The sequence below is a fragment of the Sphaerodactylus townsendi genome, linkage group LG03, assembly GCF_021028975.2.
Source record: "Sphaerodactylus townsendi isolate TG3544 linkage group LG03, MPM_Stown_v2.3, whole genome shotgun sequence".
NCBI classification, from domain to species: Eukaryota; Metazoa; Chordata; class Lepidosauria; order Squamata; family Sphaerodactylidae; genus Sphaerodactylus; species Sphaerodactylus townsendi.
The window spans coordinates 91,450,691-91,594,869 of record NC_059427.1 but is presented as its reverse complement, the minus strand read 5'-3'; the positions used below and the strand labels follow the sequence as shown (position 1 = coordinate 91,594,869).

The 144,179-nt window shown below is 42.4% G+C and overlaps 3 protein-coding genes across 13 annotated transcripts; 1 reads left to right on the top strand and 2 right to left on the bottom strand.

Moving 5' to 3' along the window:
- Positions 1-58,632: 58,632 nt before the first annotated feature.
- Positions 58,633-99,278, bottom strand: NDFIP1 (Nedd4 family interacting protein 1). Of its 3 annotated transcripts, none has more exons than XM_048488607.1 (8): positions 98,782-99,278; positions 84,396-84,483; positions 76,246-76,376; positions 75,181-75,268; positions 73,845-73,969; positions 70,642-70,708; positions 67,474-67,579; positions 58,633-59,559 (listed from the first exon to the last, which is right to left on the bottom strand). In XM_048488607.1, the coding sequence occupies exons 1-7, from the start codon at positions 98,839-98,841 to the stop codon at positions 67,476-67,478; spliced, it is 663 nt and encodes a 220-aa protein (XP_048344564.1). In that variant the 5' UTR covers positions 98,842-99,278; the 3' UTR covers positions 58,633-59,559; positions 67,474-67,475. The 3 variants fall into 3 exon arrangements, with proteins under 3 accessions (XP_048344564.1, XP_048344562.1, XP_048344563.1); XM_048488605.1 differs by having other exon boundaries at positions 58,633-59,555; positions 98,782-99,123; XM_048488606.1 differs by having other exon boundaries at positions 84,396-84,477; positions 98,782-99,120.
- Positions 99,279-108,077: 8,799 nt separating this feature from the next.
- GNPDA1 (glucosamine-6-phosphate deaminase 1) lies at positions 108,078-119,330 on the top strand. Of its 4 annotated transcripts, XM_048488120.1 has the most exons (8): positions 108,078-108,365; positions 109,465-109,534; positions 111,762-111,891; positions 113,756-113,857; positions 115,126-115,308; positions 116,750-116,934; positions 117,656-117,830; positions 118,843-119,330. In XM_048488120.1, exons 3-8 carry the CDS (start codon positions 111,768-111,770, stop codon positions 118,938-118,940), a joined length of 867 nt encoding a protein of 288 aa, XP_048344077.1. In that variant the 5' UTR covers positions 108,078-108,365; positions 109,465-109,534; positions 111,762-111,767; the 3' UTR covers positions 118,941-119,330. The 4 variants fall into 4 exon arrangements, with proteins under 4 accessions (XP_048344077.1, XP_048344076.1, XP_048344075.1 ...); XM_048488119.1 differs by lacking the exon at positions 109,465-109,534 and having other exon boundaries at positions 108,080-108,365; XM_048488118.1 differs by lacking the exons at positions 108,078-108,365; positions 109,465-109,534 and adding an exon at positions 108,372-108,408 and having other exon boundaries at positions 111,763-111,891.
- On the bottom strand, positions 118,766-136,072 carry RNF14 (ring finger protein 14). 6 transcript variants are annotated; one of them, XM_048488113.1, is made up of 9 exons: positions 135,935-136,072; positions 134,501-134,609; positions 133,627-133,792; positions 131,265-131,416; positions 128,851-129,363; positions 127,767-127,995; positions 127,078-127,250; positions 124,569-124,699; positions 118,766-120,605 (listed from the first exon to the last, which is right to left on the bottom strand). In XM_048488113.1, exons 3-9 carry the CDS (start codon positions 133,778-133,780, stop codon positions 120,554-120,556), a joined length of 1,404 nt encoding a protein of 467 aa, XP_048344070.1. In that variant the 5' UTR covers positions 133,781-133,792; positions 134,501-134,609; positions 135,935-136,072; the 3' UTR covers positions 118,766-120,553. The 6 variants fall into 6 exon arrangements, with proteins under 6 accessions (XP_048344070.1, XP_048344073.1, XP_048344071.1 ...); XM_048488116.1 differs by lacking the exon at positions 135,935-136,072 and adding an exon at positions 135,846-135,868; XM_048488114.1 differs by lacking the exon at positions 135,935-136,072 and adding an exon at positions 135,684-135,802.
- Positions 136,073-144,179: the final 8,107 nt, after the last annotated feature.

Below are 144,179 nucleotides of genomic sequence, written 5' to 3'. Positions count from 1 at the left end.
TTCTCCATTAATAAATCTCTTATTGTGTTTAAGTTTAAAATCTGACTCAGTATTATTATTTTGTGTGCCTTATCCAGTGGTTTGCTAGTGAGTTTAAAATAACAGGCATCTTTTACTTTCTGGGATAGCTACAGGGCTTTTCTGGGAAAGTGCTTTTCTTATACCTTACACTTCCATTTCTTAAGCACATCAGTCCCTGAAGGGAAAGGGATCAGGAAAATCTGACAAAACTGGTCAGTGAGTGATTTTCCTGTCTGAAAAAGTTAGGAAGGTGAGGGAGTCTGTCATAGGTAGGTAAGGTAAGGTAAGGTAAGGTAAGGTAAGGTAAGGTAAGGTAAGGTAAGGTAAGGTAAGGTAAGGTAAGGTAAGGTAAGGTAAGGTAAGGTAAGGTAAGGTAAGGTAAGGTTAGGTAGGTAGGCAGGCAGGCAGGCAGGCACTAACAAGAGTTTCAGGGTATAAGCTTTTGAGAAGTTATTCAAATCTCCCTTCTTCAGACACCTTTTGGGTCATCTGTCAATATGTGAGACAGTTAAAATTCATTAAAAGACACAAATAGTGCATGCCTGGAAGGATAAAGTTATGTTACTTAAAAACCAATAAATTATGATATATCTTTGTTACAGTGACATTCTCTGTAACCTTCTCTATAACATTAGGCATGCTAGCTGGATGAGTAGATGGGGAACTATTTTATGTAGTACACTACAGAATATTGCTTTATTTGACAAGGAAATACACTTTCCACTCAGCAGAAACACTGTCTGGGGAAAAGATGCTTGGAGTCCTTGGAAAAACTGAGTAATAGTTTTAATTTATTCTCAGGGGCACTATTTAGGGAGGGAAGGGGAATCTGTACTTCAGACCACATGATGTAATGCCCCAGTAGTACTAAATTTCTGGTCAGCTCATAGGTTTAATACAAAGAACTGTGTATTGCTACATATTAGGGATAAACTACAGATGATGGCAACAGGTCTATGTCTTTGAAACACAAATAACTCGTCACCCCATAGTAGTAAAGTTGTGGGTTTAAATATGTTGTTCATTTGTTTAATCTCAGAGTGGCAAGGGACCGCCAAGGTCATTTAATCCAACTCCCTGCCAATGCAGGTACTACAGCTATAATATCCCCAACAAGTATATATCCAATCACTAATAGAAAACTTCCAACAATGAAGAATCCACCACATCACAAGGAAGACTGTTCCAGGGTCAAACACATCTGTCAGGAAGTTCTTCCTCAAATTCAGATGAAACCTCAATTGTTGTATCTTATATGCATTAGTCCAAGTCCTGTCATCCCATACAACTGAGAACATATCCATCCCATTCTACAAATGGCATCCCTGTAGGTATTGGAAGGTGGCAATCACATCACCTCACAAGTGTCTCTTCTCCAATGCATTATTCTGCATGTGCAGAATGAACCTTAGTTTCATACACATAGTGAGAATGCCCACTACATTAGTTTGTTGAATTAAATTGGTTAGCTTTATACTGCTGGATTCAGCAAAGCCATGTCCATTTGCACTAGTCATAGGACTAGGGGTGGGATAATTTAGATGCTGTCATGCATGTGATGGAAATGTATCCCACATTCTGTGTGTCAGGATGTGGCACAGGCAGAAATCTCCTTGGCTTCCACTGAGAGCCTCTTTTTATTTTTAAGAGAACAGGGAATAGCCTTAAGGCAGTCAACAACATTTCTCATGTGTGGGAACCACACACAACGCTGTCCTGACAAAATGTAGACATGGTCTAAAATACACAAACATGCTCAAAAGAAGGAAAACCATGGAATTAAGGATAATAAACAACAAAGAGAGAGACATACATAGGATCTGTTAGTGTTTATGAGTCATCAAGATCTTCCTGTCTCTTTATAAATTGTGGGAATCCACAGCAGTACATCCTCTCTTGAAACCACTGAGGTGCTATTTTCCTCACCAACTTGAAGAACTGAAGGATGGGAGAGGAGTCCTTTTGTGGGGAAGGAAAAATTGTATCTTTTTTTCTTCTACAATGGGAAACCAAATCAGAAGGACCAAAACGCTAAAAGACACATAAATAGCTTCAGCTTCCCAAGCCAGATGAATGAAGAACACCACGTTCTATCCCAGTGTAGTTTTCTGACGGCAGAGGATTTAACAAAGGAAAAGAACTTGGGATATAGTGTTTCACGAAGTTTACTATTGATTTTTCTAATGGGGAAAAGTTTTGTTTCATGATTCATTTATTCACAGAAGATAAATTGTGGATTGTAACCAGCCTTGAACCAAGGAAAAGGTGGGATTGAAAAGTTTAGTACATCACAAACATTAAAAACAAATTCTAATTCTCTATTTACAGTAAATTTACAGTAAATTGCTTTGCTCAGATTGTCATTCCACATCAAGATAAAAACAAATCTAAACATTTGAATTTGGGGAGACAGAGCTTTAAAATATGAACAGTGATCTTTGTTAGGTCTTTCTCCTGTTACTGAAGCAGTTTCTTGGCATTTCCAAGTGCAACTCAAGGACGTAGGCGGGGGGGGGGTTCTTGGGCTCAACCCCCCCATTACATATCTGAAGCTCCACCCACCAACCCCAGTTAGTGGGTTTTTAAATATTTTAAGTGTTTTTTTGTTTTTTGGCTTGCAGGGCGCACAATTTTTAAGATAGCAGCACCAAACTTTCAGGGATTTTTTGGGAGACTCTCCTGATGATACTACTCAGGTTTGGTGAGGTTTGGTTCAGGGGTCCATAGGTGCCCCATCCCCCATTGTTTCCAATGGGAGCTAATAGAAGATGGGGGCTACACCTTTGAGGGTCCATAACTTTGGACCCCCCTGAACCAATCTTCACCAAATCTGGGTGGTATCATCAGGAGAGTCTCTTACTGATACCACCCAGGTTTTGTGAAGTTTGGTCCAGGGGGTCCAAAGTTATGGACTCCCAAGGGGGTGCCCCATCCTCCATTGCTTCCAATGGGAGCTATAGAAGATGGGGGCTACCCATTTGAGGGGCCTTAACTTTGGACCCCCTGAACCAAACTTCACTAGACCTGGGTGGTATCAGGAGAGTCTCCTAAAGATACCCTGAAGTTTTGGTGCTGCTAGCTTTACAATTGCACCCCTGACAGCAGGCAATCCCCAAGTTTTCCCAGATTCTCCTTTTAAATCCACCCCTTTCAGCATGGATTTAAAGGGAGAATCTGGGGTCCCCAGTTAAAACAACATTGAAAGTGATGCTGTTTCAGGTTGGTGGATAATCCATCCCAAAACAGCATCACTTTCAATGTTGTTTTAACTGGGGATCCCAGATTCTCCCTTTAAGGTGGATTTAAAAGAAGAATCTTAGCTCTCTAGTTTAAACACCATTGAAAGTGATGCTGTTTGGGGGTGGATTCCAGCATCACAGCGGCCACCCATGGGTGGGGGCGCAAAACTCAAATTTTGCACTGGGCTCCATTTTCCCTAGCTACACCTCTGCCCAGAGGGGAGGGCAGAAGAGGCTGCTGGCTGGGAGCCCAGCTGGTGGGGGAAATGGGGGAGGGTAGGGCAGGAGATTTGCTGTCTCTGGCCTCGGAGAGCTGCTTTTATAAGCACTGAGGCCGGGGCGGGGCTTGGGGAGGCGTGGGCCCACCTCAGGGGTGGGTGGGGGCGAACCCCCCCATAAAAATCTATATCTACGTCCCTGGCAACTGCATCAGTAAGGAAGAAGGGCTTAGAAAAATTAACCTGTGTAGTAGCTGTTAGTGAGCTACTGTACAAAGAATTCCTGTCAAAGAAAAAGAAAAGCTTAACTATCTCTGTAACTTATATTCTTGTAACTCTGTAAATAAACATTCCATCTTTATTTGTGTTAAGGGGCAGCCTGTGGTATCAATGCATAGTTATTCTTGTTTTCATTCACTTGAACTTAGTAATGCAAATTTGTTCTTTACAAGGTCTTTAAACTCTTCAGCAATGTTGTTTAGACTGTATTTTGGCACTGTGAATATTTGGTGTTATTCTTTAGCTTTATTCTAAATTTCAGCATTAACAATTCAGCTCCTGGTGTTTTACCGGAGAAAATAGAACTTTTCCATCTCCTGCTTCAGAGTGGTATCATATGTCATTCTAAAATGTGGGTCTGTATTCTTTTAAATCAGACCTAGCGTAATATTAGAAATTCAATATAACAGTTATTTGTGTTGATCTATGAAACACAGTATAAGACTGTAATTATATAGACAAAAAAGCTTCCCCCCCCAACCAATAAGACTGCTCAGTAATTATTGGGAAGTGAAAATGCCAAACACAAAAATGTCAATCAGGATTATTCTGTTTATGAGAATCATCACACATATCACAAATGGAGGTCCCAATGCAGAATCACCCTCTCCTCTTCCTGCACCACAAACCCATACAACAAAGCTTCAGAATAAGTCAGATCTGCTGGAAATAATACATTACAAGTGGTGGTCTGCAAAACTTGTGGGAGAAATGCTATCTCCCCCCACCCATGGAGGGAAATCTCCCCCTGAAAGGTGGGAGGAATTTATTTATTTATTTATTTTATAATTAATTTTATATACCGCCCCTCCCCCGAAGGGCTCTGGGCGGTGAACAACAGAGTAATAACAGCAATAATATTAAAACCCCGATTAAAACAGCAGATTAGATAAAATTACAGCGGCATCCGACAACTTCATAAAACTTCACCCACCCTGGAAAGCAAACCCAAAAGGCTGAGGGCCCCGTAAGAATTAAAGGCCCAGAGGGTAAGAAGGAGGGGAGAAGGAGGAGGGGGAGGGCACACATCAGCGGTCGGCCCCCCCAAACGCCCGGCGGAACAATTCGGTCTTACAGGCCCTGCGGAACTCTCCAAGGTCCCGCAGGGCCCGAATAGCTGGTGGTAAAGTGTTCCACCAGGCAGGGGCCAGGGCTGTAAAGGCCCTGGCCCGGGTAGAGGCCAACCGCATCATCGAGGGGCTAGGGACAACCAGCAAGTTGGCCTCTGCCGAACGCAGAGGCCGCGAAGGGACGTATGGGGTGAGACGGTCCCGAAGGTACGAAGGTCCCAGACCGCGTAAGGCCTTAAAGGTAAGTACCCACACCTTATGAATGATTCGGAACTCAATTCCATCTCCCCTTCACAGGGGAGAGAATCCCCCATCTAGGCTTGACTTTCTGCAGCAGAGATGATCACCAGTGCAGAGTGCTGGACCCGAAGTGTCCACCATGCAGTGGCAAAGCCCAGGAGCTGCTCCCAGCATCTCCATCACCATGGCCTGGCATGGTCCAGTGGCCAACCCCATCTCTCAGCAGTGGCAGCCACCACCACTTTGAAAGAGCATTGTCTGCATATGCTCAGAGAACACTCTTTCAAAAATTGCAGATGTAACACCCCCCCCCCAATTTTGTAAAGTTTCAGATTGTTTGCTGACTTAGGGGATCCCCTAAGTTTGCAGAAAAACTGTTGAGGGTGGGTGCCCCCTATCTGTGGATTTAAGTAACCTCAGGCAGGAGGCACACATCACCAGTATAGATATAGATATATTGCAACAGATTATTATAACAATAGAAAGTTCTAGTGAACTAGGGATTCCTGCTGACGTGCGTGGCATGGTGACCAGGGGAGGGACTGACTGAGGCAAGGCAAATAGCAGTAATATGGTCAACACTTGCAAATATGCATACCTTCCCATTCACACTTTGTCCACAGAAGCTTTGCCTGTGATTTCCTTAACAGAATTCCAAACTGTGGGGAAACAAAGAAGCAGGATGAATGGAAAGTGATGGAATGTGGATGCTTCTGAAAACAGCCCTGTTGAAGGATGCCAAGGTGAAGCAAAATGGCCATGTGGAAACAAGCTTGGGAAGAGGTGTTGTAAGTCCTGCATAGATATTAATCACTGGATGATTATCTCATGCAAGGCTGTATAGGTGAAGGCCACTTCCAGGACAGACCTATCATATGAAGCCAGTGAAAAAATCTCCCACTGGGAGTCAGGCATCAGGAGAAGTCAGCGAAAAATCAGTGAAAAATATTCCACTGGGAGTCAGGTATCAGGTGATACACACGGCAAGTACAACAATGTTCTTACACATAATTTACCATACTATTGTGCAATGCTACCAAACACTCCACCCTGTGTTCCTGCTTTATAAGAGCCCCTTGCTGTGCTCTTCTGGAGAAATACCAAAATTCAGTAGCTAGTGAGGCCATTTGTGGGTAAATGTATTTGTTTTCATTCAAAAAGCACAAGGCATGCTGCTTCTCACACACACGCATACTCACACTGCCGCCATCCAAAGGAGGTGGCATATATTGCTGTGAATCAATACGTGCTTCTATTTTAAAGCCCTGCTGTGCCATCATTACGCCTCCCAGCCCTCACAGAAAATATCTTGCCCACAGTGAATTCTTAAAACCAAAAACCATATACATGCAACCATGCAAATCAATAAACACAAATATATGCTAAATTTTCCATAGCTTGAAGAAAACAAAGGAGTTGAAACCCCTGAAATGTCAACCGTAAGTGATATAATTTCATGTTTTCACTAACTAAAAGGCATGCTTGAGCAGCTCCTTTCAACACCAATAACACCTCACTTGTTCTTTAGGCCTGAAACATCAGTAAAGACAAGAGGCAATGCCTAAAGCTTTTCAGCGAAGAACTAAATGAGAAATGACAGGTTGCAATAATGGCAGAGACCTTGTTAAGGCCTGGGATTCAACCAGCAAAAATCTATGGCAGCTCTGATTTAGCACAGCCTTTATTCTCTCCCTTTGTACACCATGCAACAGGAGTTTGTATAAATGAGGCAGCTCTGGTCAGAGAGTGTGATCAGGGTTTATTCTGTCATCCTGTTAAAGTTTTGCTAATTGCTTCGACAGACCCAAGGCTGAAGTTGGTTCCCAGTTCCTTATTCAAACACCCTAATTCCTAATTCGTGAATCCAATAACAAATACTGAGTCTAATTTCAAAGCTCTACACCCCAAAGTAAGGCTTTGATCATGACACATAATACACTCCCACATTCAGGAGACATCCTGAAGTGTATGATGTGTGATGGACCAACATTAACCTTGGGGTACAGTGAACATGCAGCATGGTACAGTGGTTAAGAGCAGGTAAGCTCTAATCTGGAGAACCAGGTTTGTTTCCCCACACCTCCACACAAAGTCTGCTGGTGACCTCGGGCTAGTCACAGTTCTCTCAGCCCCACCGACCTCACAAGATATCTGCTGTGGGGGGAGGAAGGGAAGAAGTTTGCAAGCCCCTTACCCAGTCCCAAGAATTCATGATCTGTTGGATTTATCCAGAGAGGGGAAACGCCTCTATCGACACTGGATCAGCAAACATGCTCTTTGGTGCTTGCCTGGTGGAGTAATCAGAATAGTCTGTGTGCCAACTGCTGGATTCATTCTGCTCTTCAAGAGGTGTTTGGACAAGTGGACAGTCAACTTTGAATATACTTTGAATACACTGGGCATCAGCAGAGTGTGAGCAGAACTTGCCTGGAACCTCAAGCAACTTAGCAGTATATATAGATTGAAACTGGAAACAAAGCAGTCCATTTTCTTGCATCATCCTGCCACACCTGTGTATTAACAAGGTGCAGGTGATGGATTGTTCCATTTGTTACAAGACAGCATATGATGATCAGCTTTCTTCCACTTCCTTATATTCCCCTTGCGGTGATAAATTAATCCTGTTGTATCACTTTACAGCAGAAATGCTAAGCAATTAGTACTTCCTCTTTAAATGTTGTTCATTTTCCAGTTTTTTTCAATGTTTAAATATTTTGATAAGCATTTACCAAATCTGGTATCTGCAACAGAACAGCAAAGGAAGGGTTTTTTTTTTTTAGAAATATGTCCAAAATGTAATGCAGAAGAGAAGTTTAGTGTTGGAAGCTGTGTGACATCAAAATAAAGGACAACGCTGAAGACAAGTGCCTCAAAATAAAATTGTGTTATTCAGAAAATTTCTATGTCACCTTTCCAGAGAAGCTATTCCAGGCAGCTTACAAAGTAAAACATAATAAAAACATAAAACACCATAAAAGTAGTGAATAATTAATAAACTGTTAAAAACCCCAGTAAGAACATTTAAAAAGAATAAAACTAAGCAGCTGCAAATATATATATTCAGAAAATTATATATATATTCAGAATATATATAATTCAGAATATATATAAATGGACCAACATTATATATATATATCACACAAAACAGCTCTCGGACTATAAAACGAAACAGTTATTTATAACCAAACTCTAACTGTCTTTCTAGGAAGGTATTGACAAATGGTTGTGTCACTTTCCTTCCATTACCTAAACAAGATTGGTAATTTTTTTATTTTGCCCAGTGTTATTCATTAGCTGTGACTGCAATTGAGACATCCTGTTTACAAGCAATTAGCATTTTGCAGCTATTCATTTTATTTATTTGGTATATTTATAGTTCACCCACCTCACCTCACTGAGACTTAAGGAGGGTTACACAGTGTAAGTCACTGCAAATCGATAGGATACTTAAAAGGTTCTAAAGAAGAATTTTATGTTTCACCCCATATATAGTTGTCCAGATAGCCCAGTAGTATTTTTCTTTGATTGAATGGAGTTGTGACGAATGCATTCAGCCTGCATTCAGGTTACAGGGTGGACCCGCCCCCCTAAAGAGTTAAGCCCTGGCCAGCCCTGATTGGCCAGAGGAAAGTAAGCAGAGTCTATAAATTCTGTCAGCCTGCGTGCTGAGGGGTTCTTGATTTTTAGTCTTCGGACTGTCTGGCTCTGTATGAGCGTGTGTGCCTTCGGGTACCTTTTAGTGACAGAGTGAAGAGAACCCGCAGCGGTCTCTCACTACTGTGAAAGTGTTCTTGATTTTTAGTCTTCGGACTGTCTGGCTCTGTATGAGCGTGTGTGCCTTCGGGTACCTTTTAGTGACAGAGTGAAGAGAATCCGGAGAGATCTCTCACTGCTGTATCAGGAATAGCTGAGGAGGCTATTCAGTGTTCTCAAACCCTGAGTTTGGAGGCTTGTGTCCGCCCTCAGGTGTTTTCTTTTTGTCTTTTAATTTTAGGAGGGAGTGTAAGCCCTCAACAATACCATCTTTTGTGGAACAACAACTCAAGTGAAGGGACACCTGTGAGGGTCCATTTAGTAACTGAAGTACAGTGCCTGAAACCATTACGCTTTAAGAACAAAACTGCTCTGTAACCGCTAAGCTTGAAACCAACTTACTGTGTGAAACCGTTAAGCTTAAGCAAACTCTCTCTAACCATTACACCTATTACCTCTCCAGTTTATCTGAGAAGCCTGTATTAAGCCAGCAAATAAAGTTTTAAGTTTGTTCATCTTTGAAAACCTCTCCAGTTATTATTATTTTTGGTCTGTGTCTCTGTGTTCCCCAGTCAAGGTGGTGACCGTTTAAAAATCAGTTTTTGTGGGCTTTATTTTATTTTTGGTGGCAGCGAAAAGCAGTAAATATAAGCGCCTTCTTCCACAGAGTGTCATAATGAATTATTCACATACAGCTCAATTCTTTGAGGTGGGCAATGGGCTCTTGGAGCCGGTGTGGGGCCATGCTGGTGTGTTTGCCCACCCTGCTGGCATAAGGAGAATTTACACCAATGGGAAGGGTAAACTGGGAAGCAAGAGGGCACTGTAGAAATTGGCAAGGCCCAACCTGGAAGGGAGCCCAGCCCCCAGGCAGATGCTGGCACAGCTGGGAGCATTCTGGGGGTGTTCCCAGGAGTAGAGCTAACTGTAGTTGACTTCTACCAGCCTTTGGAGCCAGAAACCCCCTTGGATGTTCTGGGTTATGGAGGCTTTTAGGTGGTCAGGGGGTTCTTACATTTGCTGCCTCCCTGTGCTGCCTGGAAACCCTTTTGGAAGTGGCGCAGCAGTCTGGCAGAAATGTCATCCCTGGCTACCTGAGTCCTGTGGATTAGGCTGCCAACAACATAGAGCTGGATTCTTACTCTTATCACATGCTTCACAGACACAAGGCTTCTTGTAGCAGCAAAAAGCTGCTGTTAGTGGAACAGTCTATTTCCCTCTCAATGTACTCATATTTTTTATACCTTGAACATATTTGTGTACAATAGCTATATAACACCTGTAGGTTAACCCACAAGTACTGCAGCCCATCCCTGACTCAGAAGGAGATTGTTGGCTTTAGAGATGAGGCTTGCTTGACTTGTTCTCTCCCACCTACAGAGAGACATAAATTGTCTCTGACATCCCGTCTCTCAGATGCTGTGCAAACGGGCAATTCTAATCAGTGACTGAAGGGGGGAGGGGCAGAGAAGAGCTGCAGGAGAGAAGAGCTGTAGCCTTTCCTTGTTGACCTGCAGAATACTGAGCAGCAGGGAAGGACCAGAGTATGGAAAGGTGCAACAGAAAAGGATGAAATCAACCGGGAGGCGAACTTCACAGTTGTTGAGCCTTCTCCTTTGCCTGAGCAGGCCCTCCTTCTGTGGAAAGTTGTAGGTTTGATTGTATGGCAAGGAGGAAGGGCTATGGGGAAGTTTGTCTTCTTCCATCACATACAACATTCTGACTCCCTTTGTAAGGAGCTTCTCAGAATGGCATAGTAGTTAGACTTATCAGACTAAGACTTAAGTTGGAATTCCTATTCTGTCATATTAGACTTTGTTCTTCACGCACTATCCAGTGATATAATATCTTGGTCAAGCAAGTAGGAAAATGAGGTTGTTCCAAGAAAAAAGTAAGAAGTAGCTTTAGTGGTTTCTTTTTTTAATGTGGAGGTTTATATTAATTCTATCAACCTTGAATGGGCAATTGAATTTCCACAACATGCATATTATAGAAGTACAAATACCAGGAACACATAATGGGCTGGATCCTATGAACATTACATTGGTGAAAGTAGATCTTTATGTGCCTTCTTCTACCCTGCAGCTCCCTCTAACCCCTGAAAGGATATTCCAAAGGGTTGTTGGCTACCTGGATCTCAACAGATTTCAGAAGATAAACAAGGTCAACCCTAATTAGTATTTAGTATTTAGATGGGAGACCACCAAGGAATACTACAGTTGCTACGCAAAGGAAGGCAATGGCAAACCAATTCTGTTAGTCTATTGCCTTGGAACCGTTATGGGGTCGCTATAAGTCCGCTACAATGTGATGGCATTTACATAACTCATAGACAAAAAAGTCATGCAGGCTGAGAACCTGCAATCAGCAGAACATCAGTAGGATCCAATCCAGTTTCTACACAGTTGATGTAGCAGGAGATAAACAATCAGATTTCTTGGAATAACAACCAACTATGTTTTCCTTGAATCAGAAGATTATAATCTGGAACAACCTAAAGTCGGAACACCAATATCTATTCAAAGATATCTTGAGGTTATGGATCTTTCTCCATTTATATGGGAATGAGGTGGTATGGGTCCATTGGGAGGATCTTTTCCAGGTGTCTTCTGGTACAGCTTCCTACTAAACAGAAGGCAAGTTGAAACATACAGCATGGACAGACTGAGAAAGGGAACAGCTAACAAACAGGATTATGACTGTAACTAATCACAGTCTGTCCATTGGGAAGAATAGACAGGGATAGAAAAGTATATTGTCAGCTAGTAAAAAAGTACACTCACCCAAGTTTCATCTGCAAATTGTGAACGAATACAGGAAACTCTCTGTACATTCTTACAGAAAATGAGTGTTGTTATTTTGCAAGGAATGTCTGAAACATTCTTTAGTGTCTCAAGCCTCTGAAATGTATTGTTATTACATGTATAATCAACTAAATGCTATTTGCTGTTTGTCCTTATGTGTTTTATTATTTTTATATTTACTTAATGGCATTCAGTTTTGGCTTCTCTCAATTCTTCAGTGATGCTGCCCTCTTGCTCATCTTTGATTAGCAAGACAATGATCTTATTCCTAATTGCATAGACGCAAGGAAAAAGAAGATTGTCCTACTTGATGCCACAACAATAGAGAGGAAAAGGAACAGCCCAGATTTCAGAAGACAGCACACTAAGTTAATGCTGTTGAGAGGAAACCCATGAATTAGAGTCCCCAGTATAAGATCTTATTATTGCCCTACACATCCTACTTGCTCAGATGCTACAGAGATATACAGTGGTCCTGTTCTGACTTGGCTGAGGTTTACTAGGGTTTTGGGTGTGGGGTTGCCTTAATAAGAGTGTCTGAACAAGGTGGAGTGCAGTGAGTCACAGGAAGCCACACCATTTAAATAACTCACATAACCAACAGAAGTTGTAACTGTCAAGTGATATGCCTCTCACATATTACCTTTCCTGCATTGCCAGGATGTAGCTTTATCCCAGGCCAGGAACTTCCTTAACACAAACGAGTTGTATCACTGAAAATTTAATCAGTTTACTTGAAAAACAGGCCCATATGAATCAGCCCTAATGTTACCAAATAGCTGGCTATAAAACTAAATTTCTCACAAAGTTAAGATCACTCAGCAACGTCTTGATTGTTTGAAAAAATACAACATTCTCAAATAATTGACCTGATACCTGTTGCTATTGCAACTATACAGTGTTTATCAAGAGTGTTTCTTCTTGAACAGAAAATATGCCAGATGTTTTCCATTCAGAGACAGGCTTGTTTAGTTTCCCCACTGATACTGTGTAGTGGCTGTGAGACTTTTACTAGGCAGGTTTTCCTGCCCCTCCAACAGTAGCCATCTCCCACATACACATCACTAAAGCTTTTCAGGGTTTTTTTTAATGAGCAACTGGATATCATGATATTGATATAATATTATAACAATCTATATGATAGGCTCTCTGATTTTCCAGTTTTCATTTAAAGTCCCTAGCCTATTTCATCGCAGAGATATACTCTTCTTTTTATATTTCCACAACAGAGACTTACTTCTGACAGCTGAGAATTCGGTGAACCTGTTATACAGCCTGTTATAAAGATCTGTTATATAATGATATTGATGTAAAAGTGGTTAAGTGTAGTGGTTAAGAGCACTCTAATCTGGAGAACCGGGTTTAATTCCCCGCTCTGCCACTTGAGCTGTGAAGGCTTATCTGGTGAACCAGATTAACTTGTGCACTCTAGCACATGCCAGCTGGGTGATCTGGGGCTAGTCACAGTTCTTCAGAGCTCTCTCAGCCCCACCTACCTCACAAGGTGTTTGTTGTGAGGGGGAAAGGAAAGGAGATTGTAAGCCCCTTTGAGTCTCCTTACAGGAGAGAAAGGGAGGATATAAATCCAAACTCCTCTTCCTCCTCTCCTCCTCCTCCTCTCCCCAGCAGTGAGAGGAAATAGCAACAGGGGGTGCGGTGGGGGGGTTGGGGGGGGGCTGCTGTGTGGGTGGGACTGGGAAAGCCTGAATTTTGCCATTCACATGGCAGCCATGCAAGCTTTGCTGAGACCTTTCCCAAAAACTTTAAGAAAAGTAGGTTTGGGAAAGATCCAGGGAAACCCTAGGAGTTACCCAAATGTTATCAAGAAGAAGGAAAGAATCCCACTTCCCAACAGTACTGAACCTGGGGCAAATAACCTGAGTGGCAATGGCCCCAACGATGTGGAAGGTCTAAATGGGACAGAAGGTGAGCCAGAGGTTTTCAGAACCAAACATTTTGTTAAGCATCTTTAGAAACTGGCACTTGAGTTTTCTGCCAGATGTTGGGCTAGGAGAAGAGTTTTAAATAAGGTCACCAGGAAGGCTGGATACCCCAGAAGACTGAGGGGAAGGGGCAGAAGACTTGTCAGAACAACATTGTACCATGGCATGGCATCATTTCCAACCACGTATTCTGAAGAGCCATCACCACATCACAAAACACTATGTGGCTTTTAGATCATCCTGTGACATTGCGGTTTGTGGTTATATGACCAGAAACAATATTGCAATGTTGCAAGACATCATTCCAGCCTCTGCACTTTCGCTTACTGCTCACTGGAGTGAGGGTGGGCAATGGATGGCAGGCAGGGCCCAGCAAGTACATGGCAAGCCTAGTTTTAAAACTACAAAAGACAGCAAATATTTAAAACAATTAAACAGGACTCTACCACCCATGCCTCCCACAGAAGTTCCACAGAATTGAATGGAATGAAAGGGAATCATTCCTCTGTTCTTATGCAGCTCCCCTTAATTTCAATCAGGCTAGGGCAGAGGAACTTTCCATTGGACAGTGAACTAAGTAGGCATAAGAAATGCAATCAGAAAACTAAAGGGAACCAAGGGATTATGAAATCCACCCCACAACTGTAGGGAAGAAGAATTATCCACATGAGTCCTCCATCTTTTTACCATAATCTATAAGTCAGTACACCTGTTTAAGTTCTTCTCCTTATAGGATGGTCCAGCTGCCTGGAAACGTAACATGTGACCTAGTCTATTCATGGATACATCCTCAGCCACCCAGACATAATTGTCATTATAGTGACAGTGGAAAACTGGGCTGCCATAACTGTGGAAATCACTACTGAGGAGCAACAACCATATCCATTGGCAACCCAGTTCTCATGTTATGATCTACTCTATGGCTTTACCATGGACTTTACAATGATTCCTAGAGCGACATGATAACACTTTTGGTTTCCCCTGGAAGTGACATTGTAGTCGTGATGCCACGTGCCTCATGCCCTACCCCCAAGCTCCCACCAGTTCTCTATCATTTTATCCATAAATAATGACAAAATATTTCAGAGCATATGTTTAGACTTAGGATTTTTCAAAACAGTAAGAAAATAAAACAATGACAATTATGGCTCCATGCCTCCCTGTACATATCACTACACTGCTCCTGAGGGAAAAGACAGAAGTGCCAAATAAGGGCTGCCAACTCCAAGCTGGAAAATTCCAGAAGATTTGGTAGTAGAGCCTGGGGAGGGGAAGGTTTGTGGGGAAGGGACCTCAGTGGGGATGGGATGCCACAGAGTCTACCCTCCAAAGCAGCCATTTTCTCCAGGGGAACTGATCTCTGCAGTTTGTAATTCTTGGAGATCTTTAGACCCTACCTGGAAGCAGGCATCCCCAGTGCCAAATGCCTATGGCATTTCACAGTCAGCATTGATGAAGGAAGCTGTGCCTTTCTTCCAGGAACATATCAACAGAAAACGGAGCCTGGGGCCAGAACTCCGTTTTCCTCCCCTGGGCAGCTGCTCACATTTATGTCAACCCTCCTCCCCCTTCCCCCCCCCCCACTGCGCTCCGGCAGACAGAGTGTCTGAGGGTGGGGACAGCAGCTGGATTGCTTGTTGACGTGCTGCTCCAGCATCGGGTAGGCCTCCTTTTGAATTCTGCTACTTCTCCTGCATGCTCCACTGGGCACCCAGCAGCTTCCCACTGCAGCTTCTGCGAGGAAATCTCCAGCCCTCCCTCCTGGCAAAGGATGCCCAAGAACCACTCCGTGGAGCCAGGGTGAGCAATGGACTGTCTCTGGCCTTGGACACTCTGTTTGCTGGAGTGCAGCAGAGGGAGGAAGGAGGAAGGATGCCGGCCTCAGCAAGAGCTGGTGAATTTGCTGCTGCTGCTGCTGCTGCTACTGCAGGAGGCAGGAACAGGTGTTGCTTGGCAGCCCTGGAAAATGGGCATGCAACACTGACTACCATGTGGAGGGGCGTAATTCTGCACCCCTATGTGACTAAATGGCATGTGCCCGGGGACATGTGACACCACATGTCCCCATGGGCGGTATGCCCCTGCTTTCCTCCCATTACACTGTCTATGTAAATCCTTATATAAAGGGGAGGCTGCTGATAGCGCACCAACAGCAGCTAAACATTCCAACTGTGCTTAGCAGCAGCAAACATAAGTGCTATTAGGAATGAGAAAAATGTTTGTCTTATTTTACTAGGATTCGTGCCATCGTCTCCAGACCTGCAACTGGAAAAGAGGAAGGAGAGTAATGTTTTTCATTTTAAAAATTGTTGGTATTTTGACAATTTTACTTAATTATTAACTACATTTTATTGTTCCTTATAAATGGTCTACAGAGCAGTTCACACCTTAACCAAAATAGTTCATGGTCAGTGTAAAAAAGTGAGTGCAGAAGCAGTTGAATAAGTGGAAATTGGCTCTGTTCTGTAGCACACAAGCCAGTCATTTAGCTTTCCAACCACTTCCGCTACCTGGTAAAACAATGCACAGAGGAATTTCCAGTTTCCACACATCCCAACTCTAACATGTCTTCCATTTCTAAACTTGGGGGGGAAAAGAAATACCAAGACATTCTTTTGCTGTCTCAGCTCTGTTCATTGTTTAATCTGGCTTTCTTCAGCTGGGCTAAAGGGACTTGATTTCCCCAGGAAAAAGTTTGCAATAAACCAAAAAGGTAAAGAAGGAAAAGAACAGTCTTCTTTGTATTTAACAAATGATTTTGAGCAGCAAGGATAGGTGGATGACTGTACTCCGGATGCTACCCAGGCAGAGCCTGTCATCTTTTTCCTTAGGCCCTGCTCTCATGCCTTTAACCAGAATAATTATATTGTTATACTGTGAGGATAATTTCTTTGTACTGATCCCTAGTTTTGTAATTATCTTGTGCCTTTAACAGCAGCTCATCCAAACAATTGACACATTTCTAATTTCTTGATGGTTGGAAAAGCCTCCCCTGCTAAATACTGATGCGCTGATCTGAGATTGCAAATGCCTTAACAGACCAGATGCTTGGCCGCAGCAGCAGCAGCAGCAGCAGAAGGCCATTGCTTTCACATCCTGCATGTGAGCTCCCAAAGGCACCTGGTGGGCCACTGCAAGTAGCAGAGTGCTGGACTAGATGGACTCTGGTCTGATCCAGCAGGCTAGTTCTTATGTTCTTATGATGTAGCTTAAACCCATGATCATGGCCAAGAAAAGGGAGCAAGGGACCAGCTTACTGGTCATAGTTTTTCTCTTTCAAATTTAGTTCCAGATGTGCAAAAAGAGAGGTGCACAAATCCCTCTTCCTGGTCTTCATATTGACCAAAGTTAATGCCTTCCATCTTGGTACCAACAGCTGCCTGCCCATACAGGTTACAGACACACCCTTATCAGGTTGTCGGCACCTTGTCTCGAAGGGTGTTCCTATGCCTTGTAGTGGTGGATGGGAAGGAAATGTTTACCAGGTGTGACTTTTCCTGACACTGATGGAATCACCGGAATGAGAGACAACCACACCCGCCAAAACTTTTTGGTAAGGACTTGGCAGCCATAATCATACGCCCATGCTTTGCAGGTGTGTAGAACAGAGTGATTGTTGGGGAAATTGAAGAATGTGCATCCACACAATGAATGTTCTTTCATAAAAGAGGAGAAAGAGAAATAACAAAAGTGATAACATTTAAATAAAACCAAGTGTGAGCAACAGAAACTACCCCGTGAATAATAGTTGCTTTGATATGCACAAAATCTGGGAACATGTCTTTCAAAGGATGTGATTGATACTGAAATTGAAAAGAGGCAAAGAGGATGCAACCTAACCCAAATATTTACATTCTTCTTCTGTGTTGGTCAAATGAAACAAACTGCATTATGTTACCACTTTGTGGGAGTGTTGAAATATTCAACATGTATCAGGAAGGTTGCTGTCTTAATCTGGCACAGCCAAAAAACCCCAAACATCTTGTGAGTCCTTAAAAACTAACACATGTATTGCGACATAAGTCTCTGTGGGGCATACCCCTTCCATCAGATGTATGGAATTATAAGTGCTAGAAATATATAAATGTGTACAGACAGAAGAATGATTGGAGAGGAAGAATCAAGTGGAGCCAGGAGGTCCTGCAATCCAAGATATGGATGTGTTATATTACTGCGGTTAGAACAATAAAAAAAAAACAGGTTGGATCCTGATGGATGGCTACAGTGGGGTCTTGCCCATGCTCATGGGAGTTCCTCCAGTTCTAGGCAAATTGGTGGGATAGAAATGGTCAGGAGGGCATGGCATCATCTCACTGGTTATTTAAGGAGAGACCAGAAGCAGGTCAAAGATATAGTAGCTGAGTCTGCTTAGAGTCCTGGGGTGCAGAGACCAGTGGAGAGGAGGAGAAAGAGGTTCATGATCCTGGTGTTGCATTCCCCCTCCTCTCTTCTTACTGAGGACAAGGGTTGTCAGGTACCCCCTGGCAACTGGTGGGGGAGGGGGGTATTACCATGTGCAAATTGAGATGTCAGCAATGACATGGAAGATGTGCTGGTATTTGAGAAAAATTATATGATAAAAGCTGTTGTTACCATAGAGTTCTGCCCCAAATACCATAGCATCTCCTACATTGCCAGCGGCGTGATGACATTACCTCCGGATTGGAAGGGATGCAACGTGCTGACAGCGTCTAGGTCAAGATCTTAATTTGTGCCTGCTGACCCTCATCAGCTGGCTGAATGGCATTGGGGGGGGGCTTCAAAGAAGGGGCTACCCAGCAAGAGTCTGGCAACCCTTATATGGCCCATGGGCTCTCTGGCAGTAGAAGCAGCCACAGGGTTGCTGGCAACTGGCAGGAGTTTGGGGGGTGAACATAAGAACATAAGAACAAGCCAGCTGGATCAGACGAGAGTCCATCTAGTCCAGGTCTCTGCTACTCGCAGTGGCCCACCAGGTGCTTTTGGGAGCTCACATGCAGGATGTGAAAGCAATGGCCTTCTGCGGCTGTTGCTCCCGATCACCTGGACTGTTAAGGCATTTGCAATCTCAGATCAAAGAGGATCAAGATTGGTAGCCATAAATCGACTTCTCCTCCATAAATCTGTCCAAGCCCCTTTTAAAGCTATCCAGGTTAGTGGCCATCACCACCTCCTGTGGCAGCATATTCCAAACACCAATCACACATTGCGTGAAGAAGTGTTTCCTTTTATTAGTCCTAATTCTTCCCCCCAGCATAGGGGTGCCTAGTATCTCATGCATCACAATGTAACTTCTGGGAAAATCAAAAATTATATCATGTCACTCTAGTAATTACTGGGAAGTCTATAGTAAATCCACAGTGTTTCTGGTGATTTCTAGAGATATGTGATATTATGCTGCATAAAGCACTGATATTTTTATGAAATTGAAATGCACCACTGCTCAGTGTACCAATGGGCAATAAAGGGCAGGCAGCAAACTAGGGGCAGGATGAACCCCACAGCTGTATTTTATTAATTAATGGACTGAGCAAATTATAAAAATAAAATATGATTTTGTTTTTTATTTCCCAAATTTTCTTTTTCATATTTGCCATCTATTGAAGAAAGTAAGTTTTGAAGGTGAGTTCTAGAGCCCAGAGAACAAGAAAAGCCAAAACCACTATTCTAGAATGATGCACATTATTAACCATATTTATTTTTCAGAGAAAAAAATATTGATTGCTAGCTGTGCCACTTCTCACTTTAGGCAAGAACCAGATGACATGATTCTGTCTGCTTTTCTGCCTCCAACCCAGTTCCTTTTTATTCTACAGACATTCTTCATATTTGGTTTACTCTCCAGCAGAGCAAAAGGTGTACCTGCCCTGGGCATTATGTGGTCCAGGGCACAAAATCAGCCCAGTATGTTTGACAATGATTAAAACAGCATTAAATAGCATTAAATCATACAAAACTTCCCACTTGGAATAATTAGGCATGCTTTCAAGGTGACAAATTAAAAGCCAGATATCAGAGGCTTGATGAAAGCAGCAGGCCAGTAGTGTGGCAACAGTGCAGCTTCTCATTGGCTTTGTGTTAGATAGCAAAGTTCATTCAGCCACATGTCTGCTGCTGGTGAGAAAGGAAGCAAAGCAGAGACATGTAACCTTGGCCAGCTGCTGCTGACAGGGCATTTCGCACTAATGAATCAGTGATTCTTTCACTTTACCTGCATTAATTGAGATGTCCTCTGTAGATAGCGTGTCCTAGCAATGACTGCTCCCCATCTCTGCCTTTATGACCCAGAGGTGACTCAGCCCCCATATTTATAATGTAATCACTCTAAGTTCCTTGGGGGTCCCTCATACTAATCCAAGAATGACTGGGATGCTCAATGTTAGAAAAGTGGTAAGAGAACTGGAGAGCCCTCTGCTTTTTTGCAGAAACTCTCTGCACATCACCTTCTTACCTTTCCAGAAGGGTGAGGCATGGAGCATCCCACTCAGACATCATTCTTGTCCATGTACAAATGTGTTGACCATGTGCAGTCTGCAGTTTTTCACAGAAGACAAACAATACATCAATACAGGGGAAAGTTCAGGATGAACAACAAAGCAACGAGCCCTGGATTCCCGGAATTTCCACTGCCTGCCATCACCAAATCACTTCACAGCTCTCCCTTTGGTCCCCTCTCCTTTTGAATGGTTTCACAAAACACCAACATGTCTCAAGAGCCTGCAACTCTTCAGAAAACATGGAAACGCTCTTTGTCCGGACTGTTTCTTTTACAATGGGAAAAGTGGAGAAAGCTCAGTTCCCTTGCAACTTGTCCAAGCCTACTGATGAGTCTCTGATGTATTGGACTGCTTGGTTTTGGTAAGGTCTTATAGTACACAGCTCTATTAGCCAGAGATGCTTTGGGCTGTTTATTTTCCATCTGCCCATATGGTTCCCACAAAATCCATCCTACCCTCTGTTTTAAGTTAAGACTGAGAGAAGCTGTAAATGCAGCAGATGAGCAAATGTAGGAAGCCAAGCGGAAACAACACAAGTGAAAACAAACACCATATGTTGCAGGGTGTCTCCACATACACACACCACCCTCACACAAGCAGAAAACTGTATGGGCTGGTTCAGACATGCATGTACTCGGTTTATCTGCACCTGAGGACTGGTAGCTCAGTGTGTAAGCTGATTAAAAATTGTGTCTGAATTGACGTTGGGTGACATGAAAATTCTCTCTGTGATGGCCCATTCACACACACAAAAAGTTCCATGACATGACACTTCTGAAGTGATGATTGGGTGTATGAACCAGGCATACAAGCAGCATTCGGGGAAAGGCAGGATCCCTTCCTCCCCCCATGTCACAGTGGTCTCAACCAGAATCAAGCCCTCATAGCAAAGTTTAAAGGAATTCCCTCTTGGCAACTTACTTTTTAAAATGGTGGCACATCCCCAGAGCAAACTCAAGGATACCCATTATATCTAGATAGGCCCTCAGGATAAGTGACCAGGGAGAGTTCTGAAGACTATTCCGCCATCGATTTAGTGATCTGCTTCTGACACTTCTTATGTGGGCATGTCTACAACAGCGATCTCCATATTGTGGTGTATAGATAAGGTGTGCTTACAGATGTGTGTGCTCTAATGTATCATTGCCTTGCCTTTCCCCTACTCCTGTTCCATTCAAGTGGAGAAATATTACCCTCACTCTGTTGAATGCCATGATGAGGAAAACAATTGGAAATGTGATAAACGTTGCCATAGTTTCTGAGAGGGGGAAGAGGAATTGTTTTGCTCATTTTTCATGTATTCAGGGGAAATCTTCACTTTGAGGTCCATGATGGCTCTCCTGGTTTTAAACTTCACAATAACACTGGGTTTTAAATGTCTGGGGTCTTGGATGTTAACTGTCAAAATAGTCTCACATTTTTAAATAGCTAAGAGTGAGTCAAAAATACAAGATTTGTTTGTGCTGTTTATTATTAATCACTGTGCCCTTTACCATGCAGGTTATTGTATAATTCCTCTACCATTCCACAGCAACAATCCCATGAGGTTCCATATAGGTTTCCTCAGCGGCTTCCCAGCTCCTCACTGAAGAAGAAGAAAAAAAACAGCCACCAGTACACACACCATAATAACTGCTTCATGTGCTGCAAGTCAATTTTTTCTTTTTTGCTGCAACAGACCATTTTGAAATGTGCCCGGTTTTGTCATCTTCCTTGTCAATGTGAAACTGCAGAGAACTGGAAAGCGCTTCCCAAGAAGCCCTGTCACTTCATGAAGGCATTTAGTGTGTTTCCACAGGCCTGGCTGACTTCTCCATTTGAATGAAGAGTGCATCTCACAAAGGGCCCCAGAACACTGTCCAACAATACAGCTGTTCCTTGGAAGAGAAGCAGCTATTGCAAATGTTCTCCAGGGGCAAGAATTTTGCAAACCACCAAGGTAGGTCATTGCTATTCCTACTTTGCAGATTAGAAACAGAGACTGAAAGGGGTTTGGGTTTCTCATAGCCAGTCAAAGAGACTTGCTCTTTATGCTGGGTTATAAAGTCAGGTCTCTTAAGTGCAACATTCCATTCAGTGAACCCCACTAGCATTTCTGTACAGAAACTGAAATGATCCCTCTCTCTCCCTCTCTTTTTGGCTGACATACAGAGCACAGGAAACACGAAAACTGCCCCAAGAATTTCAGTGTCAAACTAGCATAGGAAAAAATATTGCTGTAAAATTAGTGAACACTTCTGGACGCATGCTGCCTTCCCATCTGGTGGTTATTCACGCCAAAATGGAAAGATGGAAATAATCCTGTTTTCCCTATTTAAAAAATCCTAATTTAATTCACCACGAGCTTGCATAAGTGCACTCTAACAGCTGCATGTGGTCTATATTGCTAAATAATTCTTAATGACTTCCACATTTGCTTACATGTCGCCATTTTCCCTGCGGTCAGCAGTTTCTTTCTATTATGCATATATACAGAAAAGGGAAAAGAGAGCTTTAGTTCTCCAGCAAATGTTCTGTACCTTTGGTGCTGCACTTGCACTAAATGTATGTTGCTTTTCATAGCTGATGCTGGTCTGGATAATAATTCTAGGCAAAAAAAATGAGAAAGTACCATTTCTCTTTCCTTTACAAGTGAGTCAATTGCTAGCATATCATAAAGCCAACCTACTTCTATATCACAGATGGGCATATGGGACCCACTGTGGCAAATGAGAAGCTCTGGAGAAGCTTTGCTTCAGATCCCAAATATCAAAGTAGCTTGCTGGATCAGAACTCATTGGAAAACTTCCTTGGCATTGTTACAAACATGGAATGTGATCCCTGAAGAAACTTCTGCCCCCATGTGATATCATTTCCCTAAGGCCGTTTCCGCATGGGCAGAATATGGCGGCCTGGGGACGGCAAAAACACCGTGCCCAGGCCGCCATTCGCACAGGGGGCGCAGCTGCATCGCAGCCGCGCCACCCTCGCGCCGCCCGCCCGTCCCCACGCCGGCATTTTCCCAGAGCGCTCGGAAGCGCTCTTGTTGGGAAAATGCCAGCTGAAAGCCGCTGCCGTGCAAACGGCAGCGGCTTCCCGGTGCTTCCCCCCCACCCCCTCGCTTCCCTTACCTGCTCTCCGACCCGGAAGCAGGCGCGGAGGGCAGGGGAGGCGTGTCCCCAGGCCCCGGAGACGCGCCGGAGGGCCAGAGAGCAGGTAAGGCGACCGGGCGACGGTGCCCAGCGGCGCCGTCTCCCCGGTTCTTTCTGGGACCGTCCGTGCGGACGGTCCCAGCGTCGTCGGGTCAGCGTCGAGTACGCCGACCTGGCCGCTTCCGCATTCATGCGGAAACGGCCAAAGTTACACTTAAAGGTGTAAAATAGCTGGCTTTGATCTATCAGATAAAGGGCAGATTATAAACTTTTCTTTCTTTGATGGTTCTAACTGCACAGGTGTTGGGGCAGATTATAATCCAAACAGCTATCTTAATAAAGCCAAACATCATTTAGCCACAAAAAGCAGCTGGCGAAAGAGGCATGTATGAATCAGTGTTATTTTTCATGTTTTTCTTCCCCAATCAAAATGGCCCCTTTGAGTTGCATTTTAGCTTTTGTGGAAGGGGAGAGAGGAGCCAGCACTCTCTCCTTGCCTGATTTTGTCCCCTACGAGAGCTTTATCTGCAGTATTTGGTGTGAGCTGGCTTTTCACAGTCTATAAGCAATCATCACTCATTGCTGATGTCATCAAGAGACAAAGGTGTATCCTTGAATACAAAAATAAGTGGTGCTTTATTTAGCCTTCTTCGCACTCATTGGCACCATTAAGCAAGGTGGTGTGATCAGTGAGTGGTCTTACTCTTGTTTTCACTACTTGTTATTTTCATGTTGTGATTTGCGCCACTCACTCCCAACATACGCAGCTAGTAAGGAAGTGACTACAGAATTTTTTGCTGGGCTGAAGGAGACTGCTGAACGGTCTCCATTATGACCCTCACCTTGTGGAATGACCTGTCTGAGGAGGTCAAAAAGGCACCCACTCTCCTGGCTTTCTGCAAACCATGCAAAACTGAATTACTCAGGAGGACCTTTCTACACAGGCAACAGTCACACTGTACTTTTAAAAAACTCATGTTATGCAGAAAAATTATTAGGGACCGTGGTCCATACTACCTTATATTGCTTGCTGAAACTAGGATCCTACTATGAAATTTTGTATTATATAATGGGTTACGTTAATACTTATGCATTGCTTCAGTTCTGTTTTCAGACTGGTAGGTTCTACAACCCTGATCCTCTATTTTTTAAATATCTCTGTCGATGGTATTGGCTCACTTCGTATAATCCACCTTGAATCCAAGTGAGTAAAGCAAACTGTAAATAATATAAATGAATGAATAATGTGAACAAATTATAATTATCATATACCTACTCCATTCGTGGCAAACTGTGCCCTACAACCACTTTGTTGGACGGGATGGAATGTGAAATTAAATTGGCTGTCCGACGTTTCAAGTCACTGGATCCTATTGAGGAATTTGCCTCTCCAGCTTCATTGCATCATCTCCCCAAAAGACACAAATGAGTTTCCTTTGTACTGCAACCGCCTGATAATGAACTGAGATATTATTGCCTCATTATATGGCCCCAAATTCTGTTTTTGCTTTTTAACATACTGATCTTCAAAATCAAGAACTCCAGGCTTTTCATGGCAACCTATTCCAAATCATCATGGATATTCAAATATCATGGATATTCAAATTCAGGCAAGTATCGCCACACGTTCTCTTTGTATTCTGGAATGTATGAGCCAAGGTATGCTTTCATCAGGGCTCAAACAGAACAACATAATATCTGGTTCCCAAAAGGACAGTATTACATGTATTTGTAGTCACTGATGGCAAAAGGAAAAGAATATTGCTGAACAAAAATTGTTCAACTGTTGCATAGCAAAAGGAAAAATAAAATAAGTAATAAGTACAATTGTATATAAGTAATAAGTACAATAAGTACAAACCTCTGGGCCAGGGGTCTGCAACCTGCGGCTCTCCAGATGTTCATGGACTACAATTCCCATCAGCTCTGCCACTTGGCCATGCTGGCAGAGGCTGATGGGAATTGTAGTCCATGAACATCTGGAGCGCCGCAGGTTGCAGACCTCTTAGGATGGTGAATTAAGAAGTAGGCAAAATAATCTTCTTTTTTTGACCTCTCTGTTTTTAGCCATTCTTGAGCTTCTTCATTCAGGCCTTCAAAGTCCAGGCTTGCCAATTTTGGGTTGGGAAATTCATAGAGATTTGGGAATAGAGTCTGGGAGTGTAAGATACTTCAGTGGGGTATAATGGGATATAGTCCACCCTCCAAACCAGTCATTTTCTCCAGGGGGACTGATGTCTGTCACTTGGAATAGCTGTTGTAATGCTGGGAGAGCTCCAGCTCCAACCTGGAGGTTGGTAACCCTACTTCACACCTACTTCACATACAGAGCCAGTGTGGTGTAGTGGTTAAGTGTGTCAGACTAGTATTTGGGAGAACCCCCACTCATGCTATGGAAGCTCCTTAGGTGGCCTTAGGCCAGTCACACACTCTGTCAGCCTAATCTACCTCACAGGTTTGTTGAATGATAAAATAGAGGAAGGGGAATGATGTAAACTGATTTGGTCTCCAATGGGGAGAGTGGCAGTGAATAAATGGGATGGATGGATGGATGGATGGATGGATGGATGGATGGATGTTTCCATTCCAGTATTAAGTCTTTTTCACATATCAACTCCAAGTTCTCTTCTCTTTCACCCCTAAAGAAAACTAGAATTCTTTTAAACTTTATGAAACCCTTCTTCCTGTTGGAAAAGTTTCTTTCTTCTGAGATGACTAATTAAATGCAGGTTCCCATGTCATAGGAAAAGGTTCTTCTGATGACTACTTTCTCAACATTTCAATTGGCATCCTGCTAACCTGAAGGCAGATTGAAAAACCTGGGACTGTTAACTTTTTGCCCATCTGAAAAGGCAGTTTTAATTTAGCCTCTGAGCATTCTAAGAGTATAATTAAATACCTACAATCCAAAATTGTAATTTTTACAGAGCATGAAGCATTGTTCCCCTGTGCTGTTTACTTTCTTAGAGTGAAAGTAGAGCTCAGATTAATTAAAGGAAAAACTGTTCACAGCAAGACTGACTCATGCTGGACTATTCTGAAATTCTAATCTGGAATTGTAATTTTCTGCTTGGATAGATGATAACTGTTAATTATACTGTTGTGGTCTGTTCTGTATTTTATGCTTAGAATGTTGCTGTTTTGGAACATGATGACTGGTGTGATATGCTATCCAGTACAAAGTTAGTTATACAATGTGTTAAATGGTTTTATTTGTAACCATTCTGTGACAACATTGAAGGATTCCATGTTGAGGAATCCTATTCTGGATTTCCATTCCAAAGGAAATTATTGAAACTGGTTCCACATTTTCTACAATTATTTCATTTTTGTTAAATGAAGGTAAAGAATGAGGAGTGTGCAAATAATTCAAATGCCAGGTGCTCAGGAGCAACAGCAGCAGAAGGCCATTGCTTTCACATCCTGCATGTGAGCTCCCAAAGGCACCTGGTGGCCACTGCGAGTAGCAGAGTGCTGGACTAGATGGAATCTGGTCTGATCCAGCAGGCTTGTTCTTATGTTCTTAAGGGGCAGGGGGCGAGGGGAGGTGTTGCCCCAGGCACCATTTTCTCCCAGTATGCCTCTGGGTGTGGGGTCATGCCAATGGATTTGCCCTCCCCAGGGCACTTGCCTTGGCAGAGGGGTGACTCCACTGGTGGACAGCTGTCACACCCCTCTCCAATGATGGGATGCAGTATGCCAGATATGGTGCCAGCATCTGCACACCCCTGGCAGCAATGGCAGCATAGCAGGGGCATGGCTGAGGGAGGAGCTGACGTTAGTCGGCTTCCTTCTTGGCCATTGCCCCCAATGTGCAGGCTGCCAGGGCTTTGGACGTACGCCATCATAAAGGTGGCATAAATCCCTTAAGCCCACTGGGGGCTTCCTGGTAGTGGGGAGGTTTGTTTGCATTTTAAGGCTCCCCATGCCCCTGAGAAGCCTCTCATGGGAGCAGTGGGCCAGCACAGCACAGCCACAGTGCCACAGCCAGGCACCTGGTCTGTTGGATGGGAATGCCCAAATGGCAACAGAATGTTCTTTGGTTGTATTGCATTGCTGTTAATCCAGGAGTACTTGATTGCAGTGGCATATTTGCCTAGGGACATAGGGTCCCCCGGCTGCCCCCCAGTGGAGGGTGCAAAAATGTCAGGCTCGTTTGTGTGTTTTTTTGTATTTTTAGTGCTTTTTCAGTTTTTGGCCTGCAGGGGGTGAGATTTTTAGGCTAGCAGCACTAAAATTTCAGGGATTTTTCAGGAGACCCTCCTGATGATACCACCCAAGTTAGGTGATGTTTGATTCTGGGGGTCAAAAGTTATGGACTCCCAAAATGGGTGCCCCATCCCCCATTGTTTCCAATGGGAGCTAATAGGAGATTGGGGATACACCTTTGGTATCATCAGGAGAGTCTCCTAAAGATATCCTGAAATTTTGGTGCTGCTAGCTTAACAATTGCACCCCTGACAAGCAGGCACCCTCCAAATTTCCCCAGATTCTCCTTTTAAATCCACCCCCTTCGGCATGGACTTAAAGGGAGAATGTGAGGTCCCCAGTTTAAACATTGAAAGTGATGCTGTTTCAGGGTGGGGGATAATCAACCCCCAAATCTATCAGACTCTCCCTTTAAGGTGGATTTAAAAGGAGAATTTGGGCTCTCTAGTTTAAACACCATTGAAAGTGATGCTGTTTAAGGGTGGATTCCACTGGAGGTGTTTTGTAAGAGATGATACTGACATTTGTTTGGTACATGTTTTGCTGGGGGTGATTTGTGAGAGATTTACATGCTTAATACCCACTTGCACTGGCTTGGAACTGTTTCTCAGGCTAACAACGTACCTCATAGGGTTGGTGTGAGGACAAAATTAGGAAAGAGCTGGTGGGGAGAGAGCCATGTATGTTTTACTGGGGGTGGGAGGTGTTTTGTGAGCTTGGGAAAAAAATCATTGTTTGGTCATGGTGGGGTAGGGTGGCTGCCCAAAAGGGGGGGGGGGGCGCCAAACTCAAGTTTTGTCCACAGGCTCCAGTTTGCCTAGATACGCCTCTGCTTGATTAAGATGATCTTCCTCATCCACATTCTGACATTATTAATGTATTAATGTATTATTATATACAGATACCATTTTTACATTTGACTATGGCTGGATCAGGACATAAATAGGAAAATGGATGTAACTGTACTTCAATACAAGCCAGATTTGTATTATAGTATTATTAGAAAAGTACAGCAGTTCAAAAAAAAATCCCAAACCTTCTAATGACTTTAATTTTACCTCTTCATCTTCTGATCGGGAAAATGTACATATGCTAAAAGATTCCACATCTTCAATTAGATGTAATAAATCTTAGTTTATAATGGAGAATGAACCTTGGAACTCCTTTGGCTCAGGGGCTCTATGCTCTTCCTCTGCCTCCACACTGCTTGGGAACAAAAGATTTCCAGGTTTCCAGTTCAGTTTGCCAACTTCCAGATGTGTCTTGGGTATCTTCAGCTTTTACAATTGGTCTCCAGACTACAAAGATTAGTTCTCTGGAGAAAATGATTGTTTTGGAGGATGTTCTCTATAGCATTGTACCCTGCTGAGGTCCCTCTCCTCCCCACACCTCTTCCTCTTCAGGCTCCACCTCCAAAATCTCCAGGTATTTCACAACCCAGAGCAGGCAGCCCTACAATCTGAAGCACAAATCATAGTCTGTTTCTTGCCTATAAAGCAAGAAACATATGAATGCATCCCGTAAGTGATTACTGCATAGGTTCTCCTTCAGCGCAAAGCAAGGCATGAAACAGAAATGTGAGACTCCACATAATCTTTTGGGAAACACAGATTGTTTCAGACAGAAAGAAACACAAATCTTGAAGTTGTGGGGGTGGAGGGGGGAGTACCAGAGGAAGAGGCAAGAAGGCATCTTGCAGGAAGTTCATTTTCCTCCCCTAGAACAGTTTAATGCTTTCAGCCAAATATTCTTGGCTGTACATGCTTATTGTTCCAAATACGCATGAGGTAATTTGCACTAAATTCAGGAAGTTTGTAGCTATAAAACACTCCTTCCTCTCAATCTCCAGCTGGATAAGGATTGGGTAATGAATTGTTCTTGCTTGATAAATATCCCTGCTACACAACCGGCAGGGCCTTTGATGCCAAAAAAGAGCACAAGCTTGTTGCAGATGACACATCCTTATGCTCACCATGTCATCTTTTTTTGCCAACACTCCAGCTATGAGTCAATAGCAAGGCAATTTTTTTAAAAATCCAAAAATGGACCCTACTGCCTCATTCACAGCTCCATGGGAGTAATTATTTAGACACTTCTTCCGTAACAGACCGTACTCAGGAAAGAGGAATATTGAAATGAACACAGATGGACCAAAGTGTGCACACAGTGGAGAACAACAACAGAGTACAAATCAACACACAGGGGAAATGTCCTTACTCCATTACTATGTGTTTTTTTGCTCTGATGAGAAAGGAAATAATTGAACAGTGACATCACATACACTCTAGTGGTCCTTATTTACCGAGACTAATCCCTACTTTTTAATACCTGTCCATGGTATATGATTGGTGGGGCAATCAGGAGGGCCTCTCCCTGTGATCTGAATTCCCCTCTTAAGAGGCCAGATGAGCAATCTGTGACCAGATCAGATCTTTCTGTGAGAGAGGAGACTACTGAGGAGCAAATTATACACAAGTCCACTTGTTCTTAAGTAAAGGAACAGGATCTATTTTTCTTTTTCTACAAAAGCAGACCACATGAATGAGTAAGGGAACAAACACTGCTCTGCTCTCCTGATGGTTCCTCACTATCTTAAGCATTTGGATGAAGCATTTGTCCCCTCTTGGCCCAGCTAGTAAGTGGGAATTTTAATTGCTTGTTGAATTCAAAGCCTTTCCTCTACCTGCCTGAAAACTGGGAGAGAGGATCCTGAGGATAAGGGGCCCAGTCTGCTGTGATTTTATCTGAATTGGTTGGGATACAAAAATGTGGGAATGATTTCTCCACTGAACCAATGAAAACATATCCCAAAGACAGTAACTCCAACATGTGTCATAGCAATATTAAACAATCTGAACATAACATTTAACTAACAAATGAAACCAACCCAAATAACATTTCTGTGCACAATTCTAGCAATTACATAATTGTGTGGATAAAATGATAGAGAGGAGAATGATGTATGCTGGTTTGAGTGTCCACTGGGGAGAAAGGCAAGTTATGAATAAATTTATATCCAATACTCATTGCACCTATGAACTGCAAGAGCATACCATGAGCCAGCGTGGTATAGCGGTTAAGAGCAGGTGGATTCTAATCTGCCGATCCGGGTTTGATTCCCCACTCCTCCACATGAATGGCAGATGCTTATCTGGTGAACCAGATGTGTTTCTGCACTCCTACATTCCTGCTGTGTTACCTTGGGCTAGTCACAGTTCTTCAGAACTCTCTCAGCCCCAGCTACCTCACAAGGTGTCTGTTGTGGGGAGATGAAGGGAGAGGAGTTTATAAGCCACCTTGAGTCTCCTTACAGGAGAGAAAGGTGGGGTATAAATCCAAATTCTTCTTCTTCTTCATATGCCTAAGGTTGCCATTCTAGAACAACTTATTTAATCATAGGTCCAAACGTTATTTCTACAGCACATATCTTGAAATGATAAGATGACAGATGAGGTCAGTAGCAGGTACAGTGGCTAATGTGAATGCACCTGTTACATCTGCCCAAGGCCACTGTTGGCATGAAAGTACTGTTTAAAATTTGCTGTGGGTGATAATTTTAGTTCACAAATATTTACACAATAGTCCATTTCTTCCTAAGCTGTCATGACTCCAACCGCCCACTGAAAGCGGAACTATTGAGCAACTGTTTGAGAAAAGAATGTTCTGCTGGTTCCATTCACAATTTTTTTTGCTTGTGTTCTCAAATGTCACTGCCAGTTCAAATGGCCAGATACCAAAGAGGAGTCTGCATACTGTGGCAGGTATGTATAAAATGAACAATACCACTGGGGTGATAAAGATTAGAGACCAAAGAAAATGGGAGCATGAGATCATTATCCCAGTCATCGGTTTCCTGTTTCAAAGGGTGACCATCCTTATCCAAACCACAGAACTATAATTCCAAATTTTTCTGTGATATTAGTATTGCAGAGAAGTTAATAAATCACCTAAAATATGACTCAAAAAAGACAAAGAGTCCTGGACTTGGCAATACAATCACAGCAGTATGTTTTTTAGTAATTATAGTTCTCAGCAAAGTTCTATTTATCTTTAGAAGAAGATATTTAATCTTCTATATATAGAAAAACGAACAAAACAACTAAGAGCAATCCAGTCTCCTGTTTATGCACGCTGGACAGGGATATAGTTTCTCCTTGGGCATGTGGTGCCTGAAGATATGCCATACATTTTCACCTCAAATGTCAGAATGCTTTGTGATATGCAGACCACTGTGGCATCAGCATCGCACCAACAGTACATCAGTGGAACTCTTACACAAGTGGATCAAAATCAGTACATAGGACAAGACATATGCAGAGCCAGAGCGGAGACCACAGTTCAGTGGTAGAACATCCATTTTTCATACAGCAATCCCAAGGGTCAACTGCCAGGATATCCAGTTAAAAGATCAGCCAGTAGATGATGTGAAAGACTTAAGACCCTGGAGAGCAGCTACAAGACAGGGTGGATAATGTTCATCTTGACAGACCAATGGTCTGACTCAATAAAAAGCAGCTTCATTTACTTTTTAAAAACTGTGTTGGAATCCTATAGACACTCAGGGCTCATTCCTATTGCCTTGCACCTATGTGATACATTAAGCCAAGCAGTATGAAGCAGATGAGGGTTAAGTGAGAGCAAAAGTCACTGACTGAATAGTCAGCAACCACAGGCAGATGGCATGAAAGGATTGGGCAGCATGAGAAATCCTGGTCAGGTAGTTCATTGAATTGGGCAACTAATTTTTGTCCCGTTTTTTCTGATTGGCTGTATCACTGCAGTATGTTTCTGGGTCTTCCCAAGTGTTCCCTGCACAAGGCCATGGCCAGGGACAAAAACCTAGGGCTTTTTGTGTAGTTCCCTTTTCATCAGGTCTGCAACCCCACACTGGCCCTCTATGCTATCTGGGCACCATGGATGGGGCAGTGGGGGATGGTGTGGTGTGCATGGCTTGGGCTGACCCTGTGCCCTTGAGAACCTAGCAGTGTATTCCTATGCAGAATTCCCCCTCCTCTCTAGGCTTAAAGCTGAGTAACATAGGCCTGCAGTGTTATGAACCCCCAGTTAATACAGTGAACATATATACTACTGTGAGATTAGGAACTGGCCTACTCATCTTGTGTAAAGTAGTGAACCTGAATTAATCTAGTGTCAGAGGGATCATGACTAACATTAGCTGGTTTTGAAGCCAAATGCTGATGTTGTTCTCATGGATTTCAGAATGCACTACTGGAATATAAGGTTTGTATACCTTGTTTCTTTGAGAAAATCATGCTAATTACAGTTATTTTCTTGCCAGGGGCAAAGACATTTCCCTTCAAGGCTGCTCTGCCATTGTGGGAACTCCATGCTATGAAACTCTATTCTGTGAATAACATTAAGAACAATTACATTCCTTCTATATAATAGGAATTCCTGTTTCCATTTGTCTCCCAGCATTGAGCAGAGCAGCCCAAATATGTCTTCAGGATCTTGCTTTAGCAGTGGTTGACATGTAATGTTTTGTTATCATCACAGGCTTTAGAAACATCTGGAACACATTAATAACAACCATGGGATTTGCAAATATACTTGGTCTCTTTATAGGAGTAACAGTAATATACCGTATATACTCGAGTATAAGCTGAGATTTCAGCCCTGTTTTAAAGCTGAAAAATGCCCCCTCAGCTTATACACGAGTCACTGCTTACCAGCCGGCTCTTCAGGCCTCTGTCGAGGCTGGGGGCGTGGCCGGGACAACCTCCCTGCTTCTGCACAAGCCGCTTGTTGCTGCCCTCCTCGGAGGGTGAAGGGGAACCCTGGCTGGCAGGGCTTCCTCAAACCCCGGGAGGCAGAGGGAGCTCCTTATTTGGGCAGTGACTCCCCCTGATGTCATTGCCCAAATAAGGAGCTCCCTCCACCTCCTAGCTGGGTTTAAGGAAGCCCAGACAGCCGGTAGGTGGAGGGAGCTCCTTATTTGGGCAATGACATCAGGGGGAGTCACTGCCCAAATAAGGAGCTCCCTCTGCCTCCCAGCTTCCCACCTTTGGCTTATACCCCAGTCAATACATTTTCCTAGGTTTTGGTAGTAAAATTAGGTGCCTCAGCTTATACACGAGTAGACTTATACACGAGTTTATACGGTATGCAACCTACGTTCCAAGAGAACTATGTGTTGGGGCCACTGTGTCCAAGCAATCTTAGAATGCTCACATCTCTACCACAACTTGGGCTTTTTAAACAAAGGGATAAAGCTTTGGTTGATAGCCACTCGACAACAATTAATTTCTTCTTTCAGCCAGAAAGTAGAGGACCCAAATACCAAGGATGATTTCAAAAGGATTGTGATACAGATGTCTGAGAGTACATTTTGCACTGTCTTTGGGATGAATGATGAGTGGGTAAAACTGATTACCTTCAAGGAACAGCAAATGCTAGCACTAGGAGACAACATCAAGGGAAGACCTCTGCCTTTATGTCATGTTGTAGGTCCTACAGAGGAACTGGTTGGCCACTGAGACAGGGTACTACACTTGATGGACCACTGGTCTGAGCCAGCAGAGCCTTTCTTATGTTCTTAAATCATTGTTAAGGTCATACAAGATAGCAAGGCAAATATGTCACAATGGAGAAATGGTGTCAGAAAACAATGCTATTGACATTATTGATAAAATCAACATGAACAAAAACTGGCATCATGCATAATTAAATGAAAGCATAAAGGGACTTCACTCCTTGCTTTGAAAAGCAAAGATAAATTTGTCTTCCCAAATGTCTCATGGAAAAGAAATGCAGAGAGAGTATTTTGTATGAAAATGTATCATCATTGTATTGATTGTGTAGGTTTCAGGAGGACTAGTGAAAAAGGCTATGTGCTGTTTGGAAGGCCACAAAAAAAGAAGCTATTAGCAAGTCATACTTCTCTCCAGTGTGGAAAGAGTTGGCTGTGATCCTTTCAGAGATCCTTGTTTTCTTTAAATGTTACAATGCAGGGTCAATAGCTTTTAACTTTCCAGCATCCCGTGGTTCCTGGAACAAGACAACAGTAGCATTTGGTCTAGAAGTTAAATTGCTGGGTGTAGCCTAAAGCAGTTCTCAGATCATTCTGAAACAAACAGAAGATAACGTTTTTATTTTGCAGTGTGCCGCCCTTTTATAGAGGGTTATGAAAGCAAGTCTAGGCTATATGTAATTCTTTTGTACTTTTTTCACATTGCATACACAGCTTACATAGAGGACTATATGGCAATAATCCAAATCATGGTTACTCTGTCTTTGGTGACTTAGTGGCATTTGTACAAAGGAACAGAAGACAACAAGGGTCCAAGGCATCAGGGACTCTTAGGGAAACAGGTTGCATCTAGGCAGCCATATTTTCTGCACATTTATGGTAGTCTGCACTGCCACAGCACCAAACTCAGAATCATATACATTTAAACTTTTTGTTTTATAAGAACTAGTTTCTAGCCATTTTGAATACAGAAGAGGTTTTGGAAAAGTAGAGGTTTATCTCATGAAACATCAGAAATCAGAGATCAGATGGGCATGTGTTGTATGTGTTTTATATCAGTTTAAGTACAGATCATGGGTTTCAATATTTTTCATATTTCCCATGGCTAGCCCAAGAAGTGATTGTTTCATTTGTATAATGTTCTAATGGTACAGAACTCTGATTTTTTTGGATGGACAATGCTAATATTTATAGGCCAAAGCCCATATTTGTTGACCAAATCATTTCCTACTATAGTTGCCTGTGTACTTCTAAATAAAATACCATGTAGGAACTGCATCATTAGAGCAGTTTATTATAAAACTGGAGTGGTATACTAGAAGAATATGCATTGTTAAAAGGAGCCTGGGTTGCATCTGGAGTTATGAAAAATACCATGTTTTAAGGTAAGTAAGAAAGCCAAATGAATAATAGCAGCTTCTGCTCAAAAATGTAAAACATCCCAAGAGGTAAAAGAGTAAAGATTTCATTATGTGAGAGAGATGAACTCTATTTTTGAGTTTCTCTGCTGACACACACACACACACACACACACACACACACACCGCCTATTTCTGCAAGTCTCCTTTGCCACAGTTCCAGGGAATTGCACATAGGTCAAGAGAAATTTCAGAATGTATGTCCATTAAGTGAGAACACGAGAAGCAGTTGTGGTAGCCTTGTACAAAAATATTGCTTACCCAGGAGGACTTTGGGCCAGTGAATCTTGCATGGAAGATTGCCCGTTTCCTTTGTGAACCAAAACCAGCACTGGAAAGGAAAAGTCACTGTCTCTCATAAGTTAGTCATTCCCATATCATACTACTTATGCATGTAGACTGTCTTTCATTGGCACTGACTGAATTTAAAGAATGATGGTCTTTTCAACATGCTACTCAGGATATGTTATTATTTGACCCTTGAATTTGCACTAGGGTACATGCTACTTCAAACTGAGTTTTAAAAGCACTGCACAATAAAGTTTACTGCCAGAAATGTAGGAGCAGAACACTGCATGTTTACTGTATGAAACATTGTGCTCTGTAACTCCAAGTGAGATATATTAGGGCTTACATCCAGAATCACCTGTAGTAAGCAGGAAGGCAGCAAATAGCTCACTCAAAACCAGTCTCTTGCCTGCCCATACATGGCTAAAGGTAAGGTGACCAGATTTTAACATTGGTAAAGAGGGACACCCCATTGATCCAGTGTCTTGATTAAAAATTTGGTCTATATGGAGCAACACAAATTTTAATAGAATGCAAAAATAGTTGAAGTCAGTGGGATTATGTACGGTAAATAAAGTGTGCACATCAGAAAATCATACTAAGTGTTGAGACTTTTGAAAGCCATTTTATGTGTGAAATATAATTTAACAAATTCTTGTGAAAATTTTCATTATCTTTAAACGAATTTACTGCAATCTACCAAAAATTCACTCAAATGAGAAATATGCCAAAGAATAAAATAATACTATACATAATTTTAATGTATTATATTTGTAAATTGTACTTATGTTGAAATTTAAAAATATATTACAATACTATTCGCATTCAAACACAAAACTTGCTTGAAAATACTATGGATCCTGATCCTGGATGATTTTGGCACTTGGTCACCTCCAAATCACTAGTACATCACAGCTGAAACTCCTAGCCACATGTTTGAACACACAATCCTGCATTCCATGTTCTGTGGCACCACAGTGGCACAAAACCTGCTTGGAAAATATGAATCCTCATGATTTTGCACTGTCACCCCAAAAATCACCACCCTCATAACGATGCCAGCTCACCTAGGGGTGGGGGGAGGGAGGCAAGGGTTGGCTAGGGGATTGGAGAAGGTGGCAAGGATAGGTAGGGTGGTGGAGATGAAGGGGTGGCTTATGTGGGGACGGGGGGGAAGGGGTGAAGTATCAGAGAGGGAACTATTGAACATGTACAGTGTGCTTTCCTTCCCAGTCTTGCTGAAATAGGTTTTCCTACTAAGCAAAGTTTTAAAAAGAGTTTACAGTGATACAGCTGGAGTCAGAAACTCCTCCCATCTCTTGATGGAAGCTATAGACTGAAACAGCAGGGAGGAGGATTCTCCCCCCCCCCATCCCATTGAGCTGAGAGAGGCAGTCAGATGGGGACTCTGGCAGATCCACTGCCAGCACGGTGAGCAGAGAGAAAACAAACAGAGCAGCTGGGGCAACAAGGAAGCCAGGCCAGCCACCCCCCCGTCACTCTCTGCCTCTCTTCTGCCCGAGAGAGAGCCACTCTCCCAGTCCAGCTGCCAGGACAGAGAACGGCAGCAGTGGTGGATTCAAATAATTTAACAACCAGTCTCTGGTGGTCGATTCAAATAATATAACAACTGGTTCGCCGTCTCTAATGACCATTTTAAATATTAAAAAATGACATACACCGGAAAAGTAGTTTATTATTTCATAAAGTTAATATTTAAATAAGAACAATAAAAGAGGTTCACAAAACTAAATGCAAAAAATGCACCTCTAAAAGATCACCCTCCCAAACAGCTAAAAAATGCTTTCCCATCATAAGCCTGAAGGTGACTTACCCATGCAATGCTACAGAAATATTTTTTCCATTTTCTTTTTAAAACCAAATCCAGGGCACATTTTAACACACATCATTATCAATTCCATCAACTCTACACATTACATCATTCTTAGTTATCACTGATAATCGTCATCATTGAGAAGCAGAGAAAGAGAGACAGAGAGACAGCATGAGAATATGGAGGGCGCCTGCAGCGTTTGGGACTCTTTAGCTTGAGAGGAGAGACTTGCTGAGATCGCACTGCCTAGCAGACCAGGGTGCTCAGGAGCAGCAGCAGCAGCAGGCTCACATCTTGCATGTGAGCCCCAAAGGCACCTTGGTGGGCCACTGCAAGTAGCAGAGAGCTGACTCAGATGGACTTGGTCTGATTCAGCAGGCTTGTTTCTATGTTCTTAACGCTACTAAACCTTTCATCCCTCATGTCAGAGTCAGGCATGATTTGTTCAAGAATTGGGTTTGGAGGCTTGGAGAACAGGCTGCGCCATTTTACTGGTTCTTGGCTGTGTGTGCAAGGATGAGGATAGTTGGCAGGACACTACTGCTGCCCAGTAGGGAAAGAGGAGGAGGCATGCGACACACCACACACTCAAAACATGCACAGCGAGGACACGCTATTTACCTGCGCAATACCTTATGGAATATTCTGGTGGATGGGCTAATGCAACTCCTCCCCCCCCCCCCCCCCTTACACTCTTTGCAGAAGAAATAGCAATCCGCAATGGAGACCAGTATCCTTGATCAACTTTTTTCCAGGTGAATAGAGGAGCTAATAAAGGAGGGGATGTACCTGAATCGCTACCTAGAAAGCTCTGCCGGTTGCTGAGTGAGGTCTTTGATCTCTCTCTCTCTCTTCGCTGCTGCATTCCCTCCTCCTCAGGAGACAGGCAGGATCCCGTAATGATCTCTGAAAAGCCTGGGAGGATTTACATCAAGATATGGGGGGATGGGGGGGCAGCTGAACACCCCATGCCCAAATGGTAGTTTTGAATCTCGTCCTCATCACCTTCCCAAGCAGCTCCACAAGATCAGCACGGGAGGCACTTTGCCAGGGTAGCGAGATTACCGTGAGCAAGGAGGCTGCAGATGGAGAGGTTTTCCCTGCTCCCTCTCCCACCCCAGCTGGATCCTGTGATTCTGCCTGTTGGAGAAAAAAATGAGACCTGGGCCCGCCCAGGACGGCTGCTGGCAGGTTCCCGCGGCTGTTTCCCAGTCCTCCACCTGGAAACCGCTTTGCTGGGCCAGGGTCACGGAGGCTTCCCTGCCCCGAAAGGTTACCGAGATTCAGGTGTAGAATCTGGCAGCTTCCCGCGCACAGATCCCCTTGAGCAGCCCCAAATGAGCCAAAACCTTACGACATGCCCAATGAGAAAGTGAAGCCTTTTTTGAAGCCTTTGCCCCTCACCTAGCCTTTGCCTTTTGCCCTGAGTTTCATGGAGTTCCAGCCCTGCCCAAAAAAGGATCCAAGCGATGCAGAGGCACTAGAGGGGAGGGAGGAGCTGGAGGCAGGCAGCTGAGAAAGGGATAATTTACGTGTGCCGGTACAGGAGAGCCAAGGGTAACAACCGGTTCCAAATTAAGTCTTTGCTTCATTTTGGTATCACCAATAATGCAAGAAGTCCATTGCACTTTATCCTTCCCTGTTTTTTTTCCCCAGGCAAAAAAAGCTATCTTTCTGAATGCACCCTGTAATGTAAACTGAACCTTCTGCAAACTGCACAAAATGCAAAACATAATGTAAATCTGTAAGGAGGAGGCCCCGCCATGCAACATGGTGCAACCCTGGAATTTTTTTGCACACGAGTACCCAGTGTAACTTTGGATGTTTTGGGAAGTTGCAGACAAAATGGGGCATTTTGGGTAAGAAAGAATACATGCAAATAAAAAAAAGACAATGCCCAGCAAGGCAAGACGGGAAGGGGAAGTCTTTAGTCAAATCAATCAACACAATGCAAGCCCTTGGGGCTCTCTGCATCCTCTCAATTCCACCCTCCCAGCAGCTGCTCCTCGTTTCTGGTGCTGGCGAAATACTTGTAGGGAGTAAATCTGGAATGCAAGGGATTCCTTCCAACTTGGCAGGTTTATCCAGCTGATTTCTGCCCCTATCCACCAGCCGGAGGAGAAGAGAAAGCACGCTGCTTGACAGCCTGAACCGCCTGAGCCGTTCAAATGCTGAGAGCAGCCACAGGAGGGGGAAACCAAGTCTGCCACCACTGCCCGGCCGTCTGCCGCCAGCCTGCTGCTTACCAACCTCCTTCTTCCTCCCTGGCTGCAGGCTTTGCTCTGTCTCTCAGCCGTTACAGGCTGGAGGCTCTCTCCTCGCTTCAGCCTTCAACTGCTCTCCTGGGCTGGGCTGCATCTGTTGAAGGCCCGGCCTCTCTGCCTCCTGTCACTGGCAGCAGCCTGGACACACCCTCAGACATGAACGGCGCTTTCACCGAGACCAACACAGGCAAGAAGAGGGGGAGAGGGGCGATTTTCCGCCTCACATGCCATGGCTGGGTCCCGCCCGTGGATGGTCCCCAGATCCTCATCGCCCTATGCCCCTGCTTCTAGTGCGTTAGTCGGGGAGGGCTGTCTCTGCCTCGTTGAAGAGGCAGGGCGGGAACGCTTCCAGAAGGCAGTGCGGCAGCCTCGCTCTGCCGCGACTGCCTTCTGGTAAGCGTTTCTCCTGTTTCTACCCTGTGCTCTTCGCTTCTCTCAGCATTGGCGGCAGCTTAAGAAGGAGAACGCCCCAGACGGCAGAGGGTTTCTCGGCTTGTTCTCGACTCCTGGCAGGGCAAGGGAGGAGGGGGAGATTGGGCAACAATCGGGACTTTTAAAAAGTGCCGCGGGACGCGGGAGAAAGTGGTAGAAATCGGGACGGTCCCGCCAAAAGCGGGATGGATGGTCACTATACTAAAGGACAACATATTGCTACAAATGAGCAAATACTGAAATACCCAAGGTAACAAGCCAATAATTTCCATAAAGGGTTAGAACATGTTCTCAACAGAAAGAAGTCTCACAGGCCCAAAGTTAGTAAAACTGAAGTAAATATATTGGATGCTACACTTGATGTTGATCTTATGGATCAACCTACATACATGTCTAAGTTTTATAGCAGGCTTCTCTCAAAGAATTTTATAGCAGGCTTCCCTCAAATAATTCTTGGAGTTATTTAGTGAGGTCATTAAAAGCTTTGCCAGAGACCCTTCACTGATCTACAGTTGCCAGTGGAACCAGAGAAGCCATGATCAGCAGTTGACTCCACATCTTGTTCCAGAACACTAGTCTGTCCAGTAAAGAGATTCTAGTTTCATTCTGGGGAAAGCCACAATCAGGCAACCTTCCTGGTAGATGCAAAGCAATTCACTTAAGATGCAATTAACTTTACATACAAGTGTGGGTACTTGCAGGAAGCCTTCTTGGTGTGTGTGTGTTTTTTTAAAGGTGACGATCCACTACATTTCCATTAAACATAAAAAATATATTCTCAATGAAGACTTGTTGCATTTGTGAAGCAATCCTGAGCAGAGTTACACTCATCTAAGGTAAGAGGGATCTAACTCTGCTTGGGATAGCACATGAAATGTGAAGCTGCCTTATAATAAGTCAGATTATTGGTTTATCTACTTGAGCTGCAGTCTCAGGTAGAACCCTTTCACATCACCTCTCAACTGGAGATGGGATTGTGCCCGTGAATTTCTGTCTACAAAGCAAAACCTCTACTGCTGAGCCCCAGTCCCTCTCCAGTATTGGTATGCTTGGGTAGTACATCTGAGCAAAATATAGTGTATTTTGTAGCACAAGACTAGACAGGGCTAAGATTTTTAAAAACGTTTTCTTACAATGCTAATATTAGAAAATCATTAACTTTATTCACAGACTGTTTCTTATTTGGCCTTCTCATAGGCAGAACAAACTCTAACTGTCAGAAGGATGTGCACTATTTCTAAATACTTACATTTGTTCAATTCTGTTACAGCATTTTTATAATGTTACTTTGAATATGTTATTCCCTCAGCCAACAAAACACACAACTGAAAATGTAGCCCTGATCAATACTGTCTTTCAACAGGCCTTTTGCTCACAGAACTACATTAGCATGGCTAAAAGCTGCCGGGTTTTATAGAGTCCTGAAGGCCAATGAGAAAGAAGTTGTACAGGAGTATAAAATACCACAGTTCAGGCTTTAGCATTTTAGAAGGAGGAGAATGACTACATTGCCCTTCACAGTATGAAAACTGTCATAGATGTCATAGAATCCATTTTACTTTTACTGGTAACATCAACCTGACACAGTACATATAATTTACCATCTCCAAACTTTTTTCCTTTCCAGCACTGTTCCTGTTCCCCTAACTATCAGCTCTACTAAGAGCCAGTATGGCAATTTCCAGGTGGGTCTGGCAATTTTCAGGTGGGACTGAATACTGAATGTCATGCAACCCAAACAGTTCCAGCTGGTGTTTCATCTGAATATGGTAAAACCCACCAGATTGAACCAAAGCCTTGATCTGGCAGTAAATCGATGTTCGTTTGCATAGCTTATATAAAATAAGTAATGGAGCATTCACTGTATTAGAATTCAAGGCCATGTTGTAGACACATCAAGATGAGATTTTACCAGTAGTTGGTCAGCCTGGCAACTTCTCAAGACTGTGTCTTATGTTTTGTGAACAATTACTGTTTCCTTACTTTGTCTACACATATGAGAATTTGATTAGACTTGAGAATCTGTATGATTTAGATTAGAGAATCTGAATATCTAAGTAAAGATGTATATTTAGAGATGTATATCTATGTAAAAGTATTTGTTGTTAAATGTTTTGATTGCATGATATTCAGTACTCAGTACTGCTAACCTTTTGTGCAAAACTGTGTTGTGATAGTACTTTCATTGCACCTCCCTTCTGTTGTTATTATGGTAATTTCCAGGTGGGGCCAGGAGACCTCGCAGAATTACAACTCATCTGCAAAGATATATTTCCCTGGAGATTTCCAGCAAAAGAGATCAATTCTGCTGAAGCAAATGGTTGCTCGGGGAGGAGGGGAGGCTGGCTGAATAACATTATACCCCATTGAGATCCTTCCCCTCCCTAAATCTTGCACTCCCAAATATTTAGAGATTTCCCAACCCGAAGTTGGCAATTCTGTTGGAAAACTACCTACCACCCAGCACCAACCCAAATATTACATGAAAACAAATCATATTACTTGCTGGCAGCATTGACTTTATGTGTATCATTTATGTTTTCTCAGTTCCGCTCCTTTATATACTACCCTTCCTGCAACAAGTGATTTTGCCGAGCTTTGTTGGTGCATCAATTCTTCCCATTTTTGGTTCAGTCAAATCTATCTATAGTAATTCATGCTTGAGTTATATCTAGACTGAACTACTGCAGTGTGCTCTACTTGGGGCAACCCTTGTGAAGTGTTCAGATGATGCAGCTAGGGCAAATTATTTATATTTATTTTTATTTATTTATATTTAATATTGATGTACACTGCCCTGAGCCCTTCGGGAGAGGGCGGTCTAAAAATGGAATAAATGAATGAATGAATGAATGAATGAATGAATGAATGAATGAATGAATGAATGAATGAATGAATGAATGAATGAAAACTGTGGCTAGAGTACTCGTTAGAGTCTGCTACCAGGAGCATGTGACCCCAATATTAGGACAATTACACAGGCTACTGATCTACTCCTGCACCTCATTTAAGATGTTGGTTTTGCCCTTTAAGGTTTTTGCCCTTTAAGGTTTTTGCCCTTTGCCCTACATGGCTTGGTACTGAGGTATCTGAAGGACCATCCTCTCCCTTGTGTTCTTACCCAGAAATTCAGATCACAGGGAGAGGTCCTCCTGATTGTCTTACAAATCATAGAAGACTGCCTGGTGAGCACACAAGACAGGGTCTTTTTGGTGGTGGCCCCACAATTATGCAACAATCTCATCCTGGGATGATGAAGGTATTAACAATTTAACCATTTTAAATAAAAGGGTATAATTTGTATTTTCCTCTAATTATAAGATGCTGGTGACAGACACCTGGAGAAAGTGTTCACATTCACCATTGTACGAGCTTCCCAGATGCTCCCAGCTACCCAACCAATAGTAACAGAATGTTGAACTAGACAGTCCTTTGGTAGGGCACTTCAGAGACTTCATAAGGCATTCTCTTCTGTCAGTGACAACTGTTGTTCTCTTGCCTTTGCCACCAGAAGCTGTACCAGAATTTATTTTCTAGTCCCCAAAACTACGAGGAGGTTGAATTTGGGAGTAATTTGACAAAGATGAAAGAGAGAAATTAATGTATGAATTGCATATGAACCTTCCACGCTACCAGGGGGGCCTTTCAGGGACAGAAGATGCCCATATCAGATATATATATAAGAAGGGGACATAAGTCTACAATTTGCTCATCACAAGAAATGGCCATCACTGTGGTGACATGCCCTGCCAGTATGTCAGACCATGAAATGCTATCCAAGAGTGCACAAAAAGACACACAATGCTCATTCTCTAGGCTTCCCATTTTATTTTACTGCCCTACTCTATTACATAAGTTTACCAACAACCTCAGGGTGGGGTCTGTAGTTCTCCCAGAATTGCAGTCTCCAGACCTAAGAGATTTGTTGCCTGGGAAGAAATGGCAGCTTCAGAAGATGGACTTATGCTGTAATATCCCTGCTGAGCTCCTGCCCTTTCCAAAGTTTTCCCTCCCCAGGAACCGTCTCTAAATGACCAGGAATTTCAGAAGCCAGAGTTGGCAACCCTACTATTACACTGCTTTTGCAACCTATAGGTATTGTCCCATCGCCTAGGGACAATACTGTGCAAATCCCCTCCCACACTTTTTCACTGTCACATCAACCTTCTGTTCCACAACAGGAGGTGAAGCAGGAAGTGGGAATAAGTGGGACAGTTGGCAGACTTGGTAACAAGAGAGAAATCCTGAAGATGAGCTTTTTGGCCACTGAACATATTGGCTGACTTTTTAACAATTTATGGATGATATCCAATGTCTAAAATTAGAAGTACTAAAACGCAAACTTGGCAGCCATGCTTTCTGAACTATTCTGCCCTCAAAAGTCTGACACATTCAGACTCGCGGAAGTTACTAAGAGAGAAACAGACTGCATTTTCCCAGAAGCCCATACATTTAAAAACTGGACTCTATGACAGGGACGTGCTGAGCAGTGCTTCATATGGGGACAGGACAGACAGATACTTCTCCATTGTGCCTGGATTTTTTAAAAAAGTGTTTTGAGAACACTTGTACAAAGAAGTGATGTATAGTACAACACTAACTAAAATAGCCACCCAATCCTACCTCATAACTGAGGGGCTAAGCTTCCTGAACCATTCCTGAGATCGATATTGACCACCAGCTCTGATGCCGTGCTCACTGTTTCTTGCGAGTTCCAGCAGGGCCCTAACATAGAAATGGCTGAGGAAAGCTTTTTCTTGACATTTCATTGAAGCATCTTACAACCTCTTCTGGGTAGACCAATTGCAGCTTTGATATCTCTGCATATTTTGGCAATATTACTTGGGTTCACTTTCCCTCCTTGCCTCTCCTTCAACCTTTTGCTTGTTATAGATTTAGCAGCTGGAACCAATTGGATTTGTTTGATTTGTCTGTTGATGGTTATTAGGTACAGGAAGTGCCGGAAGGGATTTGCCTTGAGTTCAAAAAGCCATTCCCATTACAGCTTCTAGGTCTTTATAATTATAGATTGCGCACAGCTTCTGGTTTTGTTTTTTAAAAAACATGGCCAGAGATATACTTTGTTGTTTTCACTACATAAATCTTTGACAAGCACTGGATTATGTATTTGCGCAACATTTTACTGACTGAGCAACTTGCCCAAATGGGTCTTGAATTTGGACAGGAGGAATGACTTGAAAGTATGTTTACTAAAACCCAAGCAACATGATACGGATGATTTAGACAGTTTTCAGTTGCATTAAATGTCTTCCTGTTTCCTAATAGAAAACTTTGGGTATGTATTAGTAACCAAGCAGCCCCCAGCAGAGCAAATAGCAAACCCTGGAAGCAGGTTGGGTTAGAAAAATGGCACTGAGGAAGGCCTGTGGCCGCAGTCCAAATTAGAGTCCCACAGACTTGAGAATATATTCTAATATATTGATGCATTGTAATATATTGATGCCATGTCAGCTGTGACTTCCCAGTGGAGAAGTCATGGTGACATCTGATTAAAGTCAGGGCAGGGAGGAGAATATAAAATGTAAAGTGCAATTAATCCCTTTAGGAGCAGACATTTGTGCAATTAGTTCTTCCTAAAATAACAGTTACTTTGCTAGCTATGTTTATTCCTTTTTTTCATCAGGTATTTAAAACTCATTTTGTAATCCCAATAATTATTCTTGATCTGTTCTTTTAGAGTCCTTTGCTTCTCCTTTTGTTTCCAGTCATCTGGATACTCTCCCTCTAACTCCTGCTCACATCTCATGAAGAATCCCTTTCCCTTTTGCATGGTGTTCAGTTTTCCTCTTTGTTTTTTGAAATTAACTAGTACACCCTCTAGCTTTTCCCATCAAAATCTGATCTTCTGCTGTTTCAATTTCTCCATTAAGAACACATACTCCTTTCTCTTGCACAATATCCTCATGGATATTTATTTCAGTATTATAATGTCCTCCCCATGTATTTTCAACTTTGTATCAAAATGTTGTTGCAAAACAGTTTCTCCATTTTCTGGACCAAAATATCCCTTGGCATTTCTTTCTTTCAACATATCTGGAGTTAATTCTGTAAATTTTGTCAATTTCCATATCCTTTTCTGCAACTTTTCTGGCAATGTTTCTGACAATCCATGGTACATTCCACATTGTTTTCAGGTCCCGTCCCGTCTTCGCACCTCCCCAGAAATCATACTCAGCAGAGCTGTTTTCCAAATGATGGAGCAGTTGGACATAGGGTGGAACATGGTTGCCAACCTCCTGGTGAGGCTTGAAGGTCTTCTAGAATTTATAACTCTAGAAATTTCTAGACTACAGAGACCCCTAGAGGAACTGTCAGCTTCATAGACCAAACTGTATGGCATCGCATTCCTTAAACACCCTCCCCAGGTACTGCCCCTCCCCAAATCTCTAAGAACTGGCAACCCTAGAGTAGAACCCAAATATCTGCATTCATTAACTGCTACCCCCTCACCCCACCATGTTCACACATAACCTCTTAAGAAATTTCCTCAGAATCTAGGCTGAATAAAAACTAGATTGTTGTATCTCTTTTTAACACCAGGACCTCAAGGTGTCTGTAAAGATCCAGGAGCTTGAGAATTTCATTTCAAAGAAGTCAGCTCAGCCTCATTCCACGTTTCTGCCCTCTTCTCCCCTTTTTCACCACTTTCCATCAGGCCTGGCCTTATCCAGCCTCACCCAATTTCCATCCCTGCTCCCATTTTCTCCCATTCGTGTGCTTTTCCCTCCCATAACCCCCTGCTCCATTTTTCTCCACTATCTGTCTCCCAATCCCTTTCTCTCTCTCCCGCTCTCTGCATTTGTTCTGTTTGCAGCTCTCCTCTCATTTTCCTTGCTCCTCTTTAGCACAGCCCTTCCCACACCAAGAGGAGGGCAGAAGAGGACTTCTGCTTGCACTCCAGTAAAGTGGATTGTGCAAGAACCACTTCTTGGCTCCTGAGTGGAATTGCAGTTTCCAAAACACATCCTCATTAGTTCATTTCCTAACAGAGGGAAAGCATGCAGACATGGGCAGGCACATCTGGATGGCAGAGGCTCTCCTTCCCCCCTTTCCTGTCATCTCCAGTGCAATCAGAGGTGCATCTTCTTCTACAGCCCCCACTTGAGCAATATCTATATACAAGACTTTAATCACGTGACAATACATCCAGCTGCCACTTATGTCAGAAAAATCTTTCCACTGATTTTCACAGCTGAATAAGACTCATGATGTATAAAGCCAGTATATGAAATAAAACACGCCCCACAGAAGATCTTTGTTCCATCTCCTTAAACAAGAGCTATACTAGGTAGGAATGGATCAGGGCCAGCCACAGCACAGGCAAAGGATTCAGCCTTTCCCCCTTTCCCAATCTGTTTTTTCTAGCAGTAACTCTATGACAGTGTCATTTCAGTTAGCCCTGAAAAAGGCAGGTACTCACTGTAAGTTACTGTCCCCCTCTGAACATATAAAAGCATAGGAGAAGCTGATTTCTATTGGCAAAATGTTGTGGGAAACAGTAGAGTTGCCAGGTGCCCGCTAAGGGTAGGAGAATCCCCCCTCCCTTTGCTCTGGTCATTAGCTGAAGGACAACAGAGTGGGGAACATCTCTCCTCATTTCTTTGCTAATTTCCATGCTATTTACACTAGAGCGGATTCTGCATGGGTGAAAAACAGCAGTGTGAAAACAGTGCAAAATGGCTTAAAATGGTGTAAAAGGGTTTACACCATTTTCACACCGCTGTTTTGGCCCATGTGGAATCCGCTCAGGATTTTGAGGATTTGTAGGACATTTTGATGGAGGAGTGATGTCACTTCTGGGACTTCACTCAGAAGCAACATTAAAATATCAGAATTGCTTTCCTCTCCCAGGACCTTTCCCCAGAGGCATATCTGCCTAGGGACATGGGGTACCCCATGTTCCTGGGCACAACCATTCCGGTCATGTGGGGGGCCCCCATGTGACCAGAGAGTTGACCAGAGAAGGGCCAGAGCCTCATCAGACTTTGGCCACCCCCAGCCCCACCCATGTCGTCCTCTTTGATGACATGGGCAGGGCTGAGGGCATCCCTTGCATGGCACCCCTCCCCCTCCCTCCCCTCCCTCTGATAGGGTGGGTGGGCCATGTCCAGATGCCAGGACCCCTCCCTTGCATGCCAGTCCTCACTACCTCCCCTCCCTCTCTCCCCTTCCTTTGCATGGCAAGGCTCCCTCATCAGACTTTGGGTGCCCCCCCCAGCCCCACCCACGTCATCCTCTTTGATGACATAGGCAGGGCCGAGGGAGGATGAAGTCTGACGAGGGAGCCTTTGGGCAGGTTATGAATGGAATGTGAGGAGTTACTGTAAGCATGCCTTTTGCCACGCAGCTGAGGAATATGTTCAGTAAAAAGTCAGCTCTTCCAGTGGGGCTGCTTCCAGATGGCGGCGGCGGCGGCGGCAGCAGCAACAGCAGCAGCAAGCAGAATAGGAACAGGTGGGAATAACATCCACATGCCCTGCCCCTGCACCATCTGCTGCCACCACTTTGAAAGCATCTTTCCTTTTGCTATCATGCCTACCAAAAAGCACAGAAGCAAAACTGATTTCAATAGGATCCCATGTTGCCTGGAAGATGCCCTGCGCCATCTTGAAAGTAGGGGTTAGCTCTGTCCTGCTTCCTTTAGTGGCTACAAGTGGAGCATCCAAACAACTGATCTGCCCACACCCACTCCGCAGTTGCCCCTTTAGCTAGAGAAAAGCATTTAAACCCTTTGGACATGCTTATAGTGACTCCTCACATCCCATCCATAACCTGCCATTCTTACTATCTAGCATCAGTATTTGGTAAATCATCAGAAATAATAACAAGGCAGAAAAGCAAAGAGGACCTTGCAGAATAAAAACAGACAGTTTTGTTAGAGGCGCAGTGTATAGCTAAGTCAATGTAGGTTTCTTTCAGCCCTTTCCTAAATAAACCGTTTAAGACAAATAGACCCAGGAAGAGGTAAATAAAGTTGCTTGAGAAAGACACACCTGACTAATTATACAGAACATCCCCCTAACATACACACACACCTCTACCCACCTAGAAGTTGTTTGCTGCAGGAAGAGAACTGAGGCTGCACTGCTGAGACCCACCTGAAATTCTAAACTTTGCACCATCAATGCAAGGTAAACATGTGGCTGATTGGTAGGTGCGAATAAACACAGCCAGAGATAAAGTGCTGATACTAGGTCCCTGGTGCTTCTGGCAAAGCCTGTTTGAACACTACTGGGCTAACACACAAAGGTCCCTTTGTGCAGTGTGTCTCTGTGACTATCTCTCCCATTGTGCTGCAAATGTTGCTAAATCACAGGAGTTGTTACAATATCATGTGCTTGCACAAGCATAGCATGCCACCTGGCTAAGGCTCTGAGTTGCTTTGCACTTGGCAAACATTCTGGATCCACTAATGTTTGTTGTAGTAAGTCTGAAGAAGACAGGTGACTGAGCAATTCTTGGCAGAGGGCAAAGTTCCCCAGGAACTTTGGGGAGAGGGCAAGAGTTGGAAATGACATTGAGTTATATGCCAACATCACATCTGGGTGAAACACCAGATATGATAACACATCAACAGCTCAACAACAGCACCGGCTGATATTATTTCATAGTCTGATGTCATTGCCATCCTCTTAGTTTCTCCCACCAGTCTCCAAGAGGTGAGGGCCCACCCAAAGTAGACACGGCATGCCTGGGTGACCTCCAGAGGTTTATTATTATTTATTTATTTTATTTGATAGACCACTCTATCCCCAAAGGGGATAGCTTTAACAGCTACAAAGACTAGTGAGCATTCAGAAGGTGAAGCTTTTGCTGGCTTACTTCTTCAGGCTGCAGTTAGAGGTAGCCAATAGTCAATACTATTGCATTTAATTTTAAAGCTTCTGGGGTGATCATTTAGAAAAAGGGAAAGTAGCAAATTCATATAAATTTGACAGCATGTTTTCATAACTTATGATACCAGCAGTTATAAGGAAAGAGTGTGTGGAGCTGTGTTCTTCATATTAGAGGGATGTATCCCTCTTGAACAACAGCTATTTGTGATGCACTTGTCTTGAGCTATAGCAAGAGAAGAATCATCTACACTTATCCTCTACGTATTGTCAAAGGCTTTCATGGTCGGAATCACTGGGGTATTGTGGGGTTTCCAGCTGTGTGGTACAATGCTACTGGAACACGGCTATACAGTCTGGAAACCCCACAACACCACATGTCCTCAACATCTACCCAGAATGGCCATTGGCAATTGCGGGGGATAGTGACAGAAACAGTAACTAGAAAGACAGTTCTGTCAACCAAGATCTGCTGCTACAATACATCATATTAAAACAGATCACATGTCTGAAAATACTTAGATTTTTTAAAATAACAAAAATAGAAGCACTATATATTGTTGAAGGCTTTCATGGCCGGCATCACTGGGGTGCTGTGTGGTTTCCGGCCTGCATGACCGTGTTCTAGCAGCATTCTCTCCTGACGTTTCCTCTGAAGATGCCAGCCACAGATGCAGGCAAAACGTCAGGAGAGAATGCTGCTAGAACACGGCCATACAGCCCAGAAACCACCCAGCACCCCAGAAGCACTATAGTTAATTTATGGTGCTTGTCCTCAGAGTTAACGATGTTGAGGATCTCTGTTAATATTTTAAAACCAAGGCATCTGGAAAATGAGCTAGACAACTCATTCCACTTGAATGATCACAGATGTCATGGATGACTCAGTAGTGCAGTAGCCACAGTAGCTGTGGCTGCTGAGCCAGTATGGGCGTTAAGGGTGGACTAGCAGCCATTGTAATCATTCTCTAGCATAATGGGCCCCAACATGGCAACCATAGGTGCCATAACAGCTGCTAACTCCTTTCTTAGTGAACACCAAGTATTTTAAGAAAATATGCAGGGATTTTGCCCAGCAGGACTTCTGATTGGCTGTGCAGATCTTTTAAAGCTGCCATGACAGCACAAAGATTTTCACAGTGTGACTAAAGATAAACTGTGTGGGGACAACAGACATTTTAAACAATGTGCCAATCTTTAAAGGTATCTTGTGGCGGATTAGGTTTTTATATGGTTAACCTGAAAAGGTGCAGTTCAGCCAGAGCAGGCCACCTGATTGGCTGGCTGAAATGCAGTAGCCAGCAGCCACAAATAGGCTGTTCTGGCTGATATAAAAACAGGAAAAGCATGGCAGTTTAGAAGAGGGGAGGTTTTGAACAGATCAAGAGATCTGAAAGCAGCTTGTGAGCTTGTGTGACACACAAATTGTCCTCAGATTCCGTCAGTGAGATTGTGTCTAAAGGCAGAGAGAGCCAGAGACAGAGGGAGAACGGCTAGAGGGCTATTATTCTCAAAGAAATCTCAAAGACTCACAGCCTTGTTTTCACTAGAAGCTAGGAGGCCTGGTGTGGGTGGGAAACAAGGAGGAAATTGATTTCACAGGGACACTCCTAAGACCACAGAGAGGGCTTAGCTATTGTCTCATGAGGAGACCACGCCTTGATACTGGTGTCGTGGAGCCCATAAGGATGTGTTTAGCTTAACTGGCAGAGTTAAGTGCAGGTTTGGTGAAACCCCAGAGCTTAATCTGTCCGAAGTCAGTGTGAGTTCCCTTTGGAGTTAAGGGTGGGAATTTTAGGTGAGTGTTCAGAACCATGTTGAAAAGATTTACCCTAAACAGAGACACCTGTACATGTGTGAAGTTATCTGGAAATTGAAACAGCCATATTTAAGTGAAGTGATCTTGCAAACTGAAACACCCATATTTCAGTGAAGCTATAAGTACCTGAAACAGAAATTTAAGTGAACCTGCATTTGCTCTGTAACCTCTAAAAAATATCTGCCTAATGAAACCAGAAACAGTTAAGTACCTCTCTGAAACAACAACCTGAGAAGAGAACCTTGTAAAATAAAATCTAGTTTTGTTTATCTTTCAAAAGCCTTGCTTAAGTTATATTTTTACCTCAGATTTTGGTGGCAGCTTATATATTAATTTTCTGACAGGGTTTTTGACATAAAAGGCCTGTGAGTGGTGTGAGTGAGATGGGGAGTGCCTAGGCCATCAACAGCTATCAAACAACCATCCCAGCAATTTGCTTCCCTCCAGTGGTGGGATTCAAATAATTTAACAACTGGTTGTTTACAAGCAGCCTTTTAACAATTGGTTCTGCTGAAGTGGTGCGAACCTGCTGAATCCCACCACTGCTTTCCTCCCTTTTGGGCCTCTGTCTCTCTTCAGGGAGTGGGAGCTATTGCATTTCGCATTAAACAGAACGTCGGGCTGAAATGTGGAAAAGGCTCTATTAGAGTTATTCATAACCTCTCTTACTGATATTTTGTGGCTGGCTCTGCCTCTTGAAACTGCCATTTTGTAATTAGCTCCACCTCTTGTGGCAGCCAATTTGCAGATGTGTGCACCACCCTATGTCAGAATTCTAAAGGTGCCCACAAGCTCAAAATGGCTGGGGATCCCTACTTTTACACCACATCCTATTGACTTACTTGCTTGCTCAGAAAAAGGGTCGTCCCTTTGCTTTATCAAGGCTCCTATGTCTTTGACAGCTTAACTAAGGCAGTAATGTTTAAATCATACAGCTGTTAAAGAAAAAGGTAGCACTAATTCATAGGACAAAGTTAATAGGACTGAAGTAACACTTATATTTCTTGTCTTGAGTAAGCTCCCTAAGAATGTAATCACACAACCACATCCTCTGGCCATTATCAAGTAATTCAGAAATTCTGTATCCTTTGAGTATCAAACATGACTCATATTTCAGCTTGCTTGGAAATCTCAATAGCTAGAACAAGAGTAGAAGGCCTGGTTCACACACTAGGAAAATGAGGTGTGAAGCAGAAACCTAAGGTGGTACAAAGGACTTCACACCCTAGCTTTTAATGTCCCTTCACTTTAGAACTCCCATCAAATAGGAAACTAGCAGAGTTCAACCCTACCCACTTGGGATTGGTTTTGATCCAGGTTTTCCTGGATTTTCCATTTAAGAAGCACAACTTTTCCCTCCCCAAACATTCCCCCAAATGATACTCTTAGGGAGACGGAGACCAACTGTGGGAAAGCCCTTTGGAGCAGTCGAGGTGATACCTGAATATATCTGTATATACTGTATATCTACTACCAATGGTGATGCAGGGATGGTGGGCACAAGAGGAAATGGTGCCAGATATACATGGAGAGTGAAAAATCTGCACATTATCATTCACACAGATCTCAGACCCTGAGTTACCATGGTGAGCATGGTTTTTCCAGAAAAATTATGAAACAAGTTTGGGCACCAATGCACTAGAGCCATAGAAAACCTGGAAGGGGGACTACTGTTATGTGGAACCATGTTATGTGGAAGCAATCTAGCCACTAATAAGCAAATGCTGAATTACATAGCTAGCTTATATCTTGAGCAATGGATCTCAAAACCAGCATACCATAAAAGGATTACCTTAGTAATCTTTTCTTCTTCTTTACATATTTAGTGTTCATATAAGTGTTATCCATAACAATCTTGCAAATGCCTCCATGCTTAAACAGAATTTTGAACAGATCAGGGGTGTGACTGTTTTTACATGGGACTTTACATGGGAAAAATTTTTTAAGTAAAATAATGAAATTTAAGTAAAAATGATGAAAACAGCTAGAAGAATGCACAGCCTCTCAAAACCAGAAAAAAATGCTGCTAAGGCTTCTTTATCCAATCTTATATAAAGCAGTTTGGTACAACCGCACTTGGAGTACTGTGTTCAGTTCTGGTCGCCACATCTCAAAAAGGATATCGAAGAGATAGAAAAAATGCAGAGAAGAGAAGACTTTATTTACGAGGATGATTGAGGGATTGGAGCACCTTCCTTATGAGGAGAGGCTGCAGCGTCTGGGACTCTTTAGTTTGGAGAGGAGACGTCTGAAGGGGGATATGATTGAAGTCTATAAAATTATGCATGGGGTAGAGAATGTTGACAAGGAGACATTTTTCTCTCTTTCTCACAATACTAGGACCAGGGGGCATACATTGAAAATGCTGGGGGGAGGGGGAGAATTAGGACTAATAAAAGGAAACATTTCTTCAAGCAACACGTGATTGGTGTTTGGAATATGCTGCCACAGGAGGTGGTGATGGCCACTAACCTGGATAGCTTTAAAAGGGGCTTGGACAGATTTATGGAGGAGAAGTCGATATATGGCTACCAATCTTGATCCTCCTTGATCTGAGATTGCAAATGCCTTAGAAGACCAGGTGCTCGGGAGCAGCAGCAGCAGCAGAAGGCCATTGCTTTCACATCATGCATGTGAGCTCCCAAAGGCACCTGGTGGGCCACTGCGAGTAGCAGAGTGCTGGACTAGATGGATTCTGGTCTGATCCAGCAGGCTCTTTCTTATGTTCTTATGCCTCCAACAGGAATTCTCAGAGGACAGATTTGCCTTACCTTGCGACAGCATCCTGTGGGAGGAGAATGCCTACCAATCATACCCATCAGAGTGGTTAGAACAAGGAGGTGGCATTTATCAAAATGCTCCAGCATTTGGGGGAGGGCGTCGTCAGACCAAACTATTTCTTGCTCACATATGCAATAGTTAAAGAGCTAGTCCACATAGTAGTTTATACAGTTCTATGTGTCATGCTGGCTAGAAGCAATACCAGTTTGCATACTGTATGCTGCATCAACTGTGAGCACCTAGTGTCAGGCAAGGCAATCTTAGTTTACCTCACTGGCAGAGAAATGCTTCTCAGAGTAGGGAAGTTACAATTGCCAGCAACTGAATGAACTCATCACTCTTTGGATAGGATCTTGCTTTGAACTGGCCTCTCTTCATAAGTTCATAATACCCCACCATTTTCCTGCTGTGTATACAAATCACCATGATGTATTTCCACTCCAATGGATCTCATGAAATGAACTCTACCTCATAAAAGCTTAGGCTGGAATAAATTTTGTTAGTCTTTCAGATGCCATTGGACTTGTTTGGTTTAGCTATCAAATCTGTGATCTTCTGGTTCATACTATACTCATATGTGAGCTACCCCATAAGACTGATATTCTGTAAACAGGCCAAGATCACATTGGCCACTGATATGCCAATTCTTTTTAGAAATTTTCTCTGTACGTGAAGCATATAGATTCTTGAAAAATTGCCCAGCTTTTCAACAAAGGTACCGTAGTCAATTGTCTGGAGGGAAAAAAAAGCCAAGCCCTTTTAATTGAACTTTACTGTGTGAACATGGACAGCTGTCTGTTTTTTATGGCATGGAGGTAAATAGCCTCGCCATCTCACGAGCCTCTTACTAAGCGGAGAGAAGACATTTTCACCTCTTGGAACCAAAAGCCCAAGAGTAACTTAGGAAGCTTTGTTGTGCTGTAGAATTTGAACTAAAATAACAGCTTGTGGTTTGAGTTTGGAAAGCCACCAAACAACAGCTGTAACCATGTTGAAATTCAAATAGTCAAATACATTTTATGATGTGATTTTTTTTATTATAAACCTTTTTGGGTTAAAGAGAAAAAGAGGATTTGCCAGAGTATTATAACTTTTCCCTTTAGTTTATGTCTCTGCAATTACCAGCCTTTCTTTCTTTCAGGCAAATGGGAGCATGTATAATTCTCACAAATGGAAATCTAATTGTGAACTCTCATAGGAATTTTTTTGGCTGACTTTATGTGTCCCCTTACTATTCTGTGATAGTATTCAGATGCAAATTTGGCTTTCCTCCATCACCTGAGGCCTTGTTCTCCACACTCGGATGTGCCTGACTCCAGTCCTTAGATGTGCCTTACACTTTACAAGGGATTTGCTAATGTTTTCCTCAGTTCCCAGTTTGAAAGAAGGTAAGCAGTTCACTTACAAATGAATGTCAAAGGAAATTTTTTCATGAAAAAATAATAAAATCAAATGCTAACCCCGTTTGAGATGACTTGACTCTAGACAATCTCAATTATTTGCTTAAAGGCAAATAATGATTTATTTAGTTTATGAAAGGCTTGGATAATCCTTTTCTGACACTAAGGAAGTAGGAGCCAGGAATTCCTAAGCTGTAAATCTGTTTTTTTTCTTTAATTTTTTTTTTAAAAAACTATTTAAAGAGGATTTTTTTCCTCAGAATCTCGTTCACAAGACATCGCTTCCTTTTTTGCAAAGAACTCAAGGAATGTGATAAGCAGAGCTTTAGGGGGAAACGCTTCCTACCATGAGCAGCATCAGGAAATGGCTGGATCATCATTCCTTTCCATCTTGCAGTCAATTTATTCTTGGCTCCTGAGGTTGAAAAAGGAAGCCAGCCGCTCCTCTGAAAAACTAACATGACAGCAAGTGACCAACCAGCATCTGAAAGTCTCAGCAAAGCTCAGAACCATGATCAGTTGTACAGCCCCACCTTTACATTTAAAATGTTGGGCTTTATTTTGCTTTTCTTAAAAAAAAGAAATTCCAATTACAGTATCACTGAAAAACATTTAAATGCAGGTATTTGAAAAAAACCTACCAGTTTTAAAAGACATTATTCTTTTCTTTGAACAATAATTTCTAGTTTGGACGGGAGTTAGATGTAATACGACTCTATGATAATTTTTTTAAAAAGGAGGTCTCTGCACAAGGGGAGACATGAAATATTCAAAGAAAAGGTACACATAAATAGAGTTCAAAGTTCTGCATGATTCTTAAGTGCAGAAGCTACATAACAGTCGAGTTCAGATAGGAATAGCAAAAATCATCATAGCACTTTTGTTACCACTACAAAGGAAGCTTAGTACTTTTTTTAAAAAGGCATGTGAGTCAAAGCTAAAGGTGTAAGTAATCAGCCCCTCTGTGCAAATAAAAAAGCAATCTTCTCCAGAGATCCATCCCAAGACAGTCAAATATCACCGATGTCAGGTATGCTTCATTTAAATTTCTCGGGAAACAATCAGGGAAAGAGGGGATCTGACACCTTTGAAAAAAATTGCAATGCTGTAGGACACCCCCCCCCCCAAATGATTTTTAAAAACCTTTGAAAACCATATATGTTGGTCATTCTTTTTCCTGGCATTTTTGTTGGGAGAAAAGCCATCTTCCCCAAAAAAGGTTGCTGTGAGAAACACCTTTGATCAAATTATTCATCACAGTTTAAAATAAATTAAGCTTCCTTTTCAAGTAAGAGCATGCAAAAGCTTCAAAACTGCAATAAAACAGGAAGGGATAGCAACATTACTGATTGAACTGTGACCTCATATTGTAACAAAAACATTTCTGACTTGTTAAGTTACAATAAAACTTTTAGACCAACAAGTCTCCTAGTCTTATCATTCCTTACTTATCACCTAGACAGAAATCACAAACCTATCACTGTGTTAGAATCTTAGAAGGTAATTTCAGACCTGCAAAGGAAATGTTTTGCAACAAAGTTTGTCATAGCTGGTTGAGAAAAGGTCAGCATCCTCATAGAGCCTGCTGATGCGCTAAAAATATTGGGATGACGCTGAAAATGTTGGATACATTTGCGCTATTAAGATAAAGTCAACAAAATGCAGATGAGATTTTTTGAAGCAGTCTTTGTGAAGCCCCTTAGGTCAAGAAGGTAACAGGCCAGATTCAGTGTATTAAAGCCACAGCCCAGGAACATGGCAGCATCCTGCATCTCCCTCCCACAGGTATCTTCAGGACATCACACCAGAACTCCTAGTCCTTGACAAGAAGAGAATTCCTTATCAGTTTGGGGGTGGGCACACAGGCCTCCTATGCCATTTTGGCAATGTCTGAACTTACCACCCAGGGGGAAGAGGAAAAAACCCTAAGGCCATCGCTCTCTCTCTCTTGTGCATAAGTGCTGGACCCTAGTGGTGCCCTCACAAGTATACTCAGAGTTCCACAGGCAAGCATATTCATCAACAGAGCTTGCTCTCAAGCAAATTTGTATGGAATTGGTGTGTAAATTGAAGAGGGGAAGGGACCCTAGTGACCTCAAAGAAATTACAATAATATACTTAATGTCCAAAAATAAGGGGCAATGAACTGTTAATAATGACAAATTATTCCACAGTATCCCTCCTCCTTCAGTGGAAGAATGCCACTGGCATATCCACACCAAAATCGCATTCACAGAGGCTGACACTTGATTTGGTCTCCAGGTTAAATAACACACACACCATACTTGGGGTAGGTCAGGAAGATATTTGTGAACAACTCTTCAGGAAGGCCCAATGCTTCCAGATTGGAGGATCCATTAGCAAGTCAAGCTAGTGAGTGAGATGGGCCACTAGGCCACATCATGAAGCAGTTTAGAACAATGAAGTACTGGGGTGACTTCTAACACAGAAGAAGGTTCTGTGTTAGAAGATGCAGCTCTTCTGATGGCCTCATTTAGATATGAAAAATACTGATGATACATCTGCTGGGACAACCACAAGGTCATCATTTGGTCCCTGCCATCATACATGCAAGATCTGGCAGCCAAGATTTGCTCCAGAAAAAAAGCTATGTTAAGAACCAAGTAGGTCCATGAGCAAACAGCTATGTACAGCAAAAGAAACCCTACTCATATAAGTGGCATTTATTAACATTCTGCTATATTTACAGTTTAAACATAATAAAACTCTGAAATACTGCTTTGCAGAAAGCACAGAAGTGGACATTAATCTATATTGAACTGCACCAGATATTAGAAAAAGCAGAAATACAGCTATGTTAGGAACTACTTCCAGAGTCCTAACATCAACACAGACGGTGATGCATTCTGATTTTACACAACATAGCATCAAAATCTTCCCATTTAACACCACCAGTGTGAGGGTTCCTACTCAAAATTAGCAGTATCAAAGTAATATGTACTGCAAAGTTAAGAATGCATACTACCAGACATTAATACTTGTGCTATCCTCTTAACAACACTCTTCCAGGATCATACTTTTAAAACATTCATATTGTGCATGAAAGTTTTACTTCCAGGTTGTTTTCAATTTATTTTAACAACAGATACATACTATGTGCAGAAATACAGTCAAAACAATTTTCTAAAGTTCCGAGAACATCCCTTCGCAATGGCCAGCATTATTACATATCTTACGAGAACATATTCAAAGTTCATTTTTAAGTAGAACAAAAAAGCAACACTGACCCCTTCTGGCTACAGGGCAATAGCTCATGCTATTTAAATGACTACAAATACTATTATAAGGCTTTATTAGTAACATCACAGACTTGATTGCAAGAGCCATTTCAAACATTAGCCACTAATGATTCAATCAATGATTACAGGAGTTCTGCATTAAACTATTAAAAATTTTACATCTAGAAACAAATAGAAAGAAATGCTTCTGTTTTCAACAGTACTTTATTTCTTTTAAAGCAGGTGATTATTTTTTTTCTTCTGTGTTCAGAATCTTGATTTGCTTCCTGCAGGTGTCCACTGACTATCTGAGGGAGGATTCATTAATGCAGGAAGACATTGCCAGAAAACATCTGTCTGAGAAAGATGGAAACAGCACAAGTCTAGTTAGAGCTGTTATTTTAGCTAGAGGAGGAGGTCACGAAAAACACAAAGAAGTATTTTGGCACATACAAATAATGAGAGACAATACAATAATGCCATGGTTTACGTCCCCTCATGTCCTCAGTGCTCAACCTACACCCCCCAGGTTACTATTTTGTATTCTGATTTTTGCCTTTCCCCTTACCTGTGTTTTACAGTCACAAATTTATCAATAAACCTTATCCTGGTGTGGCACTGGAACAGAGTGGAAATAAACAGCGACCTTGTTTCCTCCTCCATGATTATTTCAGGTTAAATTTTCATGTTTTAAACCAATATAATCCCCCACCATTAGGACAACTTTAAAAGCAAAAATTGATCCAGCCTTTCTTTTCCTTGTGTGGGTGTTAAGTGCTGTCAAGTCACTTGCAACTCATGGTAACCCTATAAACCAATGTCCTTCCAAACTGTTAACAGCCTATGAGAGGTTTTGCAGACTGAGGGCCATGGCTTCCCTTCTACAGTCAATTCATCTCATGTTGGGCCATCTCTTTTCCTGCTGCTTTCAACTTTTCCCAGCATTATTGTCTTTTCTAGTGACTCATCTTCTCACAATGTGACCATAAATATTCTCAGTTTAGTCATTTTAGCTTCTAGGGGTCAGTTCGGGCTTGATTTGATCTAGAACCCACTTTTTTGTTTGGTATTGTTTTTGCAATCCACAGTACCCGTAACATACTCTTCCAACTCCACATTTCAAAGGAATCTACTTTCTTCCTATAAGCTTTCTTCATTCTTTTGCTTAGGCAAGTAAAATGCATGAAAATAATTGCCACCATTTGTCCTGACAGAACCTGTGCCTTCAATGGCTGCACAAAGGCAGAAATTAAATTACTTGATCACAAACTCCTATACCAACTGAATTTTATTTAAAAGTTTTTAATGCAACTTTTATTTAAATGTTTTTAATTATTTGTCAGGTATTCCTATTTGTAAAGAAGTTATACGAACACTATATTCTTTAATGCAGCTCAAAGATACCTCTTAAAACCAGACAATTCGTTTTCATTTTATAAATGAAAGTTTCTAGTCCTCATCATTATTCAGATATTAAAGATTTTGTAGCTCAAAGACAAGCAGATTTTTTTCTTCAATACCATTTGTAAACTCATTTTAAGAACAGAGGGACTGATTCAAAGTTTTTCACATATGGGATTAACCCTTCCACAATAAAATTACTGTGGACTATATGTAATAACTTGTTTGGGTTTGGATATACATTATACCCATGAAAATACTGTGTTAATTAAGGACACATGAATTTCAAAACACTGGCTTGTCGCAATACTCAGTGAGCCTCAGTGAAAAGCTGTGTACATGTCTGTCTGAGGACATTACTTTGGAATGTTTTTTCACACAAGCACTAGAGAACAGGACATAAATTGTGTTCTTCAGTATGTCATTAATTTGAAGTTTCAGTTTGACATATAGGCCGTTTCTGCACGGGCAATTCATGGCGGCCTGGAGACGGTAAAAACACCGTCTCCAGGCTGCCATTCGCACAGGGGGCGCGGCTGCAACGCAGCCGCTCTCAACGCCGCTCCGGCCCGACCTGGTGGCGTTTCCCAAGTAGCTTCCCAGCGCTCTTTTTGGGGAAACGCCGGCATGACCAACCGCTTACCCGAGCTGAACGGCAGCGGCTTCATGTCAGCCTCCCCCACCCGGCACTCACCTTCTCCACGGGCCTCCGGCGAGCGCCGCCGAGGTTTCCTGGGGACACGCCCCCCTGGTTCCTGCGCGCCTGCTTCCAGGCGCTACAAGGCGCGGGCTGGCGTAAACGTCAAACCTCAGGCTCCGGCGACGCCAGCCGGAGGCCTGGACAGGCCGGGTCGGCTGGGCGCCGGCGCTCCGCGGCGCCGGCTGCCCAGCTGCTTCAAGGACCGTCCATGCAGACGGTCCCAGCGTCTTCAGGTCGGCGCGCAATGCGCCGACCTCACCGTTTCCGCCGCCGTGCGGAAACGGCCATAGTGATTTAGGAAATGTCTTTAATTTTAAAAAGTTTGACTATATTCAAGGTATTTTAAAAGCCTATCTGTCTAGCATTATTTTTATTAACTACTATTGGTCTGTAAAGCCTTTGATTGCCATTATGGTGTTTCGGATGACATGAAACAGACTTTTCTTTTAATAAAATCTTCTTTTAATTCTAAACTGGCAAAAAAACCCTGGAGCATTGCATATCCAAACATCTTAAGCAAGCCGCAGTCCAAGCAAACAAAAGATTGCAGTGTACAATGCTAAAGTTTCTGGGACACCATCAGCGCCTTCGTTTAAAACAACTTATTTCATTTTCAGAAATCTGAAAAGCAATTATATGCAATGTTCTACCATTCAGTTTAACACATCCAGTCTAACCTAATGAACTTTAAAAAGGAGCAGTTGCCACACCAACATAAGCATGATTCTTATGTTCGTATGTTCCTGATACATTCTTGATGATTTTTTCCTGATTTTATTGGATATCTCCTTAACTCAATAAACTAAATGCAGTTCCATGCAATGCTGTGGTTTATAATGTTTGTATCCAATACAGCTATTCTGTAACACAGAAGCACATATTTTTAATTGACAAGCTATGTTAGATACTCAGACTGAGAAACTACCTGAGAAACTATCTAGGTTAGATATTCAAACTAAGAAACTACAATTTCAATACTTGATCAATCTCTACCACCACTCCTTTGTAAAAAAGGAAGCTGGGCTTTTTAAAGGGGCTGTTGGCAGTGTCTCTATTAAGCAAGGCTAAGGCACTAGGAGCAGGCCATAGAAAGGCACACACACACCCTGCCTCTTTTGCTCCTTCCCAAGCTGCTCCCCTGCTTAGTATTTTGTTAAGTATATGTTTTTCTCATTTCTGAATGAGCATTAAGCTCTGTTACCATCAACTAAGGGGTACTCATTAAACCTTAATGCCACCCTTTTTAACACTATTTCATCTTGCACCCACTTCTGAAACAGTGTATGACTGAGGGAAAGAGAGAATATTCCGTTTGATCCTTAGAAGGCAGGGGATGCTGATTATGAGATGCTTATGTGAAATGGAGGGAACTGCATTTGAGAGAGCCTTTCATTAAAATTCTTTGTTAACCATTTGTGAATCCTCTTCAATCTGGTCCTTCTATTAGAAAATCAGGCAAACTAGATGGCAAAAGAAAAGCTTTATTTCAACTGCATGTAGCATGGAAGTTCTGTCTTTTCATGGACTCAGCAGACCTGGCTTTGCTAAAGCAAACTTCAAGACTAGACTATTGTTGCTCATGGCACTACCCTTGAAAAAATGTGAAAACTGCAAGTGGTTCAGAATGTAGCATGATTCCTAACTGGTTAAGAATTTAAGATCCCAGCTGTATCAGACTGCAGGTCCATCTAGTTCAGCAGCCTCATACACCAGCCAACCATCTGCCATGGAAGGGACAAAGAGAAGACACAGGTCTTCACTTGAGGTTGCTTCACTTGAGGTTGCCCCCTAGCACTAATGTTCAGAGGGGTAGCTACCCCTCTTTTGTGGAATGATTGCTCAAGAGCAGTAAGAAATGCCTATCTACTCTCAGGTGTTCAGGGAACTGGGCTAAGGTGTCCAAATAAGGCTTAGAGATCTGACACCAAGAATGGACTGTCAGTTACAGTTTATTGTAACAACATGATTCTCTGCCTTGTTTTGATTTGTTGCATGACTGCTATGATTTTAGATGGTTTATGATTTTAAAATCTGCATACTGCTTGAGTCCTGTAATCCAGGAAGGCCATAAATATTTTTAAAAGGAGTAAATAAAATAATCTAGGACAGGGGTGGGCAATTATTTTTTTCCATGGGGCCGCATAAGAAACAGAAAATATTGTGGAGGGTCGGGCCCTCCCCCCGTCCAGAGGGGGCATGCTCAGGTCAGCCCTTCCCGCTCCTTGCCCTTCGGCAGCAGTTCGCATGGCAACAGTCACTCGCTCTCGCCACCCTCGCCACCTTTTCCTCTCAAGGCGCTTGCGCAATGTGGCGGGGCTCCGAGGGTGGGGAGAGAACTACAGCCTTTTTAAAACTCTCTCGCGATCCTCCCTGTCTGTTCCTGACACCGCGCCTGCGTAAGAAAGCGGGGCTCCCAAGAGGGGGAAGTGCGCACGCATGCGTGAATGACCGAGAGAGGGGTTTTTTTTTATAATCCCAGTCTCGCGCCGCTTCTCCTGGCCGCCATTTTGACGACGGGGTCTTCTAAAGCAGGGGCCAGTCAGGGTCATCTGGTGGGCCGGATGTGGCCCGCGGGCCGTATAATACCCAGGTCTGATCTAGGAGCTAAAGCCCAGGCTAGGAAAACATCCTAATTCAGGAGGCAGAAGGCAATTGTCTGTCCCAGGAAGTGTGAAGCTCTGCAGCTGGCTCCCAATCTTTTAACTATGCCTAAGTGTTATGACTGCATTGGGTAACGATTTCTCACATGGAAATAAGAATAAAGCCACAGTTTTAGCTGCACGGAAGTTGAGATTAAGTCTCACTGAATGCAGTCAGGCTTGCCTTCTTGTACCATAAGTAAATAATAATCACAAGAAACCAAGTAGCTCCAATTCAAAAAAGATAAAATCAGGAAATGAATGTAACAAAAATATAATTACTGGTCCCAACATAAGAAACAGAACAGATCTGGCTGTGCATATGGCCTTTCTGCATTAGAATTATAGGGAGTTAAGATCAGGCTCGTATTTCAGTGTAAAATTAAGATCCAGGACTATAGAGGACACCACAAACCCTGCTAAGGAAGTAAAGACGCCTAACCACAGAGTATTGTTTTTCCAGTTCAAATGCTCTGATGTGGTCAGTGCCAATTGCGTTTCTGACATGGCCCGTGTCATGATGGTTTTTTGAAAAAGAGCTTCACCATTGCTAAAGAAGTCTTCAGTCTGTGGGTGGTCTAGCTATGCATCTCATTAACTTCTGGAAAGAAAGGCAAGCCTTTTACAGTTCGTGTGGTTACTGGCTCACAAAAAAGAAAAGCAGAAAAAGAAATTAAGGTGCAATTTAACAACATGCAGCTTAACGTTTCATGTTGCCACTACTGCCCTGGCCAGAACACCATTTGGTTAACATTTTTATGTAATGCCTCCAGAACAGTGTTGATCAAATATGTTCAACTCAGGGCCCCCTTTCTAACTTCATTCTAAGATGCTGGCCTCTCACCATAAGTCTGGCAGGTCAGCCCACAGCAGTCCTCACACAAAACTATTTGAATGTGGCCTTTTGTTGCACATAAACTATGAATGAGACAGAGAAGATACCAAAGATGCTTGGCTCTCTAGCTCCAGTTCCACTCATCAAATGAACCCAGCACTGAACTGCATATGAGAATTTTGGTTATTCACATCCATCCTGAAATGAGAAGGCAGTATTGAAAAGTTGCCTTTGCTGGGTAAGGGCGGATTTGTGTGCATCTTCGTGCATCTTCTGATGACCGGTGTCACTCTGGGACGTAGATGGACTCCATCAAATTTCCCTACATCAGTGAATTACACCTGACATCCAAAAACTAAGATGGCTACAGCAGGCCACTAAAAGTTTTGTTCATTAAAGTTAATTGTGATGGAACCTTTTTTGTGTCTCAGATGCAGTGGATTCTAGTCTGCAAAAGATTACACCATGATAAAGATGCTAGACTGCAAGGTGTCACAGGACTCTTAGTCACTTCTTCTTTCCTGGTCATGCTACATACCTCCCCACCCACCTTGGGAGCCGCCTCATACTTCCAGAGCATAAGCTCTAAGGAGGACTGTTCTAGTAAGAGGTGCTCTTTTTTGAGCAAGGAGATGGGAACTTAAAAAAGAAATAAGAAAGGTAGGGGATTCTTCGTTCTCTCAAACTCTACCGAGATTCCAGTGAAGGGAAAGGCAAAGCAATAGTGTCATAATATTCTACGGCCATGTTTTTTTACTTCCTTAGCAGGGTTTGTGGTGATCGCTGTAGCTCCAGCTCTTAATTTTACACAGCAATACAAACCTGATCATAAGTTCCTTAAGTCCAGTGTTGGGATTCAAATAATTTAACAACTGGTTCTGGTGATGAGATTCAAATAATTTAACAACTGGTTGTTTACAAGCACCATTTTAACAACCAGTTCTGCCAAAGTGGTGCAAACCTGCTGAATCCCACCACTGCTTATGTCTCTTCAAATTGATATTACTTGCACACTAACTAGGGGTTTATAAGGGATCACAGGGGAAGAAGGATTAACTTGGAAATCTCTCTGCACTTACTCAAACCTCTCCCCTGGTAAGGATTTAAAAGTTTCATGTCTTCTGATTTTCTGTCCCCAGCTCCATCCCCTTTAACTGACACTCAATTGCTCCCACTATTGCATTCCTTTTGAAGCATTTTCAGTCCTTACTATGCCAATTTCTAAGTGTTTTGTTGTTGTTGTTGTTAAATTACAGCATCACATCCTTCTGCATATATGGGTGGCCTGAGTAGTCTATGGCCCCTGTTTTGTCTATAGATAGCTCCGTGGTTGCACCTACATCATTCAAACAATGACAAGCTAATATATTATTAGACATCATCATAAATACATTGTTTGGATATAGATTAGAAGTTGTTGGAAGGCAATAGCGTGTTTCCCCAAAAATAAGACAGGGTCTTATACTAATTTTTGCACCAAAAGATGCATTAGGGCTTATTTTCGGGAAAATACTTCTGGCATCCAGTGGCTGAATGGGGCCTGTGCCATGAGGCAGGGCCTTTTATAGGCCTCAGAGCACAGAGATCAGCAGCAGGCTCATTCGTTGCCCAAGTATCTGCCTCACCGTTTTTGGACACTCCCTTTCTGGTTGCTGAGACTCTTCAGCTAAGATGTTCCCATTTCCTCCCCAGCTGGAACCTTGCTTAGAGTATTTATCTTCTCCCTCCCCCAGTCCCCTCTTGTCTTCCTGTTCCTGTTCCCACTCCTTTTTCCAGGTGTTTTCCATTCCTTAGGTATTCCTGCTAATGCATTGTTGGTCTTCCCCCAGAGTTATCCATGGTTATCCAACAGTTGGCCTTCCTTGCCTTCTACCTCCCTTGCTCAGCCCACATGAGCTCCTGAAAACATGGAGAGTGGAGATCACAGTTGCAATGTACCAGGCCTTCCTCGAGAAGCTCAGATCATTTCCAGCATCTCTGGCTTTGTCCCCACCCTCTCCAGCCTTCCACTGATGTGTAGTTCTGGGTTCTGTGTTGGCAGCCTGCATTCAGACCAGGCCACCGGGCTTGGACATGGAGCTGCACTTTGTGTCCTCAGCTCACTCAGCAGTGGCAAGAAAGTCTCCTACCAACTTGACTCTTCTCCCTTGAATGAGTTTGGGGTCAGCAGGACCTGTCCTGGCAGTCTGCAGGAGGAGGGAAGGGGGCCCATTGGGGTGAAAGGGAAGAGGGAGACAGGCAGGCTGTATCCCAACACATCGTTTTATTTCACTAGCTATAATTGCCCATGAGTACATACAAACTGTGGTTCCAAACCCTTAAGCTGGTCTGCTAAACATTAATTCTTAAAAACAAACAAACATCAACATTCTTTGTACAATTATTTTCAAATATTAATTTTCTGATGGCCTCTGGCACATGTGGTGCTGTGTGCTCAGAATGTTTACTGGCATGGAAAGCTTCTCTGCAGCTCCTTTTGTGTGCCTTCTAATGTTATAGGAAAAGAAAAGTTTTGGGAAAGAAAAATATTCAGTGGAACGGGTGAACCTTAATTCAGTCTGACCACTGTCACAATCAGAACAACATGAGACTTCCAAACAAATAAAATAGATTTACAAGGCATAGAAGAAACAATTCCAAGTTTTTGTCAAGCAAAGGCAAAAAATGGAATTATAGAAGGCTCACTAGCGTATTACCTTTAGTAAATAAAGAGAACTCTAGTCCTGGGAAGAGTGGAAAACGAATCAGGCATCTTCCGAACTTTTGCATAATTGATAAATCCTCTGAGGAACAGGAGAAAGCCTAAGGATAAAGCACACAATTATTTTATACGTTTTTCTTCTAAAAGCCTGTCTCACAGTATACAAATTAACAAAAGTGCTTTAAATCACATGCATATAGCTGCACAAACTTTGAGAGTCAGCATGGTATATTGGTTACAGTATTGAATTAGAATCTGGCAGCCCCCTGTTCAAATCCCCATTCTGCCGTGGAAGCTGGCTGGGTGACAGTGGGCCAGCCACACACTCTCAGTTTACCAGATCTTACAGGGCTGCTGGAGCAATAAAATAAAGAGGATAGAAACTGCTTTGGGTCCCTAATGGAGAGGGAAGTGTGCTATAGAAATAAAGTAAATAATGTAAATAAACTTATATTTCAGTTGTTCACAAATAAAATCCATCTTTCCGTAGAAGGGGCAGAGGGGGGATGGCGGCTGCTCTGGAGGGATACGCCCATGCTACCCTCTGACCTCCAGGGGTTGGAGGGCAGCGTGGGTGTGTCTCTCCAGTCCTCCAGAGCAGTGCTGGAAGGAGAGGTGAGGGGAAGGGACGCGAAAAGTGGCGCCCTCACGCATGGAGCTGCCTCCGGTTTGGCCCCTCCACTCACCTTTCCTTCCAGCGCTGCTCTGGAGGGCTGAAGGGACACACCCACACCTCCGACCTCCAGGCCACGCGGAGCTGCAGTATACGGCTGAAAGAGCCGCATGCGGTTCTGGAGCCGCGGGTTGCCAACCCCTGGGCTAGCAGCACCAAAATTTCAGGGATTGTTTGGGAGACTCTCCGGATGACACTACCAAAGTTTGGTAAGGTTTGGTTTAGGGGGTCCAAAGTTATGGACTCCCAAAGGGGTGCTCCCATCCCCCATTGTTTCCAATGGGAGCTAATAGGAGATTAGCGATATACCTTTGAGGGTCCAATGTTATGGACCCCAATGTTATGGACCCCATGAACCAAACTTCACCAAACCTGGGTGGTATCATTAGGAGAGTCTCCTAAAGATACCCTGAAAGTTTGGTGCTGCTAGCTTAACAATTGCACCCCTGACAGCAGGCACCCCCCAAATTTCCCCAGATTCTCCTTTTAAATCCACCGCTTCGACATGGATTTAAAGGGAGAATCTGAGGTCCCCAGTTTAAACATTGAAAGTGATGCTGTTCAGGGTAGGGGAGAATCTCCAAGTTAATATTCCATCCCTTTACCATCTCCTGTCTGTTTAATAAATCTGTTATTTTGATGAAGTTAAAATCTGCTTCAAGCATTTATTTTATTTGTGCCCTTGTGAGGGGAGTGCCTGCGGAAAAGAGAGATAAAAGTCAACGGGCATCCTCCACCTTCTCGGTGTGAACAGGGCTGAAATAAAGTGCTTTCTACTTTACGCTACTATTATTAGAGGCACCTCAGTCACTGAAGGGCAAAGGCGCAAAGAAACCTGAGCAAGTGGTTTCCATACCTGTAAAGTATAGAAGGTGTGAAGGGTGACTGTTGCAGTAGCCCTTACAAGAGCAAGGAGGTAGGGTATACATTTTGAAAAATACAATAAAATAAACAATGTGGGGAAAAAACCTTCCAACTATTTAACCTTTTTTCATAGGAGAGCTTCAACCACTTGATCACTTGGGTTGTCCCAACGAGGGGAGGCCAAGGAGCGAGAGGGGTGCTATGCAAGGGAAAAGGAGTGAGGGAGGGGAGGGGAGTGAGTGAGTGAGTGGTGGCATGCAAGGGAGGGGACAGGAGGGGAGGGGGCCCACCCACCCTAGCGGAGGGAGGGGGAGGGGAGGGAGGGGAGGGAGGGGTGGCATGCAAGGGAGGGGAGGGAAGGGGACCCGGCATCTGGACCTGGTCCACCCACCCTAGCAGAGGGAGGGGGAGGGGAGGGAGGGGTGGCATGCAAATGAGTGGAGGGAGGAAGGGGTGGCAAGCAAGTGGAGGATGGCATGCCACCCCTTCCTCCCCCTTCCCTTGCATGGCACCCCTCCCCCTCCCTCCCCTCCCTCTGCTAGGGTGGGTTGGCCATGTCCAGATGCCAGGCTCCCTTCCCCTTCCTCCCCTCCCTCCCTTCCTCCCCTCCCTTGCCTCCCCTCGTTGAATAAACATTTATTCATTTATTCAGAATTCAGAATCCACATTAGATTTCACCACCCTGAATCATTCGTGTCATTTTCAAAGTTGGCTACTTCACTGCTCACTCCCAATTATTGATAACTGATGAACAAGTAAAACAGAACTGGCTCCAACAGAGATCCCTATTGCTTATTTTCCTCCATAAGAAAACTGTTCATTTATTACTGCCTTTTAAACAGTTATTGATCCTTAGGAGCATACGTCCTTTTCTTTGTCAAGTTTACTTAGAAAATGTTAATAAGGGACTTTGTGGAAATATGTAAGTATCTGACCTTCTTATCTATGTGCTTTGCATACTCAAGCAAGGCAATACTTTATATCGTAAGGAACCATGCTAATTTGTTTTCAAAAAGGATTTGTAGGTGCTTAATAATTCTAATTTTAATCATGATTTCTACTTTCTTAAGGGACAGAGGAAAAATCCGAAAGTTAAAAAGATGCTTAAAAAAAATCTTTAGATTAGCTACCTTTCCCAAAATCCTCTGCTAAGGAAGCTGATTTTAATATGAAATATGTTTTTATTAACAATTCAGCAGTTTCACATCACAGATAAGAACTCATGATAACAGTTTTGCAAAATTTCCTGTTCTGCAATAGCTGACGTCATTAATGTCAATTCAAGGTCAACAAGACTAGCAGCTGGGCAATACAGCCAAAAATGTATGTCTATCTGATATACAAATAGTTAAGTCTTCTACTAGATGGTAGGATTCCTTTAAAGACTACAGAAAGTCCTACAAATCTTTCAAAGGTTATAAATACCGTAAGCCTGACTTAAACATTAAGTACTTAATTCAAAATACTGGCAGAAAAGCTCATTTCTGAAATAACTCTGAAGACTATGTTAATATGACTATTTAACCAACAGACAATCAGTCTCTTCCCGCCAAAGGGATCAGCAACATGTATAAAACTGCTAGCACCTGTCAGGGTAAGAATCTGGAACCTTCCTAAAACACTTACCTAAGACAAGGAACACCCACCACAACCAGTACTGACCATCAAAGTAACCCGGGAAATAGGTGGAGAACTAAAAAAGAAAAAACAAGTTAAAGCAAGTTAAAGTTCTGTGTCCATCCCAGCAATTAAGATCAAGCTTGGTGCTCTCAAGATGTACAGGCATTTTATCATCATCAGCTGTCTATCAGACACAGTCCCACCACCACATATTCCAATGGTGGTGGAGTGATAATAATTACTGCTGGCAATTTACACCCAATTCCCTCTGAGGGGTTTGAATGATAAAGCTCAAACTGCCTCAGGAACAGTAAACTACCTGCATCTTCCATGCTGGAAACAGTGAAATAAAACTGTCATTTTCAAAAACAGCATCACCGGTACACTTTGTGCAACTGAATATGAGATTGCCACTATTTTTCATCCAAGACGGATACAAAGCAGATGGGAACTGCAGTAGCTAAGTCCCTGGATAAAGAGCAACACTAATAGAGCAGAAGTGAAATATTTTACTGTGGAAAGTTAATATAGGAAGAAGTTGATACTATCTGAAAGGGCAGAAGTGGACAAACCCAATTCATGCATGCCATATTTGTTCTTCAAATGCAAACTGCTCTCTCTGTAACAGAGTCTGGAACTCCACCCTAACAGAAGAATAAAAAAGAGACTGATCTCCACAACAGAAACAAACAGGAACAAAACAAAACCCAGAACAGAAAAGATGTAGAGGTACAACCCACTGCCTCCCTCCAAAAGCTAAGACTAACTAACAAACTACAAAATAATGTGAATGGGTAAAAATGTGGTACCCAGTTCCTGCCTTTGGAAAACTGCCTATCACGCTGCCCAGCATCACCTACCTGATCTGTGGGTCTGTGTGCCATAAAAAACAAGGACCACTTTTAAAAAGATGTGTATTTATAAGGGCTGTAGACAAACCCACACAACCAAGCCAAATGCATCTTGGGCCTCACAAAATCTTCTGTTACCTGCTGCCTGACTAGGACTGGAAAACTTGGGGAGAAGTCAAGCAGCTGGCAAGACCACACTGAGCAGTGAATGGGCTGTATGTGACCTTGTGAAGCAAAAGCTGCCTGACGCTTAGGCTTATATTGGTGGCTCTGTGCTGCAAAGACCATCTAATGAAGAGGTGAAAACATCTGGTTTCTAGTGGTTAACTCTTAACCAGTAGGCCACACTGTCTCTTTTAATTTTCCACGTTGCTTCAAAACTCGGAAAAACTGCAGCTAGAAAAAGGCTTGCCTTGAAAGGGAAAATTGTAGCTTCAACATCAAAGGAACTACTGACGTAAAAGTCATTTTGTGTGAACACCAACAGCTAGCTGAGTCATGTAATATATACTTGGCTTTAGTTTACTGCACATACTATTAAGTGGCCTGCAGTAGACTTAGGTTTTTAACTTTTAAAGTACCACAATGTAATTTTTGCCATGCAAGCTCCTTCTCTTATATCTAGCACTAATGACTGTTTCGCAATAACTGTGTGAGCAAAAGGAACAACAAAGGAAGCATGGCGTGCTCCCGTATGTGCTTTCCAAGTTCTCAGGTACAACAAAATCTTTCCCAGCCCAATTTCTGATTGGAGATGCCTGGAGTTAAACTCAGTGATTTTACTGCACATCAGAGGCGTACGAGGTCCAAACAGTGCCCAGAGGCAAAGTCTCCTCCAGGGACCCCCCTTCCTGCTGCAGGGAGCCAGAACGCCCCAGCCCCCTGCAAAGTGTGCAGAGATTGGCCACTCTCAACCCCACCCCCTGGCTTGCCTGGAGATCAAGGATGTAGGTAAGTGGGGGGGGAGGTTTCTCGGGTTCAACCCCCCCATTACATGTCTGAAGCTCTACCCCCCCCCCCAATTGTTTTTTTTGGTATTTTTAGTGGGTTTTTTGTTTTTAGCCTGAAGGGGGCGCAGTTTTTAGGCTAGTAGCACCAAATTTCAGGGATTTTTTGGGAGACTCTCTTGATGATACTACCCAAATTTGGTGAGGTTTGGTCCAGGGGGTCCAAAGCTATGGACTCCCAAAGGGGGTGCCCCATCCTCCCTTGTTTCCAATGGGAGCTAAAAGAAGATGGGGGCTACACATTTGACGGTCCGTAACTTTGGACCCCCTGAACCAAACTTCACCAAACCTGGGTGGTATCATTAGGAGAGTCTCCTAAAGATACCCTGAAAGTTTCGTGCTGCTAGCTTAACAATTGCACCCCTGACAGCAGGCACCCTCCAAATTTCCCCAGATTCTCCTTTTAAGTCCACCCCCTTTGGCATGGATTTAAGGAGAGAATCTGAGGTTCCTGGTTTAAACATTGAAAGTGATACTGTTTCAGGGTGGGGGAGAATCCATCGCAAAACAGCATCACTTTCAATGTTGTTTAAACTCGGGACCCCAGATTCTCCCTTTAAGGTGGACTTAAAAGGAGAATTTGGACTCTCTAGTTTAAATACCATTGAAAGTGATGCTGTTTGGGGGTGGATTCCAGCATCACAGCAGCCGGGGGAGGGCACAAAACTCCGATTTTGCACCAGGCTCCATTTTCCTTAGCTACGCCGCTGCCCAGAGGGGAGGGCAGAAAGGGCTGCCGGCTACCGGCTGGGAGCCCAGCTGTGGGGGGGCAGGATGGGGGAGTCTGCCATCCCTGGCCTCGGAGAACTGCTTTTATAAGCATTGAGGCTGGGGGCGGGGCTTGGGGAGGTGTGGCCATGCCCCCAGGGCCGGGTGGGGGCGGGGCCCTTCCCTCCGAACCCCCCAATAAAAAATCTATACTTACGTCCCTGCTGGAGATCCAAGCAGTAGCCTTATGCCATGTCTTTTAGCAGGCCTAGTCCTGCCTTGAGCTATTGTTCCAAGTTATGGTGAGCATTTGAAAAATAACTTGAAAAGATATTCCAAGGCAGAACTGGGCCTGCTAAAAGCAGGGAGACAGGACCACGTTCCTGATCTCCAAGGTCAGTGCCTTGGACTATGTTTTCAAGTTCTAGCGATCACTTTAACAACATACCCATGAGCCTTTGCTAAATATGCCCCTGCGAAGCTTAACATAATTCACATCCTATTACTGTGCTACATCAAACCTTTGCAGAAGACATCTCATAAAGGGATGAAACACATTCTTATTTATTAAACTGTGCAGCAGACCTAGAAACCTTACTTGTTTGTTCAGTCTGTTAAAGTTTTTTTCCACTGTGCAACTCACCCTGACAATCAAGATCCACTTAATGAGAGAGAGACCAAATCCAGAAATGGCCCCGTATCTTCCTGCTGCTGAAGTAGTCAGGCAGAAAGAAAGGAAGAATCCAATCCAGTTGAAAAGGAATGCCACTGAGGGGAAGGAGAGGGAAAACAACAAAAAAGACAGCCTCATCATGTGATTGCAAATCTTAAAACCACAGCAAATAATTAGAAATATCCCAAGTGAGAATCAATTATAAAAAACTGTTTCCTGTTTCAAATGGTTTTTTAAAACTCAGTGGAAACATAAAACAAACTTTCTGCTCAGTGCTAAGAAAAACTGATGAAATTAACAAGGGGCAGCCCAATCCAGAATGGGGGGGGGGACCCTGCAGTGGTCGGGGACAGTGGGGAGTTTTTTCTCCCTGATGCTTTTTGCACTACCAGAAAAGTTCCATTGGAACAAATGACTTATGCCATGCATTTACATGGTGTAAGTCAGAGGGTGCGCTGGGGTGTTCATGGGCTAAAAGCCAAGTGGAAGACAACCAAAGTCAGCTCCGCCCTCAGGAACGCCCTTAGCCCATCCCCTGCTGCACCAGTGCGTTCCCAGTTGCCAGTGCAGTCTCCAAGCAGTAAGCCCTTCTGGGTTTGGGCACTGTGGTGCTGGGTGGCACCCACCTGACAGTACATTCGCTCTCCCAACAGCATAGGCGCCCCTTTGCAAGTGGGGTGGGCAAACACATCTGCGTGATCCTGTGCCACTCCCACAGCCCATTTCACACACACGCCCCAGTCAGGATTGGCCCATTAGTAACAGAAACATCGGCATCCAGAAACACTTTGTGTTCATAGAGGGATGACTGTTTTTAGAAAAGGAATTATGGTTCAACCTACACAGTAAACTAAATACTGGGCTTCTCTCAAGGACAGCTGTTTATACTTCCATTTTACTACAAATTCTACTCCTAGTCTGCCTATTCACCTGCAGCACACATGTGAACTAAGTCCTACTTCTATTATCTGGAAAATAAACACACACACACAAACACAATTAGTATTCTATTAAACAAGAGATTGGGAGAATGCTAAAGAATGTTCCAAGTAAATGACAAGTCTCCGTGTTCAGAAATGACTTGTGAATTATTTATTACTTGTTATGATCCTGCTCCACTAAAAGTGGGCAAACAGCTACCAGGTTCATCACCATCCACGAAGGACACAAAATGAGTCTGGATAATCATCATTTAAATGGGAAAGTATTCACCATATGAACAAACTGACTTAAAATGAGGAAACAAAGCTTTTTTATCAACAGCTGTTACCTAAGGTTGGGGGCGGGGTGGTGGTTAAGTACTTACTGAAGAAAGTCAGCATGAAAATGCCATCATTTCCTATCCTCAGCTGGTCAGAATCATCAAAGTCATCCCTTGCCACAAAGTCCTCCTCCTAAAACACATATGAGAAAAGTTGACTAGTAAATGTTTGGCTAAAACTAATCTAGACTGTTCTAACTGCACACATTTAAAATTTTCTATTACCTTTTCCTTGGGAAAAAATACAAATGTCCACTGATGCAAAACACTACTTTTATTAAAAGCCAGAGCAGGATAAAAATCTTTTCATATGTAAAGTTCAAACCCTTACCAAAAGATAGCCAAAAGTGGGGGTGGGGGGTGGGAGCACACTTCTAGATGTGACTGTCTAATTAAGGTAGTGGGCAAAATAAGAGATTGCTAAAACATAGTATAACAATTTGTATTCTTGCATGGGGGCATGGCAGAGAATCCGACAGCATTTAAAAGCACTACATTTTCCAAAATTGTATGCTTAATATTTATCAGGGAACTTCATCAACTTAAATTTATCAATTTTAGAAAGTGTTTGATTGTTCAAAATATTTATATCCCATCTTCTGACTTGTATAATCACATAAAGTAGCTAACAGAAGATCAAGCAAAACAATTTAAGTGTACAAATGTAACATAAAATCATTTTTAACCACAACATTAAACACAATAAAGAAATTCAAAGTCAGATGCTTCACTACAAACTAAAAATTAATGCAACCAAAAATGGGAGGGGGAGAGAAAAGGCCTGTATCCTTTGCTTTTTTTTCTTACAATGAAGGAGCAAACTGAGTTAAGATAGACCAGGGTTGAATATGGTTTCTTCCAGATGTGCCTGAATTCACATATTCCCATCAGCCCCTGTCAGCATGGCCACTTGGCCATGCTGGCTGGGGCTGATGGGAATTGTAGTTCCTGAACATCTGGAGAGCCGCAGGTTCCCTACCCCTGGCATAGGCCCTTTGAGGACAACCCACAGTGGCTGTGGGCAAAATATACATTCAAATAAGCATATGAATGAGGATTTATAACACACACATACACATACACGTATACCAACAAAATTAGCACACTTACCCTTCCTGGAACTAAAGGAATGGTAGCTTCTGCCTTCGTTCTCTCAGCTTCATCATAAGTAGGCAGTGTTGTGGCTACATTATAAGAAGGGGGTTTAGGAAAACCAGCCTCATCTTTGTAGTCGAAATACACTTATAAGAAGAGAAGAAAAGAATGTGGATTAATTATGAAAGTAATGCACATCCGTGTACTTAAAAACTATGTACAATTATTTAGGGGAAGATATTTGAATATCACATTTCAAAATTCTTCAACCAGGAAGTGACGATGGTAAAAATCTCATTAAATAAATGAGCAGAACAATGTCTTCTCCTCTGAAACTGCCTGCTTCTGTCTATTATAGTAGAGAATAAAATATCTTAAATTGCTATGGATTTTTCATGGGAGAGTTTTCAAGATAAAAGGTTGAATTTGTGGGATTATCACCAAACTCTCAAGACCTATAGCAGTGTCATAGTCACACCTGGCCAGTAACTGAAAAATAAACACACAATCTTCTGACAACCACAATATAAATGAACATTAATACCATAGGCTTATTGTTAAGAATCCTTTACAGTGTTATTTCCCCTAATGTGCTACTCTTTGTTTCACTGTGTTCAAAGTGTCAGGGCTTTTTCCACACTTGCATTAAGGAGTCTTATCACTTGGTGAAATGATTCCTTGATCGCCCTTTGCATTGATCTTTGCCCAGAACAGGTACATTCCTAAAGTCAGCTATAAAATCTAAGTCAACAGTTTTCCAGAAAGAAAAATGAGAGGCAGGGGGTTTTCTTCTTCCCACTCAGGATATCTTAGTGTATCATGAGAATTAAACTGGAATATGGGACCAATCATACAGATGAGTCCAACCATGCAATCCTAAGAACAAGTACCACAGAACAGATTTGATTAGGATTTTGTGCACACTTGATTAGGATTGCTCTTTAAAGGACATATGTATTGACCACACACAGTAGCAGAACTTGTGGAGAATGCAGATACATGTCTCCTGAGCATTCCGACCTAACTGAGACAGTAGTGGCAGCAGGCATCCTTTGAACAATTTGGAAGTAATCCAAAATCTATATTTCAGGTTTCTTTGTGCACTCATACTAAACTTTATTCTGAGACCAGCAATTTGAGTAAAGGTGAATGGGCTGTATTAAGTCCAAGTATTCTTGTCCAAATAATTACAGTAATTACACACTGGATTAGACTGGCTGGAGAAGTTCACTACTTCACTGGTTGGGCTGGTAAATGGAAGATGGGGTCCTCTGAACTAAAACTATCCTTTAAATGACATACCGTGCCTTCCAGTGGAGTGGGAATAGTGAATCCACATCACTCATTTCTATCGCATGACCAATGTTTAGCAGCTTTGGGTTCATTTTGCAATTGAACTGCTGAAAAAAGAACCTTGGGTGACTGGTAATATTGTTCTTTTGATTTCTTAAATATTTTTTCTCTGATGAGCTCCTTACACTACCAGACTCTTAGGCATTTTGCTGGACCAGTGCAATGCTGGGGTATTGGGCTAAACAAGGGTAAATTTTCTATAGCTCCATTGTAAGAGGTATCCAAATAATGGACTTATGGTAATCAGGCTATGCAATGCTACACCAAGGGAAGCCTGAATGTGACTTGGGAGGAGACCGTTCCCTCACTGGCTTCAACTTAAATGTTTGGTAGGCAGTTTATTAGAGTTCAACAAGCTCCCAAATGCTTTCAAAGGTATACTTGGCTGCTACATGGGTGAGTCCCAAGTGTAACTCAGCTAAACCAGGAGTTAAGTAACATGGCAGAGGCCTAGAGTTCCAAACTTCTTTTTAATGCAGGTTTTAAATTTTTATTTAGCTACATAACTACCAGCTGGTGAACCAGAGACTCTACAAAGAAGAATAAGAAAATAAGAGAAATAAGAAAAGATAAGTGTCACCCTCAGTCCCCCATACATTTAACTCCAACACAAACTATGACCACAGTAAAAAGAAAGAACACAGATTTAAAAAACAGTTAACCATGTGATTCTCACCTTACTTTCATCATATACTATACATTCTATATCCAATAATCAAAATCTCTAACACCAGCTTTCTATTTACTAAAATAAGAAAAAATTCTGTATAACTGTCATTTTATGACCAGATTAATAATAATTACATACATTTTAAACTATTATTTCTTTATCCAGAGTCTTGCAAGTATTAATCCACATATGTATATTTATTTTTTGCTCTCCCTGATCTTTTAGATAGCCTCTGCTATTGTTAAGTATATTTTGTAAATAATTTCAGTACCTCCCCCTCCCATCATATGTTCCAAACCTCTAGCTTTTCCAGTTTGATATACTGTGCACTCCAACACACACCAGCTGGGTGACCTTGGGCTAGTCCCAGTTCTCAGGAATTTTCTCAGCTCCACCACTCAGCTCTTTTTTGTTCTTGCTAATACATTTTCTTGCTTCTTGCATGTCAAGGATCCTTTGCTGAGTTCCATTAAAGATTTAAAAAAACAGTTTTTCTGGTAGCCACCATTTAAAGGGAATGTTTTTCTTCTTCAGTGTGTCTTTAAGGGACCTGCATTCTTTCTTCTTCACCAAAATCTCCCTTGGCAGCTCCTTCATAATTATCAAGTCCAGCCCCAAATACTGCAATCTTTTTTTAAAATGGATGAGAAGTCTGTCTTCTTTCATTGGGCTTAATGTCAGATATATCACGTAGTCTTGGGGCACCTTTTTTTGTGCAGCAAGTGATTTCATACAACCAGGATGGGCATATATTTTGCCAGCTCTGGTAGAAAGTTCTTGCACAAATTTAATCTTTCTTTATTCTGGTAAGGCACGAATTCTCAACACAAATTCCTTCTGTCTTAACTCCAGCCCAATTAATTTTTTTCAGCCTGGCACTGTATGTCCTTTTGATTAACATCCATTTTCATTCCCACAGTCTTAGGGTCATCTGAAACTTTCTGCATATCTTTAGCCAGACTTTTAATCTCTTTCTTTCAGTTCTGCTAAATCTTGCATCTATCAACTTTATCAATCTTTCACTTCTACTACATCTTTCTGTACAGATGCAAGCATTTATTCAATTCTCTGCATTTGGTCTGGTGAAACTGGGATGGGTGGACCCAAAAAAGATCTCATTATGCATTTTGAATCAGCCATTATTTTCTCCTCCTTTTCTCTCAGTTTCCAGCTATATCAAAATCAAGTTTTTTTACTCTGGGTGGATTATAAACCTGAGTGAGTTATAAATTCTTTTCTTAAGCGGCCTTCTTAATCTTTTGTTTGTTTAAATTGTGGAGGATCTAAATAAGATCTCTCATTACAACATGATGAAATTTATGGCCCAGTTCATAAATCAGGCACATAACTCAGTTGAACTTATCAGTTTGTAAGAAGTACATTCTTGCTGGGTGAAGTATTTGATTAAAGGTGGGACTCCCTTTTTAATTTCTTATCTCCTTCAGAAAAATAACCCAGCATCACTTATAGCTTAAAGTCATTGTCAAGATGGTGTTAGGCAGGCTTCATTGAGCAAAAGGGCCAGGACCTCTGGTTTTCTTCCAGTGTTCCTTACTCCTCCATTCCCATCTCTGCACAGCGCAGTGCCTTTCTCTCTGATAGTTCCTTTCAATCCAGGGGGCTACCATAGCTCAGATATATCACCCGAGTGAAAAAGAAGAAGAGTTTGGATTTATACCCCTCCTTTTTCTCCTGTAAGGAGACTCAAAAGGACTTACAATCTCCTTTCCCTTCTCTCCTCACAACAAACACCCTGTGAAGTGGGTGGACCTGAGAAAGCTCCTAAGAACTGTGACTAAACCAAGGTCACCCAGCTGGTGTGTGTTGGAGTGCACAGGCTAATCTAGTCCCCCAGATAAGCCTCCACAGCTCAAGTGGCAGAGCGGGGAATCAAACCCAGTTCTCCAGATTACAGTGCACCTGGTCTTAACCACTACACCACGCTGGCAACAAGACGACAAGCAGTCATCGTGGTGCAGGAAATCAGAAGTCCGAGTTCCAAACTTTCAAAGTCCTTGATGGAAGAGAATCAAGGAACCAAACAATATGAACAATGGGTTCAGAAAAGGAGACTGACCCTTACAGCAACGAGGGTGCTTTGAGAGAGGGGAAAAACATGAATTCACACGTACTGTAATCTAGTTCAAACCGCAGTGCAGTAAGGAAAGATTTTATGATTCATGTAGTTTGTGAAATGCATGTGCCTAAAAGTCTGACATAGTGATGCAATGTAAAGGACAAGGCATTAAGAAAAGAGAAAATAATACAGAGAAGCAAGTGAAAAAGAACAAAAGAGATGTATGATTTTGTAGAATATGTTAAATTAGCTGCTTTACTAAGCACAGGAGCGAGAAGAAGAAGCTAGAGAATTACAAAGAAAAGTTGATAATCTTCAAGTCTAATTAGAACAAGCCCAAGAGGCAAAGCCTTTCCTGGCTATCCGGAGCCACTTGGCTTAAAGGTGCAGTCAGCCCTGTGGATTGCAAGATCACCAATAATATAGTAGAAAGAGATCTGAATGTGCTGAGGAAGTGTGTTGGTTAGCAGTCACCTAGGTAAAACATTTCAGAGAGACAATAAACAAACATAATTTTATCACCAAATGAACTTCCTGACAGTAAGGGGTGTTCAACAGTGGAATACAATGCCTCAGACTGTGGCGGAGTCTCCTTCTTTGGAGGTTTTTAAAGAGGCCGGATAGCCAACTGTCAGAACTGCTTTGATTGTGTGTTCCTGCATGGCAGGGGGTTGGACTTGATGGCTCTTGTGGTCTCTTCCAACTCTATGATTCTATGTTTCTATGAAAAGACACATATATTCCAACAAATGGTAAAATATCTAAGTGTCTGTTTGAGTGAAGAGCAGAGAACCAACTGGAAACAAAAGAGTTTATCAAGTTGCCTGCTCCCATCAAATGTCATTCTCTCCAAGCCTGCTGGGAACTTTTGGCTTCTCCTGGGAATTTATATTATCTGAATAGGTCAGATCACAATCAGGCCATTAAAAAGGAATGTAAACAGGAACATGGACAAGAACAAAGAGAAGCCTTTGTGCCTCTGAAGAGAGCTCTCTCTGCCCCACACACACATCTTAGTGCAGCCCGATCCAGCTTTCCCCTTTAAAATTCAATTAGCTTCTTTAGAAATATTTTAAATTAGCAGCAAAACACAAAGTAGTAATATGGAAATCCACTCATAGTTTTGTTACTGCCAGAAGGGTCACAACAGCAGCAGGGTACACCTTATCCCCTGGAAGTAACTGTTACTTCCCAGAAACAGGCAGACTGATATTAAAGTTACAACACTGATTTAATGGCTATCAGACAGAAGCTGCAATAATCTCTGATTTACTGTTTGAAAAGGAGATGTAGAATAAGCTTCTATAAATTAAAAAATGTAGCACAGATACAATGAATTAGTTACTACAACAAATACTTTTTTAACAATAATTGGGACATCAACCTGACTTCTTAGTATTAATATCTTTACAACCCTCATCGCTGAGTTAATACCTTCATATGAAAAAATAATAAATGGCATATTTACTAATGGACAAAACAAGGCACAAGTCATATGACCTATAAACACTGATTGGGATATATCCAGTGGTCATTATATCACGAATACAATATATTAAGCTGGGTAAAATTAAGCAATGCACCAATTTGAATAATGAAACATATACCTAAATCTAATTAAATATGTATTTCTATTTTTTAAATTTCCTCTTATGCTTTCTGTCATGACCATCTGATGCAACTGTTCACTTCAAGCTAAAAAATTGGTTAATTACTAAAGAATAAAGAAAGGCTGGAAAAATGATAGTCAACAATCATGGAGATGGCGGGAGTTTTATTATTTTTTATATTTGTTTTATTTAAATTTATAATAATTTTATTTTATATATACCATGAAATATATCAGATAAACATATAATTATATATATTAAATGATATATTTTAAAAGTATAAAATAGATATTTTGTTTATGTCCTATATTTATATGGTTTATATTGTACACATTACATATTTATATTCATATTATAGACATTTATATTTACTGAATTTATATTTAATATTACATTATACTTCATTATGAACTTTATTCAGATGCGATGTATGTAAGAAGAGATCCTTTATGTGCAGCCTCTTCAGATAATCAATGTTAATTTCTTTTGCAAAATGAACAATTGTCATGGCTATATGCATATGAATTATGAACCTAATCATATCATGAATGTCATTTGGAAGCCGGTTATGGTGTTCTGATCAATCATTAATTCCACACTGCATGTATTCCCAGGTGTCAATTTAAAACCCAGATGGTTTGGAACTTTTCAGGATGATCATAGCCTGTTATAATAGCTGAGATCAACTCAGGCATGTCTGCATAATCACTAGAGATACAATGAATGCTTGGAGGAAGCTATCTTCTGCAAGCACTAATTAGCTAATGTTTGCAAATATGCTGCACAAACAGCAGCTCAGTTTTCCAGACCAAGGTAAACAGCATATAGCAGGGTAACAGCTTTCAGCCTGATGAGCATGAAATTCAAGATCTAGTCCTTAGTGTAATGTTATATAACCTACATATTAGCTCATTTGTAGCAGCAGAAAATAGCAGAATCGAAAGGAACCGAAGGTGTGATATGCACAGAAAGAAAACTCTAGCAAGAGATCGAGATCATAATAAATTTTGGCATAGGGAACATGACTGCATTAAAGCAGTCATTTCCCTGATTCCTTCTCCTTCCCTCAGTATCTTAATATTCACAAATTGTTACATGTAAGCAAATACTGAGCTGGTTGGTCTACACATATCAGCAGGTTCCCGTGGGATTGTAGTCACGCAGCCCCGTCCAAGAGGCCAGGCAGTTGGCCATGATGCTGCAGCTGCACTGCTTGCCACTCTCATGGGGGCCTCTTGGTGGTGTGGGGAGGCTTGCGAAACAAGCCTCTCCACACCAAGAAGCCCCCATTGGCCTTAATAGACTCATGGCATCTTTTTAGGTGCCATAAGTCTAAAGTCCCTGCTGCTGCAGTAAGGCAGCAAATGGCTGGGAGGGAGCCGGCTCCTCCACAGCAACACCCCAGGCCTGCCCCCAGTACTCTGGTGGCAGCAGTTGTGTAGCTGCCACGGATGGGGGGGCACACCCCAGGCGTGCACCATTGGGGTCACATAGGAGGCAGAAAATCTCCCCATACATCCCTTCCCCTTCCCCCACCCCACTTTGCCAGGCCCCGCAGGAGCTGCTGCCAGGCCAGACTTGCCAGGCCAGACCTGGCAGAGGCCACTGCTGGGCTCCCATGCTGGAGCAGCCTGGGGGGGCAGGGCTGCGTGGCAACCCAGCCAGGCTGCTTTTTCAGCTGGCTGCTCTTTGCAGCCCGCTGAACTAAGGTAAGTGGGAGCAGGGTGGGGGGCAGGCCCCTTCCACCCCTGCCCCCCCCCCCCACTTACCTTAGTTCAGCCAGTGGCCCAGCCAGGCTGCTTTTTCAGCCAGCTAAAGTAAAGTAAGTAGGAGGCAGGGTGGGGGGCACAGGGGGCAGGGCCCCACAAGTGGGGGGCACGGGGTGGGGTTCCATGGTGGGGCGTGGCACAGGCGCCATTTTGCCCTGGCCGCCATTTCCCCCATCCTATGCTTTTGGACAGCAGTAGCAGAATTGAGATGCTGGAGTCACATACCAGAGCCAGGGAGGGCCGCAGCACACAGCTCCCATAGGTAGATTCACACACACATACACACACAAGATGGTTCCATTTATCTAACAAAAAAGGGAAAGGACTGAAGCAAATCACAAATAGGAGAACTTCTATTATTGCCACTGACAACTAATCCAAACTGATCTAAGGTACAAAAGCAGTTAGAATGAGCAATATATTATATGAATTATCAGATTCCAGTTCTAGATCCTGCCAGCCATCCCAAGATTCTAATCCCACAATTCATCTCTTACATTCCCACATACTTGGTCTTTCTTCTCCTTCTTCTCTGTCTTATCTCCTTCTTTCTCCTTCCTCTGCCTTGACACAGTTTTTGATTACAAACAAGGCTTCATGGGCAAAAATGAGATATGTAATAAGATCAGCTAACTGCGTTGGCAATGTTTCATGCCTTCACCAGTGGCCAAATTAATTTTTTTTACCTGTATTTTCTCCAGAAATACTGCTGTAAGGTGGTGGGAAATCATTGGCAGTTTGCAGGTTATCACTAGGTTCTTCTTCATTCTGCAACTGAACAGAAACATTTCGTAATGTATGGGCATGAACAAAATAATAAAATGCAAAACTGATAATAAACTATAATAAAAAAGAAACCAGGTTAAGCTCAACAATGACTGTATAATTAATGAGACACAATATTTTAAAAATTAACTTTTTATTAAAATGTAACAGTGTTAATCATGTTAACATCATACAAATGAATCTCTCTGTGGATCACAACTAAACATAATCTCAATTAATTCCTGTAACTCTACTGGCAACAAACAAAGCTATTAATAATGGGATTAAAGATGCATTCACATAAAGATTGTATGGGAATGGTAAATCGTTTAAATCAGCGTGATTTAAATCATGATTTAACTTGCCTCCCTCCCTCCAAAAAAGACTGTCAAATAAAGTTTTCCATTTTGAAACTTTTTTTCTCTCTGAATAAATATGCAGAGTAACTGGCTACTATATGAGTAAATTCTAAGTTGCAGCTAAATACACTACAACATTTATGCTATAGTGCACTGCAAGATTCAATTTGGTCTCCTATGAAATTGCGGAGGAAAAATGTCCAGAGATGCCTTCAGTATATATGACCCCAACTCTACTTCTCCTTTTTATCGATTCCAGTTTTGGCAGAGTGGATGTCCAGAAATTATGTCTTGGCTCAGTACTAGATTCGATGAGGTCTTGCAAAGTGAAGTTCCGTCCAAGCAAGATGGGGATACTGTTGTAGAAAGTATAGTTCATTATGAAGAGGGTATTCAGCCTCTTCACGCTCCTTTTTAAGGATAAGGTTTACAAATTGTGGTACTTTCAGATCTAGGTCTATTCATACACGTTCAGCTGCTGTTTCTAGGTCAAAGTATCTTTGATAAAAGAAAAAATGAGGGAACTGGGGGAAGTTGACCTGTACAAGCCTCTTAAAGCTCATAGTATCCCAAAGCAGATTATTTAGGAAATTCTCCCCATGTGCCAATCATCATAACTATTCTCAATCTTTCAGTTTGCTGTTTTATTAAAGGCACACTATTAATCTGAAGATAGATTTTAAGGCTCAATTTAAAATCTGTCTTACCAGTAAAGTGAACCTAATTCTGCTTTTAATGCAGAAGGCATATGAATATCCATTTCTATAATGACAGCCATCTAAAATTCAACTAAGTGTTCATTAGAACAACAAATATTCATATAGCAGGAAGATCAAATCAGTTCTATATAAACAAATGGTGCCTTAATAGCCTGGCAGTATAATCCAGAGCCCACTGTACCGCCTCTAGAGGGTTTCCCGGGCAATGCAGGGTGGCAGCAAAAAGGAATAAACCCTAACTGCCTGGAAAGCCCTCAGTAGTCTAAAATATCCCACACTTTTAGGTGGTGTAAGTGCCAGGGGCGTTCCTGGCCTGAAAATACAGTGGAAGCTGACTAATATCAGCTCCATTCCCAGGAATGCCCCCAGAATGCCCTCAGATGTGCTGGCAGCCAGGTTTAGACCAGCGCAGCTCTTCGGGGGCAGGCCCATCTGAGATGGGGACCACCAAGTTGTGTGGCACCTGCCACCCTCCCAGTTTGCCCTGCCACTGGTGTAAGTGCCATTTATGCCAGTCGGGTGGGTAAACACATGCCAGTTCCATATGCTGATTCACCCTACCCTCTTTGGATTGGGCTGTAAATCTGGCATGCTTTCATTTGCATTTTTTAAAAGTTGGCTATAGATTATTGGATTAACATGGAACAAAAAGCAACCCCAGGGGTGGATTTCACTGTGGATATCTGTAAACGGGGGGAGGGGGGTAATCTTTCTGAACTCCCTCCCCATGCTGTTCCAAGGGGTATCATGTCAGCCAGAAGCACTATTTAGGTGGAAGGGTTTGGAATTTCAGTGGGAGGGAAACAAGGAAGTCACACTCTATGGACAGAAATTCCTTCCATCGGCAAAAATTACTAGCGAATCATGAGCCCTGCCGGAAATCTCAGGATAACCACAATTATTACGTATTTTGTTTTGTGACAGGCCATAAATATTCCTTTTAAAACATATCGACTACAATACATATATGCTAAGTTTAATCTAGACTTTGACAATTTTTAGTTAGTCCTAGGAGCAAGCCCCATTTTTAACAAAAATAATATTTGCAACATCATATTAAATAAGTTTCATGCTAAGTTACAAATGTTACAAATGACTAGAATTTACTTCATAAACAAAATCTACTTATATGCAGTCAAATGGTGGTATAGAACAATAAAAATGATTTTAAAAGATTTATGTAACATATATACACTACTTTTCTTAAAATAAGCTCAATTTTCTGTTTTTATAAATCTAAGGTTGCTTTTTAGCACCAAGCCACTCTGTGTCTTGCAGTGTTTGAATACCCAGTGGCTACTAGCTGGACTCTGTATTCATTTACTGAATTCTGCACCAAGCTACCTTTTGTACAGCACTGAGCCATCTACTATTGTTCCCTGCATTGCTTGATCTTTGGCCTCACTTAGTTAAAAATTCTCCTATGTACTTGGGTATAAACTCAGATGAGAATCATGTATCTGATGAAGTTCTGTCCAGTGCAGAAAAGACTATGGCCCATTATGCACAAGGTGTCTGCTGTGTGGCAAAAGCAAATGTCCATCAAAGCAAGATTTTTTGTATGGATGAATTTCCCCAAGTCCCACTTTCAATTTCCATTCTCCCCGCACCAAGCAACACCACTTTAAGTGTGGCTTTAATTTTCTTTGCTGCTGAATCAGGAGAGATTTGTTAGTGAGCACAGCTTTGCCCCAGATACCTTCCCTCCACCACCATCAACCCCTCCCACTCCTTCATACTCCCCTGCACATCTCTCCCCTTCCACCTTTTCAGATTTGTTATTGCTTCAATTTTTGTTATTATATTGCAATATCAACATATCGATATAAACAGAGAATCACTGCAAAATTGCTGTGTTATTGCATTTGAAAATCTGCAAATGGCAAACTAGCCATTTCCCTCGCACTCACACTTCCAGAGTCATTGTTAACAACAAGCTGGGGGAGAGGGGGATGTCTGTAGGATGAATTATGAATGGTGGGCTAACCATTAATAACAAGCTTCTCTCTCTTCCCGCAACAGTAGGGTGTGTGTGTGTGTGTGTGTGTGTGTGTGTGTGTGTGTGTGTGTGTGTGTGTGAGAGAGAGAGAGAGAGAGAGAGAGAGAGAGAGAGAGAGAGAGAGAGAGAGAGAGAGAGAGAGAGAGAGAGAGAATGCATGGAAGTTCTAGAACATGATCCCCTTCTTCAGCAGAGTGTGGTACAGGGAACTGCTTTGCCTCTTGCTTTGGGGAAGGTCATTTTTGGAAAGGTGCACCAATATTGATATAACTGCAATCACTGGTACATCACTATAACTACAACTTAAAGGGCTTTAACGAAGCCAGCAATCTTGAAACTGCCAAATGTGATTCATATCTTCCAATATGGACTTTGCCTCAAAAAGCTTTCTTTGGTAGATTCCAAAAAATAAAGAAGTGGATAACATATAAAGATATTCTTAATATTATAGAAAATGAAGGCAGCTTCAAGTATGAACTGAAATCTTCAAAGACCTTGTTCTTGAAGTGCTTGTAAAGATTTCAGTTCATACTTGAAGCTGCCTTCATTTTCTATAATATTAAGACTATCTTGTAGGTTGGTGGCTTTATTTACAACTGCAAAATTGTTTTTCTAAAGATAAAAATAAGTTTAAGACAAATGTCCAACCTGATAATTTGTTTTAATTCTTACAGAAATCTTCAAGTAAATTGATTAGTAATCTTTATAAACTTTGTTTAGAGATAGATTTGGAAACAGAGTATATTAAAGAGTATATGATTAAATGGGCCCAAGATCTGGGACACTATATAATGTTGGACTCTTGGGAGCAGTTATGGAAAAATTCTTTGACTTTCACCAAAAGTAATTATATAAAAGAGAACTTTTATAAAATGTGGATGTGTTGGTATCTTACTCCAGTTAAATTAGCAAAAATCTATCATTGTTCTGATAAATGTTGGAAATGTTCTAAAAATGTGGATACTTTTATTCATCAGAAGTGATCTTGTGAAGTAGCCATTCAATATTGGAAAATGATAAGCACAGAGATTAGTTATATCTTAAAACCTGATTTTTATTAGGTATGCTTGACTTTAAGTTATCTAAATACCACTCAAATCTGAATGGCAAATGAAAGTCTTAGAATTGGCTAAATATGCTAAAATATTAGATGAAACTGAATATAGATGTATTCAAGATTATAAATCAGAATGGCAAGAATGGTTTCTATGTGTGCAAAAAAAATAAAGTAAATTCCTGTTTACATTAAATGAAATTCTTTTTTTTTACTGTTAGAAAGGATAAATAAATTAATAAATAAGTAAGTAAGTTAAAAATGAAAAGTTGAGATATTTGGAAGTTTCAATTATAAATATTAAATTATTTATTTTTTGCTTTAGTTACTGTTTTTTGTGATTGGTATTTTTCTTTTTTTGTATAAATCTTACAAATATTTGATAATTTGTAATAATTTTTGTCTATACTTTTGTTAAAACATATGGTTATTCTTGTTTAACTGTGCAAACTTTAATAAAACTCATTTTAAAAAATGCTGCCAATGGGTACATTATTTTTTCTGTAGAACTACTTAACAGGCTTGTGTGTGGTGACAGTAGTGAGCTTAGGCTGTTATCCTAAAAACACTGAGAGTAAGCCCCACTGAATAAAATGGGATGTACTTCCAAGTAGACCCAATCAGGCTGTTTTCCTAAGAATACTACATCTTAAGTACATTTACTAGGAAGTAAGTCCCATGGAACTCAATGAGATTTCTTAGCATGTAAACTTGATTAGGATTGCACTGTAAAGCCAAATACATGAGATTTTTTCTTCCACTCTGTGACATCCTGCCCTTGCTCTCACCCAGGGTCTCATAACACAAAACACTGGCAGCAAGCCGGAAGATCAGCGAGCTGGTGGGAGCAAGCTTGAGGCTGCTGTCCCCAGATTACAGGCTGGAAAATGAGCAATGGCAAAAGCGCAGGGGTTGTGATCACAAGAAGGATCTCTGGAGGGACACATCTGGGTGCAGAAGGAAGAAAGAAGACTGTGTAGGATGCAGGAGGAAGAGAAGATTGGTGAAAGCCAAGTCCTGGCTTCTGTCCATCTGCAACGTCCTGCCCCACCTTCTCAGTCTCCAGTTCCTAGTTCAGATAAATGATTACTCCTGCCTTCTTCCAGCACAATATGAACACACAGAATTTACTGGTTAATTTTTTTTAAAGGAAAGGAACAATAAATTCAGGCCCTTTCCGCACGGGCGCGGGGGGTGCGTCGGCATAGTTTATGCTGGAAGCAGCGACGGCGGCGCAGCCTTCACACAGGCTGCACCGCTCCCAAACGGTGCTTCCCTTCCAGTACTCCTTCAGTAGCGAGTCCAAAGCCTGTCCCCACACCCACAAGGCTGGAGCAACTGCCCTGGAGAAACACCCCAACGTGTCTCCTGGCCTGCACAACGCGACAGAAGGCGACGGGAGGCAAGCAGCGTTTGGGAGGGCCGGGGGAGAAATGCCGGCTTCCACCCAGTGCCGTTCGCATGGCACTGAATGGAAGGCGGCGTTTGCAAAAAAAACCTCGCTCCCTGAGTGAGGTTCAAAAACACCGTTTGGGCGGGAACTGAGCACCACTGCAGCGATTTGGCAGCGACGCCTGTGCGAGCAGTCCCCGCCAAAACGGTGTTTTACTGGCCTGACGCCGCCGCTTTTGGCCCGTGCAGAAAGGGCCTCAGTTCAAGGCCTTCCAAACCGGCTTTGTGGGCTTTTTCATAAGATGCTGGAATACCTACTCATTTTTTTCAGCTTGCCTTCACAGAAAAAGAAATTTCTTAACTCATAACGCTTCCAACTGAAAAACTGAAAACAAAAGACACTAAGTATTCAAATGATTTTGGGTCAATTTTTCTCTCCTGTTGTTCCCAGTAAAAGCTTTCCCATTCTGAAAGACCGCCCGCCCTTCATATGGCAAGGTATTTCTTACTGGGTTTAACGTACTACCCCTTCAGTCAATGAAAGAATGTATATTTTCATTTGAAACTGGGTATGTATTTATCTAGAACAATACTGCAGGCCTTCTTCCTATCTCCATCAGAGAAGGCTACAGAATTCATATCTATTACTGAATTTCATATTCTAATGTGTGAAAAAACTGCTGAACAATCCCACAGAAACGATGCATGAGACCAAAGATACTACTCCTCAATCTCAACCTGTTGCTATAGCAACACAGGGGCATTCCATGATCTCTAACAGGCATACAGAAGGATTGCACAAGCATTTCACAACAAAGTAACATGTAATCCATACTATCTAATATGAATATACCATGCTGATCACTACACAATTAGTTGCTCCTTTACCGAGAACCATATATACTCACCAAAGGGGTTTGGCTGCACTGTGCTTGCTTATGGTATAGCTGTACATGGCTACATTTACAAGCATATACATGCTGAAAAGCAAAATGATTCACTCCAGTTTACAGAAGCCACCTCATGCCATACTTGTGGTTGAAATGGTTTGTGGGATGCTGCCAATAAGGGATTACAAAATCTCATGACATCAAGAGACACATATTTAATCAAGAATTAAATTTTTAAAAAGGAGCCAGCTGGAGTATTGCAGTCAAAGATCTGCTTATGACCCAAGGTCAACCCCGAAAGAAGTTGATTTTAGTTAGCCAGCTCAAAGTTAACTCCGTGTTCTCTCCTTCCAAGTTTGGTAAAATGAGTATCCAGCTTGCTGGGGGTAAAGTGTAGACATTTGGGGAAGGGCAATGGCAAACCCCATTTATCAGTACTGACCCAATGCTTGCACAGGAGACTACCTTTATCTTTATATTTGCAGCTGTTTTCAAAAATATAATAAATGGCAGCATGTAAGCAAAGTCATAAAACAACAGCTATGAAATACAGCATGCTTTACATTACTTTTGCATTAGCATGAAGAGAGGGTATGCCTGGTTTTTACCATGTTGAGGTACTTCTTTCAACTACATCAAGTCATTTGTTTTCTAATTGATAAGAAAAAATTAAAATACAATTATTTCATATGCTCCGGAGGGGAGACAGGTTGGCATAGCATGACTCTGCAGGAAAAGGCAATGGAAAACAACCCCTGCTTCTCACCTGCCTTGAAAGTCTCTTGCGGGGGTCATGCCTATGATGCAACAGCACTTTATGCACACATTTTGTAAACTTTACAGAGTAGGCCATTCAGATTCTAAAATACAACATGAAATTCCAAATTTCAGTGAGACTTACTCCTGTATATGTTCAGTGCTGAGGTTCAAGAAACATTAGAACTGACAAGCTGGGAACCTGTACATAACAACCTCTAATCAGGCCTTTCACTTGCTACATTATATTATTACGCAACAAGTCCCTCAGGCTGAAGAGCCGTGAACTACCTCACCACTCGCACCCTTAACTCTAGGAATCTAAATCAAAGTGAATAATTCATATTATACATAGTTAACCAAAGCTATAAGCAAAGCTTTACCGGCAAAACCTTACCCTCTGCACTTCTGTCTGGTTTCCATGTAAAGCAACCTAAGACATAAGTACTACATTCTTGGTAAGATGACCCCCCATAGTAAGTATCCCTACAGTAAACGTGTCACACAAATTAGTTCAAATTAGTTCATACAACTGTTGCACTGATCATGAGACTCCAAATATTGTTTCAATGTTACACCTAAACATCAGCATGCTCGATTGCAACAGAGACCCATATTCCCCCATACCACTGTTGATACTAAATTCTATTGACCAAAAACCTGTAACTAAAATGTCCAGGTGTTCTGAGTGTATTGTAAAGCCCAATGCACCCAAACAAGCAGAATGTTTACATAACTGGAACTTCACACACTGTACTTCAGCATGTATATACACAGATTAGCTACAAACAGGACTTGAACTACAGAAATTCAAAATGATGAGCATGTCTGTGAGAATACTGTGTAACACATATCTGCTCAAATTCCCCATCATTACTGACCACCATTCAATATAATATCTGTAACCTAAGGTAAGGTAACAAATGGGAAATCTGTATCAAAAGAAAAAATGCTTCTATTTCAGAAACCCAAATCAGGAACAGTAAAGCTAAAGAACTTTACAGGACAAAAATGTGAAATATACAATTTTTTTTCCTGGTAAAACAGCCAGTGCAATGTAATGGGATAGAGGGTTGGACTTGATACAGTAATATCTAGGTTCAAATATCCACTTGGGCTACAGTAACTCTCTCTCTTGACAACCTTTTTCATTGACACCAAGGCCCTATTAAAGGAAGAGGACATTTTTCTCCAGGCCTGCTATAAACCCTATAGCCAATGCAGCTACAAGACTGTACTCAAAGCACTATAAAGTAACTTTAAATGCTTGAAAATCCAATCCAGCTATCTATCAAACAAACAATACATCCCTAACCAAAGTTACATCCTTCTAAGGGCAAAAGTAGATGTGACAGGATCCTTGTGGCAGCCTCAATGATGCCATTGCCACTTTAAAGCAATTTTAAAATGCCACATTGGCCCAACTCTGCTCAGATCTGCAGTGTGGGACGCCTGTCCCCCCCCCCCACACACACACACACCCCTTTTTCAAGTGCTGAAACAGCTGCTGTGGTGTGTACCTGTGTTGAGATGTTTTGGCAATGAAAGGTTTCGCGGGGTGGGGGTAAAGAGTGACTTAGCTGCTGCACTGTGAGCAGATCAAGACCAGGCCTTCACAGCATTTTTAAATCGTTTTAAAATGGCACTGATATTCCCACTGTGGCCACAAGATACATCACATCAAGTTTTGCCCTAAGTGCATTGAAATCGATGGATTTTAAAGGGTGTAACTTTACTAAGGACTGCACTAAGTTTCAAAGTGACAACTGAATTGTAAATTAAAAGCTTCAAGCAAAACAATATACATTTATTAGAAATGAACACTTCACAGTTTTGAGCCTCTGGGGTTAAATGCTACATCAAGTATGGAGTGAGAAGATTTGTCTTCCTTCTAAATGTCATTCAGTGACAGTGATCATATGCTCTGAAATAATACAGAATCAAAATGTCATGAGCTATCACAAAAGTGCATGTCAACCAGCTGTGACTTGACATTCATCATACACACAGACATTTGGTCACTATGAGCAGTTTAAGATACAGACATTTTTGCAGTACACAGCCAAACAGCTCTGGTTTATGGTGAACTACAAGTTCAAAAACTCTCAAACGTAACTGTCGGGTAAAATTAATCCTTTCCCCAAAAACTGAGCAATCTAACTTTGTTTGCAAAACTTCAAGAAATAAGAATTTGAAACCAGTGAGTAAGAAAACTGTGTGATTAATTATTATTCATTCAACAACAACAAAACAATGTATGCAAAAAGGTCTGCCTTCAAGTAAAGGCTTTTTTTCAGCCCAGGAAAAGAACAGGGGAAAAGGCAAACTAAAACTTAAACTAAAGTAATGGTAGAAAAACAAAATCCCATTTACACTCTCTTCTTGAAAATCTTTCCTTGTATAAGAAGAATTTGTGTTGCAAATCAAAGACTAAGAATTAATCCAGCAAATCTAAGGGAGGTCAGAAAAGACCACATCACAACAGAGAACTTTACTACAGGCTACACTCAATAGTGACAATCAACTGGAAATTCTCTTTTCTATTTCTTTTTAGTTCCTGTCCATTGCTCCCAATGGAGCACTATCACAGCCTGGAGTGATAGTGTGGCCCTCACAAGATCACTGCATTTCCACAACCATAGAGTAAGTTCCACACAATCCCTATGAAATGTACCACAAATATATTACTACCCAACCAGTTGCCTCTCTTTAGAAGTTTATGTATACTATACAAATTGCTTTAACAATAATTCATACTAACTAGGAGTGGTTCACATTTTTCTAACTAGGTTTTGTTTTCATAGGCAATCTTAACAATTATCAACCATTCTCAAATATTCCATTCTTGAGCAAGTTGGTGGCTGGACAAACTCCAAGCTTTCCTGGTTGAGGCAAATTGTTATAGACCCTTCCAAGTCTCGGTTTAGGTCTAGTTATGAGATTGAAACAGTCTTGGTTGACTTGGCCAGGAAATGGACAGAGGTAGTACACCTCTATTGATTCTCCAGGACCTGTCAGCGGCTTTCAGTTATAGTATCCCTCTGGACTAGGATTGGGAGGTACTATTCTCCAGTGGTTCTGGTCCTATCTGGAGGGAAGGCTTCCACAAGTGGTGTTTGTGGACTGCTGTTTAGCTCTCGGGTTTGGGCCAATAGGGTTCCATAATATTCCATCTTGTCCCCTGTGGTCTTTAACATCTACAGGAAACCAATGGGAAAGGTAATCCAGAGATTTGGGCTGGGTTGTCAGTCACCAATGTGCAGGTGACATTTAGCTCAATTTACACTTGATCCCACAATGGCTGTAGAAATCCTAAAACAGTGCCCAGAGATAGTTCTGCAGTGGGTGTGGGCTAATACAAAACAACTTAATCCTGGCAAGGCAGAAGTGCTATTTGTGGATGGAACACCTGACCCAGGATTTAAGGTGTCAGCCATTCTGGATTGACATGTATTCATCTTGAAAGGACAGCTCCATAGTTTGGGGTGCTTTGGATCCAGGTCTGCTGCTACATAAGAAGGTAGCAGCTGTGGCCAAGAATGCATTTTACCACTTTCAATTGGTTAGTCAGTTGCAGCCTTCCCTAAGCAGAAAAAACATGGCCACTGTGGTGCATGCCCTGCTTACGTCTTAGTAAAATTACTGCAATGAGGTCTACGTGTGGCTGCTCTTGAAATGTGTTCAGAAACAACAGCTGATACAGAACACTGCAATAAGGTTGTTGACTGGAATGAGTCATAGGGACCATATCATTCTAGCCTTAACCTATCTACACTGGCTCCCAGTTTGTTTCCAGGAACAATCCAAGATGCTGGTCTTGACCTTCAAAGCCCTATATGGTTTGGGACCAATATATTTTTAAAATTGTATTTAATTTATATCCTGCCGGTACCTGCAGAATCACCCAGTCCTTTATGAACAGGCTCACTACTATGGTCATCTTTGGAGGCTCTGCTTCAGGTGCCTCCATCTTCTGAGATCAAGAAGGTAGCAACCTGGAATATGGCCTTCTCAGGCATAGTACCTGGAACTCTCTCCCCAGGAAGACTGATCAATCCCCTTCTATTGCTGTCTTCCACCAATGTGTGATTAATATTTTGGCTTCATTTGGAATTTCTTTAGTGTTCCCTGTTTAATATTTTGTATGTATTTTAACTGTTTTATATATATGTTAGCTCTGTTTTTAAACTCTTTAAAAGTGTGTTAATAATATATATTTGGGAAGGTTTGATTTTAGTAGTTTTATATAATGAAATTTTATCTTGTTTGTTTTAAATTGTTAGCTGCCATCAGTCCTAGTAAGGATAGAAAGGCAAGATATACATTTTGCAAATCAACAGAATTACCTATTTTTTAATTTTATTATTAATTAACTATTATTATTAATTATTCTTTCAGGAATCCTCAGAAAGATCTATAAAAAGGTTGTATACTCATAAATCACTTTTTTTTTTCAGATAAGCTCTAAATTTCTTTGGAAAGAGCACAGGGAAACAACAAAAAGTGATATGGAATCTTACCAAACTTTAAGCAGATCTGCTTAGAATTCTACTCAAATCTATTCAATGAAGCTTACTCCCAGGAAAGCGTACTTAGAACTGATACAGCCCAATCCAGACTGTGGAGGTGGCCAGGGACGGCTCTGCTGCCACACCACCCTACCACCTCCAGAGGGCTCCACCTCCAGAGGCATAAGAAGCCAGAAAACAGCAAAAACCCTCCCACCTCCAGAAAGCTCCCTATTGGGCAATGCTGTGGCACAACTGGCCACAACCCGGGGTGGGAGCTGACTAATGCTGGCTCCGCCCCTGGGAATGCCCTGCCCCACCTCCCCCACTGGCGTTCATTTCAGATGCCAGCACATCCCCATCACAGTTGGGGCTTTCTGCTTTTGCAGCTGCAGGACTGAGGGGTGCCCGGCTGCCCGTGTACTGGGTTCTCCACCGGCGCATTTGCCCCTTGTGCCAGTGAAGTGGGCACTCGCACCAGCACAAGACTGCGCCAGCTCCACAGGTAGGTCTTCCCCTACTCCCGGATTTGGCTGCCTGTTATTGTGAACCAACTTTATCTCCATCATTAATCTAGTTAAATATATTTCATACATGGGAACTAAAAGTAACCCACCTACAGAATTGTGATCAGTTTGAGTAAGTGCAGCTTTTTAAACAAGTGATAGCTCACTATAGCACTTCTTGTCTTTATTATGTACCCACACATGATTATAATTATACCACACACATTTGTACCCAAAACTGTAGCTAACGGGGAGGCAACTGTCTCCCGCATAGGTTTTTTGCCAAGCATAGTATTGTCATTTGTAAATTCCCATATGTTTATTTCTCATATAGAGCCAAACTTGCCGTTTGAACTCCCCAGTGAAAAATTCTTTCTTCTTTCAGAGTTTGTGGCAAACTGACAATTCATCACAAATGATTCTGATTTGCTAAACTAGACTTTTAGATGTTCTGCAAGAAATTATCAAATGACTGTAGTACCTGCTTTGAGGACCTATTAGTTTACTTATCCCAAGTTCTAACAAAAATATAAATCCACACAATTACAGGTAGCCTAGTTTGTTCCATTTTGTGTTACAATGGTTATATTTAAAGTTGCTCCTTCAAGACACTGCTATTCTGTGAGTTCCTAGTGGATAATATTTATACCTTGCAACCTTCCATTTAGCAATCCATTCAGAAAATTAATTAGCCCCATTTCAAAAATATCTTCACTATTTCTAACCATTCAAAAATAGATAACCCCCAGATTGGTTTAAAGTTCACATTTTTAAAACACTTTTAATAGTTGCAACAGGGGGATTTTAAAAACAGAAATCCAAGTTTTGAAATGAATTAGATACTGAATTGTAAATAGTTTAAAGAAAAATATTCAGCACAGAAAAGCTGAAGACTCATGAAAATTTTTCCTGCTCGCAATCAAAGCACATGCCCTTCCCTATTAGCCAGTCAACACACAAGGAATTTTATGAGCCATCCAGCTTAACACAATATCATGCCACCTTTCCTAGACGACTTCCTAGCCATCCCGTAAACACTGTAAAATCCGACTACATTTATATTTTAAGCCATTGTGGTTTTGCAGTCCCCTGCATATTTTCATTTTCTGCTGAGTTTTGAAGTATGACTTCAGTCACACTTTCTTATCTTAATTGTGATAATGTCATTTGTCACCACTTCCTCCACCAACTTCTCTCCCAGGGTTTCATGCTTGTATCCCTTTGATTTCCAAACTACAAAACAGCCATTGAACCTTGAAGATGGTCAGATAAATAAACACATAGTGCTTTCTTTGCAGTCACAAGGACTCAGCAGGGACATGCAGGTGCTTACCTGAAAAGGGAAATTCTTTGAAGTCGATGGGTTTAGAAGGATGTTTTTGACGGCAATAGGAGGCCGCACGTCTATGCACACTGAAATAGAAGAAAGCCCTACCAAACACAGTGGGACTTCCTTCTGAGTAATCATGTACAGGATTGTGCTGTAACACAGGTAAGTAATTTTAAACGTGCCCCCTTAAAATGTACAATTCCAGACACATTCGTCTGTATACCTGCAAAAATAACGTTCTGGCACGTTAAGAACAGTTTATTCTAGTGCACAAAAGCCAGTGTTAACATTAAAATTATGCCACAAGGACCCGTATTTATTCAAAAGTCAAAGCCAGCAACCCAAGGAACTGTGACAGTCCTGGGTTATTAGGTATTTGAACCTCTCTCCTTTATACATCTCAAGGAAAGGTCGCAAAATTCCTTCTTACCTCCACTCTCCATATGGGAAGGCGAAGTGAAGGAAGGAGCCAGACAGCATTGCAAGAATCTCATTTGGCCTTTAAAATGAGGGACTGTGGGGGAGTGGTGGGGGGGGGGAGGCGAAACAAACAGATGAAAATCCCTTTGCCTTAAAACGAATAGGAGAGGATGGGTCAGGGATTAAGTGGAAGGGGCTGGAGGAGGCCTAGAGGGAGGACTGGCCGCGCTTTTGAATGTGGGTCTCACCCACACAAAAAAGAAGCCCTGCCTGCCAGCAGAGCCGACTCCCCACCCCCTGCAGCGCCCAGTGCGGCCTAAGCAGCCGCGGCACTTGCGTGCTCCGTCCTGCCAGGGGCTCCTCTCCCGGCTCACCTGCTGGTAGCGGCCGCCGCCGCCGCCGCCGTTGGCATCAGCCGCCGCCGCCGCCGCCATGGCGCTGGGCAGGGACGGAGAGAAGGAACTGGAGAGGGCGGAGGGCAGTGCCGGGTGCAGCGCTCGCTTAGAGGCCGGGCGGAGGCCCCGCTGGGCACGGCTGACGCGGGCTCCCTCCGCTCCACTGGGCGCCGCTGGGGTCGGGGTCGGGGGCGACGAAGGCGGCTGCCAGGCGGGCCACTGCAGCCTCCCCCTCTGCCACCTCCAGCTCCGGCCGCTTCGCGTCTCCTCCTCCCCCTCCCTGCGCTGCCTCCTCCCTGTCACACGCCTCCTCCCGCAGGCGGCCACTCGGGGACTCCTCCTCGCTCTCGTCGACGCGGCGAGGCCTACGAGAAAGAGCGACGCCGCTTTCCAGGGACTACTAATCCCTTGGGGATGTGCGAACGACTCGTGGAGATCGCTCTCTGGCAAAAGCCGCTTCTTCTGGTCTGCAAGTCTTTCATGTCACCTACTTTTCAGTGAAGATGCTGGGGGCTGAAGTTGAACCTGTGACCTTCTGTGTGCACCCAAACCGCAATTCACATGCAAGGTTACCAGCTAGCTGCTGGTTTGTGTTTGTTTTTAACCTGGTAGCCAGAGGCTCAGAGGAAAGATTGTGTGCTCTGGGGATTGCATCGTGCAGGACAAGTGCTGTTGATGCTTGACGCACGGCTATTGCGCATCTGTACCATTCCCTTGCTCTCATGGCAATCCTGGTATGGTTTTCAAGGCAAGAGATCTGCCTCTACATAGCAACCCTAGTCTTCCTTGGTAGTCTCCCATCTAGGTACTATATCCAGTTCAGGATAAAGATGACAGGAGAGTTGTGAATTCATCTGCCATTTCCTGAACTGTCTTTGTTCTAGAATGCTGTGCTTGGGTCCTAGTGCCTTGGGGACAGAACTAGGTAGGCACTAGGACTCAAGCAGAAAGTCACGTCCAGCAGATTACATTTTTGTCGAAAAATTGATCACTAATAACTTTTTATTAAACCTGAAATTAACAACAAAAAAATAAAGTTCTGGTCACTTTCATCACAATCATATCTAGAATTACTCCGAGGGAAATGTACACCTCAGCCAAGCCTCCTGGACAGATTTTTAATACCTTTGATCCGCCATTAACAGTGGGCTGCTGCTGGTTATGTATACTTTATCAAGTGCCACTTCAGGAAGCGGGTCAAGAGGTGGCACTGTTGAGATCCTGGTGAGCTTAGGTGGTGTAACAGTATGAGGAGGACAGAGAAGATGAAATCAGCAGGTTGTGACCATCTGTTCTTCCTGTCTTTCTCTCAACCAAAGGAACCCAGGCAATCTTGTTCACTGTCCATCAAGACTAAAAGTGCTGCTGCTAAATGCCACATCAGTTTAAAAGAAAAAAAATCCCTCATCCAGGATTTAATATTGGGTGAGGTGGCTGATCTGGTGTATATTACAGAGATCGGGTTGGGGAAGTCCCCCAGGCTTCATTGTTCATTTATATAAAGGTAACTGTTAGAATTACCATAGGAAAGCATAGTCCTTCAGAGAGTTTTTCATGCTTTGCCCTTCTCTCTCCCCTCTTTTTTCCTTTTCCTTGGAAAGGCATAGCCATCATTCCTCACCAGGTGAGCTTGCCACATTTTCAGATGAAGAAAAACCAGTGTTTCAGTTGTGCAGGACACACACTGGCTTAGGCCCCTTCCACACATGCAGAGTAATGCACTTCAGTCATTATTTACAATTGTTTGCAAGTGGATTTTGCTATTTCACACAGTAAAATCCAGCTGCAAATCGCATTGAAAGTGGATTGAAAGTGCATTATTCTGCATGTGCAGAAGGGACCCTGAAGCTGGCTTCAGTCCGTCTGAGGCCAAAGACAGGAAGTAGCCCCCATGATGCCTTGCTCCAGCTTCAAACTTGTATTAATGGAGTTGTCAGAGGAAAGCATGACAAGTCAAGATTCCAGAGAAGGTGAATTCCACTTTGCTGAAAACTGTCTTCCTTCCAGCTACTAATTGTATTGATGAAATAAACTAGATACAACACTGGGCAACAGGCAGAAATAAAGAAGAGAAGGGAAGGATGGAAACAAGAAACTGTGAGACTCTGGGAATTCTATTTGGGCTGGAGAAAGAAAGGTAAAGATTTCCACGGATGTAGCAACATGAGTTCACTTGCATTATCCATTTTGGTTAGCTAAGGAGAGCTTCAAATCACACCTTTAAGTATCAACAACCCAGGAACCCCACAAATATATTTCAGAAGTCCTACCAGATCTTCCTCCCTACAAATTTCCAACACCCGCTGCCATAAAAGAAGCAAATTAGTAGACATTAAAATGAAAGGGAATTTTGTTTGGAGTCCAATAATTTTTTTAAGCGGCCCATTTCCTATCTTGTTTTCTATGTAAAATTTTTATTATAATTATGTTTTATCTTATGAGTCTTTTTATGTCATTATGAATGAATGAGTCCAATAATTCAATAAATGAGAGTATGTGGTTGGTAATACATTTTTACTGTGGTCTTATTTATTGTAATGTTAAGAGATTGTGCTGTAATTGTGACTGAGCTGTATGTTTTCTTTCTGTGTGTGTATGTATCTAATATTTGTATTAATATTGAAGGGGAACATTAATTTGTATTAATGTTGCAGATCTTCTTTTTACATTTTTTGTTATGATCTGCCAGGTTTTATGTAGATAACCTGGCCATTCAAAGTAGGCAAGTATAGTGGAAGAGAGAGATATAGAGAGAATTATTAATATTTGTAAGTGGTAATATCGTGATAGTTGTGCTGAGGACAGAAGAAGTTTATATATCTTGATAGGTTTCATAATTTTGTAAGAAAATGTTTAGGAATAACGACTGTACACCAGATAATATCTTCACCAGATCAACTTATGCCATTATAGAATACTATCTGTACAACCCTATTATCTCTCTTTATATTCAGAATTTTAATTAAGCTAAGTTTCATTCTCTGTTGCTATTTCTGTTTGCTTAACTGCTTTTATATTGTTGTAATTACATTATTAGGAAAATAAAAATATATTTAAGAGACAAAAAAGTAGGCAAATATCAGACCACTGTGCTGAACACTCTATGCCTGATTTAAGGTCTGGATGGGTTGCAATCTCTCTACATTTCTGAACTTTACAGGACTCACTTTATATAATCTTATTACATTATATCAGTCAGTCCAAATAATATGAATTTAATATGTGACCCCCTCCTAAAACATCTAAGTTTTTCTGGTTTGCATATTTCTTTATTTTAAAGTGTACATAGCTGCATTTCCTTTCATAAAGAAATAATAATAGCATCTTACAATATTCTCCTTACTATGCCAATTAAAAATCAATTAACAGCATGTCAGTAGAAGGAGCTTCAGGGAGACACAGGGATAAGCAAATGCCTTTGAAAATGTGTGGAATGTTGTTACTTAGGCCCTAACTGCATTTTACATTTTTTCCACACATTACATTTTTTTCCCTGGGTCTCAGTAAGCAACAACTATGCATTACAAGTTCTGTGCAGGAAATTTAATCCTAGGTAGGATTGCCAACCTCCAGGTGAGGCCTGGGGATCTCCTGGAATTACTGGTTGTCTCCATGCTACAGAGATCAGTTCCCCCTAGAGGAAACAGATGATTTGAAGGGCAGAGTGTATGGCATTACATCCCAGCTGAGTTCCCTCTTCCTTTGGAGGATGGACTTTATGATACTGAAGTCCCTCTCTTCCCCAGGTTCCACCCCCATATTTTCAGGAATTTCCCAACCTGGAGTTGACAACTCTAATTCCAAACATATGTGGGCTCAATTCAGGTCAAGATCATGGTGGATAGAGATAAGAGGGTCTTAGCTTTCCCTCTCGCACTGTTTCTGTGACCTGAAACTTTACCAGAAGGACTCCGTGTCACAAAATCTATTTTTGTCAGAGCCTTCATGTATTGTTTTCTCCCCTGTCCCGATTATTATAATATTGTATGTTATTAATTTGTATTGGTGATCATTGGGAGGATTTTGTGAACCATTTTGAGTTGCCAGGGCTGTCCTGGATTGGAAGCCGGGCTGTGAGCTGCATGAAGCTGGCTGAGGAGTTCAATGGAACTAAAGAGGTAACTATCAAAATAAGCCTTGTGATTGTCTGCACTGTGTGCTGAGACTAGCCAGGTTATTTGTTTTCTTGCTGTTTAAAATACATTCTGTCTAGATACTTGCACTCTACTTAAATAAATCTATCACTAGCATTGCAACATTCTATTGTGGCTTCAGTACAAATTCAAGGGCCCCTTTGGGATCACTCTACCAGTTAACTAGCTAAGCCTGCCTTACAGTGCTGGTTGACTGCTTTGTTCCCAGCTATGGGGCAGAGCTGGAGGTTTGGCAACCAAGAGTTCCCTTGAGCTTAAAGGAACTTCTTGACACTCTGTTTGCCCTATTCTCCATATGCATTAAGGTCTATGACGGGGTTTCCCTTGCACTTCCTACAGGGGTGTAACATCCATTGGGCAGTTTGAGCCATTGCCCAGGGCATCGGAATTTTGAGTCACGTGGGGGCATGTGAGCAATCCATTTTTATTTTTTGTTGTTCTTTACATTTTGGCCTGCAGGGGGTGCATTTTTGGACGTATCAGCACCAAAATATCAGGGTATAATTAGGAGATTGTCCTGATGATACCCCCAGGTTTGGTGCAGTTTGGGTCAGGGGGGCCAAAGTTATGGACCCTCAAAGGGGGTGCTCCCATCCCCCATTCTTTCCAATGGGAGCTAAGGAGATGGGGGCTACCCTTTTGAGGGTCCATAACTTTGCCCCTCCTGACCCAAACTGCACCAAACTTGAGGGGTAGCATCAGGACAGTCTCCAGATGATACCCTGAAATTTTGGCTCCAATACATCAAAAAATACTCCCCCCTGCAGGAACATCCCAGAAATTTGCCCAAGAATCTTTGTTCTGGGGTGAGTTTTCTGCATTGCTGTCAATGGGGGATGCAGGCTGGGGGAGGGGGGGCACATTTCTGAAGGCACAGTCTCAAAAGTTTCAGGGTCTCATCAGGAGACTGCCCTGATGATACCCCCCCAGGTATGGTGCAGTTTGGGTCAGGGGGGCCAAAGTTATGGACCCTCAAAGGAGGTGTCCCCATCCCCCATTCTTTCCAATGGGAGCTAAGGAGATGGGGGCTGCCCTCTTGAGGGTCCATATCTTTGGACCCTCTGAACAAAACTGCACCAAACTTGAGGGGTAGCGTCAGGACAGTCTCTTGATGATACGCTGAAATTTTGGTGCCAATACATTTAAAAATGCACCCCCTGCAGGCACCAATGACCTGGTGCAAAAAAATGTTTTTGGTCATGGGGGGGTGGCCGCCTATGGGGGGGGGGCATCCAACTCAGGTTTTGCCCAGGGCTCCAGTTTGCCTTGTTATGCCCCTGACTTCCTATACCTTTTTCAGGTCAGAAAAATGGAGTCAGGCAGCCTTATCTGGCCTGTGTTTACCTGGGATAGCACAGAATTTGCAGTATACATTGAATTGCATGGAACCAGGGAGGACCAAGGGAAGATGTACCACATACTCAGACCTTTAGTTTTTATGTAGATGATACATGAGCTACTTCCTCTGACAGTTATTGTTGGGGAAAAACAGTGCTGAGTATATTGCCACCAATTCTTATGAAGGCTGTGTCTGTCTTTAGAGTTTGTGTCATCACTTTCTGAGAAATTGCCAGGTTGTCATAGCAACAACATACAAAGGCAGAGTTCAGACTGGTTATCCAGTCTAGAAGCTCATTTCAATTACTGCCATGAAACTATTGACTGTGCAAGATTATAGAAACTGTACATATACTTCAATCATACAAGCTTTTTTAAAAAACAAAATATGGATCATGCATAATTATAATGATTAAGATTGGACAAGCTTACCAGGTTTTAATCAGGTCATACCATCTCATAAGTCCGCTTCAGCCAGAAGAAGCGATTGTGATCAATGTTGCCTAGCATAAGAGCCAAGCAACATGGCTGACATTTGGATGGGAGACCACCAAGGAAGACTCTGCAGAGGAAAGCAATGGCAAACCACCTCTGCTTCTCATTTGCCTTGAAAGCCCCTTACTGGAGTCCCTAAAGCTGGCTGTGACTTGATGGCATTTTATGTACACACATCATGATTGGCAGCCCTGCGTGAAGTATCTTTCATCTTTGAATGCCCCCTATGGTTGCTGCCTTTTGTGATTTGCCCTGCCTATGTGACTTTAACAATAGCCTGACGTGGAAAAGTAAAGCAAGTGATGAAAAAGTGAACCACACTTTATACAGAAGCCTCTAGAAAAGTGTATCTTAGCAGCAGTTCATGGCTCCTTGTCACTTTAAATCACTTTAGGACTGAAATTCTGGCCTCCAATCACTCTCCAAGGTTTAACGTACATCACCTAAACCTATAATATACCAAATCATGTTTTAAACCCTCAATGAATGGCTCAAAAGGGCAAGAGCCTAATGCCCACATTATGTGAAGAAAATCCACTCCATGGCAATGTTATTAGTTCTGAGCACAGGAGAGAATAATAGAGTAGGCTCTTTTGTGGAATGAGTTGAGCCTTGAGGCCATGCATGCCAACACACACACCTTCATGCCCTCGATAGTTGCAAAACATTTGTTTTCAGAATCTGGAAAATCCAAGATGTCATCTGGTATAAAGGACTAGCCTGACTGGTTGTAGGACCATTAGTGCAGGAAAGGATCCTGAAGGGCTGTGAAGAGCAACTTGTGTTGTCCATAGCACAAAGTTAGTATCTGGAGCTCCTGGAGGCTTCATAATGTCAAGTCTACCCAAAGGCCTCAGACCTGATTCTCTGCACCAGTGTTGGGTGAGGTTTCCCCAGATTCTTCCTGGACCTTGAGAGGTCTGTCTTTTATCCCTGGCTAGTCGTCCCTCTGCTATCTGTCCCCTGATATGAATGTTGGTGTGTCATAGAATCATAGAGTTGGAAGAGACCTCAAGGACCATCAAGTCCAACCCCCTGCAATGCAGGAACACATAATCAAAGTACTCCTGACATCTTTGGTGTCTGTCACCTTTGGTGTGCCACCTTCACCCCACTGACCCAGTCATCCAGCCTTCTTCTTTGGGGCCTACTGCTCCTGTCCCTGGGTCTCTGTGGCCAGTCCTTGGGCTTCCAGGATTAGTTATCTCTCTCTCCTGCTGGTTCAATGTCTGCCACCTCTGTGCTCATGCCCTTCAGGACCTCAGGGTTTTTAGCACCTGAGCTTACTAGAGCCCCAGCATCCCCAAAGTCCATTCTTTGGTGTCCTCTGGAGCTCTTCCATTACGTTCCTCAACATCAGCTTCCCTGCACCCCTTCCCCTCTCCCCTGCTGGTGGCTAGGGAGACCTGGCAATGCTACCCATCTTACTGTTGCATAGGCTTCTGCAACCCTATTAGCCTGCTACGACTGCAGCTGTGATTCCAGCAGCTCACTTCCTGACTCTCCTTCAGCCAGTCCACCTCTGTGAAAGGCCAAGTAGTAGGCCTGTCTCTGTGCTTTGTTGATAATGATGCTGTATTTACTTCCAGCTGAACCACTGAAAGTGCCCCACTACTATCTATGCAGTCTGGGTAGCTGCAGTTATAAATCAGAGAGCTGGTTTTGCATGAACAATTGGATATGGGCCATTTGTGAACATGTGAAAATGAATACAGGAAAGAAAATGGGAATCACTTTTAAAAAATGAATGAAGTTTTTGGCACTACAACTATGCTATCTGTCACTGAGACCCTCCAATATACATAGTATTTTTCTATTAATAGGGCATTAAGTATACACTCCAGCTTCATACCTTCAAAAATCTGGATTTTTAATTGCATGTAATTGCACAATTGCATGTAATTGCACAAAATGGCAGCTGTGGGTATCAAGATGATTGTGGGTATTTGGGCTTTCATTGGAGTATGTGTGCTTTGATTGGAGTACCAAAAATAATGACTGGAAAGGATTACTTTGATTTTTTTTACGGTTACACCCACTTTTTAGAAGATCGCACAGGTTTCACAACTTTACGCATGCTTTTTGCCTCATTCGCAATTAATTTCAACCCAAATAGCCACATGTGCCTTCAGCTTCAGCATGAGCCTGCACCTCAGGTAGGCTTGCATCTTACCCATTCCTAGGAGCAGCCGTGGTGTAATGGTTTAGAGCAGGTGCACTCTAATCTGGAGAACCAGGTTTGATTCCCCGCTCTACCACTTGAGCTGTGGAGGCTTATCTGAGGAACTAGATTAGCCTGTGAACTCCAACACATGCCAGCCGGGTGACCTTGGGGCACATCACAGCTCTTTGGAGCTCTCTCAGCCCCACCCACCTCACAGAGTGTTTGTTGTGGGAGGAAAGGGAAAGGAGATTGTAAGCCCCTTTGAAGCTCCTTACAGGAGAGAAAGGGGGAGGGGTATAAATCCAAACTACTCCTCCTCCTTCTTCTATGGAAGTAGCTGTTTCAGTGGGGGAACCACAGCCCAAGCAAAGCTACATTGTGTTCAGAAGAGCCACAAGTGACTCCCAACCACTGAATCACTGGGTTAGAGTGTTGGACTACTGCGTGTTGGTCAGTATACATGGGATGTTTTTGTGTCTGTTTTTTACATTGTGTACAAGGAGATGGCTAAGACAATAAACTTGCTAGTACTACTACTACCACCACTGTGAGCTCTGCCTAAAAGAGTGATTCAAGGGACAGTGATGAATTAAAAATAGCCCGCAGGTCCCACACCCTCTCTTTCTGGAGTAAGACCCACCCCATTCAGAGTCGAGTGCCCCTTAATCTTGCGGACCTTGGGACCTGGAACCCAACACACCACACCTCCATCTTGTTGGGTTCAATTTCAATTAATGAGATCATCTAGAATTTGTAAACTGTTCAAGTTGGTAGAAGAGTACACATCTGATACCACTATAGCAAAGATACTAACAACTTAAATATGAAGAGTATGCTATAAACTTCCGACCCTGCAGTTGGTATATAATTTCACGGCAATACTAAACGAGATCTTGTAGGAGCCTGCTCAATGCAGCTCGTTTCACTCTTAGGATTATTGGCAGTGTTACCTTTTTTTTTAAATGAACAATGCCTGTCCTTGTTTAACAAAGCAGAAGAACAAGACGCCGTGAACGGATCCCTGGCAAGAGACGAACTAGGACTGTTTTTCACTGCCTTCCTTTGCGGTGGCCAAACCTGCTTAGGTTCCAAGCTCTGGCCAGCTCGGGCTCAAGTGGCCTATTCAAGCTGCTTAACAAAACAGAGCTTCATTTAATTTTCCGGAGAAAATAATGGCAAGAACTTCAGTCTCCAGCCCGGCGGAAGCACTTCTGGAAGCAGCTGACCGAACAGCCTGGCCTTACGTGCTTCCCTGGGCCTGACTAGGGCAGAGTCCGGCGAGAGGAGGTGAAGCGGGTAGAGAGGGGGTAGTTTGCTTGCTCAGCTCTTCTGATCAAGCGACTCATGTGACGGCCTGACCTCAGCCGGTAGGCGGGTCCCAGCAGAGCATAGTCTGGAGTAGCTGCAGGGCGGTGAGTTTGGCGTGGGTCTTTTGGATGCAAATCAGAGCTGGGGGTTTGCGTTGTTGTTCTCCGGCGTCGCTCTCGGCCTCTTGCACGGCAGGGAGAAATGCTTTGTGGAGCCCCGGGCGGTGCGCGCGCGGGTGTTTAGCTCTGATCTTGAAGTCGTGGTCATAAAAGGGTCGCTCGCGGTCGGAATACGTTTGTTTCGTTCTGCATGCACAGAATGGTTCGCGTTGTCTTTCCTGGGTTGTGAAACTTCCCTTTCCTGTTTCTCTACGGATGGGGGTTTGGTGTTTTTGTCTCCTGTAGAATCTAAATTGGTCTCCAGTAGAATCTAAATTCCAGTCGTGGGCTTCTATTAGGAATGTCAGGGAGCATGTCCAGGGCCATGTAACCTTTTCGTCAACGTCCCCTACTCGGAATTAAGGTGGCTAGAGAAGCACAGGAGTGGGTTTGTCTGCCTTCTCCACACATGCACAGAAGGGTGAAGTGTGCGTGCTGATTTGTGCTGGTGATGTTGGTGACTGTTTCTGAAATGCAGAGTACAGAGATGTGCTGCTGATTGCATCTGTGTTGCTGTAAAGAGCCTTTGGTGTTTTTCTTGTTTCCTATCTGTGCACTGGGAGATGGTGTTGCAGCCTCCAAGACAGCCAGGAGCTATCGAGAATAGGGCTGAGAGAACCCACATCCCTGCGGGCGGTGTCACTGGGTGGCCTTAGCCTGAATTGAAAGAGTAGCAATTTGCCCATCTCCTGGGTTGATAAAGTGGGGGTAAACTCCATGGTTGCAGGAAGGATGCATAGAAAGAAGAGATATGGTAGAAATTCAGGCAAGTTAGTTCTTGACCGATTTTTTCTGCATTGTGAGAAGTTACTTATCAAAAGGTATGTAAAATGGAATCCCCCAAGATGCTGGGTTCAAAAATTGCTATGCCTTTCTCAACAGGTGTTCCTCTCTTGGCTCCAATTTCTTTTTGTGTTTCCTTGTTTCATCCCGTTCTTGTGCTTCCCTTCTCATGTTTCGAAGACATATGCCCCCAAAGTGACCACAGGATTGTCAGTAAACAACAAGCTCTCCCCCCTTCCCCCCCCCCCATTATTTCAAACAGCAATTGAAGGTGCTTACCACTGTCAGGAAAGGAGTCCTCTGTCTTGGAGGAAGATCTGCTTGCATATGAGGTGTGTTTTTTCTTGTGAGAGATCCAGACCTCTGTTACAGGTCACAAACTTGTAATGCAGCAATATCCCTCATAATATCTGCACAGAACCTGCACAAAAGCGGACTTTCACATTGAAAAGCCTTGTGGCATATTTGCTGTGGGATTTATTTATTTATTCATTCACATTTTTATTCCGGCCTATCCGGAAAGGCTCATGACTTTATTGAGTGATATGCTTAGTGGTGAGGAATCAAGTCAGCTTTCTGCAAAACATGCTTTAAAATGCTAGTTTCTATGGTGTCTGAAGCAAGATTCATACAGCTTTCCAACAGTGATATCTGTGAGCTCTGGACATTGTTGAGGGCTCATGAATGTTCCCATGGTTGAGAGCTGCATATGACAAGAAAAAGGAAGTGGGGAGGGATGGGGACCACAATAAATTATTTTATTTTCATTGTAGTCGATGGATTGGCTGGTTGTTATATGGAAAGACTTTTATAGTTGGAAACTAGTTGATTTCTCAGCTAGAGACTGTGACATAGGTATAGATTTTTTATGAGGTGGGTCCAGGGGCGGGGCCATGCCCCCACCTGCCTCTGGGTGGGGCCACGCCTCCCCAAGCCCCGCCCCCGGCCTCAGTGCTTATAAAAGCAGCTCTCCAAGTCCTTGGATGGCAGACTCCCCTGCCCCCCCCCCCACTGGCTGGGCTCCCCAGCCGGCAGCCCCTTCTGCCCTCCCCTCCAGCCAGAAGCGTAGCTAGGGAAAATGGAGCCTGATGCAAAACCTGACTTTTGCGGGCATCCCCCCATGGGCAGCCACTGTGATGATGAAATCCACCCCCAAACAGCATCACTTTCAATGGTGTTTAAACTAGGGAGCCCATATTCTCCTTTTAAATTCACCTTAAAGGAAGAATCTGGGGTCCCTAGTTAAAGCAACATTGAAAGTAATGATGTTTTGGGGTGGATTAACTGTGGACCTCAGATTCTCCCTTTAAATCCATGCCAAAGGGTGTGGATTTAAAAGGAGAATCTGGGGAAATTTGGGGGGAGACCTGCTGTCAGGGATGCAATTGTTAAGCTAGCAGCACCAAACTTTCGGGGTATCTTTAGGAGACCCTCCTGATGATACCATCCAGGTTTGGTAAAGTTTGGTTCAGGGGGTCTAAAGTTATGGACCTTCAAAGGTGTAGCCCCCATCTCCTATTCGCTCCCATTGGTAACAATGGGGGATGGGGAGTTCATAACTTTGGACCCCCTGGACTAAACCTCACCAAACCTGGGTGGTATCATTAGGAGAGTCTCCCCAAAAATCCCTGAAATTCTGGTGCTGCTAGCCTAAAAACTGTGTCCCCTGCAGGCCAAAAACTGAAAAAACACTTTAAAATACAAAAAAAACCCACAAATATGGGGGGGGGCGTTTGGAGCTTTGGACATGTAATGGGGAGGGGGGTTTAAACCCGGGGGGGCGGGAACCTTACCTACGTCCTTGGCTAGAGAACTGCTGTTCCATACCCTGAGTTTTTCAAATAGGCTGAGTCTATATATCGGAACTAGAAATGCAAATGAGTTATCGTTTAAATTGCCCTTCTCGTGCTGTGTATTAGCTGGCTTTCCTTTCCTGAAGATACCTCTCATGTTGTAATGGTCTATTACTCCAGTCAATAATTGAGACTCATGAAGGTATCAAGAGCTTTATTGAACCATGTCAGGATCCCAGGGATGAGTAGCCAAAGCTGGGGGCTCTGGCTCCTGTCCCTGGTATATATCGGAAAACATTTACTCATTGGCATTCCCCCCCTCCCATCTTTCTCAAAACAATTTGCAACAGACCAGGAATTCCAGAGCAAGAGAGAGCATTGTTATGAATCAGAGCCTGCAAAAGACTCCCCCTTGGCCCCAGGAAATGGGAGATAAGGATTCCTGTATTCCTGAATCACTAGTTCCAAATCAAAGCAATAGGAGAGCCATCCAAACCCTCAAGCGGTGATAACAAGCCAGGTCTGGCCTTGGGCAAGTAACAGGAAATGCCAGAGTCAGTGGAGCCAGGCCGGTCTCTGGGATGCCATGTAGCCTCTTGAAGTAGCAGTTTACTCCTCAATAGTTTGAAGCAAAAATCCAGCTAGGCAGTGTTAAATTGTAAGTCAGTGACACTTAGGTTTGCGTGAACTCAGCAAACCTTCCCTTCCTTCTTTTCTCCTTGCCCCAATCTGAGTCTGGTAATGAAGCCCTTTTTCAAACTTGCAGGTTACAATGAAACTCATCATTTTAGAGAATTATTCTCAAGCCAGTGAATGGGCTGCAAAATACATTAGAAATCGGATCATCCAGTTCAACCCTGGTCCAAGCAAATACTTCACTCTTGGGCTTCCTACTGGTGAGTTCAAACCAGATTATGTATTTTGGGGTAGCTGCCACCCCAGTTCTGACTCACTATTTAAGATGTTCTTACTCCACTTTGGCCGACATATTACAAACAAGGCATGCCAACCTCTGCAGGGTGTTGGCTGTTACTTATTGGAAGCCTGAGGGTTGGATCTGGTGCAAGGGCTGTGTGAGTATCACTGCCCTTCCAGGCTCTTCCTTCTTCCTAGAAGCCATTTCTCCCACTGGGAAAGCTCATTCTTGGAGTAGTGGCATCCATCTCAAGTAATTGTTTCCTTTTTCCTCTTCTGGCAATCAGTCTCTACTCACAAAAGTGGCAGGAGGAAGCAGTTTTGCCCCTTTCTTTTCACCACTGCATACCCCCAAGCCCTCATGGGTATTACTTAATGAGGATTCCACAGAAACAAACTTTCCTGGAGTCAGAAATGGTTGCTGAAAGGGAAGAAGAGCCAAGAAGGTCAACATCCATCAAAACTTTCAGCTGATGGATTGCAGAATCCAACCCACTGACCTGCTTAGAGAGCATCAGTGTGTATAAAACGTATACTGTAGTCAGTAAAAACTCATAAGCTTGGAGTTAAACATGTGGCTTCCATGAGTACCTTTTCATATGCGCAACCTGTTAACTGTTTTTCTTTATTTAACAATCTCATGACCGGCTGGCCTTGGACAGAACCAGTCTTGCAAATACCATTCTCTGTTTCTATCCTTGCATAGAAGCCATTGTTGACAGAAATTTAGTCAAAGTAACACCAAGATTGCCCTGACCTGGATGGCCCAGGCTAGCCAGGTCTCATCAGATCTCAGAAGATAAGCAAGGTCAGATCTAATTAGTACTTGGGTAGGGGACCACCAAGGAAGTCCAGAGTTGCTATGCAAAGGAAGGAAATGGCAAATCCCCTCTGTTAGTCAGTCGCCATAACTTCGCTGCAACTTGATGGGACTTTACATACTCAATCACCAGGATCAAGCAGGCTTGCCAGGTGTCCAGCTGTGATGATTTTACCACAGAGTTTCTAGCTATTCCTAGAGTGGCATGATGTCACTCCTGGTTTTCCAGTTAGGATATCAGTTCCCTCCATGTCCCTGACTCTCATCTCCTGCTGGGTGCCAGGCACTGAGTGCCAAACCTAAGATCAGTATCAGTTTGCACACTCTGTTAACAAGTAAAATGCGGTTAATAGATCTAGTTTTGTTTATTTATTAAAAACATTTTTATACTGCCTTTCTCCACCAAAGTGGCAAACAATTAAACATTATAACCATTGAAATTAACACAATTTTTTACCTGAAGATAAGATAACACTGGCTTAGTTCATTTGAAAAATTTTGTCAGGGTATCAAGAGAGCCAGGAAGGCGGTCTTGGATCATTAATGTATTTTCAATACCCCCGCCCCCACCCCAGTGAAGGGAATTCCAAGGCAGCCTGTTTTGGCAATCCTACTGCTCTTCCTGTTAGATTGACTGGGAAAAGAAACCAAGATCTATTCTTTGAACATTATGCCTCTGTTGTCCATTGTTCCAGAACCCCTGCCTAATATGTGTATTGCCCCATTGTACACAAGAAGGCTGGTTTAATTTTCTTTATGTGCTAATACTTGGTGGGATCATTGTATTGATGCCAATAGAAAACACTTCAGAGAAACACCTCTTGAAACCAAAGTGCCAATATAGTCTTGTAGAAAATGGCAAAGTTCTGAACAGTGTGAAATCAAGCAGTTGAAGGCAGCATTAAAATTATGAGAGGTTGGGAATGCATTTGAGCCATTTTGCTGGCATATGTGACTCCTATGAACGGATGTAGCTGTATTGTGCTGAAGGTCTAATGAAGGGCGCTCTGCTTTCTTTCATCCAGGAAGTACACCGCTAGGGTGCTACAAAAAGTTAATAGAATATTTCAAGAATGGAGATCTCTCTTTCAAATATGTGAAAACCTTCAATATGGATGAATATGTAGGTGAGTTGTTTTGTGTTAAGAACTGTAGGGGGAAGAAATAATTGCAACTCTTGGCTCTCACATTTTGTTTGGTTGCTTTAAATAAATAGGCTGGGATTCTGTATTGAAGTGCAGAGACTGAGCTGGAATCTTGAAGACTGATTCCTCCATTGCCTCTTCTGAGTATTTCTATCTATTTACTTTAGTTCCCCATCTACAGCATGGAGATATTATTAACTCCTTGTCCAGAAAGTTGCAAGGATTACTGAGGTAAAAACTGGGTCTCATGAAAAAACTCTGCTGATGGAAGGGGGGCAATTTTTGCTGATTCTCCCCTCTTATTGCTGGCCTCTGACCCTCGTCTCATGCTTTCCCTGGAACCTCTCTCCCCCCAGGTTTTAAATATCATTTTGGGCTGCAGTGAGGGGGCAGGAGGCATTGCCATCAGTTCTCAAAGGATGGCTGTGCGTCTTGTTTGGTTCTGTATGCAGGGAGTTCTTTTCCAGACTAGTGCTGCAAATTTAACAGTTTCTTGTATAGCCTAGCTTGATGCTGATTAGAAAACAATTAGAAAATGAGCACCATAGCATACTCTGTACTTCTTTGAGAAGGCGTTTTATCTCAAGGATCCTGAGTAGAAGTGCTGTTCATGTTAGAATACTACTGTCAGTGGAGAGGTGGGGAGTGTTTTTTTTTTACAAAATTACTTAATGTTTTTACCTTACAAAATGGAAGTGCATATATAAAAATACAACTGAAATGAAGACATGCAAAATGTTCCCTGAACACCCCTCAAACAGGCAATAAGCCACAAGGTCATCCTGGGTTTGGGCTGGGGCTGGTTCTGTCAGCATGGCTGACATATGGCTGCAAGCATATTTGCTGAATTTATATTGCTGAATTATTTTAATTGAGAGCCCCCTCAAGCCGGACTGTGAAGAAGTGGCATAGTAGTCTCCTAAATAAATGCATATTTTTTCTTTGTCAACTGAAATTGCTGAGTAGGAGGGCGGAGCATAGAGAGATGAGGAAGTAAAGGAAAGGCTTCAAGGGCAGAGAAGCAGGATGTAGAATTGGGGCTAGCAGTGATAGGTGCAGAAAACCAGGGATTTGAAAGGGTAATAGAGAAACTGAGACTGGAGATTTTGGCAAACAGGTTGGCAAGGACAGTGTGATTGGATTAGAGGAAGCAGGCAGAGAGAGCCAGAGATAGGGAGAAGAAATTCTAATTTCAGATGAGTTTGTGGGTATAACAGTTGTAGTAACGGTGAGGATTCTTGCTTCAACAGGACTTCCAAGGGATCACCCAGAAAGCTACCATTCCTTTATGTGGAACAATTTTTTCAAGCACATTGACATCTCCTCTGAAAACACTCACCTTTTGGATGGAAATGCTGCTGACCTGCAAGCAGAGTGTGAGGCTTTTGAAGAAAAAATCAAGGCAGCTGGAGGAATTGAACTCTTTGTTGGAGGTGAACTTTTGAAAGAGTGGGGGGAAAAGGGTTGAGATTTCACATGTGTACTCATCACTCTGTCATTGGAACAGGAAGTGATGATTTGCATGTGGCATCCAAGATCAATCACCTCCACACACAGCATTTCAAGTCCCACTAAAACATTTGCGGTGAATGCAATTTATGTTAAGCTGTAGAGTCAAGAGATGCTAAGCAAAGTATATGTCTGCATACAACAGATTTAGGATATTTAATAAGAAAATTGGTGTGTGGCTTGCTATAATCGTATGACCAACTTACAGTGGAACCTCGGTTTTCGTTGGTGATCCGTCGGTGATTCGTCAGTTTGGAAACACCCGACGAAAACCAAGGTACGCCATTTGCGCAGGCGCAACGCAGCAAAGTTACGCCGTTTGCGCAGGCGCAACACAAACAACACAGCTTAGTTACGCAAAAGTCGCCTCGGATTTCGTTGGCACGCCGACTAAATCCGAGGCGACCGTCGAACACCAAGGCAATACAATGGCTGGCAACAATCGATGATAACCAAAACTGACGAAATCCGAAGTCGCTGTAAACCGAAGATCCACTGTATTCAAATGCCCAGAGCAACTGTTACTTACTAGACATGCAACCTCATCCTATTGCTGTTTACTGATGAGCAAGTCTTATGGCTCCATTGGGGCTTGCTTCTCAGTATGGAATACTGCACATTTTTGGTACTTTCTTTTATTAATGGTATGCATGTCTAGTAGTTCTCAGAGTATAAAATGTTTTTTTAACAGGTGAAATTCCCCAATTACTCCTGGCAAATTTCTTTAAAACTGAGTGTGTGTAAACTGAAGCTGCTTCTTATTACCACTCCATGTAAATATTGTGACTACATTTTAAATCTGTCAGGTAAATTTTTCTTAGTTCATGTTTGTATGTTTATATGAAACGAAAATCAGCAAATTTTAAATATGGGTGAGGTGAGCTTGAAGCAGGAGATGTGACCTTGAACGGGGGGCACGGGGTGGGCAGGAGAGATTGCTTGGCAAGTGTTGGGGACCATCTTTAGCTGCGGCTTCAAGCTAGGAGACTGGGGCGAACGCTCAGGAAGTTAGGGAGCATAGTTGAATTCAAAAGAAGCTTCTGTGGTTAACTACTTAGTTCATTCTGTACTTGTATGAGATCTGTCAATCTGAGAGCCAACTTTATTTTGAAACGTCTGCTGAAGCTAACCCGTTTTGTATCCAATTCAGTTTTTCCTCATTCTAAAGATGGCTCCATTTTTCTTTCAGTTAGTTCCTGAAAATGGATACTCTTCTCCTAAATGTTTGTATATGGGAGGTGAGCAAATGTGCACAAGAAAGGTTCACAAGCTAAGACACATTTGCAACTCTTCCTGTTATGGTTATGTGCTCATTGTGCTTAAGCTGATGTAATGTTGCTTTTCCTTGAACTGTTTCCATTATAGGAATTGGTCCAGATGGTCATATTGCCTTCAATGAGCCTGGCTCAAGTCTGGTATCCAGAACCAGAGTGAAGACCTTGGCTATGGACACTATATTAGCTAATGCTAGATTCTTTGATGGAGACCTATCCAAGGTGCCCACAATGGCTCTCACAGTTGGTGTGGGAACAGTCATGGATGCCCGAGAGGTTAGAAACACAGTAGTAATTTAATAGAAGGGAGCAGAGTGGGAGTTTGGGGGCAGTTGTCCACCTTGTAGTCAAGATTACAGTATGTGTGTTCTTAGGGGGTGTTCAATCAATAGCCAAGTACTCCATTTCCCAAATACACTCTTTTTCAAGTCAGTTTGTTTGAAGGGGTGATTGTCTATATGGGCTCCCTTGTATATGTCCACAGCTTCTAGATAGGCATGTCTCTTTCACTTTAATGTGCCCCACAGTAGAGGCACCTGCTGCATTAAGCATGAATCAGCCCTAAAGTTAATAAGGACCATGGGTAAAATGCTTAATTAATCCTCTGCTTGCTTTTTCTTGTTGCCTATTAAACCACAGTTGGATTCAGTAATACATTCTGATGTCAGCAGAACATGAATTCTTCCCTTCCCACTGCGGTCTACACTGCCATGTGAAATGCTGCTGCTTATGGACAGGGGAACTCCCCAGAAACAATATTGGGAGGGGGGGAGGTATAGAAGGAGAGGAGTTGGAGAGAACAGCCTCCTCCTTCCACTGGCAGAAATGTACCTCTAGATCCAACACAATGCCTCTTCCATCCTCTTTTCCATGCACTGGTGACCTGACAACCTTTTTCTACTTTTCTTGATTATGTAAAGCAAAGTAAAAGGGTATTCTTGGTGTGGTTATGAAGCCCTTGTCACAGGTCTAACAATCTGCATGTTCTTACATTCAGGTTATGATTCTAATCACAGGAGCTCATAAAGCTTTTGCTTTATACAAAGCTATTGAGGAAGGAGTGAACCACATGTGGACAGTCTCTGCTTTTCAACAACATCCCCGTACTGTCTTTGTATGTGATGAGGATGCCACCCTGGAACTTAAAGTAAAAACAGTGAAGTATTTTCAAGGTACGTGGTCAGATGAGGCTGCGTTACTAAGGGTTACTCATATAAAGGCTGACTTTTGCATAAATATTAAACACTAATGTCACTAGTGGCTCATGGGCCTTGTTACATTGGTTACAATTAAAGGTTAGTGTATTGATCTTCATGAGACTTGTACTAGGGGAGTGGAGGACCATAATTCATGAGGCTGCTTAGTTTAATGATTGTTTCATTTGTGCATTTTTATTTTTTGCCAAGAAATCTAATACCTCATAAAAAGGTTCCAACTTTTCAGTGTCCCTTGGTTTCTTTGACCCAATATTTCTCATATCTCTGTTCTGTAATTGTGGTTTTGCTCACCTTTTTAAAAATATAATTGAATACATGTTCTTTTTTTTTGCTATGAGAGATGACTGAAGCATTTATCTTTCCTATATCTATATATGACTAGAAAGAACACAACCATCCAGGCAAGCCAAACAAAAAGGTACTAATGTAGAAACCTGCAGAGTAGCAACCAAAACCCATTTCTTAATTTAACATTTTGATATGGTATTGCAATCCTATGCAGAAAGTGGCAAGATTGTCAGTAAAAGACATGAATTCCACTCCATCACTATCAAAATCCAGTTTTGAACAGCAGCCAGTCTGATACCTGCAGGAAGGTTACAAGTACAGCATGAAGGCAATAGTATCCCCCTTCTGAATGTTCCCAGCAATTGGAGAACTACTACCTCTGCAGAGAGAGAGGTTATTAAGTATTATCAAAAGCCTATTAACTAGTCTATTATGAAATAGACCTCTAAGTTAACAGCAATCATTGCTTGGACAAGTTATTCCTTTTGTCTGTTCTGAACCCACAACCAAACAGATTAATCGGGTGACTGTTACATTAGAGAGGGAAATCCATATAGTGGTAATTTGAGACTTTTAAAAAATGTCTACAAGGAGTAAGCAAGTAGTAGGGAATAGGTACTTTTTTACTTTGATTTTTTTGCTTTACACAATGTATTTCACTCAGTGCTTTCCATGACAGGTTTGATGCTTGTTCATAACAAGTTAGTGGATCCCTTATACAGTATAAAAGAAATGGGAGCAGAAAGAAGCCAGTCCAAGAAACCATACAGCGACTAATCTCTTAAGTCTCTGGAAGCAGAACCTTGTGTAGGAAATTTCCACCACCACTTGCTGCAAATCTGTAAGAACATGAACATTTTCTATTCTATTGTTGGAAAAAATATATTGAATCTGCCATGGACCTAAGCCAAGTGGAGGCAGTACCAATGGATGCAGTAATCTCCGAGACAAAGCTAACTACGGTCACCAGTGTTTTCATAATCAAGACCAAATGAACAATAGAAATGATCAGTTCTTCGTAATAGTGCATGGCGTGCACTCTTTAAAAAAAAATGAGGAAGCTATTTTTTTAATTTATAAGAACTCAATGTGAAATGCTGAATAATGTGGTGCTTTGCTACTAATGTGATTTTTCTATATTAAAAGCATAAATGTTTTCCAACATAATCAGGCTGTTAAATTTTTCCAAATGGTAGGGAGTAGTAGCTGGGCACCTTTAATCCAAGTGTGCCCTTACATTCTCAAGGCGCTTGCAAAAGGGATGGGGTTTATAGTACTCCCTCTAAAGCTCATGCAAGTCTATAGGAAGGGCTGCTATGCCCATTTTTGAAACACTTCATTATCTGAATGTTACAAATGCCTATAACTCCAATCAGAGATGAAGGAGAGAGGTGGTTCATTATGGCACAATGCAGGAAGGGATTTACTAATAAAGGGTTTTGTTGGCAGGCTGTAATCCATCTCAACTAGAAAGTAGGGCTGCATAAGCCAGAACATCAACTAGTCAAGAGGAAGACTTCCTAGTCTTCCTGCTATGTTACAGGAGAAGGGCCTCTGCAGCACACTAGGGAAAGTGGTAGGGGAACAAAGTCAGACACTTTACTGCCATATTAAAATCAACACATATAATAGCTCTGCCAAACCCCATATACTGCCTCATATCCAATCAAATGCCCTAATCAGGAATAACCAATATTCAAATTCCCTTGATTATCATCCTTCCACATTCAAGTTTTTAAATCTCTTTAAAGGACAATTGAATGCCTAATTTGTAAAATTAAAAAAAACTTAGAAGAAAAGGAGTAACTCAGTTTTAACGTAAGCTAATCAGCATATTCTAAAGTCAGTTTCTGAAGAAGCAGGAAGAGATGGATCCTTCTGAAGTCTTGATACACCTGCATTAACAATATAGAAAACACAACAGGCTATCTACTACAAATGGGGATTGGAGGAGAACAGTTAGGAATTTCACATTTGTGTAATGATTAACAAGGAAAAGATGCCTGCATTGTCAGCTAACTGCTAAGTCAGTTTTAGCAGCAAAAGACCAAATTACCAAAAAAAATACTGCAAAGTGTCTATTATCGAGTTTTTGCTTGATTTTCAGTGCACTATTTGAAAATTAAAGGAAATTTTTTAGAAGTCATCTCGATTACTTGAAAATTGTAAAAAGGTATTTAAGTCACCACCCTCAAGGTATTCAAGGCTTCAAGCTAGCAGCTTTAAGGTATCAGCAAACTTAAAGTGACTTTATAAGCATTTTGTAGTTCTTTTGTGCCTTCTCATCATAATTCCAGTATTGGCAGGGTAGGGTGGGAATCTGGCACAAAGCAGGTATGGCAACTGCTTCAATTGTGTTTTCCTCAGTTTTTGGTCAGTGGGATGGAGAACTAGTCCTCATCCTGGAAATCATCATCATCATTTTGCAAAACCTGAAATAATCTGAAACACATTAGAACATTAATTAGGAACTAGAAGGTCATCCAAAGGTACCAATGTAGTGCCAACTCAGAACACAACAGCTTGGTTCACACTTTCATTCCCCAATCTTGCAACTTAAGTCCTTTTTACATAATCAGCAGCATCAAGTGGACACTCAAATTGAAAACAAACACAACTCTGGTTGTAAAAAATTTCAAGTTGGGAAGAAAATTAGTGCAGAACTCATCTCTCTGTTTCACTAATATGGCATGTCTGGGAAGCTGTTTTACATGAGGGAAGATTAAAATATGCAATTTCCCCCATGCAGGGTCTGAAGTGGCATATTCCAGGGTCTGGTCCACTGGCGTAATGCCCATTGGGCAAGGTGGGCAGCTGCCCAGGGCATCACCTTGTGGGGGGCATCAAAATGCTGGGTTCGTTTTTGGGTATTTTTAGTGGTTTTCCATTCATGGCCTGCAGGGGGTGCAGTTTTTTAGGCTAGCGGCACCAAAATTTCAGCGTATCATCAGGAGACTGTCCTTATGATACCCCCCATGTTTGGTGACGTTTGGTTCAGGGAGTCCAAAGGTATGGACTCCCAAAGGGGGTGCCCCTATCCCCGATTATTTCCAATGGGAGCCTTTAATAGGAGATGGGGGCTACAGTTGCGAGGGTCCATAACTTTGGCCCCCCTGAACCAAACTGCACCAAACCTGGGAGGTATCGTTAGGGCAGTCCTCCTTATGAGACCTAGAAAGTTATGAGACTGTGCCTTCAGAAATGTGCCCCCCCCCCAGCCTGCAACCCCAATTGGCAACAATGCAGAAAACTCAATGCAGAACAAAGATTCTTGGGCAGAATTTCGGGATGTTCTTGCAGGGAGGGCATTCTTGGATGTATCAGCACCAAAATTTCAGAATTATCATCTGGAGCCTATCATGATGGCACCCCCCAGGTTTAGTGCAGTTTGGTTCAGGGGGTCCAAAGTTATGGACCCTCAAAAGGGTAACCCCCATCTCCTTAGCAAAGAATGGGAGATGGGGCCCCCCCTTTGAGGGTCCATAACTTTGGACCCCCTAAACCAAACTTTGGGGGTACCATAAGGACAGTTTCCAGATGATACCCTGAAATTTCGGTGCTGATATGTCTAAAAATGCACCCCCTGCAGGCACCAATGTCCTGGTGCAAAACAATTGGTCGTGGTGGAGTGGCCGCCCATGGGGGGGGGGGGGGCATCCAACTCAGGTTTTGCCCAGGGCTACAGTTTGCCCAGGGCTGCCTCGTTACGCCCCTGGTCTGGTCTATACAAGTAGCAGAGGTGGTAAAAGCCTGAGGTAATACCATTTCAGATTGAAAGTGGGATTGCTATTTTTAAGTAATCCCTCATGTTAAAAGATACCTGACAGAAAATAACTAGAATAGCAGACAGGAAAGTTCCAGCTAATTCAAAACTACTTACAGGGAGGGTTGTTTAATTTTGGGAAGCATTCAAAAATGGTATCTTTTTGAATGCTTCCCAAAATTATCTTCCACCTGAAGCACTGGCGTAATGCCCATTGGGCAAGGTGGGCAGCTGCCCAGGGCATCACCTTGTGGGGGGCATCAAAATGCTGGGTTCGTTTTTGGGTATTTTTAGTGGTTTTCCATTCATGGCCTGCAGGGGGTGCAGTTTTTAGGCTTCCTTTACCAAAATTTTAAGCGTATCATCAGGAGGCTATCCTTATGATACCCCCCATGGTAGGTGGCATTTGGTTTAGGAATTCCAAAAGTGCCTGGGCTCCCAAAGGGGACTCCTATCCTCGGTGGTTTCCAATGGGAGCTAATAGGAGATGGGGGCTGCAGTTTTGAGAGGTCCATAACTTTGGCCCCCCTGAACCAAACTGCACCAAACCTGGGAGGTATCTTTGATAGACGATCTCCTTATGAGACCCTGAAAGTTATGAGACTGTGCCTTCAGAAATGTGCCCCCCCCCCAGCCTGCAACCCCAATTGACAGCAATGCAGAAAACTCAATGCAGAACAAAGATTCTTGGGCAAATTTCGGGATGTTCTTGCAGGGAGGGCATTCTTGGATGTATCAGCACCAAAATTTCAGGGTATCATCTGGAGCCTGTCATGATGGCACCCCCCAGGTTTGGTGCAGTTTGGTTCAGGGGGTCCAAAGTTATGGACCCTCAAAAGGGTAACCCCCATCTCCTTAGCAAAGAATGGGAGATGGGGCCCCCCCTTTGAGGGTCCATAACTTTGGACCCCCTAAACCAAACTTTGGGGGTACCATAAGGACAGTTTCCAGATGATACCCTGAAATTTCGGTGCTGATATGTCTAAAAATGCACCCCCTGCAGGCACCAATGTCCTGGTGCAAAACAATTGGTCGTGGTGGAGTGGCCGCCCATGGGGGGGGGGGGCATCCAACTCAGGTTTTGCCCAGGGCTACAGTTTGCCCAGGGCTGCCTCGTTACGCCCCTGACCTGAAGGGGTACAGTATGATTTATCACTTCACTGTGCTGCATGATTCTGCTAACTGTATTAACTGGTCCTTTGTGACAGAACTTGAAAGATGGGTAACAATAGGCATCTCTCATCACTACAGCCTTCAGGTCCAGGTTCCTATTTGCTTCCCGAAAAGGAATTCCTTCATAGAAAGCCTCAATGCCAGTTTACTAACCAGTAAACACAGCTCTACTGCATATAATTATATGATGAATTGAGAATGGCTTTAATTATTTAGTGGCTGGTTGGTACTCAAGTTCTTTCCCAAAATATTATTATTGGGAAAGAGATCTAACTTATCCACATTTCTTTAAGAATAAGCATTATTGTACAGAAAGAGAAATAAGATTTAATGTCTGGAACACTTTCCGCTAAGTAGATAAGTTTAAATGGTGGAGGAAGTGCAATGCTGGCCGAGGGTTGGATCCAGCAATCTGGGTAGACAAAGATCTTGTTCCCCTTCCCATAGTAGTCCTTTCTGACCCCTGAAAAGTAGATTCCCTAGGTGAAAAATCCAACAGTTCTGTGGATTAGGGAGAGGAGGCTGCACTTAGAATAGGGAACAGAGAGAAATCACCCAGATTACCCTCAGCACAATTCCATGGATATAAGATGGAGGACATACTGATTTCATCATCTAATCTACATGCAATCAATCCCCATAGGCCCTGCAACCATCAGGAGGGGAGGAAAAATCTACATAGTCATTGCTTTCTGTTGACAGTTCACTGGATTCCACTCAAAACCTACTATTGTACAGACAAGCTATCATTGTGTCACTGTAAAGGACACTATGGACATGTAGGTATGACACCCATTTCCTCAAGATAGTTTGTGTTATGTCATAATGTGAAAAGCATCTTCCTGGAGTTTTCATATGTATGTATGCTTCTACACATTTAGTACTCATTTTGTAATGAGTACTAAAATGCTGTAGCAGAAACATATTTTGCAACAAGCAACATCTGGGTCCTGTCTAGGCAATAGGGCCTGAGTTAAAAGCTCAATTCTGTTACTTTTTCGTCAGTAAAAGAATAACCCTTGTAAAAGCATAAAGAGAGAGAGAAGGAAGTAGAAAATCCCATCTATGGTGCAAGACTAAGAAGCCAAGCATATTCCACCTGTTAAAAGTGTTTTAATTACACGTGTTCTCTGAATATTTGCACCACAGGGGTTGTTAGCCATATGGTGGCTAAAGGTTCAGCACCTATCGCTAAGGTTTGCTAAACACACATTACCAATCAGTAAAACCACACCTAATATTTGGAAAAACAGATCTCCAGTTGTTAGGGCCACAAACTATTATTTACATGGTTCTATTACATCCCAAAGACAATCCAAACATTACAACGCAATTTTGAGATGTTCCTAAAGGTTGCCCAAAGAGTCTACGCTGAAATTCTTCCAGAGTTCAGTCTGTTAACACAAGCAAACATGGTATAATACACAGTTGAAAGCAACTTCTCTTTCAGAATGTGTAACTATACATACCGGTTAAAACATGGGGAACCTGTATCGTTAAAGTGTCCATATGGATCTGCCTTTGACAAAGACCTCATACAAAGCCAACAGAAATGCTTCATGCAGCCCGTGCATGTCATTTTGTTACAGCCATCCAACTTCTGACATTTAAAAGAAAAAAAATCAAGGATCAACTAAGCAGCAATAGAACATAGTTACTAAACGGAGATTAGCATATATGCTGAAAAATGAAATCTGCAATTCAGAACACTGCATAGTCACTTCCTTGTTGGAAGTGGGGCAGGGGAGGGGGGAGAAGACAACTTGTTCTTTTTATTTTTGATAAACAGAGTCACACATAGGGGACAGGTTAATCCCAAATTGGACAACGTACTTTAGGTGAAGTTTTACAATGGAAGAGAGACAGGAGAATGTCTCCTGAATTTTAGAAAGAATTCCTGGCAATTTCTAACACACGCCATCTGTGGATCTGGGCACAGCACTCTCACAGATTTATAGAATATAGACTTTGGCTCATCCTCTTTGGTGTGGAACAGGATCCTACCAAGCTAAAACAAAGCCTGCCACAATCTAGTGATCATGCTATTATCTGCATAATCTTGTGAGCAGTCCTGTGATCTTGGAAAACCTACACCCAGCCTTTCTAAGGATTTGTGATCACCCAAGTCAGTATGATGGGACTACTGTGCTGCTTAAAGATACTGAATGGTGCTTTCCCCCATATTTAACCAGAGATAATTCTTCCTGCATCCTGTCAATTTATCTAACACTATGGCTCTTTTGTGAGTCATAGACAGTAACCACTGTCCATCTTCTAAAGTTTCTTTCCTGAAGGCCCCAAGATCTGCATGCTAGGCCTGTTATCATCAATGTTCTCTTGTTCATTGCTGACCGTTTACCTGCATAACTTTTTGTAATGCTATGGGGTAAGACTAAATCTCCTCTTGATGGGAAACCTACAAAACAGCAAAAATGGTCTTAGCTTCTCCAGCAGCTCCACCTCTGCGTATTCTACATACTGCCAAAACTACAAAGGGTGTGATCATTATTGACTTGTGTTTAACCTCCCCTTTCCAAACAGGATGACTGAGCAGAGTGCAGCAGAGCAATTTGCAGGTATTTCTGGATGAAACATCTGCCCTTGAGCTCAACTTAGAAAGCACTTGTAAGCAAAGATGGTCAAGTGAAGCCACAAGTTGGATAAGGGTAATGCCTCACTGCTGCCATTGATAGATCTATCAGTGGGGTTTGACACAGTTGACAATATTTTAATAGACTGGCTGCAATCAGTGTTTATGATAAAAGGGACCACCATCCACTGGTCTCACCAATTTCTTGCTGGCAGTAAAGAGAGAAACCAGACAAGGCAGTTAGCTAGTTGAGACATGATATGTGGGGCACCCCAACAATCCACTTTATTCATAAAACTCTTTACTTTCTCTGTAACAGTATCAGCTGAGATCCTTAGGAGCTTTGGAGAGGGTTGTCACCAAGATGGCAACAACACCCAGTCTTACTCTCCAAGCCTCTGGAGGCAACTGTAAAGTTCCCGGGCCAATGTCTTAACACTGTGATCAAGTGACTGAGAGAACACATACTCACACTTACTCCAGACAAGATGGAGGTGATGCTGGTTGGGAAAGCAGAATGTTTGACTGGTGTTAATTGACCAGATTTAGATGGGGTAAAGGATTTTGCTGTAGATCAAATTAAGAGTTTGAGGGAGTTCCTTGACCTGGTCTTGCTAATGGATAAGAAGATCAGTGCTGTTGCTAGGAGACCTTCTTTCAATTATATCCAGCTCATAAACTAGCCAAATTTAGATCCTGCCATCTGGCTATGCTGATTCACACCATAGTAAACCTCCATATCAAACTGCTGTAACATGCTGTACACAGGACTGCCTTAGAAGACATTTCAGAAGCTCCAGCCGGCCACTTAAAACATGTAACTCCAGTGCTGCATCAAATGCACTGGTTATCTATTTGCTTCCAAGCCTAATTCACAGTGCTTGTTATTATCTTTAAAGCTCTTTAGCACATTTGTCAGTAAAGACAGTGCCAATTACTGTTCATCAGACACCCATAAGGTGTCTTCCCTTAGGACTGGATGTACACCAAAGCAAAATCACAAGCTCCTTCCATGCTAACCACACCCTTTTGGCATGACCAGCCAGAGTGGGTGACGACAACATTTTCACTTCCATTTAGGGAGGCATAGAAGGCAGATTCCAGAGAATGTTTGGAGGAGGGTGATTTTTCCAGATTTGGCAGTGGGTTTGCTGATCCTGTCTGTTTTAACTCTTGAGTGTTTTTGAATGCTTATAAATTGAAAAATTGAACATTTTGTTAATTGGAGTATTATTTATATTCTATCAACTTGTTCACTGCCTTGAGTCTAGGGAGATAAGGCAATGCTTTAAACCATCAAAATCAAACAGGAAAATATTGCTTTGGATGAAAAAAAATCAAGAACACAGATATTTGATTCAAGTTCCCCTCCTCTGCCCTGATATCACCTCTATATGAGTGCCACAGTTGGGACATGATTTGGAATTCTTTTCCAGCCATTCTCGACTTCCACTTTCCTCCAGTGCCTTTTGAATCACCCTTTTGCCATAGCGTTGCTCTAAAAACCTTCTTGCGGCATCATCTGCTTCAAGGTACTCAGCCTCCAAGTCAATTAATTTATCTAAGGAAAGCAGAGGAACAAACAGATGATTGTGTGAAGGCTTGCAACACTTACAGTAAACAAACATGCTTATCTCCATCTCAAACAAAGCAAATGCCATTACTAGTGAATTATGCATCCTTATCCTATACAAAACAATCAATAGTAGAAACAAAGTAGTAATTCAAGACAGATCATTTTCTACCTTTTCCCTAGAAATAAAATTTACAAATGTAAACACTTAAGTGCATACACTGTAGGGAAAAAATCATATTATGTAACATAACTCTGTTTTGTTTTACCCAAGCAGTGTTTTTTCATTCTACATTTTGTAAGTATTGCTTCCTCCTTGTTGGATTGAAGAGCTCAAGGAAGGAAAGAAGACAGGAAGCATGAGTGGAAAACGTTAAAATGAGAGTTATAGAATTAGCTCCATCTTTGGAGAACAGTAAGCTATACTTCAACCTCAGCCTGAGCTAAAGCAATCTTCATTCAAACATTCCAGAGTGAAAGGTCTTGTTCTTGCATTTAACTCACCTGCAGTGACTTTACATGCAGAGACACCATGATAAGCCTTCTGACACAAGATACAGAAAGCGTAATAGCACCTGGAACAGATGGCCATGCTACAGCATGGTTCTTGAACCACTGGTGTTTGGCAACCGGGGCGTGGGCAATATACCACATCTGCCATCAAATCCAAGCTGGACTGAAGCAGCAGGCGGTCATAACGTGCAAACAGCTGCTCTCCAACCAGCTCTTTAACCTAAAAGAACAGGGTATTAGTATATACTACAATATCAGTGATTTTTGATTCTTTAAAAAGAGAAAGCCATTGATAGCTATTATTCTGAATCTCAGAATGATTTCAATGTGTAATTACTGAGGGAGACAAAAAAGTGCAGTTATCAGTGCCCTATCACAAAAATCCAACTAGGTGTAATTGCCCAAAACTGCATTTTATTATGATTGGTCACTTTAGAACACTGCATATTTGTACAGGTGCTCAAGATGACTAAGGACCAGCACTGGTCCAGATAACACTGAATTAAGCTCTCAGCAGTACACTCTTCAACTTCATATACTTCAACTAAATCCAATAGCCCACTACAGAGCAACTTTTTAGACTTGGCCAAATCCCCAACCCTTTCCCATAAAAACTATCCTAAGCCTTGGTAGCCACCACCATCTGGCAAAGTTAACAATACACCCATTCCTGTTAAGTCTCAGGATAGAGCTGGATTAATGCCATGTTTCCCCGAATATAAGACAGTGTCTTATATTAATTTTTGCTCCCAAATATGTGCTATGTCTTATTTTCAGGGGATGTCTTATTTTTTCTGTGTTCTGTTCGTCGGGCATGCTTCCAAACAAAAACTTTGCTATGTCTTACTTTCGGGGGATGCCTTATATTTCGCACTTCAGCAAAACCTCTACTATGTCTTATTTTTCGGGGATGTCTTATATTAGGGGAAACAGGGTAGTTGATCTACATAATGATATAACATAATACATGTAGATCTGTTCCCAGATTCATCTGTTACAGTCCTTCTTTGTGTGCCAGCATCTATTAAGTCACAGACAGACAACATTTTTCTTCTTTTTAAAAGATTGCCATTACCTGCCCTGGAGTAGCAACAGAAGAACATTTTGGTTCTGGACAATTCAGGCACTGAACCTGCCCATCTCTGATCTGAATTTCAAAGTAGTCCTTTAAGCAGGCTTTGCAATACACATGCCTGCAGTCCATGAAGTGCATACATTCACTTCCCAGCTTTTCAGAAAAGCAGATATTACATAAGTACGTTTTACTATTAAAGCATTTTTCTCTTTGGGCCTTATCAAAATCTAGTATTTCTCTAATCAGACTGGACAGAGAATCAACATTCTGTATAGCTCTTAGATCGAGGGTTTCTTCCTGTGCTGTTGCAGCACCTGCTACAGCGTAACAAGCTTCTTCTTTATGTGTTCTGTTTTGTATTTGTCCTTGTTCACATATCTTTGGCTCATAAGGGGAGGTGATGTTCAGATACCCAAGTGTTTCTTCCTTGAGAAATTGCACCCAAGCAAACAAGACCACACAACCTCGATTTTCTTCCCATAAGTTGTCTAAGTGCTTGCAAAGTGCAGTGAGCTACATGAGAGACAGAAGAAAAGAAGATTATCAGCCTGTACAACTCTTGGGGCAATCTGTCCCAAACTGTACCATTTAAAAAAGTATCAGAGGTCAAAATAAAGGTATAATTAAAACAAGGCTACTCCCTTGTACTACAAGGCTACAAGGGAGCAGCAGTGGCGTAGGAGGTTAAGAGCAGGTGCACTCTGATCTGGAGGAACTGGGTTTGATTCCCAGCTCTGCCGCTTGAGTTGTGGAGGCTTATCTGGGGAATTCAGATTAGCCTGTGCACTCCCACACACGCCAGCTGGGTGACCTTGGGCAAGTCACAGCTTTTCGGAGCTCTCTCAGCCCCACCCACCTCACAGGGTGTTTGTTGTGAGGGGAGAAGGGCAAGGAGATTGTAAGCCCCTTTGAGTCTCCTACAGGAGAGAAAGGGGATATAAATCCAAACTCTTCCTCTTCTTCTTCTGCTATATATACTTTCCAAAAGAAACAGAAACACTTTTTGTATGCTGTTCTGGATGACTCAGGTCAGGCCTGATGTAGATATTGGTGTGCTCTTAAGAAACCCTAGACATTTAGTTAGTTTTCCAATATCAGATCTTAATTCCTGTGAAGATGTGTCCCTAAGCAACATTTTAGGTTTGTTACAGGTACTGTACAGAAGTAATACTTTTAGAGAATCACTGCTTTCATTTTAATCCTGTATTACAGCTTGACTATTTTGCATATTTAATACAGACTAACAAAGTTATACCATTCAATTACATAAAAATATCCTTCAAGTTCTGGGTCATTTTCAAAGTTCTGGCTCTAACCTTTAAGGCCATAAATGGTATTGAACCTGAATAACTGCGGGACTGCATCTCCCCTTATTGCCCCATAATAAAACAATTAAAAACAATTAAATACAGTATTAGTGCCTATTTATCATTAAAACTGATGGTACAAATAAACTTTTTACCTACCCCCTCCTCACCCCTCCACCCCTGGAGGTCCAACGAGATTGTCAAAAAAAGTCAATCCACAAGGCCCCTCCGTCAGAGGGAAACCTACTGACAATCTCCGGCCCAAGAGACATCTGGCTGGCGTCAATGAGAGCCTTTATGGCCCTGGCTCCAGCCTGGTGGAACAAGCTTTCAAGCGATGTTCGGGCCCTGCAGGAGCTGTGCCAGTTCCGCAGGGCCTGCAAGATGTGACTGTTCCACCAGGCCTTTCCATCTAGCCAGCCAGATTGACTTTTTTTGACAATCTCGTTTGGCCTCCAGGGGTGGAGGGGTGAGGAGGGGGTAGGTGGAAAGGTTTATTTGTACCATCAGTTTTAATGATAAATAGGCGCTAATACTGTATTTAATTGCTTTTAATTGTTTTATAGTAATGTTGCATTTATAGTTCTATATATTATTAAATTTTTATGTTGTAACCCTCCCAGAGCCCTACGGGGAAAGGGTGGGCTATAAATGGAACAAAATAATAACTAAATACATAAAAATTTAGAATTGATTTGCAGAACAGCTGATTCCAAAAAAAACACTGCACCATTTTGAATGCACAATTCAACAACATTCAAAATGCACTCGGAAGCATCTTCAACAAAGAGCCTTTTAACAAAATATATTTATTACATTATTTATATCCTGCTTTTTCTTTTCGGCTCAAGGAGGCTAACAAACTGTAATTTACAGAACAGAATCTGCAATAGAAACCCTCAATAACCTCCCTCCCCTTTCGTTGTATATGTCATTAAGTTTTAACGCACTGATTATTTTATTTAGTGGAATCTAGATTTTAACATACTTCACTTCTTGCACATAGTATTTCCATGGCTGCACCTACAACAACCAAAGCATTTGTCATAACTAAACATCTTTTTTACGAATTTGAAGAATACCAAAAATTAAAGATTAATTGCGAACCTGTTCTTGGGAGAGCCATTTGGTACCGAGAGTGAACACAGGTGGGGAAGTTGATGGATAGTCTGTTGGGAATTCAAAATTCAGAACAACTGGAGGCAAGAAGCAAACTGTGCATTCAAGTTTGCCATTCTGAAGATTATCTAATGGATTGCCTGGAACGAAGTAAAATAAATCTGATAAGAACATTAAGACAGCCATGCGGGATCAGACTAGGATAGTGAGAAAAAGTTATCTGTCCAACTTCTCTACCCTGTGCTTCATGCTATGCTCTTTTCTCTAAACTAAAAAAGTCCTAAACAATGTAGTATTTCCTTATACAGGAAGTGCTCCAGCTCCTTGATCCAGCAGCTCCCTCTTTTTTAAAGCTGCAGTATTCATTTAAGATACAACAACCAAACTGACATACAGTATTGCAAATGTAGCAACCCTATGCGAGGGCATCATGATACTGGCAGTTTTGTTTTCAAGCCTTTTCCTGATTATATGTAGTACAGAATTTGCCTTTTTATTTGCTGCCACACTATAGGTCAACAAAGCGTACAATTTCTGAAATTTCCTCTGGGTCTCTTTTTAAAAACTGGCATTAGGTTTGCCACTTTCCAACCTCCTTCGAAGAGAGGTCAATTTTAGTAAACGTTACACATTTTTGTTAGGAGATCTATAATTTTGCACCCGAGTTCCTTAAGAACCTTCATACAAGAACACATTAGAAGAAAAATTCCTGACTTCTTTCTGTGAAAAATATCTTAAACTGAGAAAACCGCAAAATCTATAGTTTTCAAAAGTTACCAAATTTATAACCTGAATGCAGTTCAAAAGGTATTCTCTCATCAGTGTGGCCACTGATAAACATTACTTATAATAATAGGCAATTTGGGGCAGAACTATTGCTTTAACCTTCAGCTCTTCTTCTGATAATTATTCCCAGTCCTGTAAGTTGCTGTTTCAGTCAGCAATCAGGATGCACCACAAATGTCTGCTCTTCTAGGCATTGTACCTCACTCCATCCTCCCTTTCACACAAACAATGCTTACTGTGATTTTCATCTGTATTATTTTCAAAAACTTTGGGATGACAAGCTGATAATGTAGCAGTTTCAAGTGGGTGACTTCCTGCTACTTTGCTGTAAAAAATTACTATTACTGTCAAATGTCATCTGGCTGAAGCCTACCCACCCTGGGAAGGAGGGAGTGGAAGAGGAAGGGGTCCTGTCAACTGGTTGTGGCCACCCACCCTAGGGAGAAGGGTAGGGAAAGGGAAGTGGCCCGTCATCTGGTCAAGGCCCACTGACTCTGGGAGAAGGGGAGGGACAGGGAGGGGGCCTTTCATCTAGCTGTGGTCCACCCACTCTTGGGAGGATGTGAGGGAGAGGGAGGGGTTATTTAAGTGTAATTCAAAGCAAGTCAACTTAGAAGTTCCATGTTGTTCATTGGGTCTTACTGTCAGGAAAGTGTACTCAGAAGGGCAGCCATTGTGTGGCAATGAATCACGAAATCAGTGATAAAGATAATGGACAGGGACTAAGGCAGGGGAGGACAGGCTAGCATGGGGGCTGGTACTTGTTCACATGCACAATGTACTAATTAAGTTTCTGCCTCCTGCATCAGAATACAAATCTCCACACTAAACATTAGTCAATGAAACTGTAGGTCACACATGCCTACTCCAGGCACAAGACATTCTGTCATAGTGATGGGACAATTTAAGATCAAGGAACATTTTAAAACTACTTCTGAGGTTTCTGGATCTTCTGCATTGTACGTCACTCCATCCTCCCTTTCATGCAAACAGCACTTACTCTGATTTTCATGTGTATTATTTTCAGAATTCTAGGAACTTGTGAAGGAAGCTCATGCTGTTAGTGTCATTTAAAAACAAATGCAGAAAACTTAAACACCATCAGTGTAATCCAAAACATGTATAATCAAAATCCCACTGCATTCAAAAGGATTACTTTGTAAATAAGTGAATTTAGGATTGCACTTTTGGTTTGATAAAATCAGATCACAAAACTGAAAAGAGGGGAAAAAGCCTGCACCATGAATAAATGTGTTAGTATAATATATACCATACCTCATCACTGCTGTATTCATATTAAAGAAAACTTTCAAAGCCTGAGGGTGTAGCGTATGCTCCCCTTCATACACAATCTGCTGACTTGACCAGGATGCATGGATGTCTGATCACAAAGTATTCCAAATACTGAGACAAGGAACTGGCAAATGAAGACTTAACCCATCACCCCACTTTGTGCAGAACCGACATGTCAAGCCACTGAGTTAAGCAACCACTAGTTAATAGATCTGGAACATGTGGCAACAAGACAATAATTTCAAGATGGCAAATGCCAAAAAAAACTCACCCCTCAAACATATACTGAAATTTTGTGGCAAGTCCACACAGATTTTCATTTCTCCTCCCTGTACGGACACTGCTCTCTTGAACTCATCTTCATCATAAATACTTGCCAAAGCAAGAAGCTCGTCCTCCTGAGCGTCTTTGTCCTCTGAAGACATTTAAAGTTCCTCCTAAAGATAAATATATTTCTTAGATTAAACAGACTACTGTAATTACAACTACTATTTTGATATGTACATGCTCAAATTAGTCAAGTGGGCAAAATTTAACAAATTTCAATGGAATGCCATTCAAGGAAGCATTTGCAATGCATGCCTAAGAGACCTTTAGTCCAAAATATGATTTTATTACAACCTAAAAGCATAAGCACAGAATCGCATAACATGTGATCAGAAGACAGTGGGACTGGCCTTCTGCAGACTGCCAGATATTCATGGAACTTCACAGTAGGAGTTGTATGATTACACATTGGTCAAATGAATAGCCAAAATGCAGGTTATATATAATCACCGACTCGTACCTCATATCACTCTCCCAACAAACAATGGTAGAAGCAATGTATCTTTAAATGCAGACTTCCAGTTTGACTGGAAAATCTCCATTTTACACTCTCGGGATGGGACAAAACTCATTGAGTTTGTATAGCACATTACACAATTCTGCATTTCCTTGGTTGTAAGCTTTGGGTTTAAGGGGTGATGGGCACAGCTCTAAGGCTTATCTGTGCTTTGAATTTTCAGATGATTCAGATATGTGGACAGTAACAGCCAAAAATCTGTCAAAATAATTATATTCGTATGCTCTAATCAAGAGTACACCAACAAACAATAAGGTTGTTTGGCATTTTGGTGAGAAACACCATAATAAGAGATGTGTACCTTTTTAGACACAAGGTTTAGACACAAGGTTTACTGTCTGATTGTACAGGAAATTACAAGACAGTGATGCTGGGCGCTGCCCTCATTAGCAAAACATAATATTCATTTTCTGCAAAGAAAGAATAAAAGATCAGTGTTTGCTTTACATTTGTATACACTTATAGAAATCACATCTAATTTTAGATATACTGTGAGGATTAACAAAACTAGTGAATCTGTTATGCTGAATCAAACAACTAGATTTGATGACTACAGATAATCAAAGATTTTCCAGAAAATAATGAAACATTTTTTTGGTGAATCAAAACAACGCAGGTGTAACAGAAGGCAGCAGAAGCAATATACGATGAGCCTTGATCCTGGGACAGAAATTCTACAATCAATTCATTTTTGAGAAGTGCCTAAACAGTAGCTATTTTATTAAAACAAGACCCCACAATTTATCTGGGGGGGGGGGGCGCGCGGCTAACTTCTAAGTCATATAAAGTGTGAATGACACAACCAGACACTTACAGAGGAATGAGATTAATCATTTATTATTAGTAAAGTCATAGGTAGTATCCCTTTGGTGACACTCATATGGCCACAATCCACATAGCTTTGTGTTAAGCAAACAGCGCAGGACGCAATTTACGAATCACAAGAAGATGCCAACACAGCAATTTGAATATTGAGGTTTTAGTTTAGAAACGCGTTACTCAGGAATACGCTTGGTGAAGCAACAGTGCAACTCTTCAAATGGGTGAATCACAACCCTAGGAGGGTTGCCAGCAACACTCCCAGGTAAACGATCATGCACAGGCCAGCCTAGATGTGTGTGTGTGTGTGGGGGGGTGATTTTCCATCCTTCCACATGACAGACTCTGTGCACGCGTGCCCACAGAAAGGGCTCTGAGTGCCACCTCTGGCACCCGTGCCATAGGTTCGCCACCGCTGACATAGCAGGACATCTACACAAGGACTGACTAAGGATTAAAAATAGCCATTAAAAGTTCTTGTTAACAGAAACACCTCTCAAGGGGAAAAACAGCAGGAAGATCCCCTGCAACGATTTAGTAATAAGTTGCACGCTGAGCTTTTAAAGAAGTTGCCTAAAAGGGCTTCAGTTTTGACTGCAACATAATTCATACAATAGCATAATGCTCAGTCCCCTTGTCTTGTTCCGCACTCTGGATTACTGTACCCTCGGCTTTGGCGAGCTGTCCTTCACTTCAAAGCCTCAAATGCTACGCAGAAGCACCAAGGCCTTCCTAGGGGGACTAAGCCCATGCCCACAGGTCTCTACTACCCATTCTCCCAAGCGCAAAATTCTCCTGACGCTGATTGTAATCTTTCCAGCACCCACCCCGTTTGCTTGTAACTTTCCACTACCCAGAGTAGTTTGCAGCCTCTACCCTCCTCCTCCACCTCCACCTCCACCACCACAACTCCCACCTCCGCTCGCAGATCCCAGCACGAGGGCTCCTCCCAGGGCACCCGCGCCTCCGCTCTCCAGCCCGCGGCGACCCAGAGCTTGCCACTCCCCACCCCGAGCTGACCCTCAATCTTCTTTCGTGCGTTCCGGACTTCCGGATTCACTCCTAGAGTGACGTTTGCCGAGCATAGAGACAGATGAATCCTTTAGGGCGGCATTCCAAACTTCCGGTTTCATGCTGGAACTCCCAGTTTAAGCTGTTATGCGGAGAGGGGAATTGAGGGACGGGACTGAAGCACAATGCGCCTCTGGATTCCCACCGGTGCAGGTTGTAGGTTTAAAGGACCCGGAGGTGAATTGGGCTAGATTTATCTCTGTGTTGTGGTGGGTCTCTTGTGTGGTTCACACACAGACAACGTTAGCCAAATGAGTTACCCCGAAATGCCTTTATTTTCTTGCCAACGGAAGGCGTTGTTTTGCCACCTGTATGCCGAATAATGTGTGAAGAAGTGAAATTAGTAAGCGAAGCGGTGTTCTGAGAGCATTTAATAGCGAAGGTGCCATTGCCAATCCAGTCTGGTAGCAGCGTTCGTCTGTAACTGCAAAATAAACACCTTGGACCTTAAAACCTATTTGATCGAGGAAGGGCTGATTTACGGACGTTTATGCTGGAATAAATGTGTGTTAGTACCACTAGATTTCATTTGTATTTTGTTGCGGTCACTTTCGGACCTGCTTTGAAATGAGTAAATACAGGCTTGAATGGCAATCAAACTCAAGCTAGGGAGTCACGTTCTTCAGCATGCTGTAATCCGCTTAATTGGACGTATAAATCATTTGATCAAAATAAAACTACTTTTCTAAATAATTCTGTTGTTATTTATTATCATTTTAAACCCACTCTTTGTTCCACTAAAGAGCTCAGAGGAGCAGGCAAGATTTTGCCTACCCATTGCATCCTCACAAAGTAAATGAGACACAGTGTGGGACTAGATTACATAGAAAATTTCACAGCAGAGTGAGAATTTGAGTCGACATGTTTCAGGTTTGTATGTTAGTCATCAAGTCACTTCTGGTTTATGGCAGGCAACCCTATCAGTGATCCCCAAACATCCCATCCTTAACAGCCTTGTTCAGATCTTGCAAACTAAGTGCTGTGGTTTCCTTTATAAAGTCAATCCATCTGATGTTGTGTTTTTCTCTCTTTTTTTGCTGCCTTCAGCTTTTCATATTGTCTTTCCAGTGACTCTTGTTTCTTCATAATGTTAACAAAGTACATTAGCCTAGGTACACCCCTGCATGCTACAGAATGGGTTGAATCCAGTAGTTGTAGTCTTTCATACAAGAGAGAAGGCAGCTGTGATGGACCTAAGGAGCAGGCAAAGAGCAGCGCCTGATTGTGTGAGCAACAGGCTGGGAATGGGTAGAGTGGAGTGGAGGAGCAAGTTTCTGACAAGGTCTGAAGGAGATTTCCAGAGAGAACCGACATGTTTAGTGTCTGTGAAAGACCTATGGTGTTGGCAAGAAGAGGACACTACTTAGCCAGGAAGGGAATTTACTTCTAGGGACAGAGGAATTCCTAGCTCATGTTCTTAGAGCAGAACTAGTTCTGTCTTCTGGTCAGATTGGGAAGAAGTAAGGGAACTGACAGGGAAAGAGATTGTGTCAGAGAGAGACCATTCTCTTATCAAAATGGGAAATCACACGGCATGTGGGAAAATAATTCCCATTCCCAGTTCTTTGGAACCTCAAATGTGTGTGAGATTTAAGAAGTCTAAAGTTTAAGAAGTCCAAAGGGAATGTGAGTTGAGGGAAACACTCCTTTCCATATGGTTTGTAGGCATCAGAGGTACCACATGAATCACTGGGTACTAGCTTGTATATAATAATGTGAAACATCTTGGAAGTCTATCATGTTTTAAAAGCTGTCATCTTTTCAAAAAGCCAATTACCATCTGTGCTGGACTTTGAAAATAACTTAATATCTGTAAATAAAAACTTTTCTTTTTGTGACAATATTCCCTCAGTTCCAAATCTTCTCAAGTTTTTAATCTGCAAATTATTTGTTAAATTTTTTGAAGTCGTTACGGGCGACGCAAGGAATAGGCGAGACGCAGCGATATCATCCGGTGGAGAGAAGCCAGTGGCGATATAGCATGATCCGTGGATCTGGCTACTCTGCAGAGCTGGCGGTCCCTGGCACCTTTTATTAGGGTTTTTGGGAAGGCAGGAGAGTGGGAAAATGTTGCACAATACATGAATCATAGGGGCTGCGTACGTGCGGGAGGAAATGTTCTTGTCTGGGCCTAATCCATACCTGGGGGTATGCACCTTTTGTCCCTTTGTCCAGGACATCTTGTGACCCGTGAGTCATGGGGGTCTTGTGACAGGTGAACGTGTGCACCCAGAAGGCAACAGATGGCGTAGGCATTCCTGTGCTCTGTCTGAAGCTCTGCTGGGTTCGCTGGCTCACCCCTACAATTTTTAAAAGCTTCGTGCATGGATATCTGAGGCAAAACAATGTGTGTGTGGGGGGGGTTCACCTCAGATCCCCAAATTGTTTCAGTTAAACACTTATTTTAAAGAGCAACAAGGTAGGACAACTGAAGAGAAACCAAAAAAGGTTTTATATGGAAAAGATTAGTAGCAGCAAAGGAAAGATCTTGAGGAAATTAGGGAACATTTTTTGCCTTTGTGTATTGGGAGGTGGGAGATTTTTCTCCTCATGATCTTCTGCCTTCACAGCAGCATTCCACAAAGTTTGAACAAAAAAGTTTAAAGTGTATTTTCAGCTGCCTACTGTACACAAACTGAGCCTGAGTAGAATTTACAGTTTTTAAATGCACTAAAGATTCTGAGAAAATAAGCATCTTACAAAATAAGATGAATAGTAATTTTAAAAACCCTGCTTTTCTGTAAGCTTGTACTCTAAAGAAACACAAGGCTGCAAGGAAAAGAGAAAGGTTTTAAGAGGGATAGACTAGACCTCAGAATCACAAAACAGTAGATAGATTTTTCAGGAGCTATTTAAAGACTTGCCAGAAAGGGAAAATGTGGATATGAGAAGGCAATGAAATACTAAGAAAGGGGCACCAAGAGAGAAAGGACGGGGCGTGAGATAGAAGTAACCTGAAGATCCAGCCAAGGAAAAGCCTTGGCAGAACAAAGATGATAAGAAAGCAAATAAAAGGAAAAGGATAAAAAGGCAAATAATGAGTATGTTTAAAGTTAAAAGTAGTAACTTGAACTGGATGTCATAAGAAAACAGAAGCCAGTCAATGGAACATAATAAAGGAGAAGCCAGGGCAAAATAAGATGGGAGGAGGAGGGGGGTGGGGAAGGCAACACAGTTAAGAACAGAGGGAAAAGGGAGACTCTGAGCAAGATGCAAAATAGAAAGAAATGTAGCTGGATGATAAGTGTGCTGCTGTGTACATTCAAGGCTTCACTTGCCAAGTACAGATGCAAAGAATTACCATTTGGTATCTCTTCAGCACCAAAAATGCAGCAAAGTTTATTCCAGATAAGCAAGCAAGCCTTTATTGGCATAATATATGAAAAGAAAAAGAGAAGTATACAAAACCAGCAGCAAATATTAATATCTTGATACATCAAAAAAGCGACAGAGAATATTATTTAGACATTAACTCTAACAAAAAGTTTGCTAATGTTTCATTAAACAGAACATCAGAACTGTTCAGTAAGAGTGGAATTACAAATAAAGGATCTCCATACAATGCACCCAACCACACCTTTGCATAGCAAGTTCCACCCAAACACTTAATGATTGGTTCCCCACCCTGGGGCATGGACAATATATTATTATTATTATTATTATTATTATTATTATTATTATTATTATTATTATTATTATTATTATTATTATTATTATTTATTCCACTTTTATACCGCCCTCCCCCAAAGGGCTCAGGGCGGTTTACAACATAAAATACATATAAGTGGCTAAACAGAATAAAATGCTAAAATTTATACCAGTTAAAATGCAGCGCTCCAAGTTCATAAATATTTAAAACAGACGGCGTTCAACCTTTGACTCCTCTAATTCTGAGAGGGGAACAGCGGATTTCAGTTGTTAACGGGCACCTATCAGCAGCCGGCCTCCCCAAAAGCCCGGCGGAATAACTCAGTCTTACAGGCCCTCACGTAGAATTACGTTTAGAATCCCGCCCAGGGGTGCCGGACTTATTAGCTGGCCGGAAAAGAGCATTCCACCAGGCAGGGGCCAGGGCCGTAAAAGCCCCTGTAGCCTAGTGGGAGGCCAGCCGCATCATAGAGAGGGGCGAGGGACCTCCAGCAAATTGGCCTCTGCCGAACGCCCAGAGACCGGCGTCGGGACATATGGGGCCAAAGCGGTCCTCCTGAGGTGACGAAGGTCCCCAGACCGCGTAAGGCCTTAAAGGTTAATCACCAATGCCTTGAAGACGCATTCGGAGATTCAACCGGGAGCCAGTGCAGACAGGTGCAACACGCAGTGATGATGCTGTGATCCTTCTGGAGGCACCTCCCGGGGTAGCAAACTTGAAGCCGCAGCGTGCTGGACCAGTTTCAATTTCCGAATCAGCCTGGCAAAGGGTAAGGCCTGGGCGTAGAAGGGAGTTGCAATAGTCTACTCCCGAGGGGACCGTTGCATGGATCACTGTGGCAAGATCCGCCTGGGAGAGGAAGGGGGCCAGCCGCCGGGCCTGGCGAAGATGGAAAAACGCAACCCGGGTTACATGGGCCACCTGGGTCTCCATAGAAAGAGACGAATCCAGGTGGACCCCCAGGCTGCGAACCGAGGGGTTCTAAACTTTCCCTTCTCACTTAGACACACTGTGAAACAGACTTTTCACTGTGATACACCTCTGAAGATGCCAGCCACAGATGCAGGTGAAACATTAGGAACAAAATCCACCAGACCACGGTCACACAGCCCGGAAAACCCACCAGAACCAGTTGAATCCAGCTGTGAAAGCCTTCGACAATACATTGGATCTCCATCCGTTTGTAACAGTGGAATGCCCGTGAAATATTTTGCTCTGGCTTCAGCATATTTAGGACAGATCAGGAGTGAATGATATATGGATTCCACTTCAGCTAGTGGGCAGGAACAAAGTCTATCTGCCTTCTTCAAACCCTTATACCTGCCACTCAGAAAAGCTGAGGGGATGATGTTAAACCTTGCCAAGGCAAGAGATCCAGATAATATGTGACAAAAGGTCAGACATGAACATGAGAAAGTGAAGCAAAGTCTAAACAGGAGTTGACAGAGTAATCTGAAACTGACTAAAGGGAATGGAACTTTCCTCTATCAGAAATAAAATACCTAGAATGTTCCTTTGATTAAACTTTTTAGATCAGCTTTGTTCTTTGGACAATGCATTTAACTGATGGCCTTTACTTGAACTACTGAATTCATTAATCCTCCCTTGACTTCTGCTGCAATTGAAAAGAAACCAACAGGTGAAATATTTGATAAAAAGCGATATTTTTAAAAGACTGTCAATGGTCAGATATCTAGCGATTATTTCCAAACACAAGAACTATGAGATTCTTTTTAGGACAATTACTGGTCCAAGTTTAGATTTACTGGACAGTAAGTTTTACTAGATTTACTGGACACCATGTAAATAGTTAAAACATACATTAAAATGCCACAACTTGAAAAAAATAGCAATTCTCAGTGAATATTAGTTTTAAATAAATTTTGTATTGTTTTGAAAAGGCTCCATTTAAAAATATTAAAATACTGGCAACTACACAAAGTATCTATGCTCAGATAAGCAGTAGTGTTAGCAATTGTTTTTGGATGCTCAAATTCCATGTACCGGTAATTCATCAGTGCAAACACTGACTAATGAAGACTACAAATCATTGGAAGCAATTTTTCAAAAAGCTTTCATATAATCTTTCAAAACAGCCTAAATAGTACCTAAAACAAGAAAAGTTAATGAAGTCGGCCCGCGAGGGTCGCAAGGAAGAGGCGAGACGCAGCGATATCATCCGGTGGAGAGAGCCAGCAGCAGGAAGCGTGATCCGTGGATCTGGCAACTCTGCCGTGTGCTAGTCCCTGGCACCTTTTATTAGGGTTTACAATAGGGGCGGACCGGGAGGCGGGAGAGCGGGAGAATATCATATGATACATGACATCATGGGGTTGCCTACGTGCGGGAGGAAACGTTCACGTCTGGGTCTAATCCATACCCGGGGGCAAGCGCCCCTTTGTCCGGGACACCTGGTGACCATGAGTCAGGTAGTTCATGACCTGTGACTCACGGGGGTCTGGGGGATGGGTGAGCGTGTGCGCCCAGAAGGACACAGATGGTACAGGCATTCCTGCGCTCTTTCTGAGGCTCTGCTGGGTTCGCGGGGCTCATCCCTACAAGTTAATATATGCTACAATAAATTCTGATGCTACAATTTATGTAATTTGCCAATAATCCTTGTATTTCTAAAAATTATGCGTAGCCATAGGGGAAAAAATCCAAAACACAACATATATAACTTTTAAAGACTCAATCAGAATAGAACACATTAGCTTTGGAGTGCTCCAATTCTCTTCCTCAAACAGGATATTGTACAATAGGGCAGGGAGAAGGTGAAGGGAAAAAAAGATCTTGCTAGGGATATTGGCAAAGTCTGTACAGTTTGTAGCATTCTCAAAGTAGAGTCAAGGAGGTATTGGTATAAATAAAGCTGGGTATAAATCATAAGAACAAACCAGCTGGATCAGACCAGAGTCCATCTAGTCCAGCTCTCTGCTACTCGCAGTGGCCCACCAGGTGCCTTTGGGATCTCACATGAAGGATGTGAAAGCAATGGCCCTCTGCGGCTGTTGCTCCTGAGCACCTGGTCTGTTAAGGCATTTGCAATCTCAGATCAAGGAGGATCAAGATTGGTAACCATAGATCGACTTCTCCATAAATCTGTCCAAGCCCTTTTTAAAGCTATCCAGGTTAGTGACCATCACCACCTCCTGTGGCAGCATATTCCAAACACCAATCACACGTTGCATGAAAAAATGTTTCCTTTTATTAGTCCTAATTCTTCCCCCCAGCATTATGCCCCCTGGTTCTAGTATTGTGAGAAAGAGAGACTTCAAGCAGCCAAAAAAAAGTTTCTCCTTTTGAAAATACATGTTTTTCTGCTTTTCATAAGTCCTAGTTTCTTTCCAGCTCTGTAAACCAAACTATTTCAAAATATAGTTCTGCTTAGTTACGTTTAAGGAATTAAATGTATATGATAATTATAGTATAAAATGTAGAGAGTTTGGAAACTGAGCTATATAGAAGCAGAGGCCAAGAAAATGCTCATTAAACACAAATGTGCAATCATACTAAAGTGGCAAATCACTGCACTGTTTAAAAATCCTCAGATATGTTAAAATGGAGTGTAACAACAATGCAAATACAATCCAGCAATTTGGATGAGATTGAAGTTGTAGAGTTCTAGAGAAATGAGAAGAGATCTGCATCATATTAAACAGCCAATGATGGAGAGCTGTAAGATAAAAATGAAACACACATGTCTCTTGTGGTGTTATTCTGCAAAGTTCACTCTAGCAAATTATTCCAAACTTCAAAAGAAGACTGAAGAGTAGAAGAGTTTGAATTTATACAGTTTTTCTCAACTCTTAAGGAGTCTCAAGGGGGCTTTCAAAATCTTCCCCTTCCTCTCCTCACAGGAGACACCTGTGAGGTAGGTGGGGCTGAGAGAGTTCTGAGACAACTATGACTAGCCCAAGGTCATCCAGCAGGCTTCATGTGGAAGTGTGAGGGAACAAATCGGGTTCATTTTGAACAGGGTCTGAGTCTTAAATTGTTGATTTCCAATAGCTTTATTGGTGTATTTGTTGGATCTTAAATACTCCCTAACCCTTGCATATGGGAGTTTTTGCTCTGCATCATTAAAACAATTTACATAACCAAATTGTAACACCATGGATTGTTCCACTTCTGGTAAGATGGCAAAGCCTAAGGAAGAATATTAAGATCTACAGAACACTCCTTGCCAGCAGATTTTCACTATGCTATCTAAAAAGTGCCACTAGATCATATGAAGATCCATTTTGTTCTTCTGCATTTTAAGACATTAGGTTGGTATTCACTATGTAAACACCATGGACTATGTAGTCCTCTAGACCTGCTTAGTATCCAATTTGCTAGACCTCAAGAGTTGCCTAGGGACTTGTTTATTTTTAATAAAATTCTTCATGAAGAATGACATGAAAACTGCTTACATGTTCAAGATGAGTTATTATTTGCA

Bases quoted from the DNA above. Each gene is read 5' to 3' on its own strand.
- NDFIP1 (XM_048488607.1), bottom strand. From the start codon at position 98,841: ATGGCGGCGGCGGCGGCGGCTGATGCCAACGGCGGCGGCGGCGGCGGC. The intron at 84,484-98,781 runs GTGAGCCGGGAG...GTTTCTGTTCAG, and splicing joins GCGGCGGCCGCTACCAGCAG to TTGCAGAATGAAGAAGAACC. The intron at 67,580-70,641 runs GTAAGTGTTTTA...CTTTATCCTTAG, and splicing joins GTGGGTGTTCCTTGTCTTAG to GCTTTCTCCTGTTCCTCAGA.
- GNPDA1 (XM_048488118.1), top strand. The intron at 115,309-116,749 runs GTGAACTTTTGA...TTTCCATTATAG, and splicing joins AATTGAACTCTTTGTTGGAG to GAATTGGTCCAGATGGTCAT. The intron at 116,935-117,655 runs GTTAGAAACACA...TCTTACATTCAG, and splicing joins CAGTCATGGATGCCCGAGAG to GTTATGATTCTAATCACAGG.
- RNF14 (XM_048488113.1), bottom strand. From the start codon at position 133,780: ATGTCTTCAGAGGACAAAGACGCTCAGGAGGACGAGCTTCTTGCTTTG. The intron at 129,364-131,264 runs GTTCGCAATTAA...TCTCTCATGTAG, and splicing joins AATGGCTCTCCCAAGAACAG to CTCACTGCACTTTGCAAGCA. The intron at 127,251-127,766 runs GTGAGTTAAATG...TGCTTTCCTTAG, and splicing joins TGCATGTAAAGTCACTGCAG to ATAAATTAATTGACTTGGAG.